Source organism: Talpa occidentalis, unplaced genomic scaffold (assembly GCF_014898055.3).
Source record: "Talpa occidentalis isolate TD23 unplaced genomic scaffold, MPIMG_talOcc4v2.1 talOcc4.10, whole genome shotgun sequence".
Classification (NCBI taxonomy): domain Eukaryota; kingdom Metazoa; phylum Chordata; class Mammalia; order Eulipotyphla; family Talpidae; genus Talpa; species Talpa occidentalis.
This window is the reverse complement of record NW_023600993.1, coordinates 82,809,740-82,953,918: the sequence shown is the minus strand read 5'-3', so window position 1 is coordinate 82,953,918 and position 144,179 is coordinate 82,809,740. Positions and strand designations below refer to the sequence as shown.

Sequence of the window (144,179 nt, the reverse complement as noted above, 5' to 3'; positions counted from 1 at the left end):
CCTGGAACAAGGAGGCCACTGATCGGCTTTTTCTACAGAAAAAAAAAAAAAAAATCTTCTGTTCTTTCCCCTTGAGTTATAAACACAAAGCTCTCCCACTAATTCTCTCCCCCACCCCACCCCCATTCCCATCCCCATCTGGAGCCACTACTCTGTGTTAGCTAATCGTGTTTTCTTTTACAGGTATGAGCACCCTCCGGAATGTATTATGAGGGCCGGGACGGAGGTGTCCCTACAATCTCAGGGTCAGGGCCTTGGGGAGAGGTCAGTAAGAGACAGAGTCAGCGCCTGGAGGAACCCAGGGAGTCTTCTCTGAGGGACCAGAAAAGACATCCTCTGCTTCATCTTGACTGGCCTCCCCTACCCCACAGACACATGACAGAAGATGGTGGTCGCCTTCATTGGACTTGGAGCTCCCCTCTTGAAGAAGCAGCCAGGTAGAGCTAGGATCCTTGTCTTTATTCCAGTCTCCCAGGAGAGCAACTCATTAGCCCAGTTTGGGTCGGCTGACCATTCAATGACCAGTCAGCTGGGGCCTGGGGCAGCTCATGTTGTCCAAACTGGGCTGCCAAGAACCCTGATCCTAAGCCCTATTTAAAACAAAATCCATTCCTCTCTACTTATATTCTCCATCTTGGTGAATAGATAGATTGATTTGTTCAATACCCAAAAAAAAGGGCCTCCCTGGTGGCTCAGGGTGTTAAGATGTAACCGATGAAGCTAACCGCAGCCACTACAGCACGAGTTGGATCCCTGGCCAGGGAGCAACCCACATGGTGCAGCAGACCTCTCCTGACTCGCCCGCTGCTCCCTTCAGCAGTGTGTTTCGGTCAATCTGCCTGTTCTGTTCCCCACTCTGCCTCTGGTGAATCCTCTCACCCCCCACACCTCTGGCCTGTACCCCAGCTCTTGTATGTATGAAAATAAAATAAATCTTTAAAAAAAAAATCTGTCTTGCATGAATTTCCCCACACATAAGCCACAGAAGAAAAAAGGAATGGGCTTTACCTTTCAAGGTAGCATGGGGACAATACATCGGCTGTGAGGATGATACTTTGCAAATGTTGAACATGACAGCCATCTTTCCTCATGCTTCTGTGATGTAGGGAAGGCCAGGACTGGATGAAGACATCTATCATCCCAAAGAAGCAGAACTGCTCCTCCAGTAGAAATGCAATGCAAGACTCAGGTGCAGTGTAAAATATTCTGGCCACATTAAAAATAGTACAAAGAAACCAGTGAAACTAACTAATAGTATATTTTGTTTAAACTAAAATATTATTTTAATATGCAAATGTTGTAAGGAAATTATTCATGAAGCATTTTACATTCATTTACTAAGGCTGAATTCAGGTGTGTATTCACACTCCCATATATATCAATTTGGCCAGGAAATTCACGTCAAAAACACTGATCTGTATTTAGGTTTTGTAAAATTTGTATCTGAAAAAGTAGATTCACATACCCACATTGCTCCGAGCATGTTTAAAAGTTTCCTAATAATGGAATTGAGCATCAGCACTTAAATTTTAATTTTAAGTAAAATTAAATTCAGTGCCTTCGTGGCACCAGCCTCATTTCAAGGGCTTATTAGCTTTTTGTGGCTTGTGGTTTCCATATCGGGACAACTTGTAGAGTTTGGTGAGAGAGCAGGAAGGCACTGATGAGCTCAAGTCTCAAAGCTGACTTTCCTCTTCTCTTTAGCAAAACATTGGAAAGAATGTCAAGCATGTCCAGAGAGAAAATGATTTTCCAAATTCCTTCATAACATCTCAAGAGGCAGGCTTTGCCACTAGATCAGAGTTCCACTGTCTGCCTTCGGAGAGAGTAGATGTGCAGAGTAGAACAGGAGGCCCAAGGTCTACTTCACTGTTCCCAGTGGATTCTGGGAGAAGAAATAAGTAGGGGACACAGAGAGTCAGAAATGCTGCCCATTCTCTGTTGTGACCATTGATAGGTTAAGGCAAATTCTGAGAATAGAAGTGAGGTGACTGCCATGCAGAGGCTACGTGCTGTGCCTTTTCAGAGCCTCTTAAGGAGCCTTGCATCCTCCCCCACTTTATTGGAACATTGCTCTGACGTGTGAATAAGCTGAGCTGGCTGCCGGAGGATGAGACATGGCCCAGAGCCAAGGTAGCCCAGCCAAGGTAGCCCAGCTGAGTTCAGCAAAGCCCCCTACCCAACCCAGAGCCAACGACCAACACAGAGGGAAAACCACCAGAGTCCAGCCCATATAGCCAACTAATAAAAGCACAAGCTAGATAGATGGCTGTCATTTTAAGTCACTAAGAGGGAGGTGATTTCTTATATTAACACTTAGCTACCTGTTAAAGAATTTACCAGGATATTTTTTAAAAAGGGTAACTATTTTAAAAAAAAGTAACTGGGGCCTCCCTGGTGGCACAAAGGGTTCAGTCTCAGCACTATGAAGCAATCTGCAGTCACTGCAGCAAGAGTTACGATCCCAGGCCAGGTTGCTAACCCACATGGTGCTAACCCTCCTAATTTGCCAGCTGCTCCCCTCAGCAGTGTATTTCACTCAATCCGCCTTCTGCTCCCCACTCTCTCTGGTGAATCCTCTCACCCCCACCACCTCTGGCCTACACCTCAGCTCTTTTATGCATAAATAAATCAATCTTTTTTTAAAAAAAGGTAACTATTCGGGGTGATGGATGTGTTGACCAACCTTAGTGTAGTAATCATTTTGCAATATATACATGTATCAAATCATCATCTTGTACACCTTATACATATACAATGTTTTATATTAATTCCATCTTAATAAGATTGAGGCCAAAAAAGAAACACAAAAAATAAGTCTTTACTACAAAGAAAAAAGGAGACGTTAACAAGATAAAGTGACCATATCTGACATGATGGGGATATTTGTTGACACAAATCTGAATGCCCTGGATTTGTTGATGAGCTAGTGAAAGATGTCTCTGGGAGCCCTTCCATTCAGCACACATACACCCCACTTTCCACAGCAGTGTAGATATATTTTCATCTGAAAATATATCAGTGTAGATGTATTTTCATAAGATGAAAATACTTTCATCTTATGAAAATATATCTTAGATTTAGATTTATGGCTGTTCGTGCAACCTTACTTGTTCTCATAAGATGGAGAAACCTAAGAAAATTTGAGTAATGAAGATTTTGTCACTGAACTTCACAAGTTTATCTTTCACAAGGATTATCTTAAGAGTCTATTTACCCACTGCGAAGAAATTTCCATAGCATCTAAAATATTTATATGGGACAGTGTCTGGATTCATCCTAGGAGATGTGGAGGTGGATTAAATCTCTCGTATAGTTGACATCTAACTAGGCTTAGATGCCTGAGCCTCGGGCCCCAGACAGAAGACCTGTCTTACTAGAGTCCTCTTCCTTCAGACAGGAGCTGAAAAGAGGAAGAAAGGAGAGTTCAGGATTCAGAATGCATTGCCTTGATGTATTTTTCTCAAGCAAATGTCTCTTTACAAAAAAGTACTTGGTAGAGAACCTTAAGGCTAAAGCTTCCCCTGTAAACAAAGTGCTTATAAACAGAATTTGGTAACTGAATTGCGTTTTGAATTAGTTGGGAGACAGCATATAATTTTCTAGGAATCCATTCAAGTTTCCTTAAACCCAAGGTTGCATTCCATCAAAACTCCTCTTCCATTTTTGGATGTACTGAAATACTAATTACCTGGTGTGAAAATGTCATCTTATCATAATACAAATTGAATATGCATTCAAAATTCAAGGGGTAGTGATTTACTAGACATCTATGGCATGCAAGGTGCCCTGACAGACATGGTAAAAGATAAGAATCATGATGCCAAGTGTTAGTCAGCATCTAGGCCAACAATGTCATTTGGTGGACTCAGAAATTAAGACAGAGAACTCAAGTCATGGCACCATTTGCTTACAAGGAACAGAAGCCCTTTGAGGCAGCCTGAGCAAAGAGAGATTGATTTTATAGAACCAAGCATTCCTTGCAGAAATCATGGGAAGGAGGTGACCCAGGTACAAGATGGGCTAAATTATGACCTCTATATGTCCCTCCTCCTGCCCCTCCCTTGCCCAGCTCCCTCCATCTCAAAGGGGAGACATTGGTAGAGGGGGAGAATGTATGGAGTCTTCATCCTCATGGTCACTTGATTTGTCCATCTCCCACCTATTGGCCCTTACACCACTGCAATTCAGGTTCACAATCAGACATGAGGGTCCCTCTCCACAGGACCCTGGGCCCTGGAGCATTCTCAAGACATCCTGGATGGTCGGTTCCCTGAATATGCTATACCTTCTTATACCTCTAGGTATGCCTTGGCATTCCTTTCTTCTGGGATGCTCTTATTTTCCTTCTCTGCTGGACAGTTCCTCCCATGGCATTGATACATTGGTAATGGAGGGCAAAGTAATGTCTAAGATCACAGTCAAAAGATCCCAGAGCTGGAATATGAACCCAGGTAGTCTATCTCCAGTCCCTTTCAACCCTTGTGCTTTCTGGCTCCTCAGCATCCCAGTCCAGGTGGGGGAATGACACCTTCTGACCCTCACCCAGCTAATAACCCCAATTAAAATCTAAAACCAATATGGTTCAAGGGTCATAAATGGTCCACATGGATTCTTGGGAACTATGGGTTCCTATACCATTAATGTTTCCATAATCATAGCATTTCTGCGTAAGTTTCTAATGTGGATTAATAAAGTGTTAATGATATTTTAAAAAAACAAAACAGAAACCAAGCAGAGCATCTGAGACTGGTATATGTCCTTGGGTAGGCATAGAGAGAATCAGGGTGTGGCTTCCTTGCAGTCTTCAAAGGGCTGGACACAGCAGCAGGAGCATCACCTGAGAATCCCTGTGTGAAGGTGCAATGCTAACATACTCTGCGCAAAGCTGTGAGGTCAACAGAAATTGGCCTGGTGCCCTACCCATCCTCCTTGGCCTTCCCTTCCATTTTCTCTTTCATTATAACATGGAAGGATTTGCCACTTATCCACTCAACAAACATGTAATGAACATGAACCATGCCAGAACAATTTCCACATTGTTATAGTATAACAAAATAAGTAGATATATGTATATTACTATAGTGAGATAATATGCTTAAGTATTATCAGATCACACACACACACACACACACGACACCAGGGAATGGCAGATGCTGAATGAAAAACTACATAGACATGGGACACTGCAGTAAAGATACAGAATGAAGGAAAGTGAGTAGTTAGTGGTTCTGTGATCTGTATTTGACATAGGAAAGGTCAAACCAATACACACACACACACACACATACACACACACACACCCCTGCACATATTTCCACTAAACTAGAGAGACTTCTTGCCAACACTTGGGAAAGACTCTTGGAAAAATAAAAAATGTAAGGATTTTTTTTCATGAATTCAACAACTTAATTTAAAAATATAACCCATAAACAATAATTCAAAGAAAAATTATAGACAGACAAGACAGAAAAATCTAAGACAAGGAAAAGAGAAGTTTAAGCTGCCAGGGTTTAGGAAGGAAGTGAAAGAGAAAACTAAGAGCATCACAGAAAAGAAGGACCAAATGGAGCAGCAAAATACTAGTGAAAATTCAGCTAAGAATATGAAAAATAGACATTAGATAAATGAAAAAAAAATCACACAGAACAATGAATTTTAAAAGAAAAATAGGGCAAAGACAAAGGAAATTCAACATATGCATAGTTTGCACGCAAATATATAAATTAAGAAAATGTTCCCTATTTTAAAAAAATGAATTTATACATTGAAAGGGTATACCATGTTCTGAGAAAATAGAGACAGGGGTTTTTTTCCTTTTAAGTTTTTCACCAGAATGTAAGTTCCATGGGGTAAGGGAACATGTATTTTTTTTTTTCCTTTTTGTTTACTGGTATGTCACCAAAGTTTAAAATAATGCCTGGCCCCCAGAAGTCCACAATAAACATTCATTGAAGGAATTGCTAAAGAAGAGACTAATTAACACCAGTATATCTTATTAACATTATTATACCTCAAGGACTAAGAGTTTTTTTACTACGCAGCCCAAAAGTCAAATCACTCATAAAAAACAAACAAAAGGCTAGCCACAAACTTCACAATAAGAACATTCAAAGGTAAAAGACAATGAAGCAATCTTGTACCTCATATGACACTGTAGTATCCTCAGAGAAAGAATACATGAGCCTGGGGCCTCCCTGGTGGTGCAAGGGGTTAAGCACCCACTATGAAGCAATCCACAGCCTCTGCAGCATGAGTTCGATCCCAGCCGGCCAGGGAGCAACCCAGATGGCGAGGCAGACCTCTCCTGTCTCATCTGCTGCTCCCCTCAGCAGTGTACTTCGGTCAATCTGCCTGTTCTGTTCCCTGCTCTGTTTCTGATTAATCCTCTCACCCCCTGAATCTCTGGCCTGTACACCAGCTCTTGTATGCATAAATAAATAAATTTTTTTTTAAAAAAAGAAAGAATACATGTCCCAGGAATCTTATATCAACCCAAACTGTAATCCAATAGGAAACATGTAGACAGTTTCAAAACTACAAAAATTCAGTCATCTTGAAGAAAATATTAAAGGACCAAATATGGTAAAAACAAATGAATAGAGAAACAGAAGCAAAAGCACATAATTTGAGCACTGAATACATTCATGTTTGGGATGAAAGTTAAAACAACTATTGGAATTATGATTATAAAAAAAGACATACATGTTGAAAACTTATGATTTAGAAACTCTAGAACCAATGAAAGTAAAAATTTGGTATGTGTCCTTGATTTCTTCATTTTTTATTTTTATTTATCTATTTTTTTAAAGATTTATTTATTTATGCATACAAGAGCTGGGGTGTAGACCAGAGGTGTGGGGTGGTGAGAGGATTCACCAAAGACAGAGTGGGGAACAGAACAGGCAGATTGACCGAAAAACACTACTGAGGGGAGCAGCAGGCAAGACAGGAGAAGTCTGCTGCACCATGTAGGTTAGCTCCCTGGCCAGGGAGAGTTTGATCCCTGGCCAGGGATTGAACTTATGCTGCAGTGGCTGAGGATAGCTTCGTAGTGCTGAGACTCAACCCCTTGTGCCACCAAGGAGGCCCCTGTTCATTTTTTACAGGAAGGGAATGAGAATGTATGTGTTGAGTAGTTGAATACGTACCCCAGGTACATGCCCCAGGTAATGGAGATAAACTAAATGAACGCTGGACCAGCATCCCCAAGGAGCAGCCTTGGGTCAGGAGCAGTTTCTGCATCTTTGGTGGTCTTGGCGGCTGAGCAGTGTTGATGTCATGTAGTGTGTTGGGATCAAAGATAGCAAGCAACTGCAAAGTGCTCTACTGTCTTACACAAAGAAGATTTGTCTCATATAAACACATTAATTCATCCCCATGGAGAAATAAAGCAGTTGAATTAATAATAGCCAAAAACCAACCAAAACAAATTCAAGGAGAGGAGAGGAGAGAGGCTGGGATAAAGTGGAAACACACTGATTTCATTATCACTTGTGGAGATTCCATTGCTGTTGTCTTACGAAGATTAAGTTTAATTGTAAGAAAATTTGAGTGCTCTTTTGTATTATTTGGATTATTTGTTCCCTGGGCACATATTAAGTAGTGAGACAAATTAAAAAGTAAAGATAGTCCTATGGGATGCAGAAGGGACAGGCAGCTGGTGGTGAAGTGGATTAGCTACATGCTGGTGGAGATTTCTGAGGTGCACGCTGCCTCCTCTCTAGGGTTAGAGCCAGAAGGATGGGGGGGTGGACAGTCCAAACCCTCAATTTCAGACCAGTTTGGGTTCTGAAAGTGGAGATGAGCTGTGTGCTTCCCCTCAGGTGCCACACCATGGTGGACACCCAGGGTCCACCTTCCAGAGTAGAGAGACCAAGGTAGATCCTGAAAGCTACTGGGGACTCCTGTGAGTGTGGGAGACAACTGGTATCTCTCATACCCCAAAGAAGGGCATGGAATGGGCCTCCCTGGTGGTGCAAGGGGTTAATCACAGCATTATGAAGCTATCTGATGTCTCTGCAACACGAAATCAATTCCCAGCCAGCCAGGGAGCAATCCACATAGCACAGTAGACCTCTCCTGGCTCACCCGCTGCTCTTCTCAGCAGTGCATTTCAGTAATTCTGCCTGTTCTGTTCCCCACTCTGTCTCTGGTGAATCCTCTCACCTCCCGCATCTCTGGCCTGTACCCCAGTTCTTGTATGCATAAATAAATCCATCTTTTTTTTTTTTTTTTTAAAGGCATGGAAGCCAGATGGAAGAAGTTGCAGGACCAGAGAATACCTCACACTTGGCACATGACTACCTCATGCCAGGGACCACACAGGAGTTCAGACATCCTGGGAAGACCAGGATGAGAGAACAGGGTACCCAGAACCAGCATGACACTTGCCCCCCAGGAGCAGATGCCTCCTCCCAACCCCCAAGTTCCAAGATGTTCCATGAACTTCCCACCACCAGCAGCAGCACCAAAACTGAGGTGAGATCCTACAAAGAATGCAGGGGCGAGGGGAGGCAGAAAGGAAAATCTCAGAACAAACTGAATTTAACCTAAAAATGACTAAGTTTACCAGAACCAGCCAACACGTTTTTTGCTACTAGCCAAGTAGGAGTTCAAAGTCAAGATTACATTGCACTAAAGAGAAAAAAGTTTCATGTGTAGTGCAATAGAGTATTTGGCCTAAACATTTAAGCGGGAGAAAAAGATGAATGCCTTGTGTCTTGCTGCTGGGAATATGGCCCATCACCTCGGAGCTGGCAATAAATTCAGAACCAGGCCTCGGGCCAGGTAACACTTGAACCAGATGGCCAGGTGCTCTGTGCCTGCTGACAAGCAGACGCCCTGCTTTACTGTCTCAGGTGCTATAAGGAAACAACCAAGCAGACAGGATGTGGGGCTTAGGAGGAGGCTCAGGAAGGAGATGACATCTGGGTTGAGTCTTAAAGGGTGAGCAGCAGTCCCTTAGGTAGAGAAGGAAGTGCAGCTAGAGCTACAGCGAGTTCAAAGTCCCAAGCAGCCTGACCAGGTCAGAGAACAGCATGTGGCCAGTGAGACTGGAACAGAAGGTGGGAGGAGGTGAGAGGCGTTTGCTGTTTCAAGAAACAAAATTCAAGACAACCCTAGGTCCCAACTTCCTGAAGCGGTCCAGGAAGGCAGCTCCTTCCCCGACTTGAGAACCTTGTCCAAACTGCAGGGTTGGAAGGGGAGCCAGCGCCACCTCTCATGGAGACGCAGACCTGCTGAGAGGAGCCAGCCGGGGGGAGTTTCTTGGAAGACAGACATGCTTCCTGGTCCAAGAAACCTCTGGAAGGAGCCAAGGAAGGGGTGGGCAGGACAGTCCTGCCAGTAGGATGGGTCCAACGGCTTCTTGGGGCCTGCGTGAAACACTGACCCTCCGCCCAGAGTTGGCTGCACCTCTCAGCCACAGAGCCAACTTTCAGGACTCTTAGCACTCTGAGGCCTTGCCTGTCCCTCCTTCTTGGCAGCGGCCCACCTTACCCTCCTCTGCACACAGACATGAACATTCAGCATCTTCTCTCCCACACTCTACCTAATCACTTTGCTACAGAGACTTCCCCAGCCCAGCAAGCAGCCCCACGCCTTCCTGCTGTGGCCCTGATTGAGAACAGACCTGGGCTCTCTAGGCCTTCCAGCAACCTTAACCTCTTCTTCCCCAGACCAGGCCATCAGGGAATGGGTGGGGAGGAAAGTCCTGAGTCAGCTAAGTGAATGGACAGAGAATATAACTTCCAGTACCCAGCCCACTGGCTCTTGCTCTGAGGCACAGGGAATAATCGCGCCCAGGCAGGCAGGCAGGCAGAGGGGAAGGGAGGAGGGTGCAAGACGAGGCAGGAGAGGCCAGGTCAAGGCTGCTTATATTGTAGGCCACAGTGAGGAGCTTAGGGTTTCATTCATATTGTGATGCCCTTAAAGATGGATTTATCTCAGCAATTAAACCTCATGCCCTTGATTGTGGGGGCTTTGGGGGTAGGCATGTCGTGCATCTGAAGAGATACGAGCCTCTACCCCTAAATCATACACAGTGTTGTAAACCAACCTTACCTTAAAAAAAAAAAATTAAATAGTAACAAACAGAAGCAGAAGTTGGTGAGGTGACATCTGCAAGACCACTGGGAGATCAGAAAAAAGTCAAAACCAAGAAGCACAACGTGGGGGAAATAATGAGGAAAGCCACAAAAGACCCTTCCCTCAGTGTTCTATCTGCAGCGTTCAGTGCTAAACCTGGGTCAGCCTGGGGAAAACAGAAAGGAAGAGCCAGACACAAAGAGGGGGAAACAAGGACAAATAGGAGCTTGCAAGGCACCAAAGCCCAGCAGGCCACACCAGAAGCTGCCTCTGTCTTTCACGATATGTGGTGACCTGCAGGAGAAGCCGGCACACCAGGCAGAGCTGAGCACGTGGGACTCATCACAAGGAGGAAGAGCCGGCATGTGACTGACCCCACGCCAGCAAGGCCGCCCAGCACATTCAGCTGCCACAGCGCCGCACCCACACCAGTCTTCCAAAAGCCACAGCTGCCACTGCCACTCCAGGTCCCTTTCCAATTGTTGCACAAGTTTCTCCTGTGGCCAACCCTGACCTGGACAGCGAGGGCAATTCTTCAAAATGCCTAGCATGGCTGACACAGTCCAGTCCACCACAGAAGCCCAAACAGAGACCTGTTGCTCACGGCTGAAGCATGAATTGCTACTCGCGGCTGAAACATGAATTGCTAGCTCTCTTTAATTCTGGTTTTGTTGAATACATAAATGCACTCTTATAAATAAAACATTGTTTTGTAATGCTGTTTTGAGAAATTGTGTGTGTAGGAAGGATGACATAGGATTTCCTTGCTCTCAATTTCTTTTTGTCTCAATTTTTATCACATTTCTTCTTTTACTTGAAAAGTTCATCTACTTTTTAACATTTTGAGATCTATACACATAAACCCTGTAATGACTTTATCTTTAAAAATACATCATTTGATCATTACAAAATTGCCATGGGATATCACTGAAGGCTTTTAAATTAGGAAAAGGTGGGATCTGATTTACAATTTTAAATACCACATGCAAAAGAACAAAGCAAATGTTATACACACACACACACACACATATATAACAAAAACACCACAGTGGCTACTGTTTCGAGAATGGATTAACATGGGATATGATGAAAACATGTCAATCACTTAATAGGTTATTATGGAAGTTAAGGAACAAGCTTGTCCTCACCCAGACCATACAGCAGCATCAGGCAGCTATTGCCACAATATTATGGTGCACCAAACAGCCCTCAAACTCAGTGCTGAAAACACCTATCATTTGCCAGGGCAGTTGGGACAGCTGCTTCACGTGCAGTTCTGAAGCTCTGTTCCACATTCTCTCATTTCCCGGAGCCCAGTGCAGTAGCCAGGGCATGTTCTTCTGGCAGTGATGGCTGAGGTGCCAGAGAGCACACCTTGCCACACAAGCACATTCCAAGTCTTTGAAACATCCCACTAGCCAAAGCAAGTCACGTGGCCGAGCCCAAAGTGAAAGCCTGGGGATGTCTATTCCACCTCTAGGAGGCAAGTAGAGTCACACGTCAAAGGATGTGGACTCAGGCTGCTGAAGAATTGAGCAAAGTGATAAAATCACTTTCCAGTGTTATAGGAGGTCGTCGGCAGACATGAAAGGAAGATGATACTTGAGGAGATGGCCCACAGAGCTCGGTAGAAGCATGAATGTGGGAGATGACATAGCAGGGGGATCATGGGTCAGTGCAGTGGGGCAGGAGGAGAGGTAAATTTCACGGAGATGAAAGGTGAAACCTCCAGTTTGAAGGCGTTCACAGGAATGTCAAGTAAGCCGTTGGCTATAGGGACAAGGTCTGGCTGAAGCTGTAGAACAGCCAGTCACTGGCTTCTCTGAGCCTACCTAGAGGGCTTTGAAGTATTTGCTTGTGGTTCATAACCTGTGACACCACAGGAGATCCGTCCTCCTGTGGCCAGCCCCACATCCTGGGGACATGACACGAAGTTTGAGGAGCACCACCCTTCCACAGGAGAGGACACATCTCACTCAACCTCAGAGAAGCTGGAAGGAGGAGATAAACAGCGTTAATTTGGAAAGAGGATTTTTGTTAGTTTTTGTTAGCGTGGAGACAATTATTTGCTAAAACATCAGAGTACCATGGAACCTCTCCCAATGTCCCCCCCTCCTGGAAGGGGCACTCATGAAATTCAGTCATAGCTCGGGGTGGGTGTCAGTTTGGGTTCCTTAAACACAGATCCTAAGACATAGATTCAAGTGTGGTGGCTCAACTGGGAGGTGAGGGCGGGGGAACTAGAGGCCACCAACATAGGGCTTGGGAGTAACTGGGAACTGGGCCTCAGCCCTCATGCCTGAGCTACTGCTACCCACCTGAAGGAGGAGGGAGCTGGCTACTGAGTCCTTTAAACTGCTGACTGAGGGCTTCTCCTGACTCTGTCTTCCTCTACAGCTGCTGGCCAACTCAGTTCAGTCAGGTGGACAGAGCATAAGGCATCATCGTCACATACTACAGTCCGCCAGGGTGTCCACTAACTAGTCCTTGCCTGAGCCTCCATTTTCATTACCAACTTCTCTGGTTCATACTTCATGCTCCAACAACACTGACTGGCTGCCCTCTACACCTGCTCTCCTCTTTTGCACTCCTTGACATTGCTCACTCAGCTGTCAGACTCCAACATAAGCAAAAACTGAATAAACACGTCTAGAGAGATGAATAACAGCCCCAAAATAATACTGAGTTTTATTATGGATATTTACATAAACAAAGTAGAAAGTACAATGAACCCCCATATGCCCATCTCCTCTATTCAAGAATGGTAAATTACCACATTTCATATATCTCCTTTCCTTCTCGACTCAGTATTTTAAAGTCAGTTCCAGATAACACATCATATCACCCCTACATCAGCATGCATGTCGGAAAACATGCAAGTGTTCTCATCTAACCACAACTTAGCATTTGCTTTATGTATCTTTTTTTTTTTTAACATTGCAGACATTTTAAAGCTAATTATTAAAAAAAAAAGAGTATCTTACATGTAATCACAATTATAAAAGTGTGATTTTAAAATAGTAGATGAATGGCAGGAAAGGATGGTCAATGTCAAGATTCAAAAGACAGAAGTAGACACATACAGGAAAAATAATCAAACTGGTATCAGACTTTTAATCTGTAACACAGGAAGCTAACAAATGGTGAAGGACATATACTGACTTAAAAAAGAAAAGAAAAGACCAGAAGCCCAAGATTTCACTACTCAACTAAGACATCTCTGACATATCTGGGTAAAAGAAAGATACGTGTGGATATGAAAGGTGTCAGAATGTACCAAACTTTAGGAAAACCCTCAATCAAGATCTCGGCCCAAAAGCAAATGACTCAGAACAGATTTCACGATGGGAGAGGGTAAGGAAAAGAGGAAACAATGGTGAGCAAGTCGAAAATGTGCACTGTTAAATCTGTTAGATTTAAATCTGTTAGAGTACACACTATGTAGTTGTGTAGTATAAATATGCAGTGAGGATTTCTAAGTAAAGATGTACTGCAAGAGAAACTTCTAAATCAACTGTAACAGAGTATTAAACATTCTCTGTAAAATTTAGCACGATAGGGTGATAGGTGGTGGTTTGGAAGTAAAATCTAAATGTGTCATCTGGGAAGATGGGGAAGTGAAACGAAATGCTGAAAATCCATTTGATAAAGTAAGTGCTAAATGAAAATGAAAATGGCTTCCATATATAATGGAGACTATTTGCCAAGACGCAAAGGCAAATATTCTAAATGGACACAAACTAAATCAGCAACTACATCAGGATTCCCACATCATAATTATTGTTCTACATTGTCGTGGAGTTCTTGTAATTACCTTAAAACCAGAAAAAAAGAGAAAAGTAGCAGAACCCCGGATAAAAAGCAAAAATGATATCTTATTTTTTTCCAACAACATGATCATTTCAATGGAAAGTCTAATAAAAGAAAATTAAAGGATTAAGAAAATAATTTAATGAGCAGGCCAGATAGAAGAACATATAAAATCTGTACAGTATATGTAGAAAACTAGGTAGCAGATAAATATTCCATGTACAATAGCAATAAAACTATTAAGTTTTCATGGGTAAATCTGATGAGAGGTGTAAGATGTGTATGAAGAAACAAAATCTTTTTTGAGACCTTGAGAACAAGATTCTAAACAAATGAGGACATTTCACATACTTTATTTGGGATTAGTATAGAAACACAATGTACTTCTAACTAGAACCTTAACAGCGCTCTTGGGCACTAGAGAAGCTGTGGTTACACAATGTTAATAAAGAATAAATGCCTGAGGCTCACCCAGAGCTCTCTGTACCTTCCCAGTCACAGCCTCAGGTTTAGCTCCAACACAGCAAAAATCACCAGCCCTGCAGAGACGGAGTGGTACATGGAGTCCCAGATTGCTGTGTTCCAGAGAAAGGATGGAAAGGTTGGTAACAACTGCACACTCTCAAGAGCATGTACCTGCGCTTCATGAAAACAGAATTGGCTGCCTTCACCAAGAACCAGACAGACTGCGGGACCTTGGCCTCATGAGCAGGACAGTCAGACAGCTAGAACAACAAGCATTTCTTTCTTTCTTTCTTTCTTTCTTTTTAAGATTTATTTTATTTTATTTTAAGTTTTCTTTTTATTTTATTTTTTTATTTATTTATACAAGCACTGGGTACAGTCAGAAGCACGGGAGAATGAGAGAATTCACCAGAACCAGAGCGGGGAGCAGAGCAGGCAAAAGGACCAAGGTACACTGCTGAGGGGAGCAGCGGGCGGCAGGAAAGGTCTGCGCGCCATGTGGGACCCTCCAGTGGCCGGGGAGCAGCCGGGGATCGAACCGGAGCTGCAGAGGCTGCGGGCAGCTTTGCAACCCAGCGCTCAACCGCTGCGCCACCGGGGAGGCCCTATTTTATTTATTTATGTATACAAGAACTGGGGTTAGGCCAGAGGTGTGTGGGGGGTTGGTGGTGAGAGGATTCACCAGAGACAGAGCAGGGAGCAGAACAGGTTCATTTACTGAAATACACTGCTGAGGGGAGCAGGGGCAAGACAGGAGAGGTCTGCTGTGCCATGTGGGTCACCTCCTGGGCCGGGTATGGAAAACATGCCGCAGTGGCTGGCGATAGCTTGGTATCACTGAGACTTAACCCTTGTGCCAGCAGAGAGGCCCACAGCAATTATTTCTTAATTTGATAGCATGATCAAGGCTTGCCATGACTCCTTTACCAAGGCTACCCATTCCAAAAAGCAAATCTGAGGAGCCCTTGAACCTGGCCCCCAAAACCACCCACTTTCCTTCCAGCTTCTAAATCATCTCCTCACATATGCCCTGAGCCTAGCACACCAGCACCCACGCAAGCCACCTCTGATGGTAGTAATAAAACAACAAAGTTTGTTAAAATAAAACCATAAAATAAATAAAACAATGCCTGAGAATAATAAATATAAGGAAAAGGATAGTTGGCATGGATTTACCCTATCATTGTAATAGGGATAGACTGGTTTTTGGAACAACCAAAAACAAATTCCAGAAGCATTAAACATTTCATTATAAAATATTAAATAATAAAAATCAAGAGTGAAATCTTTGACCATACATACAAGGGGAAGAGGTTATCTTAAGTTAAATGGGAAACTCACTCTGCAGACAGATAGACACATAGTGAACTGTACATTGATACATTGAAAAGAATTCTTTTGTTTTGTTTTTTAAGATTTATTTATTCATGCATACAAGAACCCAGGCACAGGCCAGATGCGCAGGAGGGTGAGAGGACTCACCAGAGACAGAGCAGGAAACAGAACAGGCAGACAGACTGAAATACACTGCTGAGGGGAGCAGAGGATGAGACAGGAGAGGTCTGCTGCGCCATGTGGGATTCTCACCGGCTGGGATCGAACACAGCTGTAGAGGCTGCAGACAGCTTCATAGCGCTGTGCTCAACGTCTGTGTCACCCGGGGAGGCCCGAAAAGAACTCTTCGTATTGTGAATATTTAACTCATCCGTACTGCAAATATTTCTTTTTCCAAGTTATTTGTCTACTAACTTTATATCTGGTGTTTCTTAACAAGAAATAGCAAGACAAATAAATTTGGAAAAAAATATTTTTGCAGTACAAATGAATTAAATATTCATATACAAAAAGAACACTTATAAAATATAAAAAACCCTAAAGAAAAATGAGAACAATTAATAGAAGAGCAACTCCAAATGGTCAAGCAATATTTAAAAGAACTGCTCAAACACATTAAAGGAAAGGAAAGGAACGTTGTGGTAAAATGAGCTATCGTGTTATATTTAATAGACGGGCAGAAATGAAAAGAAAGAGCATAATCGCTGGCAGAGCTGCAGGGATGAAAGGAAGGGTAAGCTAGTCTCATATTTTACTGATGGAAATAGAATTATAGCCTTTTGGAAAGTGATCTTAGAACATCCCTGAAGCTGTGTGTGTTAATGATTCTATCTATATTTTTAAACTGAGGTAGCATTGGTTTACAGTGCTGTGTATGATTTAGAGGTACAAGATCTCCCCCTTCAAGTGTAGTTGCCTCACCACCTGATCCACCACCCAAACACTCCACCATAGTTAAAGCACTTCTTCCCCATTTTGTTCTCGCCCCTTCCCTCCCCGCCAACTTCTCCACACCAGCCTCAGTTCTACAGTCACATTTCCAGGATTTCTTACTGGTTTGGCTTTGACACTGTTTCGTTTCTCCATATTCCACATATAAGTGACGCCATCTGGTATTTTTCTTTTTCCTGACTTGTTTTGCTCAGCATAATCCCTTCCTGTTCCATCCATGTGTCTCAAATAGCAAGAGTTTAACTTTTTTATAGCTGAGTAGTATTCCATTGTGTATACACGACACATCTTCCTGATCCACTCATCTGCTTTTGGGCACAGGTTGTTTTCGTAGCTTGGCTATTGCAAATAGTGCTGCAGTGGAGATAGAAATGTATATATCCCTTCTTATTAGTGTTTTTGTATTATTCTGGTAGCTATGTAGGAGTGGAATTGCTGGATCATATGGAAGAACCATTTTTAGTATTTTTAGAAACCTCCATGCTGTTTTCCGTAGGGACTAGACCAGTCTGCATTTCCACCAACAGTGTAGGGGGATTCCTTTTTCTCCACATCCTCACCAGAACTACTTGTTACTGGTCTTTTTGATGTGAGCCAATCTCACAGGTGTGAGGTGATATATCATTGCCGTTTTTTGATTTGCATTTCCTGGATGATAAGTGATGATGAACATTTTTTCTTGTGTCTATTGGTAAACGCACAAAATATCCTTTGCTCATTTTTTGGTTGGGTTATTTTTGTTTTTGTTGAATTGTATTATTTCTTTGCAGATCTTGGATATCAGCCCCTTGTCAGATGTATACAGTGCCAGTATTTTCTCCCATTTAGTAGGGCTCTTTTTGTTTTAGTGAGTTTCTTTCACTGTACAGAGCTTTTCAGTTTGAACATGCCTTAAGATTTAAAATACACACACACTTTTGCTCAGTAACGTCATTCCAAGGAGTGGATTTTGTCATTTGTTAAAACCTATATACAAACATATAACACTGTGTGATGACGAAACACCATAATTACAAAAAACCCTCAAACTTTGAATAAATTATAGGAAATCCATAGTATGAAATTATTATGAAGAAATGAATTAGTCATAACAGTTGGCTTGTAGGGATTTCCATAACATGTTTGCTGAATGAATAATGCAAGATGCAGTGAATACAGGCCATTCTCACAGGTGTGAGAACAAAGAATGTAGTTTTTTGTAGCACAAAGAATGACAAAACATGAATCAACAGATATGTGTGTGTTGATGCACATGTGTGTTACAGGTGGGAGGACAGCTATACAAATATGGAGAAATGGATGATCCAGAGCAGGTTGCTAACGTGGATTACGAGAGCAATGCAGAAGACGGCCTCCTTATTAGTGTTTTTCTGTCCTCCCAAGTTTTAATCTAAATGTCTAAATGGGCAGGAGAGGGCATCGAAGAAAAGAAGCAAGCAAATAAGATCGGGACAAGGCTGCACTGAGAAGGATTCAGCGTGCATAAGATCTTGCTGATGTTAAGTTGTATATTCAACGCACAAAATATCAGGCAAAGAAAAGTAATATCTAGACCTACCCATTTGTGGGAATGCCCAAGCAATATTGTAAAGTGAAACAAACAAGTGGCAGAGTGTAGAATGTTACAATTCTATTTCAGGAAAAATGAAGAGGCGGGCACAACCCTGCATATGCGGATTATGATCACATACATTTGCTGAACAAGGAAAACACTCTGAAAGGCTGTTCCAGGAGGTTACTGCGTGATGGGGTGGCTTTGGGGGTGAAGTTCTTACTTTTCACTTAGTATTGATTGCACTGTTTCATTATCAGAATAAGCACATATTACTCGGATAGCTTCAAAACATCAACAGAATAATGATGTGCTTCTATCTTTCTCCTTCTTTGTCCCTCCCTGATTGTCTGAATTGAATTACAGCCCAGATCCCCTTGCTCGGTCCACCACCCAGTCCCGTGTGCAAGGGCCTAAGTCCTACTTGTAGAGGGAGGTGGGGTTACCTACCACTTAAGGATTGGGTGGCGGTCAAATGCAGGGACTATGTCTGGGTGTCTGTGATACCGATTTTCTTTGAAAATTCTGGGTCACTTAAATTCTGGCTAAAGAACACAGAGGGACTCCAGAGGGGGCCCGCAACTCCACAGATTAGCACACCCAAGTCTCAGCTCTGTCCTGGCCGGCTCTTCCGGTTAAATCAAAACCCAGCAAATGGTGGCCCTATAAGATTATTTGTGTGTGTTCCCACAAAACCTGGAGAGGAACTAAAAAGGGAAGCAACCTAGTTTGTTAAGAGTATAATTTAATCACTATATTCCTTTCTATAACTCTGGATGAATAATACTTCCATTTTATTGAGAAGAAAACAGAATCAGAGTTGAACTATCACGCTCAAGGCTATAGAGCAGTTATTGTTAGGATGAAACATATGGATTGTCAGTCTAATGGATTTTGATCTATAAAGTCTCTAATAGTTAGGACATACTTTTGGCTGCTACAACAGAGACACCAGGAATAATGCTTTAGACCAGTGTATTTCTTTCATGTCAAAGTTTGGGCTACTCTGTCATCAGGAGTTCAGACTCTTTCGTATTTTTCTGTCCTCCCAAGTTTTAATCTAAATGTCTAAATGGGCACATCCACTGTCCATCACCTCTGCTTCCCAGCAGAGGGAGAGGAGGGGGAAGGAGGAAAGTAAGGATGAGAAAACATCTATCCTTTTAAGAACACATCCTACATGTTGCACCTTCAGCCTTGTTTACAATTCTCAGGCCAAAGTCTGGTCACATGATCTCAGCGACCGGGAGGTATATAGGTTTGTGCGCTTCTGCAATTCTATGAACACAGAAGAGTAAAGACCAGATCCTGGGGTGACACTTCAAGGTTTCTGTCACACAGGGAAAAGAACTTTCTGAGATCTGAGCATGGATCTACTTACCTACCTGCAAAACTCATTATCTCATCACTAAAGCACAACAAAAGTGGTCTGGTGCCACTTGAGGTGAAATATTTTTGTTTTTCTGAAAGTTTCCTGTTGGTTAAGAAACTGGTTCCTAGGAGGATCTGACGGTCCTACTTTCTGAGGCCACAATGGATCCCTTGCTACGCAAAAGTCAAAACAACAAAGGGTACAGATATCTTCAAACCTGTACGTATGTGCCACACACACATTCACACACCCTCTAGTATCTTTAAATCTCCGAAGACAGTTGCTTCATAGTTAATATGAATCGGGGGTTTGAGGCTTAGCATTTCTGTAGGGGTTGCAAGGGTGAGGGTGCCAGTTTTCTTACTACTTTGCCCAAGTGTCCTCAGTCAGCATTGGCCCAGGCCAAGCAAGGGCTGTGTTGTGTGCTAGGTGCAGGGTAGAAGGTTACATGAATAGTAACTACAGACTACAGGATAAAATTCAGGGGCAGGTGCCTAAACCCCACTAAATAAGAGCCACTTCTTTGGCTTATCTGTGGCTCAAAACCTCACTGTGGTTCCCCACTCCAGAATGGAACGTTCTGGACAATTTCATCCACAAGATGTGTCATTTATTAGGCAACACTGTCTTATATAGGAGGAGAAAGGGTGTTAAGCTATGTGGTTGTTTTAGCGCTTTTATTTTTACTGAGATATATTTGGCTACAACTGTTATTTTAATGTCAAGCACAATTTGAGGAAGTGCAGTGTTTTATATTAGTATTAGAAAAGTACGGGGACTTTCCTATTTCTTAAACTGATATCACCAAATATTTATAATTTTCCTCTTCTTTAAAAAGAACATTTATATGATTAATTTGTATTTAAAACATTTATATGATTAATTTGTATTTTGCTGCTACAAAATACTAAAAATAAAAAGGTAGAAGAAAGGGATAAATGTAACCTGTAACTGCCCAAAGATAATGACCAAAGGTTTTGGAGTACACTTTCATTACTTTCAAGTACACATTCATATAAATATAAAGGTATCTGTAATAAATGTTAGAAGATTATGATGAGTTATTGCTGAAATAACAAGAATGTGGTAAACAGATACATGGAGCCAAACTAAAGAAAGTTCTAGGCGACGCCAAATCTAAAGGTCTAGAGGATTTTAATTCAACTCATGAATTCTGTGGGAAATGTAATCAACTAAAATCCACTGTAAATCCTATTATTGAACAAACACAAACCTTGTTTAGTATAAGCAGTCAGGGTAAAAGAAATAAAATTTGTGAGATTCAGGAGGCCAAAAAAAGTCTATCCTACGGAATTGCAAGAAACACTCTCCAACAAAACAAGCATGACACGAGAGAAAAAAATTTTTTTTAAAGATTTATTTACTTATGCATAGAAGAGCTGGGGTACAGGCCAGAGATGCGGTGGGTGAGAGGATTCACCAGAGAGAGTGGGGAACAGAACAGGCCAACTGACTGAAATACACTGCTGAGGGGAGAAGCAGATGAGACAGGAGAGGTCTGCCTCGCCATGTGGATTGTTCCCTGGCTGGCTGGGGATCGAACTCGTGCTGAAGCTGTGGATTGCTTCATAGTGTGGTGCTTAACCCCTTGCGCCACGAGGGAGGCCCATGAGAGAAAACTTTTAAGCAAAGATCCCAAGATATCTGTTCAGCAGGACTTGCGAGGGTATTGAGTCTGTGAAGGGTAGGGTTAGTTTGCCCATAATCTACCCCCACTCCATTGTTTTACTTCCAATTTTTATATTCTTATGCAAGTTTGTTTCTTATAAACGGTTCTCCTGCATTATCTGTGGTGAAGGATCCTTTTCATTTTTCCCAACCCATTATAGGCTAACATGTTTATAAAATATTTTTTAAAATACATTAATAAAACTATGGAATTAAGAGATGTAAAATATAAGCCAGATATTTTAGCATTAGATTCAATACACATAAAAGGACTGAATTGCTTATAAACTTTTATACATTTCTATAGTTTCTAAGGCACGATCAATTTCCAAACATTTTTTTTTTAAGATTTATTTATTTATGCATACAAGAACTGGGGTACAGGCCAGAGGTGTGGGGGGGTGACAGGATTCACCAGAGACAGAGTAGGGAGCAGAACAGGCAGATCGACTGAAACATACTGCTGAAGGGAGAAGCAGGTGAGTCAGGGAGGTCTGCTGCGCCATGTGGGTAGCTTCCTGGCCTGCTGCAGATAGCTTCATAGGTTGCATCTTAACCCCTTGCGCCACCAGGGAGGCCCTGAACATATCTTCTTGTGGCCTTCCCAATCACTTTGAACACCAGTGTTGTATATAGCATGTATCAGGACTTTGCTCTGTTCTCTGGCCGAATAATCTTTTGACAATTTTAGTTCATTTATAGCTATTGGTACATTTAAAGCTGTTTCTAGTTCTTACCTCTGCTAAGTCTTTTCTCTTTCCCCATTACCATGTTGATACAACCTGAAATTATAATCCAAAATTATGGATATAATTTTTCTTTCCTTTGGTCATTGCTACTTTTTAATGACTAGGTGCTAGAGACTGTCTCCCAAAGTTCCCATGATTAAACTTAATCCTCAGTGTGTTGGTAAATTTGAAGGTAGGGCTTTTAGGAGGTGAATAGGACACAAGGTCAGAATCCTTATGGATGAGATTAGTGCCCCAATAAAGGAGGCCCCCAAAGAACTTCCTTTCTCCTCTACCACATGAAGACAGTGAGTGTCCCTCAGGAGACACCTTGATATCCAGCCTCCAAAACTGAGAAGTGTTTCTGAGCCACCTGTCTGGGGTTTTCTGTGATGATAGCAGCTAGAAAAGACCAAGATAACAGGTTTACAAACTTAATCACCTTTTCCTCAACTAACTCTGACAATACTTCCTAGGCTAGCTTCTTTTCCTAGGCTATTTTTTTTTTTAAAGATTTATTTATTTATACAAGCACTGGGGTACAGGCCAGAGGTGCGGGAGAGGAAGAGAATCCACCAGAGACAGAGCAAGGAGCAAAACAGGCAGAAGGACCGAAATATACTGCTGAGGGGAGCAGCGGAGACAGGAGAGGTCTGTCACGCCATGTGGGAATCTCCCAGGGCGGGCGGGAATAGAACCAGCGCGGCAGAGGCTGCAGACAGCTTCATAGCGCTGTGCTCAACCCGCTGCTCCACCGGGAGGGCTGCTTCTCCTCAAATTTAAATAGTTCATCCAAGTATTGAGATGTGTGCCTCTGAGTGGTTAGACACAAAATTCTAAGCTCAAAGTTCTTTCCCTTCAGTCCTTAAAATGTAATTCCACAAAATTGCTGTTGGAAAATCTTGTGTCCACTGGCTCTAGCTCCTTAGGCTTTACTTCTGCTCATTCCCTGGAAGCTCTCAGGAATCACTGTCTTTGTTAATCTCAAATTTTACCACCCAGGAGTGAATGTGAGTTACAGTGTGGATATGGACCAATATGAAAGAATCTTGTGAATAAAGCATGACAATTCACTACCATTCCTTCTAAGTGTTCAAAAACATGCAAAATGAAAACTAAGCAGTGAACTGTGCAGAGATGCACATGGAGAGCAAAATTGCAAAGAAAAGCAAGGAAAGGACAAGCCCTAAATTCTGATAGAGGTTCTCTGTTGGTACCCTAGGATGGGGGCAGACTACACCCTAACTCTGGCTTTCCTTGGATACCTGTCTTCCAGGTACTTCACAACTTGAATTTATATTAGTCTACTTCTCTCCTTTTAGTAGGGATTTTTAATTGATCAGGGGTTTCTTTTTTTTTTTTTTAATAGAGGCATGTTTTATTTATTTATTTGTTTGTTTGTTTATACACGCACTGGGTACAGTCAGAAGCGCGGGAAGGTGAGAGAATTCACCAGAGCCAGAGCGGGGAGCAGAGCAGGCAGAAGGACCGAAGTACACTGCTGAGGGGAGCAGCGGGCGGCAGGGGAGGTCTGCGCGCCATGTGGGACCCTCCTCCGGTGGCCGGGGAGCAGCCGGGGATCGAACCGGCGCCGCAGAGGCCACGGGCAGCTTCGCAACCCAGCGCTCAACCGCTGTGCCACCAGGGAAGCCCTGATCAGGGGTTTCTTACAGACCAAAGAAAGAGGCAGGCGAACAGCAGCACTGCGTCCAGGAGAGCTTTTATTTGTACGGAACAGTTTTAAAAATACAGAATAAAATAGCTTTATCTCTACTATTATTCACAACATCTGGTCCAAATATTACATATTTTTAAAATACTTAAACGTTTAATGAAGCCATGTTAGAAAAACAATATGAAAATTCTTTTTAAAAACTCCATAAAAGAATTACACATCTCAAAAAACAACCCCACCCCAGATACCCTCAGTATGCAAAATAAAAATAAAAAACAAACAAAAATTCCAGAAGAGTATACAGCCAAAGTCAGTCACAAAAACTTAAGGAAAAGAAATGCATCCCCACTGTTTTAAGAACAGTCAGAAATTTATTGTGTCAAATAAAGGTTGTTACAAATAAACAAAAAAAGGGCATTAACTTGAACTGTCGGTCAGATGGCAACGCTGGTAAGGGTGTCTAAGTGCCTGGAAACACACAGCAATTCTAAGGGCACCAGATGTTACTTATGGAGAGTGAGGACTCGGCACAGTTAAGAACCACCTAAAGGGGCAGATGTGGGTGAGACAGCTATAAAGGGATCCCCAAGTGCTAATGGGCTTTACAGGTCCATGCGTGGAAGCTTAACACTGGCAAAAATAGGCGGTCTTCTTGCACTACTCCAGTTGTATCTGCAGGAGGGGTGGCAGGTGGGAGATGTCCTACTCTCTGTGTCCAAGTCATGAGGGTACAGCACAAGGGGGCAGCATGTGAAAGCCCAGGCTCTTCTCTAAAGCCAGGGGCAATTTCCTGGAGAGGCAGATCTGCAAGAGCGCGGGCCCAGGGGCAGCCAGAACCACTGTGTCCAGGGGCATGTCTGGCATCCAGTCAGGTGTCCGGGGTCAGCCCTGCTGGGCCTGGTGCCGGCAGCTAAGTGCACACCCCGAGCACAGCAGCCTACAGGATGTTGCCTCTCCTTGTGCCTGAACAAATAAGCCTTCAGCCACAGCTCCTATTTACCTTCTATCTGGCCTGGCCACTGCTGTGGCAGCGATATTATAGAAGATTATAGTTGCCAACTTCAAGTCTAAATTGCTAATACCAATATTTCAGTAGGGACGTGAATTAAAGAAATAACAACTTAGCTCATGGTCATAAAATAAACTCATGGGTAAATAAAGTATACACACATACTAGAGATTCATCAATGGAGAAATTCTATCATCACATGACATTGTCATGAAAATTATATCATTCCCTCCCTGGAAAACTGTGACTATTATCCTGGGTAGAAATGTTATTTTACTATATGGAAATACTGCAATATTCATGCATAAACCAAGTTGTCGTCATGAAAGTCAGTATTCTACAGTATAAAGCAAATCCTGTGTGTGAATTTGTTACCATGAAAATGGGAAACCATCAGAACCCATGATGCTTCATTCTAGCAGGCCTGATTAAGCCACTTCCTTGCCTTGATCAGCCATAAGAAATTTACTAAAAGTAATGGATCTAAGTTTAATTATCTAGTTGAGAATGAGAATGAAAATTGTGGACAGAGACTGGAGCCATCTCCCATTATTCAGTGAACCATGTGAGACTAAGATTTTATTCAAAATAGTGGTGGGATCTCCCTTGTCCCACTATGAGTGGGCAGCATCTACTATCCTTACAAATATCCTAATTTCCACATCAGGCTCCCCAACATAAATGTGGAGGTGGAAAGTCACTGTAAAATTGCAGACTGCCCCACCTGAGAACATTTACATCCAAAATACTTGAAATACTTGAGGCGGCTATGCGGCCTCAGCTATGCAGGCCCCCAACATAGATGGGACATGCAAGGCCACTGAGTTCCCCTAGAGCCCCTCTTCAGGTATGTGCTCAAGCTCAAGAAGCCGATGACTCCACACTTCTTTTCTCCTTATGACAGACTCGTACCGAGGCTCACTTGCTCCCAGGAGGCCTATTCCCTGGAGGAGCTGGTGTGTTGCATGTGTGGGATTTATTAGTCATCACAGGACACCAGTCACTCAAGCCAAGGCGAGTTTCCCAGGGTGTGCAGAAAGTACCAGACTCAATGCGGTCTCTAGGCAGGGGCCCTCTTTCTTCTCCTCACCTCTCCCCTTCTGTCTCCTAGTCAGAGAATCTAAATTGACCCCAATGAATGAGAAGGGTGAAAACCCTTTTAAAATAGGAGATGTGAGTATAGAACTTTTCTCCTCATTTGAAGGCTTGCATAAGTCATTTCTCAGATCAGAGATAAAAAAAAAAAAAAAAAAAAAAAAAAACAAAAAAAAAACCAATTCAACCTGAAGGATGGGTTTCAGAAGAGTAGGGTTTCTGGATGCCTGAAGCACATATCCTGAGTGTTACCCAGTGGCAAAGAGGATTCCCAAAGTTAAGTTGAAGGAAACAAATTCCTGAATTACCAATGGTTCAGAGGCTTTTACTTGACTATTTGGTCTTTCTGCTCACCTAGAGAACTAGAATACAACAAATCTCTGGGATGTTTGATAGTTTTTCCCATTTTTTCAAAACCGAAATTGGAGTTGTTGAGCAATTAAATACAAATAGACGAAACTGAGAGCAAGTCGGTCGGGGCTGACAGCCTCAGGGGCTCACCAGGGGGAGGGATGAAAATCATTAACCAGTGTGCTTCTAGCAAAACTATGCTTCAAAAACACTTCCCAAAAAAGGTAACATACAAAATTAAATATAATTTAGGTCCAAGTTCATTACTCAATCTACAATGAGATCTTTGCAAAACAATGCAACGGCTGTCAAGAGTTCTTGCCATAATAAGCCTTGAAGTTTACTTTCCAGGAGTCAAGGACACTGTAGTGACACAATAATGCTGCCAAAGACATCCCAATGTGGTAAAGCAAGGCCAGCTGCAGGGTTAGGAAATGCTCCGTGTGGACACAAGGAGACAGGAATGCCCATGGCCTCCTGAGGCCCAAGAAGGTCAATGCAATGATCCGTAAGAAGCAGGTCACTACCTTATTATATTCCAGGGCTGTTTCTTTGGCTGAAAAATTTCAAGCCAAATTCAATAGAGGTTATTTAAAAAAAAACAAACAAACAAACAGTTAGTGTTATTCATTAGAACTCAAAAGAGGGGCGTGCCGGCTGCTTAATTTAACCACTTTCTGCAGCAACTTAAAAAAGGCAGCATTTGGCCAGGGAATCTAATCTTCTCATCTGCAAAATCAAGATCCAGTGGATATGCAGAAAAGTCTCCTTAAGCCTTAACTACCAGAAAGGACAACAGAACAGCAGTGATGAATTTACCAAAATGCAGGACCATTCAATATGGCGGCTCTGTTGGATCCCTGCCCCAGCTCCCCTTCTTCACAAAACAAATTCACGAATAACTTAACCCATGGTTTCTGGGCTCTGGTAAAGTAGTCAGTTTTGATAAATAGATTAGGCATTACAGTATTTACACTTTCGTGGTATCAAGCAATACAAAAACACAACCACAATAATGGTTACTGGCCTTCAAAAGCCATTATAACAAGCTTCCCTGATGGTGTCCACAGCTTTACAAATGCTGGTTCTTTTCTTAATGGAGGGTAGGGGTTGGGGGACATGAAATAGGGATGCAGGGTAAGCGGGTCACATGGAAAAACACTGATTTCAAAAATCTGCTATAGTCAATAATATTAAATAGGAGTAAAATCTTGTAATTATAGACACACGTGACAATAACTGACATCCACATGACAGTAGAGCGAAGACTCCCATAAATATCTGCTGAGTGCCCTTGTGTGGCACTCTATACCCATCACACCATCCAGAAGTGATAAATGCCAGATAGTGTCTCAGCAACCAGTGAATAAGAGGTCAGTATAAAAGGTGTTGGCCCAGCCTGGACCAGAGCGGCACTGAGAAAGAGTAACTGAGAGTCAGCTATTGACTCCAAGCCCACAGATTTCTATTCTGGTGAGATCTGTAATAACACCTTACCACGCACAGACCTCACCATGGGGGAACCATCACTGCTCTCGGTCAAGTCAACAGCCTCCTCCTCCGGGGCCTGCAGGGACACAGAATCACATCTGACCAGTCAGTGGTGACAATGCGAGGATACTGCTGCCCCCTGACCAGAGGAGGTCTCTGTGGGTGCAGTGTGAAGTCAAATTTTAAAAAAAGCTGGGACAGAAGGCCCTGGATCCTGGAGGTGGCTTATAAGCATGGGGTGGTACAAGGGGACTGAAAACAAGGAATCACTGTGAATTTCAAACATCCACTCCCACAGGAGGACAACAAAAATTTCAAGTTCAGTGACCACAGCTGGCAATGGACGCTCTCAAGGGTTAAGGGCTTAAATAAGGAGATAGGCGAGACACGGTATCAGACACGATCACCACCCACAACAAAAAAATAGCTATTTGTAACCTGTCTTAGCTCTGGGATGCAGGATGTAAATGCAGATATACAAACATATATGTTACTGCTTGTTACTCAGCAAGGACCTACAGATTCATGGAGAGCTCCAGCTATACCGTGGCCTGCGAGTCTTCTTCTGAGCTCCGGCTATTAGCACTCTTCCCAAGGCCTTTCCAAGTGTAGCCCACAAAGGTTGGGCTTATGGGTAAGTAGCTGAAGCATTTGTATTTTTTAATAATGTTCATGCCAAATGGCAAGTCATAGGATTCCATGCCATCGAGAGATTTGCTCCCTTTGCTCACACCCTTCTTCCATTTCCTGATTCCTCTTTCCTCTGGAGTACCTGCGGAGCACACACATCACAAAACAAAAGGACATTTTTGTTAAACCGTCCTGCCAAGAACTGAGATGCTCCAACATGTCCCATAGATCAAACATGCTGGCATGACACCAAAAAAGCACACGAGGAGTGGTGGATGCCCAAAACAGCAATCTAGACTCACTAACACCCCCCCTCCCCACTTCCCATAAGAATCCCTTCTAAAGCGCTCTAAAAAGCAAATCAGATTTTGGAAAAGGCCCAGTGTCTTTATCACACCGTATACAATGCCTTTACCAACTGGTCACTGCATGCCACCCCCCATTTGGACACACAAGTATTAGTGTTCTACGTGTGTACTTGCGTGCATGGGTACATGCATCCACTGGGGGGGCAAGGAGTGCTGTGCACATTTGTAACATATTACCCACTTGTACTCTTGGAAAGTTTCCACTAGTCTAACACACCTGGCAATTTTGTATCCTGACATAGGAGTCTTGGGAAAAGATCTGGATGGACCCACAGTGCTTGACACCCCAGACTTCTGTTCACAAAGCATCCTGGTGCAGAGATGCTCTGGCACTTGCTCTCGCTCCTGGGATGCCTAGCAATATACTTTACTCCCAGGGCCTGGGTGATGAGCTAGAGTCTAGGTGCAATACTTGTAGGAACCTCATTGCTCCCTTACATCTAAGATATGCCCTCCCATGGACTCAGTAATCACACCAGCTTGAATTCCCATCCATCTCACTGCATCTCTATTTGACTAAGGAGAGAAACAGGATGTTAGATCTATATAGGTCAGTAACTAACACCTTCCACCCATCTATGCATGTGATTCCTTCTGCCTGATGTATTCACTCCTGGCCTCCCCAGCAACTACTTCTTGAATGAGGCTTTTTGGAAATGGGTTGTTTTAAGAGGCAAATCTCAACAAAACCTTCAAACCAGGGCCTCCCCGGTAGTGAAGCGGGTTGAGCACAGTGCTGTGAAGCTGTCCGCAGCCTCTGTAGCATGGGTTCTATTCCCACCCGCCAGGGAGAAACCCACATGGCATGGCAGACCTCTCCTGTCTTGCCCGCTGCTCCCCTCAGCAGTGTAATTCAGTCTGTCCGCCTGTTCTGTTCGCCGCTTTGTTTCTGGTGAATCCTCTCACCCTCCTGTGCCTCTGGGCCTGTACCCCAGTTCTTGTATAAAAATAAATAAATCTTAAAAAAAAAAACCTTCAACCCAAACAATAAGCCTCACCCTTCCATGACATCTGATGAATCTACCAGTGTCTGCGGCAGCATCTTACACTGACACATCCTCCCAAGGAAGCTAGGAAGGCCACAAGACAGGTCTCCAATCACCACATGGCCCATCACCCAGCACTTAGCACATAGGCACCCGGCCGAGAAACAGAGTTATGGGTGTTGGAGAGACACATCTGTGTCACCGATTCTGTAGCAGCCTCCGCCTACCGCACTTGGGGTCTTGGGGTCTTAGTTGGCTGGGGGCCTGCCTTAGGGACGATTCATTTAAAGGAGAGAAGTGCCGGGGGCCATCACTGTTGGCTCAGGACTGTGTGAGCAAGTCGATGAAAACCGAACTGCAGGGCATTAAGCACAGCTATGTGGGGAGAGTAGGCAGCCTGGAGTATGGCCCAGAGGCCCACTGCTCTATCACCTTGTGCAAGAATTCACCTGCTTCCCCTAAAGTACAGCAGTCACCCCTTGTCCATGGTTTTGCTTTGTGCGGCTTCAGTTATCCACAGTCAACTATGGTCCGAATATAATATAAACACTGTTATTCAGAGAGACCACATTCACATAAGCTTTATTGCACTTTCTTGTTAAAATTGTCTATTTTAGTATGAGTTATTATTGTTCATCTCTTACTGTCCCTAATTTATAAGTTAAAGTTTAGTTATGTATATGCATGTCTATATAGGAAAAAAATAGTATATACAGATTTGAGTACAATTTGCAGTTGGCAGTATCCACTGGGGATCTTGGAATGCATCCTTTGTGAATAAGGGGGAGATTAGTGTAACTCAGTGAGGAGGAAAAAGGATAAGCTCACTAGCAGAAAACTAATGCACATAAAAGGAGACGTCATCTTAACTATTAGAAAAGGCTGTTGTAATCGGTGATAGCTCTGACCTGCTTCACTCCACCTACTTGCCATATTTATTCAGCAAAAACAGTAACTCAGGTATGTGCTCAGGCTGACTGATAGACACCACATACCTGGGATGGTGTTATCCAGAATAAAAGCCACACAGCCTCCTACAAACATAGCAGTTGTGAGAAGAACATTCAACACTTGATCGATTCCGGTTATTCCTAGAAACAGAACAGAGTGACAGGGTCACCGCACAACCAGGACAGCCTGCCTTGAAGAGCCTTGGGCTGCTCACTAATCACGACTCAACCCAGTGCATGAACATGTATATTTCATTAGGTAGTTGCAAATAAATCTTGCCAGTCATGTTTTAAACTCCTATGAATACTCCAACAATAGTCAAAAGGCATCTCTACAAGGAAAATTGCTAACAATGGTGCAGAGAATTTAAGTCTAATGGAGTTACATTTGCCCTGAACTATCAAGACATTGAGGGTGTTGCAGATTTAAAAATTATAAACAGAGCAATATGAAAGATGTTTATTGCAAGGCTGAAAAAATTTTAAAGTAAGACCACAAAAATATTTGTGGTATCTGCAATCAAATAAAAATGCAGAATTCTGGCTACTAATTAGTGGTTAACTACTTTTAATTAACAACAACTGGACTTATAATGCTGTCCCCATATGAATTCATGATAGTATAAAAAGCTGCAAGAATCTCCTTGTTGTTAAAGTTCATACACTTTCTATATTTAAAAAAAAATTCCCAACAGAAAGTAACAACTGTTGCAAGAAAGCGGAAAAACGAAACCCTCACAGAAGGCTGGCAGAATGTAAGCTGGTTCACCAGCTTCGGAAAACACATCGGTAGATCCTCAAAAGTTAAACTGAATCACCACATGACCCAGAGAATTCTACTCCTAGGGATATGCCCTAAAGAGCTGAAAACAAGTACTCCAACAAATACCTGATTCTTGTTATTGGCAGATTCTTCATTTGTGAATTCACCTACACACTAATATATATCTGTAAACCCAAGATGAAAACTTGTAGACATTTACAGACACTCATGGACGCGCAAAGAGCGAAAAATCTGGTTTGTCCAACACATGCTCCCGTGAGCCTTTTAAACAAGAGCCTTTTAGCATCCATCTTACCGCTTCATTGTATTTCTGTACTTTTTTATTGGTGATTTCACTATTTAAAATGGTTCCCAATGCTACAAATAGGTAAGATAGGCTCTAACTTTTGTGCTAAAGTGCCATCTATTGTTCCTAACTACAAAGAGGCTATGGTGTGTTTTACGGAGAAAATAATGTGTTAGATGAGCTTCATTTAGGCATGAGTTACAGTGCTGTTAGTGGTACCTCTAGGAGCAATCATCCAGCATGTGCTAAGTCCAGGTTCATGGTGACTTTATAGAATATGATTTCATGAATGAGGACTGACTGCACTTGTACACCAAGGTTCATGACAGCATTAGTCACCATAGCCAAAAGGTAAAAACAAATATCCATCAATGATGAGTGGATAGACAGATTATAGTACATACATGTAATGGAATATTACTAAGCCATAAAAAGGGAGGGAATATATATGCTATAACATGTTTAAATCTCAAAAACATGCTAAGTGAAAGAAGCTACACACTAAAGTCAGATATTGTATGATTCCATTTATAGGAAACATCCAGATAAATCCACAGAAACGGAAAGCAGATAGATGGTGCCAAAGACTGGGAGAAAAGGAAACATGGGGATTAACTGCTTAATGGGTATGGAGTTTGTTCTGGGATGATGAGAATGTTTTGGACACTAGATAGAGGTGACAGTCACACAGCATTGTAATGTATTAAAATGTCATTGAACTGTTCACTTAAAAATGGTTAGATCTTATGGTATGTGAATTCTGCATAAAATGTCAGCAATTAAATTATTTTAGATGGTTCCCCCTTGTTCTACATGACATTGGAGCATGAAAACAAATGGATTAAAAGCCTAATCTTTAATTCAAAGCAGCTAGTAGAAAACACATATTTCAAAGTCTATGAAGCTGAGTTCAAGAAATTACACATTTTGGGCCTCCCCGGTGGCGCAGCGGTTGAGCGCTGGGTTGCGAAGCTGCCCGCGGCCTCTGCGGCGCCGGTTCGATCCCTGGCTGCTCCCCGGCCACCGGAGGAGGGTCCCACATGGCGCGCAGACCCCTCCTGCCGCCCGCTGCTCCCCTCAGCAGTGTACTTCGGTCCTTCTGCCTGCTCTGCTCCCCGCTCTGGCTCTGGTGAATTCTCTCACCCTCCCGCGCTTCTGACTGTACCCAGTGCATGTATAAACAAAACAAAACCAGCAAACAAATAAATAAAGCATGCCTCTATAAAAAAAAAAAAAAAAAAAAAAAAAAAAAAAAGAAATTACACATTTTAATGTAGCATTAATCTGAGAAATCAAGACTTTACAAAGGTATTCTCCCGGGTCTCCCCAGTGGCACAGAGGGTTGAGCACAGCACTGCGAAGCTGTTCACAGCCTCTGCAGCGTGGGTTCGAATCCCGGCCGTCCAGGGAGATTCCCACATGGCATGGCAGACCTCTCCTGTCGTGCCCACTGCACCCCTTAGCAGTGCTTTCAGTCTGCCTGCCTGTTCTGCTCCCCGCTCTGCCTCTGGTGAATCCTCTCACCCTCCCACGCCTCTGGCCTGTACCCCAGCTATTGTATAAATAAAAAATAAATCTTTAAAAAAAAAAAGGCAAAAAAAACCCCAAAAAACCAAAGGCATTCTCCCCCTAAAGAGGGAGCTGGAAAAAACATTAAAAAAGAAAGGCCTTAATATGCATATCAAATCAACTATGTGCACGTGCCAGCTCATGTGGGACGAGCAAAGGGCTTCCAGATAAACTCAGGCCAAGTGAGTTTTAAGTGAAATCCATAGATAAATGTTCCCCAGAACAATTACTTGAAGTTCAAAGCTTCCCCCACTCCCAATGAACTATGTGTGACCTGGAGTCTGTGGTTTCAACTTCCCCCCAATATTCAAGGCCTTTTTTCCCTACCTGTGACGAGAGGGTTCTGCCTGAGGTAACTTGGAAGGACAAGCCCAAAGAAGATGGAAAATCCAAGCACAAAGAGGTTCCGGGAAGAATTTAAGTCAATGAACTGCAGGTTCGAGAGTCCAACGGCTGTGATCATCCCTGGAGAGAGAAGTAGGGTCAAAGGGAGGCCTCCGAACTTGCCTGCTGCCTGGAGGACAGGGACAGGAAGTGTGGGGCAGATCCCAACCATGGTCTTTCTCTGTGCATCAGAAACAAGTCAGGAGACCAGTGTAGTCACAGGAGGGGGTCAGGATGTGACCGCCCGGGTCTCTGTCCACATGGCCCTTGGTCTAAGCACTCTTTGGGCTTATTCAGAGGCATAAACATCATTGTTTCTTTAGGTCAAACAGAAAACTAAGACATCATAACCCCCCCCACCCCTTAAACCTCAGTGTAAACATCTTGATTAAATTGGGAAACCCATCCCAAATATCTGGTCCCTGATTACTATACCTGAGTGGCACAGAGATCAAACCACATCCCATTATAAAAAGACAGTTCTAAATAGCCCATTTACAGGGAAGATAATTGCATTAAATTGGTCAGAAATACCAATTATATTTCATCTTAATTTTCTTAGCTCAATTATCCGACCTTAATTTCTTCTACCTTTAACATAAATTCAACTCAAAGGGTAGGTGTTTTATGTTTTGAAGGTACTTAATCTTACTGGAGGGAGTAGTTAATAAATGTGAAGAAAGAAAGCGCCTAGGAGGGAAGCTGGCTATCAAAGAAATGGAATTTTACCAAAGAGAGTGCAGAAGAGGGCACCCAGCACAGGATCCGGGAGGGAGGCAAAGAGGGCGCTGAACTTCCCAATCATGCCCAATCCGAGCATAAGGGCCGCCCCATACTGGATCACCCGGCGACTGCCTACCTGCAGGACACACCAAAGGACAAAGACATGTTCGTTCACTTTGAAGTTCCCCGGCAACATGCATTTCCACCCAGGTACCCCAGAGACAAACAGGACAATACCCTCAGACAAAATTTAGATGACTCTTAAAACTTTCAGCTAAGAGCGATCAGTCTTAGTTCACAATGCAGAGTGATCTCAGTTCATGACTATTATGAAGACAACCACAGTAAAAATATTCCCATCACCTTTCCAGATGTTGGGACACACTCAGCAGAGACAAGCTACATGTGGAATCCAAGCCCTCAGCACTTCAGCACAAACAGCGGGGTGTGCAGCCTTAACTCCTGATCAAATAGTTCAGAGTGTCCTTATCTGCACATGGACTGAATAAAGAGCAACTACTTGAGTTTTCAGGAGATGGAAGCAAGCTCTCTGGAAGAGCCGCAGATCATGATCTCAGGGACTGGAAATCTAACACAACAGCCCAGAGCAGTGCTGCCCAGCATAACTTTCTAGAGTGACAGATATGTTCTATAGGGGTTGTCTTTGGTGACTACCAGCACCAGGTGATCACTGAGCTCTTGAATATGGCCATTGCAGGAGAAGAACTGGATTTTTCTAGTTCTACTAAACTTAACACAGTCAGTGCTACTGACTACAGTGCTGGAAATACAGATCAAGACTCAGCAGATTTCAGACCTGAGTTCTATTCGGGAATTTGACTTGTGCCATGTCCTTCAGCTGGTCAAGGGGCAAAATACAGCCTAGAACTGTGCTTCCTCTTGCCTGGCCTGGAATCTCCCATCAGCCTGGCTTATGCCTCAAAAAAATTTCTGCTGCAAGTCACACTTCTCCACCCAAAGGCACCTGTGTAGGTGGTTCCATTGTGCCCCCTTGTGGATCTGGGCAATGAAAACAGACCCCAGGGCTGACAGTGCCCTTGAAGGGATGTTGCATGTACCTGGGGATGAGCGTCCAAAGGGATTCAGAGGGAAAATCAATTAGCTCACTAAAAAGTGCTGGCAGGGTGCCTTTTCAGAAGCTGGCATCATTCAAATTGCAATAAAGATAATTATTCCACAACCCCCCAGTCCTGTTTTAGAGGGAAATGGAGGAGGTGCACCATTAGACCTTGCTAAGTCATAAGAGGATGTCTTTCAAAGGGTACAGAAAGGGAGCAGTCTTCTTGAACTGCTTTCCCCTAAGAGTCCCTCCATCTCCAACATCTTTGCTACTCAGTTATTTTGCAGCAGTTGTATGTCTACAGGTTCATAGCAAAAAACTGGCTAACGAGCAAAAGACTTACATTTCCCTTAGCTTCATGTGAGAAGCATCTGCTTCTCACCAAGGGCAGTGATAGGACCCTCCAAGGATCCTGGAGGAAGCACCTCTGGGGCAGCCCTCCCACACAATGTGCAGGATCAAGAGGCAGCAGGTGGGGCTACCAGCACATGAGGCTGAGCTCTGCAACAGGCCCAGCCAACTTACAAGAGAACCCATCAACAAGCCATGCGTGCACTGATCATGCCTTGCTCCCACTCACTGGCTTTGCAGTTACAATAAACCAAATTCAGTATTTGGTGTCTCTTCACTTTTTAGGGAGCTGGGGGAGGATTTCTAATTTTATAGTGGTCAAACAGTTCTAGAAGGTTCCTGTTCACCCCAAAAGTTCTCAAGATAAAGGACTCAGGTGAGGGAGATCTGTGACTCATGCAGGCCACTCCAGATGATGAATCAGCTAGAAAGCTGCACGGCATAGGGTGGCAGAGGCTGAGCTGCAGGCCTCAGCACTCAGCAAACAGCATGCTTTGGCCGGAGGCAACTGTGATATGGAGTTTATTTACAAGGACTAAATTTGGAAGGCCAAGAAGGCTGGATTGTGGAGTCTTGTGTTTGGAGTAGGGCAGGAAGGTAGGACCTCAGACCCACACCCTGCTTCAACCTGACTGACTGGCTGTGGTTTGTCTCATCCACTCGCTCCACCACAGACTTCACCTGAAAGAGAAGGATGCCACTGCCATGGCTTGAAAACCGTGAGATCTAGATCTAGTGCTGTCTCTTAAGTGGTCTCCCCCACCCACCGTGATCTACTCTCATCACAGCAGCCAGAGCGGCCCTAAAACAAAAAAACACACAGGTAGTCACTCCCTGGGGCACCCCTTTCCACTGGTGGCCTGCAGAACCCGCGCGACCCGGTCCTCTGCTAGCAGGAGTTCTCATCTTTTCTTACCCAAGCCCCGCTCCTGCCCCACTGGCCTCCTTACTGATCTGCATCATGCTGACCTGCTCCTGCAACAGGGCTTTGCTCCTGTTTCTCCCCCACCCCCGTGCCCCCAATTCCCTTTCCCTACCCTGTAGCTGCACAGTTCCCTCCCTTGCCTCCATCAGTCTTTGCTCAAGGTCACCTTGATGAGGCTCAGTGTGACCGATCTATTTAACACTCACCCACCCTCACCCCTAACCCCCCACCCTGCCATGTTTCTGTCAGAATGGCCATGCTTACTCTCTGTTGTCTTCCCTGCTAGAATGAAAACTCCATGAGGATGGGGATATTTGTCTTTTTTATTTACTGATGCATCCCAAGTGTTTAGAACAGCAACATAGCAAAGGGCTGGTACTTAACAAAAATTGTAGAATACATGAAAGTGCCTTAGTGCCCACCTGGCAGCCAAGGAGGGATAGCCCGTCACAGGCATTCCAAATACCCATTAATGGAAAAAAAGGGGATGGAATCCAAGGCCTGCCTTCTGTGACTCATGGCAGTCAAATTAATGAAAGGGATCAACACTTCAACACTCACACACAATATTTATACCTTAGTGATTCCCAGAACTCCAATGTTGGGACTCGATGAAGTAGAGCCATTCCCAGTACCAAATACGCCATCCAGAACGCACGAGACGCCCTCCACAAAGATCCCTCTGAAATGGAAAGGAGTGGGGGGAAAAAAGAAGAGTTCACTCAATGTGGAAAACACTCCCAAATACACTCTAAATGGCTACAATCCGAAGGCGGAGTCTGTGGACCTGTAGCCTGGTACTCCCAGGGAGGATTAGAAGTGCAGACTCCCAGGCCTCATTCCAGACAAACTGCAACAGAACCTGCACTTGAACAGGACCTCCTCGGTGCCCATTTGATGCTGAGAAGCACCTCTCTAAACCACACATTGACATGGGTATCCAAAAATCATTCCAAAGTAAAGGATTGTCCTCATAACAGAACCATATGTTGGGATCCAAGACAAACAAGACATCCACTGATTTGATGCCTTTACTATTATCGTTTCATCAAGAAGGAAATGCTCTGTTATTTTACAAACATTGAAACTTTTAAAAGAACATTTTTTAAAAAGAACACACTGTTAATATAACCTTGTGCAATAACCTCATTAGCGAGAGACAGAGAAACCAGATCTGTAAACTGTAACAGAACCAATGCAGGGATGCTAAGACCCCAGCCCACTGGACCGCATCACACAAGCATCTCCTCAGCGGTGGCAGCTGGTGGGCTTGAAACGGGGAATGATGACCTGGGCTACTTTCTCTTCTCTGCAGCCTCCATGGAGTCCCATTTGCTACCAGCATCCAGAAGCTAAAGACCAGGTGTGTCGAGAACATAACCCCCATGGCTCATGAACTTCTCTATACTCTGTAGACTTCGCTTAGTCCTGCTTTTGCTATTTTTTTTTTTTAAGATTTATTTATTTATGCATACAAGAGCTGGGGTACAGGCCAGAGTTGCGCAGGGTGAGGATTCACCAGAGAGAGACTGGGGGACAGAACAGGCAGACTGACTGAAATACACTGCTGAGGGGAGCAGCGGGCGAGACAGGAGAGATCTGCTGCACCATGTGGGTTGCTCCCTGGCCGGCCGGGGATTGAATTCATGTTGCAGAGGCTGCGGATTGCTTCATAGTGCAGTGCTTAACCCCTTGCGCCACCAGGGAGGCCCTGCTCTTGCTATTTAAATGAATTATAATTGTGAACAGATAACATGGTGCCTGCTCCTAAGAAAGGTTGGGAAAACAAGACATCAAAAGGGACAAACATGACCCAAAAACAAGCAAAAAACAGTGGCAGCATCTGGCATCTGTGTTGGTGACTTTAAGGTCTCACAGACAACATCTTATCTGACTGGAATAGGTGAGCAAAATGGGCTTCATTTAGGATGGCACTCTCGGTTTCTTCCCCAGCTGATCTGATCCAAACAGTAAAGCATAAGCGCTGGCCCGTGAAAGACCTGGCTTCACAGGGACTCACCTGTTGATTGCGTGAATGGGAGGTGGCGGGGCGCAGGACAGCCGCGCACATGCGTAGTAGTCCCCGATGGACTCGATGATGCTGGCAACCACTGCGCTCAGCATGCCGATGACACCAGCCGCAGAGACGGTGGGCAGTCCCCACTGAACTAAGGAAGGAAAACAAGCATGAAATCCTCATGCTTCCCTAGAGGGGCAGGAAAAGTCAGGACAGGGTCACTCAGTATGAGATCCACTCCAATTTTGAAGCTCTTGGAAACAATTGTTTTCAACCCCAAGTAACCAAAGCACTAGATGTCTGGTAAGGCGTTGGCTGAAGATGGCCGTAACCGGGACTGGTCTGCGTGACATCTTTATTTAAAAGAAACTGGCTGGAAGAGGCTGGTGCTCTTCCCGCTTCAAAGCCACACTTGGTATCAACTAAATTACAGTTTAGCATAGACAGCCTGCTGTGCTGGGATAGAAATTTATAGGGGAAGGATTTTTAGCATGGTACAAAATAATGGTGCTCTTGTCCCGTGGGTGGCATCAGATGAATAAGCAGCCAAAAGTCACCAGTTAAATTTAAATCCCAACAGGAAAGCATGGCACTCCGAAGAGATAACTTTTGTCTTGGGTAATAGCAGCATTTTTTTTTTTTTTTAAAGTAAACCATATTATGGAAAACTAAATAGTTTCCTGTAAGTCAGTCCCCAGATAGCTTCATTTTTTGTGTCTGGATTTAATAATTCCTCATTAGATTTTTTTTTCCCTTTTTCCTTTCAAAGCTATATCTACTTGGGAATTGAAAGCCATAGACCTTTTTAAATAAAAATAGCATGAAAAACTTTCACTGTTCAGATAAATAGACTTCCTTGATCAAGTATCTAGGCTGCCTCTCCTTGAACAACACGTTAATTACAATACAGCCATTAAGTATAAAGCACAGTGGGGAAAAAATTTAAAAAACGGGTAAAGTCTTTGTGCAGGGACTTTGTCCTGTCACTGGGAATGGGACGTGGGAGATATAGGGGCTGTATAATGGTCAGACTTCAAATGCAGACAACCCAAACCAGGTCACAAGGAGTGTGAGGAAGCCAGGAACAGGCGCAGTGCCTGTTCAGGAAGTCTGGAAAGCGGGAGACAGTGGAGAGGCTTATCTGGGTGGGCAGTGCCTGAGCATCAGCAGGTGGGCAGAAGGTGTCAGGAACAGGCTGGAGTCCAGCAGAGAAAGTGTGGCCTAGGGCAAGCAGGTTCTGGAAGGGCTGACAAGCTACCCAGAGAGGCGTGGCCTCTGTTCTTAAGGAGCAGCACTGGGTTTGAGAAGAGGAAGGTGAAGTCAAAGAAGTACAGACTCTGCCTGGACTGTGTGTGAGGACAGATGCTCTAGGACTTCTTTACCCCTGAGAGCAGAGGGTCAGGGTGCATGTCCTTGGGCGGTGGCATGGCCACCAGCCTCAGGCTTGGTCCACAGCTCAGCACCAGGTGAAAATGGAAAGCATTTGTATTTTCTAAAGAAACTTTCATAACAGCTACCTTTGCTGATGTAGCCCCTCGTGGTTTCATTTTAGGGTCATCATTTTATGGGAGTCTTATTTTCAGAAACTGCCAATTTTCTCTCTTGACTGTTAGTGCTTTTCTTATTCTTTACCCCTTTTGTCTGAAGGCCTTAATTTTGATTTTAAAAAACTTTATTCATCTACCTCCACGTTTTAAATGTGTAATCTTAATTTCTTATATACATAAGTATTTTGAAAATTTTAAAATTTGGTTTTTTCCAGGCTTCTAGTTAAATCTGTTATTTCATCTCTCCTCTTAACCAGAACCCTTGTTACTTCACAGCAGGGCTTCGCAACCTCAGCACTGTGGACATTTTAGGCCAGAAATCTATTGTATCAACCAATCCAATTTATTCTTAAAATACTGAAGCCTAAGAACCACTGCTCTAGATATGTAAAAACCTACCTCTATACCACCACACAGCGCATAAGGCCTTATGCTTTTGGTTTGCTGGGGTGGCTTTTTATCTAGGGAGGGCTTTGGCAATGAAGGGGCTGTGGCATTACAGGCCATCTTAAGAGCAGCCTGGCAGTGCTCACTACTTTCCAGATGCTCAGTGCCCAGTCCACCCGCCATGCCTCATGTACACGGACCCTGTGACAGACCCTGGAGGAATCCTTCTGGCCTCTTAGCTCACACACAGCTGCTTCTCAGGAGAAGCCGCCATGCATTCCTATTTGTGCATGTCTTGGGAGCTGCCCTGCACAAGCAGAGGACACCCCATCCACCCCACATGTGGCACAGGGGTGTACCTGCCCTCCCACAACTCCTCTGACTGCCTTACCAACTGACTTTTATGTTCATAAACCATGCATGTTCTTTTTTGGCAAAAGAATAGGTACATAAGTACATGCTTATAGCACAGGATCTGATGAGAATGTTAGTTCAGAAAGACTAGGTTTTTCAAAGCGTTTGTAAATGTGTCAAGAACAGAAAGAACAACTGTCAAAGATGCTATCATTTAACATGCTCAGAACAGTTGCTTTTGGCCCATCTTAATATTCTTGCCTTTTCCTCCTCATGATTACAAAATATGACAGCTAAACAGGGGACTGAAAAGTGACTAAGCTCAAGTTTTAATTCTAATAAAAACCCAAGTACCAAGAAAAGATTCTTCACAATAGAAACATGTAATAACCCCTGGATTCGCAGTAGTCACTTGGGGGCAGAGGCGGGGTGGGTCTAGAAAGTGTTAAATGTGAACCCAGTGGAAACCTCAGGTGGAGCTCTCATCCCAACCCCCCCTTTAATACCCACCCCCACCACCCAACACCTTGCCAAGAGTTACTTAACACAAGTTATTTAAGATTCCCCTTCCACTCATGTGTGACTATCAATTTACCAGATAATGTGATCAAATTAAGGAAAAAAGACAGACTATAGCTAGCCATTAAACGATTATATAAATTTCATCATGCTTGGGCAGCTTGCCTGCTTTGGGTCCCTCTCACTCAAGTCTGCTCATTTTGGCAGCTAGGTTCTAGGTGGCTATACACTTGCCTTTCTAAGCAGTTGCCCTCAAATCCTCACCCACAGACCTCAAACCTGGCAAGAGAACCGTCATCCAAGTGGTGCCCCTTCATCTTAGTGGGACCTAAAGAACCAACTGGCTAATCTGAAAAGGGAGCTAGTTACCCCGTGTGAGAAATATGGGACTGCTGAAGCAGGGCCTCCCTGCTTTGCTGTCAAATCCTCTCATGACCAGAGCAGTGAGCTCTTCAGGGCACATTTTAGGACAAAGGAAGTTTTCCATACTTCAGACCCTTCTGCTAACTTCCAACTCCTGTAACTTGGGCCCTCATGGGCTCCTGACCCCTCTTGGCCTCTATAATACTTACATGGGTATGGGACCTTAAACCACGGCGCCACCAGAAGCACCCCTTGCCTGGCATCTGTCCGAGCGTAGAAGCCATACTTTGTGCTGTCAGGAGGAAAGACATCTGTCACGGTGAAGATGAAGCAGAGCAGCCAGGACACAAGGATAGCCAGGATGATCTGAAGTGATCGAAGGAGTATGCCGTCAGACCAGCAGAGGTTGGCTACTGGCAAATTGCATGCCCTCCTAAAGTCTAAACACCAACCCCAGAACCCACCACCACCAGTTCTATGCACCCACACAAAAAAAGCATGTAACAGGGCCTCCCCGGTGGCGCAGCGGTTGAGCGCTGGGTTGCGAAGCTGCCCGCGGCCTCTGCAGCGCCGGTTCAATCCCCGGCTGCTCCCCGGCCACCGGAGGAGGGTCCCACATGGCGCGCAGACCTCTCCTGCCGCCCGCTGCTCCCCTCAGCAGTGTACTTCGGTCCTTCTGCCTGCTCTGCTCCCCGCTCTGGCTCTGGTGAATTCTCTCACCCTCCCGCGCTTCTGACTGTACCCAGTGCATGTATAAACAAAACAAACAAGCAAGCAAACAAATAAATAAAGAAAAAAACATGCCTCTATTAAAAAAAAAAAAAAAAAAAAAAAGCATGTAACAGATCCACCGATAACCCAGCCCTTCATTGGAATCACATGTAGAGAGAGCAGTCTTACACAGCTAATGTTACGTTAACCTTGAGTCTGGCTGACAGAGTAAGAATGGACACTCAGCCTGCAGAGGGCTGTGTAGCCAGATTCTCCCCAGCGTCATCCTCCATGGCGAAACCTTCCACGGCTTTTAAACTTTAACTCCCTGATGAACTGGGTAATGACTTAGTACCCCCCTCCGATGTCACCACACAAACAAGTTTCCCCGAGGAGAATCTGTTTCCAACCTCCTTTCACATAAACATTTTATACATGAACCAAAGGCAAAACTGTCAGGATGAGAATAAAATGTGACTACTCACAGGAAACATTTTGAAAAGTTGTAACTTATACGCAGTCCATCCCTTCTTGGATTTGTAAATTGGGAGAGGAAATTTAACATTTCTTGCATACTGAGAAAACAATAGTACCAGGAAAATTGTCCTAAGGAGATAATGAAAATAAAAAGATTAGGGAGGCTGTATGTCTGTATTTAAATAATACTCAAAGCTTCAATGGCAAAATTGACCACGTGTTTGATTCATTTATCTAAAAAACTCCTGTTAACTATTCTTTTGGAAATGCCCTTTTCAGAGAGATATTAGACCTCCTTTTCTTGGCACTGAAATTAAATTGCAATGCACGTGCTTTGGTTACATTTTCCTAAGCAGAATAAGAAAACCCAAAGAATGTATACAGGTACTGATGGGGAAAAAGATACCAGATACACACACTACACAGGATAACTACAACCATCAATTCGTTCAAAAACCAAGCAATTACATAAGTGTGCACACCCACACATGCGCACACAATATGTGAAAAGGTTGGGATCAAAATGCTTAGGGTTTGGCTTCATGCAACAGTTTTGACTATTTTTCCCTACTTTTCTGTACTTTCTAACTTACAGTAAGCATAATTTTAAAAAAGCAAAGCTTCAATATCCAAAGCAAATACATACAGAATTCAGTATGAATAAGATTTCTGAGGTTTCTGTGTGTCAACGTGTGTGAAGGTCCCCCCAGTCCAGCATCCCCACCTTCTGCTGAGGTTCCTCTGACACCCGCTTTATAGAGACACACCAGCGGTCCAAGATCTTGGGGTTGGGGTGGGAGTGTGGTGGGCAGGGCCTAGCTCTGTGGCAGGGGTGCTCAGCTGCCTTGCACGCTGGCTGGAAGGGATGCCTAGGCTGGCTCAGGCGTCCCACTGACTCAGATGCACTGAGTGCCATGCGGGCGGCCCCCACCCCAGGTGGCCAGTGGTGCAGGGGGCTTCTCATCACTGCAACAACATACCGCAGAAGGCTGTGTCTCATCACCCATACAGACTTGCTCTTTCACTTACATACAACCCGAGGTAGAGTTGGCAGGAAGGTTGAGTTCTCTGTCAAAGCTAAGCTTAATTGCTCCCAGGCACAGTTCCAATTGCTCAGATGGAATTATCAGCTCCATTGATGGCCAGTCAAGGGCAGCTTTAGTGTCACACTCCTAATGAGGTGCCGACTGCAGCTGGCAGGGGAAGAGGCTGTGCTGCTGGCCTGTCTTCCCACCTACTCAGGGGCTTCGCTGACCTGATAACTGGGTGCCTGTCCTACTACAGTCAGTACCAGCTCAAGGTTGACAACATACCTGGTGCCCAAGTTGTTCCAGTTTCCCTGGAGTAGTGAAGTTTAGCAAAACCTGATAGGGTGATGAGTGATACCAAAATTGGTGTGTTTTAAACTTAGGCCCAGATAAAATTTTCATTTTTTTTTTTTAAAGTGTGTTTTTTTTTTTTTTAAAGATTTATTTATTTTTATACAAGAACCGGGGTACAGGCCAGATGCGTGGGAGGGTGAGAGGATTTGCCAGAGATAGAGCGGGGAAGAGAACAGGCAGACTGACAAAATATACTGCTGAGGGGGGCAGCGGGCAAGACAGGAGAGGTCTGCCACGCCATGTGGGAGAATCTGTGATTCTCTGGCCAGCCAGGATCAAACCGGTGCTGCCGAGGCTGCGGACAGCTTCACAGCGCTGCGCTCAACCGCCTGCGCCACTAGGGGAGGCCCTAAAATTTTCACGCTTTAAAAAAATGTCCTGTACTAAAAGGCCCTACATATGTTCTGACTGTCATTATTTCAGGGATGCCCCACCTGACAGACATCAATTGTGGTGCTCACTTTTCAAAGCACATTTAAAGCAGAGGACATGGAACCAGGTCTAGGTCCCAAATCTGGCAACTGAAATTAAGAATGAACAGGGCAGGTAAATACTACTTTTCTTTTATCTCCAATACACCTGTGGAGCAGGTGGCAACCCCATTAGAGAGAGACAGGAACAGAGGCTTGGGGTGGGGGCCCACCCGCCTGAACTTACACACCTTCCCAGCCAAGCAGAGAAGGAACAGGAACCTGAGCTCCAGATCCAGGCCAGGGTGCCACCCGCTACACCTGGAAGCTTCTATCCCCTGTATACATTTTGCTTGCTTGCCGACCTTGGTTTTTTATCTTTACAAATATTATGTAAACAATTCTTTTAATATATGAATAGACTACATTTCTTTTTTTTTTTTTTTGGGTAAGTGACTGTTCATGTCCTAGCCTTTATTACCCCACCAGAACTCTCTCTCCTTTAGAGAAACTCTGAATTAGGACATTTATGTGTCACATATTCATTTATAATGTAATGTCAGTGATTTTAAAGAATTTTAAATGTATCAGTAGTAAAATTCACCTATTTTCTTTTCAATATTTACTTCAAGATCTTTCTTGTCTTATGATTAGGTATTTATATAAGTTGTAATTTGATATAAATCTAACTTTTTCCAAATAATTATCTAATATTGCCTATACAATTCTTCCATTCCCCAGTTGTTTCAAATATGACTGTCATCCTGTACAATATATTACTTTTCTTCTTGGTTCTATTTCTGTTCCTCCTGTTCTGCTCTACCAATGTCTGTTCTTGTCCCAGGATCACAGTAGAGTCCCCCCCTTATTTGAGGGGGACACCTCCCCCAAGATCCACAGTGGAAGCCTGAAACTGCATATATACCCTATCTGTACTGTTTTTTCCTGTACATACCTATGAAGCTTACTTTATAAATTAAGCACACTAAGAGATTAATAATAACCAACTATAAAACAGAGCAACTACAACAAAATATTATAATAAAAGTTACATGAATTATGTACTGTCTCAATATATCTTATTGTACAAAATATTCTTGGATAATGGTTGACTGCAGGTAATGGACTCATAGAAAGCATGACTAGGTGGAGGAGGAAGATACTGTACTGGTATTAAGCTTTGGAATGTATCAATTCTTGTAAGGGCAAATCACTATTCCCCCATCTCCTGACCTTTTCATTACTGATTCATGTTATTTTATACTGTCAATACAACTACTAGCACACACACAACATCCAGAACTTTAAATATTGCTGTAATAGCAAACATACTTATATTCATTTCTAATTTTATTAGACAGGTCTTATTTGTCTTTCACCATTAAATTATAAGGCATTTTCAAATCTTGTTCATGAAAGACTCTTCTACTCCACATTGCCAACAGTTAATAGCAGGGATACAGGATTGAGGTTTTTTTGGTCACCATGGTTATTATTAATAAAATGTATCATGAACCCATGATGGGTTTTATTAATAAATTTTCTAATATTTACTTCTCCATGGGCTTCTGAAGTAACACCATGCATTGTTGTTTTATTTTGTTGTTGTATTATCTGTAGCAGCATTTTCCTAAAATATGTTCCAAGGAACATTTTCCCAAGGTATGTTTATAGCATAAACATATACACACACGCACACACATGCACACACACACAAAGATGTGCAGAGATGGCTACTATAGTAAGGTTTTCTGAAGTCTTCTCCACACTTGCATTTTAAAGGATCGCAAGGATCCTGACCGTAGAGAAAGACAATGAGCTTCAGCATGCTACTACCCAAATTTAACTGACTTCAGCCCAACATTCACCTGGCAGCTCAGGTATTTACATAACAGCAGGTAGAAAAGTGTCTGTGCAGATAGTCCCTGTTGTATTAGCTCTGTCAGGATTTGTCCTCTGGATAAAATTAACTGGGTCATCATCCTTCCATCTGAAAGCTCCAGAACAGTTTAAACACTGCAGGAATTTACTTTTCCTTGAAGATATAACACACTCACTATCTGACTACTGGGCCCCAGTGCTCCTTTGAACAGTAATAGTCCTTCCTTCACCTTCCCACCTTGGCTAAAGGTGTGATAATGCCCCCAACCTACCCCACTTTCTCACAGGCACTGTTGGGCACCTGCCCTGTAACAGACTGAGCCAGCTAAAAAGGTGTCAAGGCGGCCTGCCAGGAGTCAACATCCCAAGGACAAAAGAAGAGTTCTCGGAAACTAAAACTCATGAGAGCAGAAATGATCAGCAGCAGGGGTCATTAAAAAGTTGAGGAATCTTCCCATGAATGGAGAAAAAAGGTGAAAATGAGAAAAGGCAGAGGAAGAATTCAGGAGGTCTGAGAGTCTAGAAGTTCCTGAAAGATAAGGATTCGAACGGAAGGGAAGAAGACAGCCATGAATAATTCAGGATCATTTCTCCTGAATGCCTGAGCTTGTTGAGGAAGACGGCAGTGAAGACCCAGGGACAGACAGCACTTGGGCTGGAGGTGATGCAGAAGGCGGGCTGCAGGAAGGGAATGAGGGTGTGAAGAATCAAAGATGACTCCAGGGTTTCCAGCTTAGGCAACTGGGTGTGTAGTCAAGCCAGGGACTGCCAGGAGGATGACAGGGAAAGGAACTGATCTGGGGGGTCAAAGGAGGTCAAAAGTCTGAAGTTTTCTTCCTTTAAAGTTTGAGGTTCCTTGGGTAACAGCAAATGGAGAGGAAGGCAGGCACTGGATCTGCAAGTTGGAGCTCAGAGATCTGGGCTAAGGCTTATGAGGAAGCTGCCCGCAGAACAGGGGTTGGGAGATGCTGTGGACTAGAGGACATCTCTGGGGGGGAAGCAAGGAGACCTGGTGGCCCAGGATGAAATTCTGAGGAGTTTGAACATTGAGAGATCTGGGAGAGGTGGAGTAATTTTGGTTATTTATGCTTTTCTGGAAAACCACCCATTTTGTGAATTTTTTTTTTATATTTTATTTATACATTTTTTACATCATTGTTCATTTTTATTTATTTATTTATACAAGCACTGGGTACAGTCAGAAGCGCGGGAGGGTGAGAGAACTCACCAGAGCCAGAGTGGGGAGCAGAGAAGGCAGAAGGACCAAAGTACACTGCTGAGGGGAGCAGCGGGCGGCAGGAGAGGTCTGCGCGCCATGTGAGGCCCTCCTCCGGTGGCCGGGGTGCAGCCGGGATCAAACTGGCACTGCAGAGGCTGCGTGCGGGCAGCTTCGCAACCCAGCGCTCAACTGCTGCACTACCAGGGAGGCCCTGAAATTTCTTTTAATGTGGGGCTAGGGAGCACAGATTTGACATCCCCCAGATATGTGGTTTTACCCCTTTACATGTCCACATATTCCCTTCTCATCTTAATTAGCTTTGCCAGAAGTTTGTCAACGTATTACTTTCCAAAGGGCCAGCTTTAGGATTAAAACTCCTAGCTGCTCCTACTCTTTGTTTTATTAAAATTCCTACTTTCATTGAGTGTTTTTTCAATCCTGTTTTTCTAGTTTCTGGAAATAAGCTCTGAGTCCATGTTTTGTTTTAACTTTTAGGTTAGAAATCTTCTCGAGACCAACTCTGACTGCTCTGCAAGCGTGATTAGTGCTGGTGTCATCATCATTTTCTAAATCATCAGCAATTTAGAAGTTTCAATTTCCTCTCTGACTACAAGTTATTTATAACTGGCTTTTTTTTTTTTTAGCTTGAAGCGGTTTGGGGGTTTTGTTCACCCTTTTGTTATTGGTTTCTAATTTTACGGTATGGAGACAAGTATAATTTTTCCTCCTTGGAACTTACTGCATTTCATTGAGTGAACGTTTTTATATGCTACATACACAGGCACTGTGATGTGGAGAAAATACTGACCAAGCTTCAGTGAATGAGAAAATTAAAAATGATCCTGACATTTTCACATACCTTAATTTGTAGTGATATATGGATTAAATTGTGCAAAGATTATTGATGCATACCACATTCCATCAGAGAGAGGCAGGGTTAAGTGTTATTTATCAAAGTATTAGATATCTTTATTGATAGTACTTGAAGGGGTAAGTGACATCTTTAATGAACGTGAAGTTCTGGCACTGACAGCAGACTCTGGAAGGAGCCTCCCAGGAGGAGGGCAGAGCTCTGCCCTTCTACACCAACAGACCCTTTCTGCAGCATGTCTGTCTCCAGCTACTCTGGAAGTATTCTGTTTCCTTCACAAGAAGGATGTGTCTTTTCTGTTTTTCAGTTCATGCACATGACACTTGGCAGACTTCTAAAATCAAGAGCTAATGGTGCCATCACCTTATCCTAACCTTCCCAAAGCTTAGCCCTTACCACCTTTTCTCTGTACATTGTTGCCAAATCTGCTTTTGCAACCTTAATTTCAGGCCACTTCCCAACCTCTAGGTCCAAAACCCTTCAATAATTCCCTGGCATGGAGGATATGGAGAAAAAGGAGCCCTTTTTACATTGCTGTTGGGAATGCAAACTGGTCCAACCACTATGGAACACTGTTACTAAAAATGGATCTACCATATGACCTAGCAATTCCACTCCTAGGAATCTACCCAAAGGATGCAAAAACATTAATTCAAAAGGAAACCCTGCACTCCTGTGTTCATAGCAGCAGTATTTACAACAGCTAAAATACAGAAACAAACTATCAGACTCTTATTTAAAAAAAAAAAAAAAACAGCAAAAAGAAACCTCCTAAAAGTCTGTATAAATGTTAACATTCCAAGAGGCTTTCCTCAGTGGTGGGGGGAGTGGCTGTCCACTCCTGAATGGTCTGGAAACACTTACAGCATGGCGATGCCCCAGTGCTTCCCCGCTCTCTCTCCTGCTGCTTGGAAACCAGAGAGGCCGATGAGGGCCACTGTGGGTGTGATGGTGAGGGGCCCAATGTATTTCAGCAGTGCTCCAGGAAGGCCGAGGAGGCCAATGACCACTTCTATCAATGAGGACATGATGATGGCCCCCTGGATCTGGAACAAGAGAGAGCAGAGACATGAGAGCAAGCTGCTCACACATCACACACTACTAATGTCACCTGCACCCAAGCTCATAATCCTGCAAAACAACAAATCACTCTATAACAGGCATGACATAGCTAGAAAATTCCAGGGACCCCAAAAGCAGCCTGTGGGGAGGTGACTAGAGCCTAGCAAACCTAAGTATCACATGACTAATATAATAGACCCTGGGCACAAAGCCAACTGGCCTTTTCCACTGATAAATAAGATAGACATCATTTACACCGATAGTTCCCATTTAAGTCACACAGCATGCAAACCCAGCCTCAGAGAAACACTGTAGTACAAAGATTCTTGACTTTAAAAGTGAGCCCCTGCATGACATTTAAAAGACAATGTCATTGACAAAAAATTTCCACACCCGTTCCATTCAAGTGCCCTGTCACAGACAAGTGTCCAATTCTTCCCATGGATGCGGGTGAACACTGAGGTCAGGATGAGGAGTTCTGCTGCACATCGACATGCAGTTCGATGGCTCCCTCTGGGAGAGCCACATACCTGGGCTGGTTACACCAAAGGGTGCAGCCAAGTGGGCAGGAAGAGAGGCATTAGGAGGCGACAGGCCAACACTGACTGCACAGAGCATTTCTGTGCAATTTATTTTATAATGACGTCCTCAAAATTTAGTTTAATGATAGAAATAAGCATGCCAGTAGCTGACCACAAAAGAAAGACTGAGTGCCAGTGATAGCAACCACTTGAGTACCACCTGCCCTGAAGCAGAAGAGGCACAAAGAAGCCGCAAGCAGACGGCATTCATCATTACCTCGCGGATCCGGGGGTACCAGATGTGCTCTGTATGCAGCAGCTCTGCCGTCCCGTTCACAACTGAAACATCTTGAAAACAAAAACAAAGACAAAATTTTTCTTGGTGTAACACTGATGTATTTCACAGGCAAGAATCACGTTACTCTTAAGAATTCCCTCCCTGTTTTAAGTATATTGAATAACTACCCATCGCTAAAATGCAACAGCAGGGCTTACCATACTGAAAGGTGTATTCCCCAGCACTAATTTAACCAAATTTACTCATCGGCTGAGAGCACCTGGCTTGTCATAAGCTGAGTGACTTGGTGGGGCACATCACTAGTGCCAGCCTCACACAAAGACCAAGCCTGGCGAGGAGCTAACTGAACGCCCAACAGCAAGGCTGCCTGACTAAGGTTTTAAAAACTTAGATAAAACACAGGGCCTTTCCCAGTCCCTAAAGGAAATCAGTGGCCACAAGTTAATTCCTAGGAGCAAGGAAGGAAATGAAGGCTGGAAAACTTTGCTCCTAGAACCTAAAAAGGTGACAGTTTTTTGAGAGTAGGGATAACAGGTCTGACTGATTTTCTCCAATCACGTATCTGATCTTTTCCTGACCTTACAGGGTTACTTAAGGATCTTTGCCATCACTAAGGGGAGGGAGGTGAAAGTCATTTGCAGAAAACCAAAGCAGCCAGATCCGTAAAAAGCAGAGATGTTTCAGAGAAGGTATGCTCACGCAGCAAGAGAGTGATTACTGGTGGTTTATAAAATCCACTGAAAGAAAGAGGCAGAAAAATAGCACAAATTTTCTTCTATTCCATTCCCATATTTATAAATATCATTAGCATAGAGAAATGAGATTGTTTCTGGTCTTTCCTTGCTCTGGGGTGAGGGATGAACGAGTGGATAGAGAGAGAGAGACAGAAACACAATCCACAGATTGGAGCATTCTAGGCTGTTTGTTGGTTTGTGTGTTCCCTGCCTGATTCCAGAAAGGACTTAATGCTGCAAAGGGCAGCACAACCAGGCCTCCCTTCTATATCACCTGCTTTAAAGGACCCCAATGACATATGTGGAAATAACTGCAATTACCTGTGGTGTTACATTTCCATTTATCTAAAGACAGGATGGCTCGAGCAGGGGCCAGAAATGCAAAAGCACTGGCCTGAAACAGGGGTAACCTAAAAGAAACGAGACCAAAACCATGATCACGGCATCAGGAACTACCGAGGTAGTTCACTATTTGACAGCTTAACAGTCTTTTCCATAGACAAACAGCACATGAGAAAATGCAGGCACACCTGGAAGAAAGAGCCCCAGTCTGCAAAGATCTCTGGTGCCACAAAGGCTGGACTGTCCATCCTCCCATCCTGCTGCTCTCCCCCCAAACAGACCCGGGGTGCATCTTGTGGTCAGCACCAGCACCCCAACACCAGCCCCTGCCAAAGCCACCTTTCCCCTCAGGGTGGGAGACGTCAGGCATGTGGGCATCGCTCTCCTGCAGAGCTGTGAGCTCCTTATTAAGCATCAGCGTGCATCCTCTGCTCCCCACCCCTCCGCCGCCCTTCCAATTCTTACTATATAGATATCATAGGGGGAAATATCTTCCTCTGCTGTCCCACTTTATAAGTGAAAAACTGCTTTAAATCAAAGGACAGGCTTTAAAATCATGTTAGTGATCTAGACCTATTGTGGAAAAGGAAAGCTGTGAGTTAGAAATCAACAGTAGACATACTTTGCTTAATAAAAAATAACTGTGTTCTACCCCCTTCTTAAAGGACCCAGAGTGTGCGTTCTTTCTGAAATTTCTGCCTGCACCCTCACACTAAAAGCAGAAATCCTTGAATTCCACCATTCCATTCCATTTTAGATAGTTCATGCTGATATTACAAATAATTCCAACAACCCAAATTCAAAAGATTTTTTGCAATTTTCTATTGGAATTACAGGTTTTTGGCTATCGCTGTATATGGAGGTGGCTTCTGGAGCTAATGTGAGAATTTAATCACTGTCTCAACATTGCTTTGGTGGCGGGGGTACTAAATATAAAACTGACTCCTGTTCCCAGGGTTGGGAAGTCCTAGAAATCTAGATCCTTCTTAAAAACCCCCAACCAGCCTTCTGTCAATGGGATGGGGACTCAGCAGCCTTCCCTGAGCTGTCTGGTTGTGTTAAGTCCTACCCCAGGTGAAACAGGAACTGGTCTGAGAAACAGTGTGACTCTGGCTAATGGACAAGCAATTGCTGTCCGCATCCAGAGCCAGCACACACCCTCCTGAGCCAGATGAGGGTCAAGATCCTTTTGGTTTCCTGGCCATTTTTAATCATGTAGTGAACTCATGATGCTGAGGCAGGATGCTGGCTCAGGCTTAGGGGCAGGCTCCACAGTACAGAGCAGATGCCTGGCCCATAGCTCTTTACCCGGCGTGTCCTCCACCAGCTGCTCACTTATAATTACCTGTTGGGAGGGGCCCAGAGCATAGTGCCTGTCAAGACTAAAAGTGAAAAGTAGGAATGTACATCCAAGGGGAAAACACCAATCTACAAAAATTCTTTAAGCACAATTTCTCAGAAATGCACTGGAAGAACAGGAAGGTCAGCTTCTTACCAGAAATAGATGCCATCTTACATATGCGAAAGGGCATCTGTTTTATTATTTCAGAGTTCAAGCAACACATCCTAGGACAATGTTGTGTGAATGGCATCTCAAGGTCGTGCCCTTAGGAACACTGTGGTCAGTGCTGCCCTGGTGACTCACTGGATGTGGCTCTGGGTTCCACGCCTAATGATATGAACTGTCCTCAACCTTGGTCTCAACTTGACTATAGCCTAGGAACTTCTCAGGACAAGCATCTGATGGTTAAACCACAACCAAATGCCCCGAGAGAATAGTTCCAAAGAAGCTCACTCACTTCCAAGCAACTAGTGTTCTTCTGAACATGGATGTGAACAGAAAATCCCTAGAGGTGCTGCCCCAAAGTCTCCCACCTGGGGAAGGCTGCATGTGGCAGCTTCCATGTTCGCCCTTCAGCAGGCACACCCCCGGCTATCCGCAGCACTGGCTGGAGGACAAGCAGCCACTTTGCAGGAAGGAGCACAGTCATGTGGACTCCCTCGGTGACTTGCTGAAATAAGCCTTTGAAAAAGCCACAAGAAGTGCATGGGACCACGTGAAACAGGAGCTCCCCTAGATCACGTCAGCGAAAAAAGACTGCGGCTGATAAAGCACGAGACACCTCGCCTGACAGAGCTGCTTTTCTGGGTACTTCCTCAGCATGAAGCCGGTCAGCAAAAAAAATTGTCAACAGGGACAAGCACATTATAAATATGGAAGAATGAGGTTTTTTGTAGATGACGGTTTTTAAAGTTAGCAATGTTACTAGATGTTGTTATGACACAGCCCACGCAGGCTCTAGACCCAGGATGGTGGAAGACCCTAAGCAGCCCCAGACAAGCCCTTACTTGCTCAAAATCCTGCTGTGGAGACACTGGCCTCCTCCTGGGCACCGAGGTGACCTGAGCCATTTCCTGGCCTCCTCTCGTCACAGGCCCTTCACACGCCTGCATTCTGCTCCAACGGTCCAGGTTCTTGTCTCTGAGCCTTTGTTTATCTCTTCTAACATTCAATTTTATTCATCTTTTGAGGCACAGAGAAAATACCACCTCTTCTAGGAAATACTCCAGGCTCTCCTTAGGATTTATGCAGTGTTCTCCTACAACCCACAACAGCTTGGCCATGATTTCTGCAAGTCTCTCCACACCCATGTTCCCAGAAGGCTACCTCACAAATCCCTGGGGGTGCTTGTTAAAAATGGGGATTTGCACATTTCACCCATTACTGGTTATTCAGACTTGGCTGGAGTCCTCCAATCTACATTTTGAACAATGCAGTGCAAGGTAAGGCTGAGGTAAGTAAGGCTGGGGCACGAAGTACCACAAAGACTGCCAATCCCAGGGCCAGATGAAGAGATCTGTCATTTTGGTCACTTCGTGAACATTTCTTGGGTATCTGCTTGGAACAGATCCCATTATAAGCAGATATGATGATGGAAAAAAACCACTTCCGGGCACTTGAGGGGTTTCTGAGAAGGAAACACCGATCATGGCCACACATGAAGGGCAGAATGTGAACAGTGTGCGATGCTGTGGTGGGGGCTCTCAGGAGCGGGCACTTGGGTTAAGGATGAGAAGCACATCACCACGTCTGCACAGATATGAGTCATCCAGGCAGAGAGAAGAGTGGCTGCTAAGTAAAACCACCAATGGGCCGAGCAAGCCTGGAGAACTGAGAACCTTCACTGCAGGTGGGGGCAGTAGAGGGTCCCAGGAGGCAAATGCTCTGCATTCTTCCTGTAGGGACAAGGAAAAGCACTAGGGTCCCTCCTCTGAAAGGACCACTTAGGGGCAACTGAGAAATGCAGCCTTAACCACAGAACTTTCTCAGGTGTTATTCCGACTGGCTCCCTTTCAGTCTGCTTTGAGGACCCCTCTCATCCTGTGGTGGGGTGACCTGCCAGCCCAGGGGGTGTCCACATGCACCTGCCCCTTCTCAACATTGAAGCTGTGTGTGCTGATGAGCTACCTGCATGCTGGCCTGCCCACCTCACCAGGGGGCTGAAATCGCCCTGACAGCAGGAATTGAGCCCATTTCATCCACCACTATAACCCAAGCACCAAATTTCAATTAGTTAATTGAAGGTGCTATTTAAAAATATTCTTTCCAAGGAATTTTATTAGACTAGAAATAATTTTTGTCATGTTGATTTCAACTGCAAATGTGGGAAAGGCTTTTGGTTTCTTTTTTTTTTTTTTTAGTAAAGAATAAAATGTGCATGGATTTTCAAGGTAACTTCCCCAGTTCCCAGAGGTTTAGTCTTCTTCTGGTGCCCTCGGGGAAAGATATTGAAAGGGCTTAAAAAGCTTAAAAGGGATGGTCTGCAAGCAACACCATGAGCAAAATATATTTGCTCATATCTTTTAATGAAAAGGAATAAAACAAATACAGGCCTCATCAACATGGAAGACTGTATTCTGTGCCTGGTTTCCTTGCCTTTTATAAGAAAGTAATCTAGTGGGTACAAAACCATCCACTGCTAAACAGACATTTTTGTCAGCCTAAACTGCAGCACAAGTTGAAAACCATCTCCAAGAAACATAAAACAGGCATGGTTTTCAAGAGCTATAATCTCATAACTGAATCTGTGATCAGGAATGTGTGTCCCAAGTGCCTTTAAATAAGAGCAGAACACACAAGTCTGGAAGAAAACTCTTTTCTCAATTGGTAACATTTCCTATTATTTATTTGTATGCATATATCAGCTGAATTTGTTGGAAATTAGCTTTCATACCAAACATTTCAGCAGGCATCTCCTAAGACTAAACATATTCTATATCATCTCCTCCCACTTGTCACACCCAAGAAAGGTGACAGTAATTTAATAATGCAATTAACTATTCAGGCCATACTTCAATTTCTCTAATTGTTTATGAACAGTACTTAGTGCTCATTGCTGCCTACTCCTCCCATGCCCCTCCCCACCCCCCAATCCAACCAGAGTTCCTATATTGAGTTTGGCATCAATATAATCCTGTCATGTCCAGATGCCCCAAGAGGTGGGGTGCATGGCTGGGCAGTGACTGCTGGAACTTCACAAGTTCCTTTCCCTTTCTGTAATGATTATACGACCTGCAGAGTTATTCTCAGACTATGTGAATATTATATTTCCACTTTCCAATTTTATCATTCCATCCATATTTTATTGGTGTCCTTTCATCCAGCTCTTTTCCCTTTTTTGAACATCACACTATAGACTCAGATTCCTGACTCATAGATCCCTTTTTTCCTTCAGTTTTATAATTCACTCCTATGACTGTTCTTTTTAATAATTAAAGTGTTCCAAGTGTGCGCGAAGCAGCCTGTCCAGGCAGGATCCCATTCTTTTTGACAAAACTGCCCCTGTGTGCCCTCATTCCATGAGCAGTTCTCCGCTTTCTGGCAGATGTCCCAGGTTCAACTTGTGCTTTCTCAGTCCCAGCCCTGCAGTCAAGCTCGTTCCCAGGAACCCTGGTTCATTTTCGTGGAGAGCGTATTTAGAGAGTAAGATCTGAATACTAGTATTTCCCTGGTACAGGGGACATTTATGAAGAGATACTTTTTAATTACGGGGTCATAATGATCAGGTCAACCCAGTGTCCCTGGGTTACCTTCTTTCCATATTTGTATCTCTCCTTCTACATTAAGTGTCCTGATTTCAAAATTAAATAAACCTATTAATTTGTTCCATAACGTCGGACATTCAATTCCAGAATGACGCTAATGTCATCACAAACATGACTACCAAGTTTAAGATTACTTCTGTTTTGTCCTGAGAACATAACCCATGCAGGACATGCAAAACACTCTGTTCTAAGACTGTGAATAAGTTCTTTTCTCCATATGGCTAGCAATTTGACATATAGTCAGTTAGGTTCACTTATTTCTGCGTCAATTCTAGCATTTAGTTTTAAATTATTTTGTATATTGGACATTTGTACATTCAGAGAAAAAAAATGAATACATGTCAAGAAATATACCAGGAAAATCTCACTCCCTTCCTTGCCCCCCGCCACATTCCCATTTACCCACTATAGTGATCCAATATAATTAATTTTTTTTAAGATTTATTTATTCATTTACACAAGAACTGGGGTACAGGCCAGATGTGCAAGAGAGTGAGAGGATTCAACAGAGACAGAGTGGGGAACAGAACAGGCAGACTGACGAAATACACTGCTGAGGGGAGCAGCGGGTAAGACAGGAGAGGTCTGCTGCACCATGTGGGACCCTCACCGGCCAGCCGGGATCAAACCCACGCTGCAGAGGCTGTGGACAGCTTCACAGCTTGGTGCTCAACCACCTGCGCCACCAGGGAGGCCCAATATAATTAATTTTTAACTTATTTCTTATCTATCTACCTACCTGCCTGCCTACCTACCTGAGAGGGGCACACCTTGGAGGTACTGAGGGTTCAGGTTCAGACCACCTCAATAAAGTGCCACATGACTTTCTTTTGTTTGTTTCCAATGCATGTGAAATTTGTGTTTATGCTACATGCACTGTCATCTATAAAGTATATGGTAGCACTATGTATAAAAACACTGTGGACCCCTCAATTAATTGTACCTGTGTACACACTGGAAAAATGGCACTGTCAGGTTTGCTCAAAGCAGTGTTGCCACAAATTCAGTTTAAAGATCATAGAGAAATAAATTCACTACCTCCACATATACTGCATCAGTCCTGGTCCCCTGCAGCATCCAAAATATTAGCAGGCATAGAAACAGGGTATATCTGGGGGAGATCACAGAGAAAAGCTGGAGCTGAAGGAGCAAAACTGAACAGCCCCAATGAGAAGAGGGAGTGCTCTGGCCTAAGAGGGGTGGGAGAAATGCCCCCCAACACTGCTTCCTGATGGTCTCTGTGATAGGGGTGAGGGTGCTGTCAGGGAGTGCTGGCAGTGTGCCTAGGGAGCATACTCAAGGACTCACCAAGGACATACTGCTTCATGAGGCAGCCCAGTGCTGGCCACTGTAGCCCTCTGCCTTCACCTACACCTACCTGCCTCCTTCCCTTCCAGAAGGCCCAGCACAAACAGCCAGCGGGAATGTGAGAACAGGTATCAATCATCCTCTCCTTTGATGCTCATTAACAATTTTACCTTTATTACCATTTTACAGATAGGCAAAAGGGGCTTTAAGAAACCAGGCAGTTTGGCCAAAGTCACATGGTTAGAAAATGATACAAGAACAATGACACCTCCTAGGCCGAAGTTCCCTTGCATGGTACTTAGGGGAAAGAGGGGCAAAGCTCCCTCCCCCAAGGTCATCATCCACTGCCCTTCCATTTTAACACACTTCCTACATCCTGTGAGTAAATTTTTTTATTTGAGGGGGGAACCCTACGACCTGCTATCATGTGCCTGTTTAACATGACAGAACACAAAGAGCTCACTCTCACCTCTGTTAGTTATTTTGGCAAAAATGTTCACCCTGAATCAACCATGCCTCTGGTCCCATCTTCCAGGTTATAACAAATATGGGGGAATTGTGGAATAAATCAAATACCACCCAGGAGGACACACGCAAACATATTCAGACCAACCACGTGACGACTGACAAGACAACCAGCCTGGACTCTTTGAAAGAGATGATATGAAGGAAAAAGGAAAGGACCGTTATTAAGAGACCAAAGAGACACAACAAACAAACACACCAAATGAACTTGATTGGATCCAGAATCACAGAGATGAAGGCAGAGCTGTAAAGGATATTTTAGGGATAACTTGGGAAATTAAATAAATGTGGGCTGAATATTAGATGGCAGGGGAATGACTGCTAATTTGCTCAGATGTGGTAAATGGACACACAGGGGTCCTCCGTCCGAGCCGTGCTCGGGGTGAGTTGGCGTGCTTTCTGCAACTTCACATTCGAATGGTTCCAAAAACTGCACCTATACTCCCCCCACACACAAATACAGAAAGAAAATGCAGGAGAAAATCTCAAGTCTCCCTAATGTCATCACTTCATCCTTCCATTCTCCTTAAGTTGTATCAACAGTTCAGGGCTCAAAGCCCTGACTTGAGACTTCCAGAGACTTCCAGCTTCCATGAAGCTGCCCCAGCTCAGGGAGCACGTTTATGCACAGCTCCCAACGACCTCAGGGAGGTGGAGACAAAGCTCTGGCTTCAGGGCAGGCAAACTGGTTAGAGACCAGGCTGTTGAACCAGCCACCACGACTCAGCCAAGGAAGGTTCTGTGTGTTTGCAGCAGGTGTGCGATGGCCTGCACAAGCTGCTCTGGGAGCCACCCCACCTGCAGGCTTTTCTTGTGCCGCAGAGCTCCAAGTGAGGTGTCCAGGGTACACCTGGTGCAAAAGGCTGGTGGTACCCCCTATGAGAGCAGGACTTGTCTTCCTGCCACACCTCAAAGTCAGGGAAGGCCAGCAATGGTGAGGAAGGGACAGTGTCCTAGAGGACCCTCCCTCACCCCCAGCTCTGCACTGACACTGGGAGCCTGGGGTTTGGACTCTGGGAAGCTCAGAGCTGCTACCAAAACCAAGTCTACTGGAGAAGGCAGTGGCAGCCAAGGCACCAGCAGACTTCCGCAGGGAAGCAGGATGACTGCAGGCTGGCTGAACACCCTGCACTGATCTCCTGGGATTTTCAAGACTTTGTACTAATTCCTGGAACAAGGCCAAGGGGCCCGAGGGGCAGCTTGGCTTGAGATCACACATCAACCAGAATGAAAACTGTCGAAACCTCACTCAAGGGAACTCGGCAATGAAGCCCTAGATGAAAGCAAAAAGCTGGGGGAATTAATCAAGGTCAAGGGGGGAGGCGGGAGACAGAAGCAGCAGCCACATCAGAAAACTGCATCCCTCCCCGCTCTGGGAAACACTGCAGTCACAGAACTCACAACCACTGGAGCTGAAGACCACATCCTCCACTGCGGAACAGGTCATGGTCCCGTGGCCACTCTCAGGCCAGGAGGCTACACGAGGAAGAGAGAGGGTATGCAACACGCACCGCATCACACTGTGTGGCCTTATCCAGCACAGCCTGCTGCAAACACACACATTGCCTGGTGGCCCTGAAAGCTGGCTCGTGGACCTCACACTCAAGTTTGCAAAGGCATGTCCATGTCCTTCTCTGTTTCCCTATCAATTTGGGTTATTTTTATGGAAGGACGCAGGCTGCCAGGAACAGCACGCCTCTCTTCTCCGGCTGTGTGATGACAGGAGGAGCAGAGACAGCCTGGCCACAGGCTCAGGTGGGAGCTTACACGGTCTCCTACCTCTGCACCAGACCTGCAGTTGTCTTAGCTCCTCAAAAGAAAAAACCCGTGGCCAACAGCATGGCCCACGCTGGTCTCTGGCCTCACACACCCCCTGCATCCAGAGTGATGGGGTATCAGGCTCTCAGTAAGAGGCAAATGCACAAGGAGACATGCAAAGCTTCAGACAACACAGGGAAACACTCAACCTGGACGAGTCTGAAGATCTGTCTTAGAAAGTGTGACAGGTGAACAGGTCAAACTTTTCCTTCTGCTGCTCTAAGCCTGAGCAAGTAGGTACTGAGCCATGAAGCCAACCCACCCACCGGCCCAGGCCACCTAAACCCTGCGACTGTCAAGCTGGAAGTTAACTCCCAGTGGTGGCTACATCAGTCTTTCCCTCTGGGTCCCTCCCACACCCCCAGTCTGCTCCTGCTGGGTGCCAACAGGGACACAGATCTGTATTTACAAAGGGAGTGTCCTAGGGGTGACGTTCTGCCTTTATTCTAGAGCACCTTTTGTGTTTCTGTAGTCTAGTCAATATTATAGATGTCCTAAAATATGTCTGGGATTTTGTAGAGTATGAGTAATAGGAAAAGGCCTTCAGTCCTGCTTCTTGCAAACAGAGACCTTCAAGTCCCCACAGGACACTGCTGCAAACCCCCAAGCTTCCTTTCCGCTGCCGGGTCTAGACTCACTTCAACAAGCCATGGCCAGTCCAGTTACCCAGCACCTTAGGCAAATGTGGTTCCCAAAGCAACAGGGGACTGAGTTGGTGCTTTTCCTCTTTTCCCTGAATCAGAGTGTGGGCACCGCCCCATACTTCGACAGCCACAGGAAACCCATGACCTAAGACAAAGCCATACCAGTGCCCCTCCACACGCCAACCCACCCCCAAACAGCACACAGTCGCTGATGTGGTTACTGAGTAAGAAGCACTTCCCCATCTACAACTAAGCTAAGGGGGACCACTGCATCTCACAGTGCCCATAGATAAGGGCGGGGCTTCCCTGGCGCTTCCCATGAACAGCCAGGGAAGCTGCTCTCCCTGAGCCCCTGGGCACGAGCACAGACACACGCACCTTTGTGAGCCCGCGTGAGCGAGTCCCAGCGCACACGCCGCTGCTCTACTTTCTGTCCCTGGGGGATCCCCGATTGTGTCAGGTCCCTCCCCTGCTTTCTCAGTACAACCGCCACTTGGGTGGGGTGCAGGGTTAACTGCAATGACCCAAGAGGTTCTGTTTAGGTCCTGTGCCCCAACAATGGGCAAGACGGTCCTGAATGGGTACCCCGACCCCCAAGTGAGAGTACTTATCTAACAGTCCCCCAGCCCTCCCTGCGGTGTTGCCATTAGGCCACTGTGCCACCAGGACCAGCTGGGCGACTGGTCAGGACCACATCCCTGGCATGAGACCAGACCGAGCCACACACAGTGCGTGGCTGTACATAAACACATCGCTCGTGCCCCCTTCAGATCAACTAATACTTCCCAACCACAGGCACAGCCCAAATTTACAGATGGTTTGTGCGACCAGCTCCCCGATGAGTCAGCTGTTTACAGAACAGAACATTTCCCCAGAGAACTAGTGCCTGGGTACAGGTAGGACTCCCGAGTCAGCCAAAAGAAGCAGCTTAATCCACCCTGGCCTTGAAATGCAGAAACCTGAATCAAAAAAATGAAGATGGCAGCTCTCCTGCCCACCTGTGACTGTGCAGGTGCCTCTCTTTCTCTCCTTTTCCTAATAAACCTCTCCTTTTAAAATGTACAAAAAAGAAGAAGAAGAAGAAGAAGATACTGCCAGTCAAACTGAACTGTCTGGTTCTAAGAAAGGAACCACAGCCTCCCTGATATCCAGGAACACTCCTCCTTCCCTAGGCAGGTGAAGCTACCGAGCCCCACCCTCGCAGAGCCCCCTTCAGGTAAGGGACCTGCTCAGCAAGGTGACTGCGGGCGGCCCTGCCAAGGCTGGCCCTGCAGCCCATAGCGCATATGGCTTCATTCTATCTGCAAGGAGCGGCTATTTCCCTCCCTGGGACGCTGCCTGAGGTGCCAATCCAACACCCGACACTGCTCACTGCTGTCCCAATATTCTCCTGCCCCCTACCTAAGGGGAAAACTCCAGGTCCAAGAGAATCCTGACTCACTGGACAAGTCCACAATTCCCAAGTTGCCTTCTGTGCCGGTTCCCTCTCGCTCCCCTGCAGGAAAGGCAAAGGTTTTCCTCAGATTGTCTCCAAAGAGCAAAGGAATACGGCTGCTCCTCCCCCTGAGAACAATCCTCTCCCAGAAGATTCCACTCCTTGAGCAGAGAGCTGGGGTAAGGGAAGAGGCTGCGCAGTGAAGAGGGCAGAAGAAGGGACAGGAGAGGACGAAGCCAGCCTGCAGGAGAAGGCAGGAGGGGACAGATCTCTTCCTTCCTGGACCAGCTCCAGGCCCATGTAAGCTGAGGGGTGGGGAGGCAGAGGGGAGCCAATCAGAGCCTCAGCAACAAGGAGGGATGCACCATCCAGTGGGGAAAGACACAAAAACAAAAAAGGACAAAGTCGAATCAAAGCCACATTAGAAGAACGTACATAGACGCAGGGGCAGGAACTCGGAGGAGAGAACGCAGGCTTCGGGGAGCTGGGGGCTCCCCACAGAGGAGGGACAAGCAGGGACTGGGAGGATGCGCAGTGCATACAGGTTACTGGGGGCACAAGCACAGGCGGGGAAAACAGCAGGGCCAGCTCAGGAGGCAGCTCACGCCAGGGTGAGTGTGGGAAGGGGGTGGCAGGGCTGAGAGGTAGGGCTGGAAGGCAGGGGCACAGACAGCAAGCCTATAGACTGGCACATCCTGGTTTTTAACAGAGCGTGAAGCTGAGCACCAAGGAGGAAGCTGCAAATGCTAGAAAAACAGCACAGGGGAGTCTGGTGAAGATAGTAACATGGGCGGCTGGGAAACCAGCGGGAACCTAGTCCTGGCCTGAACTAAAGTAATGAGGGCAGGGAGAGGGTGCTGGAGCCAGGCTGACCTGCCCGGGGTGGGATGGAAGGAACTGAGAGGGAGTCTGAGTTCCCAGGTTGGACAACCAAGTGACTTGGTGCCATCCACCAAGAGAGGGAAAACAAGGGGTTTCTTCTAGAGCCACTGAAATGCTCCCCCCATCTCCTCCCCAGGCCAGGAGTCGGACCTTCCAAGCAGCCCTCAATGAACAGCTGGCTCCATGCCTTGTGGGCCACTCAACTCAGCTTCCCAACTTAGCACCCAGTCTCACCTGCACCCAAACGTTGTCTGCAGCAAAGTTGTGATTCCCACGCAGAAGAAAATGGTCCCAATGAGCTGGCTGGTGGCCCACTGGTCGAACCCCACACACATGGCGTCTGCCAGCAGGAAGGGCACGGCGATCGTGCCGCTGAAGCAGGTCAGGTAGTGCTGCGGGCGACAGGCGAGATGGACAGAAACCATAAGCCCCTCCTCAGCTGCTTCTGAGGCTAGCCTAACTCTGTCCCTGTGGGTTTTCATTTTTAAATAATCCACATGAAGACTTGCTTTGTTTTTTAAGGTGCACACTCATACCTTAGGCCAAACCTTATTTCTTTTTCAGCATTTCTCCTTCCTACTACATTCTCGTGCATTCTCACTCACTTGTATTGTTATTTATTACTCTAGTCTGCACAAAAGGTCGACAGATACAGCATGGCCTCAAGTGAATAACCTGTCTGGGCAATGAGACGAATTCTCTTCGCATCTGAAACACCTCGGGTTGGGCTGATCACTTAAACTTGGGGACAGAGTCTGAACTAAAACCACCAGAGCAGACATAGGCCAGGGAGGTGTGTCTGGGGAAAAGAACCTCATGCCTTGTCCCCCTTCTCCACAAACCTCATTTCAAGCTGTAACTGGGGTGGGGGATATAAAGGATGGGCAAGAACCCAAGATTCCACTTGTCCTCCCACATTGTCCCCCAACCACCCCCCGAGAAATCTTCCCTAGTCTGCCTCTGTCAGAATTTGCAACAGGAAAAGCAGCTACCATTGTCAAGTTTCTCTTCCTTTAAAAATAAGACTGAAACCAACATGGCACTTTCTCAGGTCACTCCTATTTCATAGCGGAGTTGACCACACTTATGGCTGTCCAGAAATGGGAGATGAAAACTAATTCTTCTTTTCTAATTTTCTCCTTCCTCTATACTTTTTTCTGTGTCTCTTCTAAATTTTCTACTTTGAGTTACTTGCTTGTTCCCCGAACATCTTCGCTCTATTCTCTGGTTAACCTGTTTCTCCTGTTCTTCACATCCTTGCACTATTTTGAAGCTGATGTCAACAATTCCCACTCATCATTCTTAAAGAGCAACTTATAATTTTTATTGACAACTTATATAGTTGTCAATAAAAATTGAAGTTGTATGTTTTTAAAAGTCCTGATAACAGGCAATTCAAGCATCTGCTGGTGGTTATACCATAAAGGAACCATCTTACCTGCAACCCCAGGAATATGCACAGGTACCAGGGAGGCACATCCTCTATGGTGTAAATCATGTCAGACCTCTGGGGGTCCAGACTGCCGGTGCTGTCCAAGGTCTCTGCCAGAGAGCTCTACAAGTGAGAGATGGGAAAGGGATAATGTAATTAAAGCAAGAACTGAAGTTAACTCAGTTGAGTTCAGGCCACTGTTACTAAAAAAAGGACTTCATAAAGCAGCTTCCACTCTTGTGTAAAAGTAAGCCCTGGCTACCTAAGAGGTAATGCTCAGCACACTTGTTCCTGGGCCAGTCTACCATCAGAGTTTGGGAATCAGTAACCCTTGGCATCAATTCAGCCCCCAAAGCATCCAACTTTCTCAAAGCTTCTCCCCAAGATGGGGACCTCCTGTGTGGAGAGAGATTCCTAGGTAGAGAACACACAGTGATACCCTTGGATGCATCCCTGGATGAAGAAATGTTATAAAATGCAAACAACTTTAAAAAAAAAAAAGATTTATTTATTTATGCAAACCACTTTCTAAAGGAGTACTAACCAGCCCTTCCCACCCCATCCAGGCCCTGCTTTCGCTTTGTATGTCAGAATACAGCCCTGAGATGTCCTACCAAACACTGCAGCTCAAACACAGTGGTGACTGAGAAGGAGGAAATCCTAAGTGGAGGATCCAAATAAGTGATCAATCAGGAAAAAAAACCTAATTATAATAAAGTAAAAATCAAAATCAACAGGCAACTATAAATCAGAGACATACTACTATGGGAGGGGAGGGGAGAGGGAGTAGGATCAAAACAAGGGTGGGAAGAGCACAAGGGATCATTGATAGTTCACGGGTGAATGGAATTTTATAGGGACCATAACCAAGATGAAAATGCATACACTGTATGCAGACTGCGTCACCTCTGAGCTTGCCCAGTATCTGGCCACACAGAAAACTCAAGGCAACACCAAGCTTTCCATGTAGCCTTGCTCTGGTAGTTAAAAATGAAAAATTATGCAAAAAATATACAAAATAATTTAAAAAAAAAAAAACAAACTGAAAATGTGTTGAGCGCAGATGACATTTCTTTATTTCCTCCCAATCATTAAAAGAATTTTTATTTGTATTTACTTTTTTCAAAAATTTTTTTATTGAATCAATATTGTTTCACACTGTTGTTTCCATAACAGAAGTGGAGGGTCGCTTCCAGCCCCCTCTTTTCAGGCATGGTAGCCACAGTGCACCCATCACCACCACAGGTCCTTGTCCTCTCTCCTCTTGTTCTCATTTCTCCTCTTCTCTCTCCCACTCCCCATCTGGTTGCCCCATTCCACAGACAGGTTTCAAGGGCCTGTTTTTTGTGTTTTGTTTTTTTTTTAATGTTTGGCTTTATCTGACCCCTTGTTTTGTTTTTCTATATTCCACACATAAGTGACATCAGTCAGTATTTGTCTTCCTCCTTCTGGCTGGGTTCACTTAATATTATCCTTTTCCAGCTCCATCCATGTTGTCATGAATGGCAAGAGCTTATCTTTTTTTTGAGAGCTGCGTAGTAGTCCATTGTGTATGTGTCACACGTTTACTGAAGAATTTTCAAAACATTAAGAGCGGCACGTTTTTTCCAGCCATGGTCTCCAAGATGGCCAGACACTTTATAGTTCACACACTTCAGTCAGCTTCTGCATCACCTCTGAGCTTGCCCAGTATCTGGCCTCACAGAAAACTCAAGGCAACGCCAAGCTTTCCAGGTAGCCTTGCTCTGGTAGTTAAAAAGCCCTATGAACACCTTCTCAGAATCTGAGATGCTCATCTTTTTTTAACCTAACAAAGTGCTGAACAGGAAACAAAATTAAAACATGTTCCACAAAAACAGGTCAAAATGACATTGTGACCTAGACCACATCTAACCAAACTTGAGCCCCTTAGTACATTGGGTCTGGTCCACCAAAAGCTGCTGACTCCAAAGGTTTGTCGCATAATTTCCATGCACAGGGAGCTATCTGCTTTCCCAGGATCTGGAGGCCAAATACCTTTGAACAAAGGAAGTGATGCAATTCAACCTCACCTTCTAAAGCCTAAAGGTAAATGTCTGGTGTGAGCTGACATTTGATCTAATCCAAATGTGGACTGAATATGACCTTTTTCACAGAACTTTTTCTGCAATTCAAACAATGGTTATTGACACATTTGCATTGCTGGATGGGTTAAAATAGATGGTGTGTGTTGTTTAAAATTTTGTAGGTGAGGTGGTTGAGAAGTCACACGTGTGTGAGGAGTGTGATGTGTGGTGATGTGCAGTAAAGACAACCCTGAATTAAAAAAAAAAAAAAAAAGTTTGGCTCTTGCCTGATACCTGGGACATAAACTCTTAAGCCCTTGGTACAGCCTTACTCTTAAAGATGTATTTGTTCACCTTAAGCCTTGAGTTAAGCCTTGATCCCAAATAGTTTACACTTGCAACGCAATTTATGTAGCAGCCTTGGGCCATGTGACCAGATCAATCTTTCCTATATGACCGATTCCCAGTAAAAACCCTGGATACAAAGACTTGGGTGGGTTTCCCTGGTTGACAATACCCTGAGTACTGGCACGTATTATTTTTGGGAAATGATCTGGTTTGGGCCATAAGACTCCACTAGGAGGGCAATTAAAAACATGCGTTGGTGTCTCCTGGCCCAAGCCCTATGGACCAGTTACCATTGTTGATTTTAATCTGTGTTCTTTCTCGGAAATAAACTACAGCCACGAGTATTAACAGCTTTTCTGAATCTATAAACCCTAGCAAATCACTGAACTCTATTTGGAAATCCTCAACACAGGTGTTGGGACTCCCCAAGCTCAGCTGATCATTCATTGACATGCTGCAACTATGTATAACTGGACTTACTACACAAGGGAAAAGCAACATCACCTTGTCTATGGCCTCACAGGAGAAAGTGTTACTGCTCACAAAGTCACAGTAAGAAATTAGAGTAATGCTACAATTACTACTGTAAGCAATATTATTCTATCAGTCCCAAAATAGCTAGTTTTAACTATCAAATGCATGAACAGAACTTAAGATTTTACATTTTTTTTTTTTTAAGCCTGGATATGCTAAGATACAGTTAAGCACACGTATGTACACACAAAATATAAATTTCTGCTTGTGGTATTAATGTGACACAGAGCAGGTAACTCTACCATCAAGGGGGCCAGTAGCTCCACACATCATGCTGAACTGTCCTCCCTGTGCCAGGAGAAACCTATTGGGTCCTGTGAACACTGTTGCTGCACTCAGTTATAACTTCATGAAAAACATGACCCTCTAAAAGATTGAGAAAACAAAAAGTCTCCAAGAACAAGGTTTCTTTATAAGATGACTGTGTTAATAGTTTAATGACATCATTTTTTGAAAGACTTTTTCAACTTATTCTAAGGTCTGAAATAATCTAAAGAAGAAGAAAATGATCTGTCCTTCAAAGATTGATGAGCTCAAAACTCAGTTTCAAGCTTGGAGCCTTTAGATGGTTAATAATTTCCAATCTCTTCTTTGGTTATTTAATCTAGCCTGGTACTACTTGGTCAGCTGTAGTCCCTTTTCCTGTCAGAAACAATCTCCTCAGAGTAGCAGCGAGCAAACTCCTATAATAAGCTAGATAGAATATGTAAACGAATGAGTGTGGTCATGTTCCAAAAAAACGTATGTTTTAAAAAGCAGGTATTGAACAAGATTTGGCTTGGAGGCTGTCATTTGCCAACCCTGCTGTAGCTTCGAATTAATTACCATAAATTGGAGTTAATACTCTGCTACATTTCCTTTCTCTCTTTTCACATTACTAGTGTGTATGTCTCATTTTTGTCCTTTACCCAGTCCAAGGATTAACTTCATCTGTCTTTTTAAAGTAACAGCTTTTGCAGTCCCATTACATATGGCAGATTGATTACATGTGTAAAAATACACAGGAGGTATAAATATGACACAAATCCACAAGGATAAAGAGAACAGGAAAAAGAAATGAGGTTAGCACATTTTTGGACTATGGAAAGCACTTGGATGAGTTGTGATCTATTTTGGATGGGGAAGGACAATGCCACCATGGAAGACAGAGAGGGAAGGTGTGAAGGAGACAGCCAGCTGACCAGCAACCGTCCAGAAAGGGCCTCTGCTTGGAGGCACAAGACAAGAGCGGAGATGGTGAGAGGATGAACTTTTATGCCGAAAACCAATGAGCTACCCTGTTACTCACTGCTGCAGCCAAGCTTCAAAACATGAAAGTATATTGTTCAAAGGATGTAAACCAGAAAGGCTTCAGACTTGGCAATATTACATGAGGTTAATTATAAAAGCATGAATGGTGGCATCTTTGTCTACTTCTAGAATGCCAGAACCCAGGCTTATACTTGCAATGCAATTTATGTAGCAGCCTTGGGCCATATTACATGAGGTTAATTACAAAAGCATGAATGGTGGCATCTTTGTCTATGTCTAGAATGCCAGAAGCCAGGCTTATACCCTCGGGAGGAGACTATAAGATTGCTTATCAGATGCAAAGATAGGACACTGATATGTGAAGACCCCACCTGGTTACCCTGGTTAGACCCACCAGTACACACTCCTCACTCACGAATACTACATTCGCCTTTTCAACTGTCTCACCTGAGAACAACAAAGGACATCTCCAAAATTAAAAACCAAAAAAGGGTAAATGTAGTTTGAAGAAAATGTCTTGTTTTTTAAACCTGTATTTACACACAAAATATGTATTTTGAACACAGGAAAGCAAATAATATTTTTTAAAGTTTAGAACAGTAAAAAAAATAAGGTGTTAATTAAAAAATTTCAATGAAAGATCTGAAAGTCAAAGATATCTCCCCAAATTAACACATACAAGAAATAACAGCTTTTAAAAAGTCAGAATAAAGAAAATACAATGCACGCATTAATCAAAGAAATAAGAAATGTCCAAGAAGCCAAAAGGACATGTTTACAAATTAGAAAAACTCGGCCCAGTAGTCGGTGAATTAATGAAAACAGATTCAAATATTTTGAAAACTCAAAACAATCAACCCTATTGAGGGAGACCTTAAAAAAAGAAATTGAAGGAGAGGCCAAAGGGGGAAAAAAAAAAATCCCAAACCATGAATTGACAGAATTAGAACAAAGTAAAAGGAAAAATAAGGAAAAAGGAAATTAGGAGCACAAGAGAAACAAAAAACAGTAAGGGTCACAGGTTAGAAATGGGGACTTTAAGAGGAAAAAGAAGAGAGAAGTGATAGCTAGAGAAGGCAAGAAATCTGAAATATGCATAGCTGGAGTGTTGTAGAGAACCCAAATGAAAGAATAGACTGGAACTAATATCTGAAGATGTAATTCAAGACAACTTTTCTAAAGTAATATGAGCCTTGAAGGTAAACATTGGAAATGCCAGAAAAGCTGACTCAGAATGGTCAACATCATAAACACTACCAACAAAGTCACTCTGTGCCAAGGAATCCACAAAACAAACAAAAGAAAGGGGGGAAAAGATGGTGTGGTTTCTTCCAGCTACATCCAATATCAGAAAACGGGAGAGCAGCAACTGCAAGTGATTCAATTATTTTTCAAATTGTGTTATGTAACTTTTCAAGCACATACAGAGATAGAAAGAATACTGAATGCCTACTCCAGCTTCAAGTGTCATCAATACTCTTTTCTTGTTTAAATTAGTCCCTACGGGCCTCCCCAGTGGCGCAGCGGTTGAGCGCTGGGTTGCGAAGCTACCAGCAGCCTCTGCAGGGCTGGTTCGATCCCTGGCTGCTCCCCGGCCACCGGAGGAGGGTCCCACAAGGCTCCCAGACCTCTCCAGCCGCCCGCTGCTCCCCTCAGCAGTGTACTTCGGTCCTTCTGCCTGTTCTGCTCCCCACTCTGGCTTGGTGAATTCTCTCACCCTCCTGTGCTTCTGACTGTACCCAGTGCTTGTATAAATAAATAAATAAATCTTTAAAAAAATAAAATAAAATAAAATAATAAATTAGTCCCTACCCCATTTCAACTTTACTGGAGCAGGGTAGGGGGTTATTTTAAAGCAAATCCCCAAAATAGATCATGCGTCTGTAAACAAACAGGTTTATCTCTTCAGCTGATAATGAGTTTAGAAAACAACCACAAAGTTCACATGCTGATCAAATTAACAATTCCTTCTTTTCAATTAAGCAGAACAGTCACAAAAATTCCATCAAAAAAGAAAAAAACACTTCACACATTACAGATAACATTTTCTGATGATACTGCAATAGACCTAAAAAATCAATAACAAACTCTTCTCCACCTGGAAATTTTTATATGCTCCCTTGAAGCACAAAGCGGATGAGGAGAAATTTTGGAAATACAATCCAAAACAGACTATTCACAAGAGGAATAATAAATTACATATTAAAATCCACTGACTACAGGCCAAGGGGTGCTTAGTGGGAAAGATACAACCTGCACACTTATAACAACAACAAAAAAAAACACGAAGCACCACTGGTGCCTTAATAAAAGGTAGCTTAAAGAAAATCTGCAGAATTCACACAACTTTAGCTTAAAATACAAATTTCAAAATTAAAAAAAGAAGTATCGGTAACAAACTTTATGGTAACTGCAACTACACAGCTGAAACCATGAGCAGCAAAAGACTAAGCAAGAAGGGGAAATTCAAGGGGAGACCCTGTCACGACCTGACTTGTGACTGCTTTGGTGTCTGGGGATCTCTGGCTCCCAAAGCCTTGTGTAATTTTACACTGTCATTTGTTCCTCACAATCACCCTGGGAAGTTAGAAAGGCTGTCCTGACCCCACTGAGAGATAAGGGTCTAGAGACTCTGCATAGGTAAGCGACCTGCCCAGTTGCTGAACAGACAGGCTGTGCCCAAAGGCTGCATCTGCCACCACATGACAGCACCTCACACAGAGCAGAGCTGCTTTCAGTCATTACCAGAAACAGCTGCTACTTTCAAATTATGACGGCAGGTCTGCTGCGGTACATTGCAACCATTTCACACTTGTGTAAACCAATTTTATGAGGCATCTATACTTATATTTCAGTAGGAACATAAAAGCCTTTGACTTTGTTTATTTAACTCATTTTTGTTCCAAATACCTATGAAGTTCAATTCCCTCAACATTCCTAATTTAAGAATCTCCATGATACCAAGGTAAATGCTCTGGGGGCTACTGGGTGAGGGTCCCAATGCTATCCTATGGATAATGGCAGACATTACCCTTCTGGTCCATTCAGGAATAAAATATTTTGAGGGAATTCCAAGATGGGAATCTTGTAGTTAGCATCACATTAACCAGCAGTTACCATTAAGAACATTATCTGACAGCAGAGAAGTCATGATTTTTATAAAGTGGATGTATCATAACAAATAGCTAGCTATATATAATCAGGCCATGTCCCGGGCACCCAGTTCCCTTGACTCTTCTGGAACACCCCATCCACAGTTTCCTCATCATTGTTCCAGGGGAGCTTTTCTAAGATGCCATCTGAAAAGCAAGATCCCAAAGGGCAGCATCCTCTGGAGTGACCTTTTCTTTGCATAAATTCAAGATAGCGGAGAAGCTATTTCATTTTCTTCACCTCTAAAATGGAAACAGTGACATCTTTCTAATGAGGTTTTTGAGAGGACTGAATGTGACGGGCTGCTTGAAGCAACCAGCTACTGGTCTCGACCGTAAGCACAATAAATACACGGTAGCTTTTCTCACTATCCTCATCATGCCACAAAATGAGAAAAACGGCCTGTGAAACTGGAAGATGCCCAGAGAATGAAGTACTTCCCATGGGGTCTGAGTCATGTTCACACCTAGACCTGATACCTGGCTGACATCCTGGCTGAGGGCTCTTAACAGCCAGTCTGGACACCTCTAGATGGACCTCAGCTGAACTGCCATTGAGACCAGTTAAAAATTCCTTCTATTGTCATTATAAAGAGAACACACCTACACCCCTACCCAGAGGGCAGAGACTGATCCCAGGGAGGGCACTCTGGTCCAGCACAGGAGCTGAGAGCAGCAGTGGGGGAGGAGCAGCAGGTGGGGGTAGAGGTACCTTTTCTGCGATCCCATTTTCTGTCGTGTAGATTGCCATGAGCTCGGTGTCCTCATTGTCCTGTTCGCCGCTGGACGTGGCACCTCCATTTATCACCACCTGAAGAGAAATACTCTGCTCAGAGGCTGTTTTATCACGTTGGGCTATACGGAGATATTGTTCCTAAGAGAAATTCTCCTAAGAGGCAAAACTGCATTTTTCATCTATTAAATTAACCAAATTTTAAGTTTTCTTATATGAAACTCCTGCCAAGGTCGTGCTCCATCACTACCCACACGTGTGCTGTTGACGGAGACAGTCGTATGCCAGTTTCCTAAAAAGAATTATACATTCTTAATAACCTCCCTACACTTAGTAAGGGATCCAGAAGAGTCACAAACCAATATTTTTTTGCTTAAGGGGCAAGGAAAGCAGTAAATGGACACCTTCTCACACTTACCCTTCTTTAGTATTTAAATCTTTTATAACTGATATTTATTTGTGTGTAAATTATGTGTTGCTATTTCAAATAGACAATAAAGAAGACACCAAAGAATTAAAAGTGGTTGTCTTTAATCTGTGGGATCATTTTACCTTCATTTCCCCTTTATATATTTTGGTAATTTTCTGTAATGAAAACAACCTAATTTTACGATAGGCAATACATTAAAAGCCTAAAGATCCAAGCAGTATAAGTTTGAATTGAGGAGGTCCAGGGAGATTTCAATCCACTTATGCTTATTCTTGATGAAATCAGGCCAGCAAAAACTTGAATCTCATTCAAGGTCAAACAGATTATTACCCAACTGTGAAGCTAATTTTAAAGGTATACCAGAGACCTCAAAACAGTACAAAATTCTTACAGGGCAGACTTTTGGTCTATCACTTTAAATAATAATTTGCTTTTAAAAAGATCCTTGAAATACTATTCAGCAATCAAAAAAGATAAATTAATGCCATTCACAGCAACATGCATGGAGCTGGAAGGGATTGTGTTCAGTGAAATAAGTCAGAAGGAAAAAGAAAAATATTGGATGGCTTCATTTATAGGCGTACTATAGTGGAACCAAATAAAAGATTAAGAAAAAAAATAATAAATAAAAAATCAAAATTAACAGGCAACTATAAATCAGAGACATTCTGCAGAGGAGGGAGAGGTATCAAAATAAGGGTGGGAAGAGTATAAGGGACTATGGTGATGGCGCACAGGTGAACTGGTGGTAGAAATTCTATGGGTACTACACCTGAGATAAGAAAGCAAACACTGTAATAAAATGAACAATGATGTAAAATATATATAAATGAAAAAATAATACATAAATAAAAAGATCCTGAGTCAGGCAATAGCTTTTTACGCAAGGCAACTGGATTTGTGGCCTTTGCTTGCCTTCAAAACAAGCTGCCACACCCCACGCACCTCTGGCCTGTACCCCAGTTCTTATATGTATAAATAAATGAATCTTTAAAACAAACAAACAAACCGGGGCCTCCCTGGTGGCGCAGCGGGTTGAGTGCAGTGCTGTGAAGCTGTCCACAGCCTCCGAGGTGCAGGTTCAATCCCAGCCGGCCATGGAGATTCCCACATGGCACGGCAGACCTCTCCTGTCATGCCCACTGATCCCCTCAGTAGAAATATTTCGGTCTTTCTGCCTGTTCTGCTTCTCACTCTGTCCCTGGTGGATTCTCTCATCCTCCCGCGCCTCTGGCCTGCACCCCAGTGCTAGCATAAATCTTTATTTTTTTTAAATGTTAAAAAGATTTATTTATTTATACAGGAACGGGGGTACAGGCCAGATGTGTGGGACGATGAGAGGATTCACCAGAGACAGAGCCAGGAACAGAACAGGCAAACTGACTGAAATACACTGCTGAGGGGAGCAGCGGGCATGACAGGAGAGGTCTGCTGCACCCTGTGGGTTGCTCCGTGGCCAGCAGGGATCCAACCAGCACTGCAGAGGCCGTGGACAGCTTCACAGCAGGGAGACCCATAAATAAATCTTTAAAAAAAAAAAAAAACAACGTACCAGCAGGACACATGTTCCCAGTCAAGTCCAAGTCTGTAACTCAAAAGTCTAACTTATGATGAGAACCAGGCCCCAAGTCTCATTATCACAGCACTTGACCCCTGAAGAGCCAAAATGTACACACACTCACAACAATCCCTGCTAAAACAATGTCAGTCACTAAATCAGAAAAACCCAGATCCCAGCCTCCCCTGGTTGAGCGCCGCGCTGTGAAGCTGTCCGCAGCCTCTGCAGCGCCATTTCGATCCCAGCCGGCCAGCGAGGGTCCCACATGGCGCGGCAGACCTCTCCTGTCTCGCAAGCTGCTCCCCTCAGCAGTGTATTTCATCAGTCTGCCTGTTCTGCTCCCCGCTCTGTCTCTGGTGAATCCTCTCACCCTCCCACAACTCTGGCCTTTACCCCAGCCATTGTATAAATTAAAAAAAACAAACAAACAAACAAAAAAAAACAGATGCAATTCAAAGGCCTGTCCTAGCTGACACTGAGCCTTGCCTTGCTTTGTCTCTGGCTGCTGCAGTGACTGCTTTTTAGGGGCGGGGCTTCTTTTCAAGGGATGAAAATGTTTTGGAACCAGGCAGAGGTGAAAGTTGTGAAACTGGATGTGGCAAGTGTCCCGAATCGCTCACTTTCAAATGGTTAGTCCTCTTGTGTGAATTTCACTTCAATAATTTTTAAAAGACGATCTCAAAGAACAAATCTGGGGAGGTTATAGAGAAACAGGACCCTGGTACACTGTTGGTGGGACTGGTCCAGCCTCTATGGACTGTTATGGAGGGTCCTCAAAATTAAAAATAGAGGGCCTCCCCAGTGGCACAGCAGGTTGAGCGCAGCGCTGTGAAGCTGTCCACAGCCACTGCAGTGCCGGTTCGATTCTCGGCTGGCCAGGGAGAAACCCACATGGCATGGCAGACCTCTCCTGTCTCGCCCACTGCTCCCCTCAGCAGTGTCTTCAGTCCATCTGCCTGTTCGGCTCCCTGCTCTGTCTCTGATGAATTCTCTCACCCTCCTGTGCCTCTGACTATACCCCAGTTCTTGTATAAATAAATAAATTAAAAATATGTATATTAAAAATAGACCTATCACAGACAGGCAATTGCACTACTAGGTATCTATCCGAAGAATGCAAAAACAATTAGAAGAGATACATGCACTCCTCTGTTCATTGCAGCATTTATTTACAAGAGCCAAGATAATGGAATCAGCCCAAGTGAGCCCCACCCCGCCCCCCCAGGACAGATGAGTGGATTAAGATGATATGGTACAGAGCTGAGGGATTCATGAGGGGAAAGGGAGGGAGAAGGGGAAGGGGGAAAAAAACTGGGTGAGGGGGGAGAGCACAACAGACTGATACCGGAACTGTAGGTTTCCAGGCCTAATCTCCTAGCCAGGAATGGATCCCAGGCTGCAGTGGCAGCACTGAGTCCCAGCCTCTAGGCCACCACGGGCTGGCTGGGAGACTAGGCCTGAAAACCTGTAATTCCGGTGTCAGTGAGTGCCACCTTCATTCCCAGAGGGAGGAGATCATACAACTTCTCTCCAAACCCTTGCTCCAGCACCCCACCAGAGTTCCAGCTGGGAGTGGGAACAAGACTAGAAGGTGGGAGGTTTTGGGGGTTTTTTTCTTGAAAGGTAGGAGGAATCTGGCACCATAGAGGCCAAGGTCACAGGAGTGGGAGGATCACAGAGAGTACTCTCTGACCTGTGTGTCTCCGCTGTGTTTATGGTGATCACCCAAAGAGCAGAACATAAGTTACTTTTATTAAAAAACTAGTATTTTTGAGCCTCCCTGGTGGTACAAAGGGTTAAGATGCAACCTATGAAGCTAGCCGCAGCCACTGCAACACGAGTTCAATCCCTGGCCGGCCAGGGAGCAACCCACATGGCGCAGCAGACCTCTCCTGACTTGCCCACTGCTCCCCTCAGCAGTGTATTTCAGTCAGTCTGCCCGTTCTGTTCCCGGCTCTGTCTCTAGGGAATCCTCTCGGCCCCCACAACTCTGGCCTGTACCCCAGTTCTTGTATGCACAAAGAAATTTTTTTTAAAAAACTAGTATTTTTCCCTTGGTTTATTAAATTAGCCATTCTGATGGTCTATTTTTTTAAACATGAAATTTAATTTAAAAATCAAACGTTAAAATCAGTTCTTTGGCGAAGGCATTTAACCTTTTTTATGAGAAAAGACTAAAAAATATTACTGATACTATCAAAACTTCACATTTTTGAACCTCTATTATTTCAATTGGGAAAATAAAAAATGTCTTGGAAAGTTTCCTAAACTTAATGAAGACAGGTTCTCTTGTGTTATTTTATTGAAGATTTATTTTTATTTATACAAGAACCAGGGTACAGGCCAGATGCGTGGAAGGGTGAGAGGACTACCCGAGACAGAGCAGGGAACAGAACGGGCAGACTGAAGAAACACACTGCTGAGGGGAGCAGCGGGCAAGACAGGAGAGGTCTGCTCTCCATGTGGGTTGCTCTGAGACTGGCGGGGATCGAACCAGCACTGCAGAGGCTGTGGACAGCTTCACAGTGTGGCGCTCAACCGCCTGCATCACCAGGGAGGCCCTCTCTCTTGTGTTATTAACAGCTTCGTGCATAGAGGGAAATTGTGGCATCTTTTACCTCAGGAACTTGATAATGTTTTTACTGAAAATATTAGATTATTTAAAATCTTTTGGGAACAGAATGTCCTTTCTCTCCCCCAAAACTACTTGAAACCAAACTTATGGCTTAAATTTTTTTTTCCTCTAAACTAATATTATCCAATCACTCAATCAGGTCTGAAATCAGGTTTTGTCTGCCTAAATTTATCCAGATGACTGTCTCCATTATGCATGGCCATGCTGCCCTCGGGTGAGGGAGTGTGTCTGTTGCTCAATAAATATAATCTTCCTTGCTCAAGGTTTTTATTTCTACTAACACAGTAATGCTTAAGCATTTGTTTCTAAACAGCAATCCTGAGATGTCAAATGTACAAGCAGGAGTAACAGCCTCAGACCGTCAAACTGAATGTCACAGCAATCAATGTCTGCTTAAACTGACAGCTGAATGAGTGTATTCCTCAAACAGGAATTAGTGACTCAGACAATGGACCCCTGGAAGCAAAGAGCACAAGTATCTGCAAAGCCTTTTGTCCTCATCAGAGTTCAGAACAAAACTTATCACCTCTTGGGATCTGGTAAAATTTACCCACCTTTGTCGTTGTGTCTGGTAGCTAAGTGAACTATTGTATACTAAAACAATCATTTTTAGAGTTAGCAATAGTCTTCCCAAACTAATGGCTTTGTATTCTCTTAATAAAAAGATAACACTAGTCTTACCTTTCCTATATACACACACACTCGATTATTTTCTCTGCTAATCATATCTGGTCTACATAAGGAATAAAGATCTCAAGATTAGTGTTTCTTAGCCTTTAACTCAGTACCCTTTTAAGTGAACATAAAAATTTTCCACCTACCTTTGATATTAATTGAAATTTCAAAATAAACTACCATGAAAAAGAAATCAAACTGAGTATAATCCAACATATACTAAACATTCAGAATTTGTCAATCACAGGTATGACACACCAAAATGTTTTCTTACTACTTTCATTTCATTCTGACAACACATTTGCACCATGAAGGCTGCAGTGAAATATGGATGCTTTAAAACATGTAAAATGGGAAGTGGGGAGGGGAGAATGACTGGGTAATTACTGCCACGCAATCTCCACGTTACTGAGAGCAGTACGGAAAAGGAATTCTCTTGTACCCTTCCCTCGACAAAGATTCTACGGGTCTGGCCTCACACAAACATAAGAGATAATCAGTCAAGTCGCTCGCTGATCGACTTTGCAAACCAGCTCAAAAGAACGTAACTGCAGCAGTTCTTATTTTATGACCATTCGTAGCAAATCGTGCTCATCTCAACTATTAGATGGACATTTTGTATTACTAATATCTCCCATTTAAAACTACCGAGACTATTCAAACTAAAAGTAAGCTGCCATGTGAAAAAAAAAAAAAAGATCTATCTGAAACCTCAAAACCAGAGCAGAAAAATTAAGAGTATCAAAAACTCTAGAAAGAAGAGGTCAGGAAAAGAATTCCATCATAAACATAAAACTCTTCATTTGCATCCCATCTTTTCAATGTTTTTACATCAAAGCACATATTGGCATATTCCTTTTCAAAAAATTTTTTGCCAACTTACACACTTTTTAACAGAAAAGTCTGCTCATCTTGGCTGTTCGATCTTAAGCTGTCAAGAGCATCCTCTCCCCTAAATCATGGCCACCATGCAATAGACTGCAACTGTTATCTTACAGAAAATGGGGAATTGCACCAATTCTCTGGGCAGGCTCCAGGAAGCACTCATCCTCAGACCCCTCTCAAAATCGCACATTGTTGATCCCAAGATCTATTTATCCTTAAAGAAAGAGAACATCTTCCAAGGCAACTATTATTACCATCCAAGACTTCGGACTTTTAGATCTAATGGCTCCAAGCTCTCAATTTAGGACCAAAGCAGAAGGAACAGTGCAGCACCTGGTACTAACATCCTAAGGACAGGTTCTAGGCATCTTTGCTCAGTCCTTAAAATATAACTATTTGCGCTAAAATAAAATAGTTAAAAAAATTAAAAAGAAAAATCTTATGCCTTCTTTTCACTGCTGAGATGGAGCATAAGGAGCGCATCATAAGTCAGTAAAATGCTTCCTAAAAATGTTACCAGTGCTGATTTTTTAAAATCTCATATGGGAAGAAATCAGTTTCCATAAACAAAACACCTAAAGAGAAAAGGAATAAATCCAAACATACAGGAAGAATAAGTACAATAAATAACAACAGTTTGTAAATAAATAAGGAGAGACATGCAAAGCCCCAAGATTCACAAATTACATCATCTGATCAGAATTATTAAATAGGAGGAATAAATATACAAGAGGAACATAGCAAAAGACCTCCTTATCCCACAAGAATTTTGTTATGCCAATTTGTGTGCTTTTAAAGGCAGCTGGGGTGTGTAATAAGGGTGAATGAAACGCTGCATGGCAAGAAATTAGAACCAGAAAAACACAGCCAGAAGTCTTGAAGAACTGCCATGCCCTAAGGACACTGGCCGGAAGTACAGCCAGGAAAAGGCGGTGTGTTTGCTCTGCGGTTCTCCTATGTTGGTAGCTCTCCTGAAGGGGCATCCAGGGGGAACCAAGTTCATAGCCTGAACTAACCATTGGCAAAGGCCCATCCGAACACAGAGTGTTGTTCCAGGACACGCTCACCCCACTGCCAAGTTCAGAGCTGGGCAAAGTGTTTAGGGTTGCTTAAGTTTTTGTGTCTTTTGCTGCTTCCAACAGCCTCTGAGAGAATATTTTAAGTTTCTCTTGGGTTCCAAGAACAGATCATTTGGTCTGGTGCCATCAGGGCTATTGTCGGTCGGGTAGCTTTATTAAGTCCGATTTTATTAAAGAATGGGAAAAATACTCACCAGTGTTCCTACAAATCCATAACTTGTTTCAGCTTCTCCTTGAGTGTGTTCTTCAGAGTCATGTAATGTTAAGAACCTGCAGTGCTCCCTCCCAGTGTGGGGGTCCACACACACACCATTAAACTTCCCACACAATGGTAGTAGGAAGTGGGGACTTCTGAAAGGTTTGGATGAACGTGTGAGGGTAGAGCCCCTATGATGAACTGGTGCCCTTATATGAAGAAGAAACAAGAGAGCGTCCCCTCTCAGCCCTGTGAACACGCAGTGAGAAAGTGAGCTCACCGGCAAGCCAGGAAGAGAACCCTCACCAAGAACCAAAACTGCAACTTCGTTCAACTCCCCAGGCTCCAGAAATGTGAGAAATGCTTGCGGCTTAGGCCCTCGGTCTTCGGTATTTTGTTAAAGCAGCCCAAGCTGACTAACACTCTTTTCTCCTCTTCTAATTGTGCCCTACACTCCAGTTCATGGTCTATAGTATTCTCAGATAGTGCTTCAATATTCCTTAAGCGCAGCCTATGGGGTTATTCCCCTGGTCAAAACCCTTGAAGAGCTTTTTATTGATAGACCAGAATCTAGGCTCTCAACATCCATTCTGAAAAGCCCTATCTTTCTTTACCCTCCTGCCCCTGACTTGGCTCAGGCTGACCCCTTCCTGGGCACTGTTCCTTGACACCATTTCAACATGTCCTAATGTTGCCTCCTTTAGCCTCAAGTCCCATTTCAGCTACCAATGCCTGCAGGACCCAGCTTGGCCAATGGTCCTCTCCCCAGCTCAACTCCCCTAGCCTCTGCCCACTCCTCTTTCTCCCCTGGAATTATATTTTTCACAGAGACATGTTTTAAAGTCAGCCGGAAGTATCTATATTTAAAGCTATCTGAGATGATCTCCTAGGAGTATCTACCCTCCAATCCAAAATATCATTTTCTCAATGCACTGAGAAGCCATGTTATAAGGTAATCAAAACAAGAAAAAGAAAAAGCTGAATCTCCAACTCAGCAAGATGCTCACACTTGACAAGCAGCCAGAGGAACAAGAGGCCAAGCCCCATTTTTAACTCGTTCCCACTAGAGCAGCTGCAAGTGGCCCAATCCCCACCACTCCAATCCCCTTTGGAAGACCATCCCCAAGTATATGTGCCAGAGCCAGAAGGTTATGTACTCCACCTGTCATCAGTGTTATCTTATTGCCTGGCAGTGAGCTTTGCACCCAAGGGCGTCGTGTGATACATCTGTGACACAGCTGGATACTTTGGGCAAATGCCCGCAACTCTCCTCCCCACAGAACCATCAGAAAGGAGAGTTCTAAAGTCACTTTCAGCTCTAGGGCTGTCATTCTATTAAATTAGTAAACAGATCTCCCAAGATCAATGAGGAGCAAGAAGACACAGGCAGATGTCCTAAGAACAGAGGGGCAGTGACCAAAATAATATTAGTTGGGTGATGGACAGAGACCCCTGATCACCTTGCCCCTGTCTGCCAATAAGCAAATCAATCAAAAAGGTCTCCTATCTTAGGGAAACAATTCCTCTAGTGACTAAATACAGGCAGTAGAGTGCTCCTATTATTAAATACTACATTTCAAGATGTTTTCTAACAAAACTTTCTACAACCCCAAATTTCATCACATGAACTATTTCTTTATAAACATCCTTAGATGGGCTTCTTTTGTTTCCCCATCCATTTCATGAGCTCTGGGGGAGCTTGTGTTAACACACTCATGTCCATATTCTTGCTCCAGGCCATACTGAAGCCCCTGTGTGGGCCTCTCCTTCAGCATCTCCCCTCCCAGCAGCCCAAGCCCATGACTCCACCTCGATTACTCTTCTTTTTCTTCCTTCTTTTCAATACTTTTGCAGCCTGACACTAGTGTAAGAAATTCCCTAACTACCCAAAGTATATGCTCTAGCATTAAATCAACTTTATAGTCATACTATAATTATATTCAACTACAGATAATGCCCACATTTCCAGTTCCCATGTCGATAAATGAATCTGGAAATCAATGCTTTGAGGAACACTCCTTCCCAACCCCGCTCTTAAAAAATAATGATAGAGGAAAAAATTACAAAGCAGGCAAGACTGAAGCCAGCCAAGGATTTCCATATACAAGACTGGACTGACATTGGGAGCTGAGGTTCTGGCTGCCAACAGTTCCAGTGGGGAAATGTACTAGGGGGTTCCTCACTCAAAGTGGGGAGCAAACCAAGTTCCAAGCTCAAAGCCGGGGGTGTGGGAGGCAAGTCCTCTCACGTTACGGTCTGTAACGCTGGGGGAGTGAATAAGGCTTCCCCCTCAGACTTGGCCGTGAACTGATCTGGAAAAGGAAAATGCCAGCCCACAGAAATAGAGGAGGTTGTAGGGAGAAAGACAAAGATCTCCAAAGAAACAATCAGAAGAGAACTTCACTCCAGTTAAACAATTGGAAAAACAAATTAGGAAAAAAAGTACATAAGGGTCTTCAATTATTTATACCAAACATTTAAAAATCAACATGTGTCAGAAATAATGAAAAACAAACTGAATAGAGAGAGAGCAAGAATCTCCCCCCCCCAAAATTTGTATAACAACAAAAAATGGGCAGTAATGAGCCAAACAGAAATGTTAGATATAAGAAATAAAATTTATATGTAAAGTATAGTGAATAAAAATTCAACATAAACAAGTGACAAGGATTAGTAAATCAGAAAATAACACTGGGGAGTCCATCTAGAAGGTAGCACTAGAAAAAGATACCCAAATCCTGACAAAGCAGTTAAAGGGAAACAGACGGCTGGGAGGCTCTAGTGTGTAATGCACAGATATTCACTGAAGGTTGAGAGCAAAATACAAAGGCAGAAACCATTCAAGGATCCTCGGTGCATTTAATAAAAGAAAGTGACTACAAGGGAAGAAGAGGAATGCAGAAATAGTGAGTCCAAAAACTGATAAGCATGCCTGTTAATTTACCTGCTAACTGTAAAATATCACAATTTTAATGCTAAAGTAAAGCTCTAGGCCACAATGACAAGACAGGTGGGTGGTGTATCAGCTCCCTGTTCCTCCCAGGGATAAATCCAAGGTATAAAACTTTCCTAATTACTTTTTTTTTTAAGGATTTATTTACTTATGCATACAATAACTGGGGTGTAGACCAGAGGTGCAGGGGGTAAGAGGATTCACCAGAGACAGAGTGGAGGCAGAACAGGCAGATCTACTGAAATACACTGCTGAGGGGAGTGGCGAGTGAGACAGGAGAGGCCTGCTGCGCCATGTGGGTCAGTTCCCTGGCAGGGGATCAAACTCATGCTGCAGTGGCTGCCGGCAGGTTCGTAGTCCTGAGACTTAACCCCTGCGCCATCAGGGAGACTCCTGATCACTTTTCAAAAATGATCTAATTTAAACTTGAAAAACCCACCTCTTCCTCTAGAAGAGGAAGGTCCATTTTGATATTTCACTCTACATGAAGAAAACTATAATGCCAGTTGTAAACCAGCGGAGCACCTCTCTGTGAATGAACAGGGTAAAAAAATCAAAATGTGAATGCAAGCCAGGTAAAGAACTGTACTTAAAATACTGTGCACCTCTTTCTTACCGAGTGATGCCGCAGTGAGGCAAATTCCAGGATTGTGTTTTAAAGAATTCTAGCACAGCATTCTTGCAATTAACCTCATTTCCAATATTAAGAAGAAAAGACCTTGAGGGGACTTCTCCCTAAAGAGTTTCTTTCTTTTTTAAACCAACACTTAGAAGACTTAATACCCTAAGTCATAACCCTACAACTGGAAAAATCCTAGCCTTGAATATAAGGATATTTGTAATCAGTCTTATCTGACTAATTAATACTTACCAGGTAAAAGTACCTCTATCTTGGATGCTGCCGTCATAATACAAAGAATGAACCTTTGGGTTCCAAACAGTAAGTCATTTATCCAACCTCTGACCTTGCAATGTGAGTCTGCAGCTGGGTTACAGGTTATTTCATAAGACCACATCTCTAGAGATAAAATTAAGCTTTCAACATCCTCCCAACACACTAAGCACTAGACCGGCTTTAAAACATCCCTGGTACCTAGCAAGGCTTCTCTCCTGGAGTTATTCCCATCAGGTAACTACAGGCAGGGAGCAGGGCCAAAACCAGAGTCAGCCAACAGCGTTCTCAAAGCCTGTCTCACGTGAAAAGCCTTAACCGTCACTGAAAACAGGAGTATTAAAGCTGATCCTCTGTTGATTCAGTAAGAAAGAAACTAGGTGAGAGTGAGTGAAGAGGAAAGAAAACAAACAATGCTATTACCGGGAGAGTAAAGAAGGTGGGGTGCTTCGCCTCGTCTTCATATTTGCCTTCGGTTGAACTTCCAGCCTCCATGGATTTGGATGTCGTGTTCTTACCAATGCCCATCATTAAGAGAAAGTGAGTGGGTGGAGGTGCACGGAGTGGCTGGAAGGGAAGGCTTATTCAAGCGAGGAGCCCAGGATCAGGGATGGCTCTTCCAGTGCCCTGAGCGCTGGATTCTCAGACAGAGGTGAACCCCTCGAGTGCCATCTCTTAGCACCTAGAAAAAGAGAAAGCATAAATGGAGGTGGGCACAAACATTCAGTCTATAGCATTCAGGCTTCTCTATAATGACTCATAATTGAATCAGAACAAAGAATATAAAACTTTGGCCCCATCCAGATGTTCTACCTACCATAAAAAACCTACCTACCATCTAAAGCACTTATTTCTTAATTGTTAGAAGGGTACCTGAATTTTTAGTGATGTGGTTGTGACTGTTCAGCCCTTGGAAAATTATGATGGCAAGAAGACAGAATATCTGCTTTCTAGCAGTCTCAAGTTTCGGAAAGAACCCAGGATGCACACATGGGAAACAGAAGAACAAGAGCAAACAACTTAACGGCTGTGAACGTATTAAAACCACCTCTGAGTGTTTAATGTCTCATTGCTTTCATTTCCTAAGATTTCCTTCTCACCTATTCTGAATGTACTATCCCTCAGGAGCACTTTTAATTTTTTAACAGCAACTACAGATCTAAATCTAAATATATAAATCTCCTTACATGAAGAGAGAGAGAGAGAGAGAGAGAGAGAGAGAGAGAGAGAGAGAGAGAGAGAGAAAGCAGCCAGGTTACATCAAGGATGCCAACAGCACAAGCACATGATCATGGTGCTTCCTTTAAGGGATACTATGAGTATGAGTTATACTCACTACATTACAATACATTACTTATGCTTTCAAGTCCCCATCATGATTCATTTCCTCATTGAATCTGAATCACCCCCCGGAGAAGGGAACCATCAAAAATGTCAGAATACTGGGATAAAGAATACTAGGGATTTCCGGGGCCTCCCCGGTGGCGCAGCGGTTGAGCGCTGGGTTGCGAAGCTGCCCGCAGCCTCTGCAGCGCCGGTTCGATCCCCGGCTGCTCCCCGGCCACCGGAGGAGGGTCCCACATGGCGCGCAGACCTCTCCTGCCGCCCGCTGCTCCCCTCAGCAGTGTACTTCGGTCCTTCTGCCTGCTCTGCTCCCCTCTCTGGCTCTGGTGAATTCTCTCACCTTCCCGCGCTTCTGACTGTACCCAGTGCTTGTATAAATAAATAAATAAATAAATAAATCTAAAAAAAAAAAAAAAAAAAGAATACTAGGGATTTCCTTGCCATGCACTCTGGTGTAAATCTTATAGCCCAGCACTAGCCAATAGAACTTTCAGCAATGGTGGAATTGTCCTGCACATCTGCCTTGTCCAATCCAAGTGTCAAGCACTGCAGAGATACTGAGCACTTGAAATGTGGCTGGTACAAGGGAGCAACTAAATGTACACCAGTGTCTGGTTTTAATTAAAATTTAGCCACTTGTGGCTAAAGATCAATACTAGTAGACTCAAGATGGATCCTATATGCTCAGAGAAACTGCTGTCATTTAACAAGTACAATGCTTCAAGCTAAGACAATATCTAACCATAAATTAAAAGCAGGAAGCTTCTGAAACAATTCTCTGCTGCTGTATTTGGGTGATGCAAAAGAGAATTAAAAACTTAATTTCAAACAATAGAAGCATGACTTGGACAGTAAAAGTTTCACCCAGAGATTAACAAGCATTGGAGAGTCTGTTTTCAAAGCCTGAGAGGGTACAAAGGATCTCTACAAAGCCTGGCACGTGTACAGCGTAACATGCCCAGGTATGCCTAGATATTTATGACGAAGAAAAGAATACCACAGCAGGTAGGGGTGAGAAGGGACAGAGAACAGTCACTGGCACAGAGAGGAGAATGAGGTCAGATCTTAGCAGCAATTAATTTTCCACCAAGGAAGAATAACCAGCCAAGCCGTCCTGAAAATGTGACAACACATTTACCAGAAGTTTAGAAACACAGGAGGAAAACTCCTGCTAAAGAAATTCTTTTAGGGACACTTTCCATTCAGCAAATACTTTGGATGAGCCAGGGGAAAACAAATGTAAACAAACAGGAGAAATGAATTCTACAAAATTTATAGGGCAAGAAAAAAAAAAATAAAAATTGTCAGAACATTAAGTTGCCCCCATGAACAGTTAAGCGGACACATCAAAATTTTTTGATGTTACTTTTTTGGCTTTAATGTTTATGTACATTTTACATTGTTGTTCAAATCATATCCATGTTTGTGCACGGGTGCCTTGGGGAAGGACAATTTATGGGGACTCAATCTGAGGGGGTGGGGGAAGCAAATATTGTTTAAAAATTAAAAAAATAATAAATTAAAAATAAAGCAAATAAAAATATAGGAACACATAAAAAATTCATATCCATGTTTGTTTAAAACAGTGCTTTCAACCAGGAGAGATACTCCTTTTGGGGGACATCTGGCACTGTCTGGAGACCTCTTCAGTCACCACAACTGGGGAGAGCTGCCAGTACCTAAAGCAGAGGCCAGGTGTGCTGCTAAGCATCCTACAAGGCACAGGGCAATTCCACAATAAAGGATTATCTGACCCAAAATGTCAATAGTCCCAAGGCTGAGAAACCTTGGTCTAAAGATATTTCCTACTTCTCAAAGCACCAAGTGGCTTCCAAGCACAAGCTCATGGCCCTGAGGGATGTGAGTGCCCATGTGGGAAGCAGGGACATGCCTACCAGTAGGCAGAGTGAGGCCCAGGAAGGGAGCAAGTGACTTGAGTAATTTTCCCTTTTCAAGAACAGGAACAAGTGGGTCATTGTATTTTTTCTTATCTTTTGGAGGTGATAGGAGGACCTGCTTTGCTAACAGTTTCAATGCACAGAAGTGATGACTATTATTTAGAGAGAACACTGTGGATATTGCTCAGAGAAACCCTAAAGGCTCTCAAGGCCTTGGATGGTGCATGTAAATTACTTATAATTAACCATTTCCCTGCATTTTTACCTACAGTGTTTTACAACAATATGAAAAAATGAATTCCTAGCAAAGCTGGCAGAGGCAGGAGAGTTTGGTCATCTGCTATGTGGCCACACGTGGATGGCTATTCAGGTGCCTGTGACTAAAAAGGTCCCATCTTTAAAAATCACTGTTGAGACACCCTCCTTGAGCCTAATGCCAACAACAGTTGGCATTCAGTCCTCACAAGAGGGGTTGGCAGTGGACATCAGAAGGAAAGAATGAGCAAGAGGCAGACAAAACCAGGCAGTCAGAGTGAAGGTAACACCCAATGACGCAAAAGCAATGAAAGAATCAGAAGAATACCTTTTAAGTAATTATAATTCAAATCCTCAGTGGGATGCAAGCAAAAGTACTAACTATAAAGAACTAAAAGTCATTCCTGGAAATTAAACACGGCTGCCAAAATAAATCTCTTGGTAGGCATATGACTAGGAGCCAAACTTGTAAATAATTGGAGTAATTTCACAAATGGCTGTCAGAGCAAGAAGAACCACTATCTGTATAAGAGGGGTTTCCATAGTCAATGGTGGGACACATGGGTAGCAGCAAGTCAAAGGAAAACAGACAAAAATATCCTTATACCAAAGACAAAATTCAAACAAGTGCTGGGGGAGGGATAATGAAAAAAGACACCACTGACACAGCCTGGTAAAATGTCTGAATTTTTTTTAAGATTTTATTTATTTATGCATACAATAACTGGGGTGTAGGCCAGAGGATTCACCAGAGATAGAGTGGGGAGCAGAACAGGAGGATCTACTGAAATACACTGCTGAGGAGGGTAATGGGTGTGTCAGGAGAGGTCTGCTACATCATGTGGGTTAGCTCCCTGGCTGGGGATCAAACTCATCCAGCAGTGGCTGGTGATAGCTCGATAGCACTGAGACTTAACCCCTACACCACCTCTCATCTAATGCTGGGGGTGGGGTGGGGGTGGGGGGTGCAGCAGAAACATTTCTAGCATTCTGAGAGGAAAGCAAGCAGACCCTGAAATTCTACTCCAAAGAATCTCAAGTGGTACACACTCTTTGACACCCACCATTAGTTATGCCATCATGTAACACATCTCCTGATTCTTCAGAACCATGCTGTTTAGTAGTGAAATGAAGTCCCACTGTAGACATCACAACTCTGCTGATGGTCATTTTGGGGAACATAAGCATAACAATTATAAATAGGGTCTCCCTGGTGGCACAGGAGTTAAAGTCTCAGGGCTATCAAGCTATTGCCAGCCACTGCTTCATGAGTTTGATCCCCGGCCAGGAAGCTAACCCACATGGCATAGCAGACCTCTCCTGTCTCACCTGCTGCTCCCCTCAGCAGTGTATTTCAGTAGATCTGCCTGATCTGCTCCCCACTCTGTCTCTTGTGAATCCTCTCACCCACATATACCTTTGTCCTACACCCTAGTTCTTATATGCATATATAAAAATATCTCTTTTTTAAAAATTATAAATAATTGTGGCATGGAACAGACCCCTTGCACAATCAATCCCTTGAAGTGGAGGCTCTGAAGAAATTAAAGGGTTAGGAGGTTTCCAAGGCTCTAGAGACATTACACAAAATTCTCTTCCAGGAAGACTCGCCCCAATTGGCAGTCCAACCAACAATGAATTTGTCCATCTCATCTGTCTGACAGTCCTCATATAAATCTGTGCCAGCGGATCATTTCAGAGATTTTATGATGTGTTGTTTCATGTGTTTTTCATGTCTGTCTGCAATAACAGACTCTTTCATGGTTTTGTCTTCTTATCCCACCCCTTTGCCTAATTTCTATAATGCTTTCAAATGTTATTTTTTAAAGGATAGTACTCTTAATTCTTTGTTAAATTTGATGTAAATAACTCACTCCACATTTTGTTTGCTCGTGAATTTTATGATTTTTTAGAATTTTCATTTTTATGTAATCAAATCCATCAATCTTCTACACAGTCATGGTCTGTCATCAGCTTCCCAAATCTGAAGATCTGTATTACTGCATGACAATGGACACATGTAAAAACACAATCTACCTTAAAGTCGTGACAGACCTTTGCCTCAACCAGCAGGAGCTTCCGTTTTTCCACCCCCCCACAGGATATGACAAAGAGTGAAACATCGCTAGAGATTTACAAGACTGAGCCATACAGTCCCTTTGAGAGGTATCTGTGTTCTCTACCCAGCCCCGTTACCATCAGCATGTCTGCAGAGCTCCCACATTTGTATTCATCATCCATATTAACCCTCAGGAGAAATGATAGGCCTTTTGGGCCTCCCCTGGTGCCGCAGCGGTTGAGCACTGGGTTTGCGAGGCTGCCCACAGCCTCTGTAGTGCCAGTTCAATCCCCGGCCACCGGTGAGGGTCCCACCAAAAAAATAAAAATAAAAAAAATAAAAAATTGATAGGCCTTTTTAATGTAGAATATTGTAATACAGCTTCAACCACAGGGCATATGTCCTAAGACCCCCAGTGGATGCCTGAAACTGCAAACAGTACCAAACCCTAAAGATTTTTTTCCTACACATACATACCTATAATAAAGTTTAATCTATAAATTACATATAGAGACCAACAAATAGAATTCTAACAATATATTGTAATAAAAATTATACAAATGTTCTCTCTTAAAATCTCTTACTGTACATAGTGTTTTCAGACCATGTTGGGCCACAGGTAACTGAAAGTGCGGCAAGTGTGACTGCAGGAAAGGGAGGATTTCTGTACATTTCCTCTCCTGGATTAACTTCATCTTGGTATTTCAGACCTATAGGGTCCACTGCAGCAGCCAGGACCTCCCACAGCCCCCATCACCAGTAACAAAGGGGACAATACCTCCCCCTTGGGAGACCACTTTCTGTTAAGTGCTCTATACCCCATTTATCTGTATCCTAAACATTTATCTGATTCACAAGCTAGACGGGAGGGACCCACCAGTTCTCCGGCCTGGCCGCCTTACAGAGCAGCAGCCTTTGCATTCTGAACAGACAGACCCAAGTGAGCACAAGACAGAAAGGGCCCCAAAAAAGTGCTAGGCATGATGCCCCACAAAGACTTCCAGACAGAGCATGGCAGAGCCTTTGTCAGTTCAGACAAGTAGAGGGCAGGAGGATGGGAGAAAACAGTGAATGCTGAACACAGGAACATGTCCTCGGAAGCCTGAAAATGATAGAGCATTCCATAGCCAAGTACTCCACCGAGATAAGACAGCCTCAAGGCCAGAAACCAGGCACCAACCTGCGATCAGAGTTTCGTCCATGTGGTCTGAACTTCAGTGTGGGGAATGTCAAGGTTAGGAGGTAAAAGACAGCAAAAACAGGGTCCAGGGAAGGCAGAGTGGGGTTTAGGGTCTGTGTCAGAATTTATGTTAAAACTGAAGGCAAACCCAGGCCTCCCCGGTGGCACAGCAGGTTGAGAGCCGTGTTGTGAAGCTGTCCGCAGCCTCGGCAGTGCAGGTTTGATCCTGGCAGACCAGGGGAGATACCCACATGGTGCCGCAGACCTCTCCTGCCTCACCCGCTGCTCCCCTCAGCAGTGTATTTCTGTTGTCTGCCTGTTCTGCTCCCTGCTCTGTCTCTAGTGAATCCTCTCACCCTCCCATGCCTCTGTCCTGTACCCCAGCTCTTGTATAAAAATAAACAAATTTAAAAAAAAAAAAAAAAAAAAAACTAAAGGCAAACCCCTCCCAGGGAATCTGACACTGGAGCAAACTTGCCTACCCAGTCCCCCTATCACCTTTCTTTCTACCCCTGCAAAGAGGTAAGACCAGTCTCTTTTCTTGCCCCTGACCACATGACAAGGGAAAATGAAAGTGGTGACGACAACACAAGACAGTAGTAACACTTCCCAGGGAAGTGCCTACGTGTATGAGATGCATCTCTCTGCTCACCCTATAAAAGGCAGTTCTTCTCCCCGTAAGCATATTACTTATTTGTACATTAGCGCCACAAAAGTGAAAACTGAGCTTCACAGAAGTAACTTGCCAAAGGATAAGCAGCTTTAAGCAGTAGAGCAGGATTCGGGCTTTAATCTGTATTTTTCACCTGCCCCAACGTCTGTTTATACAAGAAAGACATAAAACTGTCCTTTGAAAGCTCAGTTTACAGCCGAACTCCCTGAGCAGAGTGAACACAGCCCAGCTGTCAGCACTGGCCCCATCTCACTGGCTGGGTTTTATCCTCCTTGTGATTTTGAGGGAGCCCCTTTCTCCAGGGCTGAAGCCCATCCCGCTCAGACCTGGACTCCCAAGTCTGTCCACCTCTATCTCCCTGCAACTCAAGCCCGCATCAGCTCATCAAAAGCACAACAGCCTCTCAGCCCATTTCTTATTCCATCCTGGTGGTTCTGCCACTTGTCCATCCTGCAGCCAGCAGGCTATGGCTATCAGGCATGTGGAATGTGTGCTGATTCTCCTGAGAACAAGACCAAATTCTTTAATGAGGCTGCACAGTCACCGTGAAGCTGGTCCTTACTGTGCTGTTATGGTTTTCAGTTCTTGAAGGTGCCAGGTCCTCCTCTAGACCTTCAAACACACGCACCCTTCCCCTCACCTTTCCACAGGGCTAACTCCCACCAGCACTATTGCAAACACACTTCATGGGAGCAGCTGGAACCACCAAGGTGGCCCTAACACAGCAAGATAACATCTGCCTATCTAGCCAGACAGCTGCAGAGCAAGAGACCGTGCTGGCTTTTTGTTTCAATACTAACTCTACAAAAGTAGAGCTCCTAGTGCTGAACTTGGCACATATAGTAAGGGCTCCCCAAAATTTGTGTTCCAAGTGTCTTTTAAAAAAATGTTTGATATAGGGCCTCCTTGGTGGCGCAGGTGATTGAGTGCAGCGTTGTGAAGCTGTCCACAGACTATGCAGCGCGGGTTCCATCCCCGCCAGCTGGGGAGATTCCCACATGGCACAGCAGACCTCTCCTTGTCTCACCCACTGCTCCCCTCAGCAGTGTCTTTCAGTAGATCTGCCTGTTCTGTTCCCCACTCTGTCTCTGGTGAATCCTCTCACCCTTCCACATATCTGGCCTGTACCCCAGTTCTTTATGCATGCATAAATAAATCTTTTTTAAAAAGTGCCTGATATAGTATTACAGTCATTTTTAATGCACTTACCAAATTAGGTAAGGAAATTAACGGCCAACAGCAAACACATCTGTGATACGGCAGTCACTGATGTCAGGGACAAACCAAGGTGAGGATGTCACTGCTATGATTCAACTGACAGGTGAGGGAAGTGTTTGAAAGGAAGACATGTTCACCCTCTATTATGTAAGGAACTGGTGAAAAAAGTGTGTACGACAGTCCCCGCCTTAGCCACGGTTTCACTTTCTGGTTTCAGTTACCAGCAGTCAATCAGGGCCTGAAAGTATTTTGTACAATCAGATACAATCCCTCATGGCTTATGACATTTCAGCTGACAGGCCTCATGTTTGGGCTGTGGTCCCAGCAGGCCATGCCATACAGTCTTGGAGTGTGGTCAGCAGGAGATCCCATCTGCATCTGTGAAATTATACTTTGAGGTTCACATAGGGAGGAATCACCTACTAACAAATTTCTTAGAAAGTGTCTCTGTCATTGATGGTCTCGGGAATGTATTTTGAATGAAAAATCACATTCACAAGCCTTTTACTAACGTACATTGCTGTAAGTGCTCCACTTTATTACTGGTTATTGTTGTAAATCTCTCACTGTGCCTAATTTACAAGTTAAACATCACAGGCATATGTGCATTGGGAAACACATAGCACATACAGTGCTCAGTATTAGCCACAGTTTCAGGCCGCCAACAGGGGTCTTGGAATGTTTCCCCTGGATAAGGGGCACCACTGCACGTTACGCTGTGTGAAATAAGACCAGTCACAGAAGGACAAATGCCACATGATCCCAGAAAACGAGGTACCTAAAATAGAATAGTAGTTGCCAGGGAGCAGGGGGAAGAGGAAGTGGGGAGTTACTATTCAACTGACATAAAGTTTGTTATGCAACATTCTGGAGTTCTGTGCAAAATCACGCCTTCAGTTAACAACACTGGCTTGCACACTTAAAAGACTTAAGAGGGTAAATCTCATGATAAATGTTCCTACAGCAGTAAAAATAGAAGGTACCAATGTTTTACAAGACACTTAGTTGAAACAAAGGCAACTTAAACAATGGAAAAAACCAGTATACATTAGTAACATATTGTATATGTGTGGACACATGCATATACTGCCAAAATGTTGGCTTATTTTCTTTTTATTCCTCTATATTTTCTAAATATGCTTACTTAACAATGAAAGATATCCCCCCTTTCTCCCCCAAGAGCCTGGAGTGTCCACATCCACACCTGGTTCTTCCCTACTATTAAAGTCAAATCCAGGAACGGGTCCCCCTTAACACTGCTCAGCTCTTTCCATTGAGAGGTCAGGACATTGCTCCACAGTTAGAAGACAGTGCAGGATGAAGTTCTCATGTTGAAAGCTATAAAATAACTTTTTTTTTTAAGATTTATTTTTTATTTATTTATACAAGCATTGGGTACAGTCAGAAACACGGGAGGGTGAGAGAATTCACCAGAGCCAGAGCGGGGAGAAGAGCAGGCAGCAGGAGAGGTCTGCGCGCCATGTGGGACCCTCCTCCGGCGGCCAGGGAACAGCTGGGGATCGAACCGGCACTGCAGAGGCTGCGGGCAGCTTCGGGCAGCTTCGCAACCCAGCGCTCAACCGCTGCGCCACCGGGGAGGCCCTATGAAATAACTTTTGTACGGCCTCCCTGGTGGCGCAAGGCATGTGTGCTTCTTGGAATCACAACCTATGAAGCTATTTACAGCCACTGCAGCATGAGTTCGATCCCTGGCCGGCCAGGGCACATTCCACATAGCGCAGCACACCTCTCCTGACTCACCAGCTACTCGCTCCCCTCAGCAGTGTATTTCAGTTGATCTGCCTGTTCTGTTCCCCACTCTGTCTCTGGTGAATCCTCTTACCTCCTGACCCTCTGGTCTGTACCCCAGTTCTTATATGCATAAATAAATAAACCTTAAAAAAAAAGAGAGAATAACTTTTGTAGTCAGAAGAGAGTTCTGTAAATTCCACTTAGCAGATAAAGGGGGCAACTGGGACAAAAAAGTGTACCAATAATTAAGGCTACCCCAAAGAAGTGGTCCTCAACTCTGACTCCACGTGGGACCCATCTAGGAACTTTAATAATACTGCTGCCTCCTCCCCACTCCACGGAATAGGCCCAGGCAGCCTGAATGTCTGGTTGTGCTAAACCTGCCCTGCAGCCAGTTAAAATCACTACCTTAGAGTGAGCAGGAAACCATCACAGACTTAAAAAATAAAAAGATTTCAGTCAACCTCAAAGTCAACATAAGCCTGACAGTGGAAAAGCAGTCACCTGGTAAATTACACTATGAGCAAGTACTAAAGTAATATATTTGGTTCTTTCACAAACGTCCTTCTATTCCCTAATGACTAAACCACCAGCACTCCAGCCACCAGTAATTATGCACAAATGTAGAATTACTGCTTTTAATTGGTAGTTATTTTTTTAGCTACTCAGCCAGTGATCATTTCTCCCTTGTACAGGAATCAGTGTTAATTCTCTCACTGTGGCTTACCATGGCTACCTGATTTGGCAGTAGGGTGGTAATGTCCAAACTGAGGATTTAAGGACTGAGCTGCTCCTGGAATTAAATATCAGGATCTTTTCTGCTTCTTGGAAGCACAACCAAGTTCTAAGAAAAAGTGTTCTCCCATCACTGGCACCTAACAGTCCCTACCATACAATATGCAGAGCACTCGGAGGCTGAATGAATCAATCACGAAGTCCTCCCAAAGGGCAGAATCCCCAAGTGTACAATTAATCTTTATATTCCCAACTCTTAGCACAGAATACTCAATAAATGATGAGACACACATTTACCCCAAATAAATGGCATTTAATATTACATCAAAAACACAACCATGGCAATATAGTTCTTTTGGTCTACACACAAAAACCAGAATGATACAAGAGAATACAAATCAGTGATTCATGTGCCCAAAACTCAGGTGGAAAACTTATTAAAATACAGATTTCTTCCATATAGATACTTGTAAATAAAAGTGCAGAGCTGTTATAATAGTCTCAAGCTCAAGACACTCAAAAGTCCATGCACAGAAGAATGGATAAACATGCCAAAGTGGTCCAATACAAAGACAGCAGCAATTGAAAGGAAGCAACAGTGTACGTAACCACTTGGAGGAATCCTACACCTATTGTGTCAGGTCAAACCAGGGGGGAAGGGGATGACCTGGTTTGTGAGTCCTCACCCACGCATTTAAGAACACAAGACAAGACCCCAAAGTAGATTTACACTGGGGGAAGAAGAGAGAGAAAAGAGAGAAGAAATTGATTGGTCAGCACATGGCAAGATGCTGTCATTGCTACCAGCACTCCAGGGTGAAAGCGGAAGTCAAAAAAGAGAGTGGCTGACCTGTGTGGTCTTTTTAAGGTCAACCTGACAGCTCCACTCCACCCCCTAGTTCCCAGGAGGCCCTGTCCAGGGTGTCAGGGAGTGGATCCAGAAATTTTTCACCATCAAGTTTAGATGAGCATCACCCGCCAACTAGCAGGTCACGACTCACTGTTGCTCTTCAGTTGAAAGAAGCCAGACACAAGACCTGATTTTCTACAGACAAAACTAATCCTCAGTGGTAGGAAGCAGATGGTGATCTAGAGCAGGAGTTGAAGGATTCCCAAAGAAAAGAAGCCTTTGCTATCACAAATCTCGGTTGTGATTCTGGTAAACTGTAACTCAAAATGAAGTAGATTTTAGAAAAAAAATTTTTTATAGCTCCTATTGTTCCACCTACTTAAAAATGTCCCTTCCTCCAAGTTCTGACCCCATGATTGCACGGAGGCTGGCTGGAACCTCGCTAAACAAATGCACTGATGTTCTGACACTAGTGACACTCAGGTTACCCATACCTTTGGGTGGGAAACCTGGGGTTGATAAAGCTGTTTCCTCTACCAGCATAATTGTAACTAGCCGGGTAAAAATATGACTAAGAAGGAAGACTTTGGGATAAGGAAACTCAAAACCTCTGCTCGCCAACTGGTAGTTTGGTCCTTACCAAGACACAAACAAGAGCTTTCAGAGCTGGCCAGGTTCAATGATGAAGCACATTTCAAAAGCCAATCATGGCTCTCTGCTTAAATCCCATCATTAGGGGATTATCGTTGAACAATGGCTGCTCCATTAAATTCTGTTAAATGCTAACATTTGACCTAGAGGCTTTTAAACCAGGCCAAAAAAAAACACACAACTCATTGGAACAAATATCCTCAACTTGTATAAAGTCCCGCTTTAGGGAGTTTACAAGTCTGACTAATCCTAGTTATCATTATTTCATTTAAGCAGCATGAATGAAGCTGTAAGGAGTGGTTATTATTTGATCTTGTGATGACAGCTCATGCTCACAGGATAAAACTGGAAAAAACCCCATCATTTAACAGGCTTTTCCATAAACATTTCCTAAGAACTTTTGCTCTTATTTTTTAAACTGCCCAGTCATGACCCACTAGAGGCCATGAAATCAAATTAGTGGATCTTGACAAGAATTTATGAAACAATGAAAGAGGTAAAGTTTCAAGGTAAAAACACCCTAGTGTGAGTCAGTCAAAAAAGTCTAGTTACAAAAAAAGCCTAGTTACACTGATGTCATGAAAGCTCTGCCCTGTGACACAGAAGGCATATTCCAGCACCTAATTAAAATCAGGTTATTTGCTGAGCTTTGAACTCATAAGCCCATAGAAATAATCTGCTACAGTGGGACAAGTCAATGGCACTGACAACAAAATATCATATCCCTTCACCACAATGAGGGACAAGGTGCCCAAAATCAGGCCCCTGTGGCCTTACTTTAAAACTCATCAGATCCCTAAACCAACCCAACTCTGACCTCTGTGGGCAGAAACTCCCCACTGCTCTCAAGGAGCCAGCTCAGCCCTCCGACTGTCTTGTTTTGTCATCTTTTACATATAAGAGGAAGAAAATTTAAAAAGCTATTTAAGAACTGAATTTTTGTAGGGGAACTCTGTGCCCTTACTAGAGTCTACCACAGAAACCACCTATGACAGACCCAGAAGGATGGGTCCATTACAGGCCCTGTTCCGAGGCGATTTGGAGAGAACCTGACATTTTTCTATGGACCAGTTAGTTGCTCCTGAAACAAAACCTATCCCTGCCCTTCAGATTCATTCAGAAAAACTGAGAGGCTGGGACATGAGACAGGGAGAGGCAGTGCTAAAGGTATAGCTTCTGCAGTAGAATTAAGATGTAAATATGTAGGGCCTCCCCGGTGGCGCAGCGGTTGAGCGCTGGGTTGCAAAGCTGCCCGCCGCCTCTGCTGCGCTGGTTCGATCCCCGGCTGCTCCCCGGCCACTGGAGGAGGGTCCCACATGGCGCGCAGACCTCTCCTGCCGCCCGCTGCTCCCCTCAGCAGTGTACTTCGGTCCTTCTGCCTGTTCTCTCCCCGCTCTGGCTCTGGTGAATTCTCTCACCCTCCCGCGCTTCTGACTGTACCCAGTGCATGCATAAATAAACAAACAAACAAACAAATAAATAAAAAAACATGCCTCTGTAAAAAAAAAAAAAAATTAAAAAAAAAAAGATGTAAATATGTATTTGAGAGAATGCAACACAGGCAGAAATATGGGTTTCATTGTATTTATTTCTACAGTGTGATTATTACTTCTTGCACTTTTTTTTTAATTTGCACACTTTTGAAGGTATTATATGGACCACTGATAAACTAATTTTATATGTAACTTTAATGACAAGATAAAAACATGTATAGAATTAAATGACTGCCTGTCATTACCAAGAAATGAACATAAATTCATTTAACCTTTATAAAAAGTCTGAGCAGGACTGCCCTTGAGTTGCCCTTGGCAAAGGGCAAGTGGCAGGCATGGCAATGATTCATTCTGACAGCACAAAAGTTATTCCTCTCCCCTTGCAGCTGACTCACAAAACAAGGGTCAGGAGTGGCCTGACGTTAGGTCTAAATGTCATTTTGGAGGAAACCAAGGAAAGTCCCTAGTTACAGTCGGGAAAGAGAAAGAAAGTAGTGTTCTCCTCTTCCACATCTCCAGCTGACCTCTGTCATCTGATGTCTGCTCTCCCAACTTCCCAGAAGGACAAATGTGGGTGCTCAGGTAACTCCAGGGGATGACTGTGCTGCTAATGCAGTGCCCCCCTGGGAACCACGCAGCTCCCAGCTCCACCTTCTCTTTCTAACACAGCTGATGACTCAGACTTACACCTCTTCTCCTGAAAGGGAAGCCTCAGGAGAACACACCTCCCGCTACTGTTGCCACTGTTGCCCCCGCTGGGAGAAGATATTTCCAGTAATGCATTCACTCCCTCACCTCAAGCTCAAACACTTCTCTGCCCTCTCTGAATTACTCTTCAAACCACACCATTCCTCTGTGAAATGTCCTCATCCTTCTCTTCTGTCCCAAGTGCCAGGGCCAAATTTCCTCCTCTCACCTGCAGCAGAGATCAAGTTCCACCTTTCCCTCTTCTGAACTGCAAACTGCCCCTTTTATTTGCTCAGTATCGTTGGACTTTGGAACATTTATCTAGTTCTCTCAAGCACCTGCTTCCTTCCTATAGTCAGGAAGAAATGCCATTCACAAATTTCTTTGGCAATACACTTTTCTCCCCACCTGACTCCTTCTGGACCCTAATCCATGTTACCAGAAGTCCTTGCAGTCTCTCCCTAGGTAAAGAAAGGGGCGCCCTGAAATTTCACCTACCCTGATGAGTGGATTAGCTGCTGGCTGAACAGTGGACTTGCTAAGCAGTGCTGGATTACTCTGCAATAGGGACACTGTAATTCTTCCAAGTCAACACCAAGTACACAGTGATCAAAATAATAGCAAAGTTTTTTCCTGACCTTCAATAAATGAGAGCTTTCTTTTTCTCTGAACTTTAATAAACATTCCAAGCCTATACTTTACTTTTTTTTTCCTTTCTGCCAAGGAGCATGCTTCCAATTCACTGAGAAAAAAATACATCAGTTTAATAAGGAGACTAGGAAATTATATCACTTAGAAGCCCCTGTCACAGATGGATTTTTTTTTTTTTTTTTTTAGTGGAAGGGATAGGGATACCTGAATCTAAAGATCTTTAAAGGATTTTTTTAAAAATGTATTCAGCTCGAAAAGATTCCACCTCTAATGAAGCTTGTTTCATCTATGCTCCAGTTTAGTTGTGCACTTACTTTTCTTAAACCCCTGAAATTTTCAGGGTTTTCTGCATAAAGGAAAACATAAAAGGACATCAGAGCTTTGACAGTCCGAGGATTGCACCTGACACTTAGAGAATAAGGCAAACAAGCACCTGGAAAACACTGACTCTCACATTTTAATTGTTGCACATCAGATTTTACTGTCACTCTCACATATTTAATAAAGGGTACTGCCTCCGCCAAGTTGCTTAAATGTTAATTCAAGCATTATATGTAAACATCTCAAGCCTCTGAGAAAGAATGGACATTTCTGGTAACCCAGCTGGCAAACTTGAGCCCTGGGCTGCTCACCTACCTACCCACACACAAGACAAAAAGAAAGTCGTGTACACAGAACACGACATGCAGGAGTACATGGAAACATGTGCCAGTAGACCAGGATGCATGCACATACACAAACACACACACATAGAGGACACAAATTGCAGAAGCACAGCTGAATACCAAGAAATGGTCTTACCTGCAAATCTCACCCTGTCCACAAAAATATCCTTAACCAGTGCCCCACCCACCAATTCTGGGTCTGTGCGATGCTGGGATCCTCCTGGTCCCAGCAGCAGAGGCTTCGGGTGCTGGAGAAATTTCAGCTTTTATAACCCACATGGGCTTGCCAGCATTGTGTAACCACACCACCTCATCAGAAAATTATCTATTTGTATTACACAACAGCCACCACCTGGTTACAAACGGCTACTGCATGTCTCTGGTCCAGTACACTCGCCAACAAACAGCAGCAGGCTGGACAAACTATTGTAGAAACCAAGCAGCGCTGGGATTACCTTTCTCAAAGTCGCACAAATAAGGGAAACTAAAACCTCTCTCCCAACCCTTCTGTTCAGAAGAACAAATCCACCCACACTGCTTTCAGCTCGAGTGAAAAGGGAGATTTATTTTACTCCCTGGTATTTTTTCATTTCCCAACCAAGGGCCCAAAGACAATTGTTTCAAATTTCAAAGACTTTCAGAAATTAAAAATAGACAGCAAAGTATGACCTCTTCATTAAATGATAGGCAAAGTCAACAAATAATTGCAATATTGACAGTTGAATGCCGGAGCCCAGTTGGCAGTACATCTGGTATAGCATAGTCCAGCTGCATACCACTGAACAGACATGACCATGAAGACACAAAAAGTCAAAGACACATAAACAATCTGTACTGGTAAGAAGGAAGAAGCTGCACCTGTAGTTAGACTTTGCCTTTCCCAACCTGATTCCAAGTCAGGTCCTGCCCAGAAACCCAGGCACTGGAGCACCTCTGCCCATCCAGGTATGCTGAGAAGGTCAATGCCTGCCTCCATCTCCCAACACCAGATCACATGCCCCAAACATAGACATGGACCACAGGCTTGGATGAGAAACAGTCAGGCCAAAGGGGCATCTACCAGCCCAAAGCCCATCTTGGAATATAGTGTCCCTGGGATGAAGGAGAAAAGGAACTAGGGCAACCCTGGAGTCACTCTGTTACTTATTAGTGAACAACCTTGAGGAAACCAACAGTGAGCATCAGTGAAAGGCGCTACCTGAATGGAGAAAAAGCAATGGTAGACATCAGAGAAACTTAGGAAGTGAGCACTGATCAGTTCAGAGACAGGAGCTTCATCAACACACAGGGAAGTCATGATATACCCAGAGCCTCAGGTAGACCAAAAGCCCTTTGCTCCAAGCTGAGCCCACGGGAGAAAGCCAGCATGTGGCCAATGGGAAAAAAAACAAAACAAAACAAGAATTGTACTCACAAATTTCTGTGAAGACTCTACCTCAGGAAAGGATCTACTGCAGGAACCAAAGCAAAATTTCAATTTGGAAGGAAGGAGGAAATATTAAAAAGGGAGGGGCATAGGAGCAGACAATTACATAATGGCACCAGAAAGACAATGAGTTGGGGTGGGGAAGAATTGGAAACCAAAAGCGCAAAATTAACAAAGAGAAGTGAAACTGTAGAAAACAGAAGAAAGTGAAGCAAAGGAGGACCACAAGCTTGAGATTCAGAGAGGCATGGGAAAGTACAAGGCAGTAGTTCAGAGATGAGAACCATGGAAAGAAAAAGGAGCAATGCCGAGACACGAATAGTCAGTGCTTCCTAATTCAATGTAAAGACAGACAGAACAAAGAAGCTAGTCATACTATATGAATCCACTTGTAAAATGTCCAGAATAGGCAAATCTAGGCAGACAAAAAGTACACAGTAGTTGCCTGGGGCTGGGTGGAAACAGGGGACAGGAATGGAAAATGATTGTTAATGGAGTCTGTGAACCCATTTTAAAAGTTTATTAAAAAAATTAGAATAAGATACTTTAGAAAAGTAGCCAGTTACAAAACGGAACAGAGAAAACACCTCCCATGCACTAATATTAACTCATGACTCCTTCCAAGTGTGCTAAGTAACACATGGCAGTGTCGGTATCGTGGGATAAGTTTTTTGTGTTTTTTATTCATCTGCTCTTCTAAATCAGTCATGCTCTTCCCATTGTTCTAGGGGGCATAATTAGCAGTAGCTCAGTTCTTAGTACGTACGTAAGGTTAGTAAATTGAGGACAAAAAACAAGTCAAAACAACTACAAGGCTAACGTTGGACAAATACTTAAAATAATTCTGCAGGAATAATTATGCTTTGAAATTATCTGATCCGATTAATGTAATCTGATATTTTTCCCCTTTAAGGATAAAATCTTAACTGTGGCTACTTAAAAAAACTTCACATATTTGGTGGTTATCTATTTTTGCCTCTCCAAAATAAATGTTATTTACTAACACTTCAGTGTCCCTACTATTACCCTAACATTGAGTAAAACAAAGGAGAACATGAGGTCATCGAAAAATAAACTATTCCTCTTACATGGGACAAGCTTCCTGACCTCTGAGCTACTGTGTTTCAGAATATCCCCTAACCTTACTGTGTTTGGCAGTCCTGCTCGTGTCTAAGTGTGTCTTTCACTGTGTCTGACTTCTGCATCAAATTTCAGAAATATTTCGTATTTCAGCATGTAACTCGTTGAGCTTAAATGTACTATATCTATTTTCCAGATCAACATAATAAAGAAGAGATGTACAATTAAACAACAAAGGCAACTTAGCATTAATTATGAGGTGGATAAAAACTATTCTATTGCAGTAAGACAAGGTGGGGAGGGTGGTCTAGAATACTAAACGCATTGACTAACAGCACCCTCTAGTGTTACAGTATTAAATTGGTGCCTGGGAAAAGTAAGAAGCTATAAGGGCCTCCCCGGTGGCGCAGCTGTTGAGCGCTGGGTTGCGAAGCTGCCCGCAGCCTCTGCAGCGCCGGTTCGATCCCCGGCTGCTCCCCGGTCACCGGAGGAGGGTCCCACATGGCGCGCAGACCTCTCCTGCCGCCCGCTGCTCCCCTCAGCAGTGTACTTCAGTCCTTCTGCCTGCTCTGCTCCCTGCTCTGGCTCTGGTGAATTCTCTCACCCTCCCGCGCTTCTGAATGTACCCAGTGCTTGTATAAATAAATAAATAAATCTTTTAAAAAAAAAGTTATAAAATGTTTGCTTTTACAAAAAAAAAACCCTGGGCCTCCCCTGTTGGGGTAGGCGGTTGAGCGTCGTGCTGTGAAGCTGTCCGCAGCCTCTGCAGCGCAGGTTCGATCCCGGCAGGCCCGCGAGGATCCCACGTGGCACGGCAGACCTCTCCTGTCACGCCCACTGCTCCCCTTAGCTTTCCTCAGCAGTGTATTTTGTCAGTCTGCCTGTTCTGTTCCCTGCTATGTCTCTGATGAATCCTCTCACCCTCTGGTGAGAGGCCTGTACCCCCACATCTGGCCTGTACCCCCGTTCTTGTATAAATAAATAAATCTTTAAAAAAAAAGAACTATTTTGGGAAATTTCAAACAAAAAAGAGTGAACAGAACTGAAATATATTTTTCAGCTCAAACTGATACTGATTATGCATTATTTTTATTCCTGAGACAACTTCTGTATGTGCTAAAAGTCCTCTCCCATTCAATGAACAATTAAACTAATAAAAAACCTTCTGCTTAAGCTGAGCAGGCAATCAGGTAAATTCAGGCATCTTTCCCAGCCTCTCTTGCAGCTAGATGTGGTCATGTGACTAAGTTTTGGCCAAGGGGATGTGAGTAAACATGACTCTCTCATACCACAGGCTTTGGGAACCATCCAAAGCCATGTTAATGAATCAATATTCTAAGAATGAAAACAAGTAAAAAGGAGCCAGATTACATGAGAAATTTCTACTTCATATTTGGGAGTATTAGAATAGCCAAAACTATCCCACACACAGCCCCCACCACCACCAAAAACACCCCACATGTATAAAGAGAAAACATTTGGCAACACAACACATTTGGAAAAACACCAGCTACTAAGTAATTTTCAAGAAAAAAAATGGATCAACACATACTTTAAAACTTGTTAGTGTTTTTTTTCCTTCAACTGGAAGGATCACAATAGAGGATCAACAGCAAGTTGAGATGAATAAATTCATTGTTCACCATGACTCTCAAAGACTTGTGAAATTGGCTTCTCTGGTGGACACTTACAGGCTGACCACTCATTCATAATCTCAAAGCCAGGCTCGAATGTGTGCTAACAGCACACGCCAGAAATCCAGCACTAAAAGTAAAAACAAGCTTATCCAGCTCTCAAAGTAAATCCTCTGTGAAGTCTTCTGCATCCCTCAAACTCCAGGTTGACATTACAGTGTGTCCTGGGGTAAGCACCATGCAGCAGAATACAGAGTTGGCTTGAAAACAGCAGAGCTTTGGAAGCCCGAAAGCCAGTGTAGACCAGGCACAGTGAAGGAAAACCATTAACCACGATATATGGCTCTCAAATATCTTGCTCTATAATACAAAAATGTTCTACTTCTGTGGGTTTTGCACTTCTCTTTTTAGTAATAGCACAGCATCCTCAAATTAAATCTTATACAAAGTCTGAAGCGGGCAGGAGGGAAGTAGGTAGACAGTATCTGTAAAGGGGACTCAGTACTATAGCTTTAATACATCTTTTATTTTCCAGAAATAAAAATGTTTAAAAATCCAACTAGTATCAAAGATTCTAAAGCTTAATTAACTTCACTGCCAGCAGCAAGAAAAAGACATCAAAGTTAGCAGTAGCAGCAAATGTTTTACTGCACTAGACCTCTAGCTCATGTAGTCACGGTAACACATGGTCTGATTTTAAGGAAATGAAAATCATTCAAGACCAACATGGGTAAAAATCAGCTACCTGAAATCATTTTAGAAAAGAAAACCCCCTTCCCTCTCAGCGCTGGGCACTCAGCGCTGCACTACGCTTGCCTCCACTGCTGAGCAGCTTGGGCACTGGCCATCACCATGGGCTTTGGAGACCTGAAAAGTCCTGCAGGAACTCAAAGATTACCTGGCGGACAAAAGCTACCACCTGCCAACCTTTCCCATGCCCTACGGTGGCATAACCACACCACGTCTTTCAGAAGGGAAAAGGCAGGTCGCCCTGCTGATGTGGAAGACACCCCAGGAAGTGGAAATGCAGATAGCAAAGATGATGACACCGATCTTTCTGGATCTGAGCAGGAGGAAAGCAACGGAGCAGAGAGGCTATCAAAATCAACAAGCAACTATAAACCAGAGACACACTATGGGGGGGTGGAGAGGAGGGAGTAGGATGAAAACAAGGGGGCTGGGAATTATATGGGGACTATAATCAAGATGAAAATGCGTACATTGTGCAAAAGTGAAAAATGATGTAAAATTATATATAAAATTTTTTTAAATGCAAAAAAAAAAAGAACGCCTCATACAGTATGAAACCCTGTACTTGCTGAAACCTTGGGGGTGATGAGACAGATATGGCAAAATGAGAGGAAAGCATCAGCTGCATTCAAGCAGATGGCTTAGTTTGGGCTCTTCTAAACCATTCTAACTCCAGTGGGGCATGCAATTAAGAAATACCCAATAGAGTATGTGGCTGAAGACAGTCAAGTTAGAACAGCTATGCCAGAGGAGCAGACCATGCTTCTGAGACTGCATGCAGTCCCTGGACGTGGCTGCTTTCAACAAGATCTAAACTCCATCATGGGTCACGACCCTTAAATGAAAATTTGAAAGACAAAAAAAAAGTGCAAGAAAAAAAATTTTTTAGTATCTGATTTTTTAAATTTAATCCTCTGAGTTAAAAAATATGATCTACAGACTAGAATGGCTAAAGCAAAAACTGCTAAGATGATGCCAAACGTTGGCTAAGGACACAGAATAGCACCAACTTCCACATACACCCATGGGTATGTAAAATGGTACAAGCATTTGGTTTGACAACTTAAAAATTAAAACATACATTTACTCCAAGCCCCAGCAACACTACTCCTAAGTAACTACCCAGAGAAATGAAATCGGTCCAAACAAAACCCTGCAGAGATGTTTACAGAGGTTTTATTTACAATTGCCAAAACATGAAAATATACTCCTTCAACTTATGAATGGATACACAAACTGTGTAAATGCCAATTAAAACAAGGTATCATTTCACACACATCAGAGTAAGGCCTGAAAAAGTTTAATAACACCAAGTGTTGACAAGGCCCTGAATAAACAGGAATTTTCCCACTCTATGACCAGATGTGTCAATCAGCCGAAGTACTTAGAAGAACAATTTGGTGACACCTAGCAGGCTGGAGAAGTGTGTGTACGGTTACCCAGCAATGCCACTTCTCAGCATACTCTACCCAGTTTTTAACAGTGCATGCCTGATACATTAACAGAATATATAAAGTCTTGGTCACCAAAAGAACGTGTAACAGGGAGCAGCTACAAGTGGCTTCTAGACACCTGGGCCAACATGACTTGAAAATAAATTCCTGAATGAGTAAATAAGTTGCAGAACACATATCACCTCACATCTTTTATTTAAGGTTCTAAGTCATACTAGGTCGGGTAGGTGAGAACGAGGCAGGGAGGGAGCACAATGGACTCTGGTGGAGGACTATGAGTGTCTTAGTGATGGGGGGCAACAACCCCCAAGTGGGCTGTTGGACCTCTAATACACAAACAATGAAGTAAAATCAATGTTTACCCCAATAAAAATAAACCACACAGTCAATGTATGCGGGATTATGAATATACAAAAATATAATAAAAAAGCAAACATACAGACTGCAAAGTAACCTCTGGGAGAGGAGGTAGGGAGATGAGACTAGCAAATGAAATAAAGAGATTATTTAAATGATTTGTTTTCTTTAAAAAAAAAATAGGTAAAATGTAAAGCAAAGACAACGTGTTTAGATTTATTAGACCTGGTATCGGGCATATGTAATCCTTCTTTGATTTTCTTTATATTTGCAATTTCACAATTAAAAACAAAAAAAATTCAAATGGTTTCACTTATATGCAGTATATAGAGAAATAAAAAAGAGTCAGGAAAAAGACAAAACACGCAAGCTGGCCACAAGGCTGAGGCATCCAACGGTGAAGGAGCTGGTCAGCACAGGGGCGGGAGGAGTACAAGAGCCTTGGTAGTGACCCCGGGGGCTTGGGCGGTGGGAGAACTACAGGGGCTCCACCTGAGGGGAGAAATCAAATCCGGTCCAAAAACAACGATGTAAGAAAATAATAATGATGCTGATAATTAAAAAATAATAAAAATAATAATAATAATTAAAAAACAACCATAACAAAAAGACACTTTTTGTAAGGATATGCAAAATAAGTACACAGACAGGTATAAGTGGCTGCCTCCAAGGCAGGGAACTGGGACCAGATAGGACAGACTTTCCAAGACTGCCCCCCTCCCCATGTATCTTCTGGATTTTGTTCTGTGTCAATTCATTGTCTACCTTTTTTTTAATTTTAATTACAAGTAAATTTGTGGACTCTTCACTTCCAATCCAAAATCCCCTCACCTGGAGGGGATTAAATTATCTGAAGTATTCTGTTCACGTTAAGGAAAGGCCAATGCAATCCTGATGGACAGCCACCCCAACCATGCCACAGTGGAGCTGTCATCTCGGGAGATGACTTAACTCTCCCCTCTCCGGGGGCTGCACCACTGCTAAAGTCCCATCTTCTATGGAACACAAGCGTGTCTCCGCAAACCCAGTGACCAGAAGTCCTTAGTTACACACCACAGGGAGCAATCATTAGTTCTCCTGTAATCCCGGTAGGAAAACTTTTGGAATGTGTCAAGACAGTCCACACGAAACATCTGCAGAGATTGCCTCATGTCTTCTGTGGAATACAGAGGGTAGAGATGTAAACAGTCAGTATTTCTCAATTCTGGGTGAGTGAGGAGGACAGGAAGTTGAGAAAAGGAGCACTTAGCTGATCACTTAATTTCTTAATAAACTAAGTGACCTCCATGGTCAAGAGGAAGGAGGGTGGGACCAGGAAAAGCATAAGATTGGGGAGAGGCTGGGTGAAGGAACTGACAGGGGGGCAGGTGAAATACTCAAAGATCTAGGTGAGTCCAGAACTTTAGAGAGGACACCTTGTTACCTAGTATTTCTCTGGCAGAGAGACAAAAAGAAAAACCATAAAAATTAAATAGAACTCAATTACTGTGAGAGGGTGACAAGTTAGGATGAGGAAGTAAGGATGCTGGTAAGATGACTGCCAAGTGACTCTCTGTGGGGTACATGGCAGGTTAAAAAAAAAGGAGGGCAAGAGGAAGTCAGGGACCACCACTCAGTCCTCCCACAGGGCCGAGAACCAGTGGAGAGAAGGAACAAGAACGAGGATGGACAGGGGTGTGTGCAGAGAGTCAGCTCTCCAAGCTCAAGGCTCCAGCTGTGCCTGGGCAGATGGTGAGGCCCAGAAGAGCTGATGTGAACTGCAAGTGAGTGCCCCTGGAAAGAATCACGTGATGGAACAGTGAGGTTTAGAGGCAGGAGAAGCCAACAAATCAGAACTGGCAGAAAATATGGTTTTATAATCTTTTTAAGTGTACATATAATAGTCACCAAGATGGCAAAATACTGGGTCATAAAATAAGTCAATAAATTTAAAAGAACTTAAAAAAAGAAAGAAAGAAAACATGGTGTTAGAGAAATAGCAAGTCAGGAGCCATAGTCTCCAGGGACTTTAGGAAGAACTATCAAATTGGTGGGTGATGGAAAAAAGGTAAAGGGAGGGTGGTTATCACACACCGGTGTGCTCAGGTGCTGTGAGCAAGTCCTTGGAAATGAAGGGCTTCAGCATCGGGTCACAGGGAGATCCCGACCCATCTGCTGCTATTCTGGGGAACAATGACTTTATCTATATGAACTTCAGAACCCATAGGCACCTTGGTATTGAAGCTGGAGAACATTCTGCTATCCTTTCTACTGAGAATGCTGCAACATCTAGAGAATTCCTAGTCTTTCAAATCTGTTTGCATATTAATTCCTCAGCAAATCCTTTCCAGACCTCAAAACATAAATCAAATCTCTCCCCTTCCTTCATAGTTTCCACCAAAGCAAGGATTACAATTTGTACCAAGTATCCTTCTTTATGCACATGTAATTTCTTCTAGCGTTCATGCTAGGAAATCCACATTTTTCTGAATTTACCTGGTTCCTAAATTTTGGTTAACAAAAAAGTGAGATTTCAGAGACTGACAGGTAAAAACTTAGACATCCTTCAAAGTCTGTCTGGCTATAAGAAAGCCTAGTAGAAATTTCTTTTTTATTTTAATGTTATTCTTACTGCACTATTAATGGGAATATGATCATGTGTAAGCTTTCCTTTTTTTTTTAAAGATTTATTTATTTATGCATACAAGAGGTGGGGTACAGGCCAGAGGTGTGGGGGGTGAGAGAATTCACCAGAGACAGAGTGGGGAACAGAACAGGAAGATTGACTGAAGTACACTGCTGAGGGGAGCAACGGGAGAGTAAGGAGAGGTCTGCTGCACCATGTGGGTTGCTCCCTGGCCAGCCAGGGATGGAACTTGTGCTGGAGAGGCTGCGAATTGCTTCACAGTGCGGTGCTTAACCCCTTGCACCACCAGGGAGGCCCCATGTGTAAGCTTTCTTAGAAAAAAAAATGTGAAAAACCCAAACAAGCATAAATAAAAACTATCATTTATGACTCATTCAACATTACCAAAAAAATTACTAATTTTGTTAAAATGTCCCTTTAACCAGCAGACGCTTGGATATACTGTTAGTGGGAGTAATGATTGGCATAACATTTCTAGACAGTTATTTAACATTAGTCAAAAGCTCTAAAAACACACATAGCCTTTGACCCAGTAATTCTACTCTGAAGGAATTTAACAAAATAATTAAAATAGGATCAATTTTTTCATTATGAGCCATGCTCACTGAAATAAGGCTTAAATCAATCTGAAACTGCAGGGGGAAATATTTTAGTAAGGTCTAAAAATAGAAAAATGGATGGTTAAAATGTAGGTACATTCTTCAAACAGAATTTTGCAGGGATTTAGAAAATCAGTATTAGAAATACTCAATGACATGGAAAATTCTTAATCGTATCAACTGAGTGAAGAAAAAGGCAGGCCATAAAAGATAAACGATAATCCCATTATAGTGTTCCCTACAGAGGAAAAAAATGGTAAAGAAAAAAAGTAGCAGATGTTGGTCTCCAGAGGATAAAGCTAAAAGTGATTTTTTTTTTAAAGATTTATATATGCATACAAGAGCTGGCGTACAGGACGGAGGTGTGGTGGGGTGAGAGGATTCACCAGAGACAGAGTGGGGAGCAGAAGAAGCAGATCAACCAAAATACACCACTGAGGGGAGCAGTGGGCGAGACAGGAGAGGTCTGCTGTGCCATGTGGGTAGCTCCCTGGCCGGCCGGGGATCAAACTCTGCTGCAGTGGCTGCGGACAGCTTCATAGGTTACGACTTAACCCTTTGCGTCACCTGGGAGGCCCTTGATTTTGTTTTTTTGCTCCCATTTTCTACGTGTGCATATCTTACTTTCCTTGTTAAACTTTAAGCCATGCCTAAGGACAAAATTGGAATAAACTGTTTGCAAAACGAACTAGAACAAGAAATTAAGGAGTTCAAAACCAGTCCTAATGAAACACACCATATAGACAAATATCACCAGTGTTCCCCAGAACAGCAGCAGATGGGTCGGGGTCTCCCCATGACTAGATGCTGAAGCCCCTCATTCCCAAGGACTTGCTGATGGCACCTGAGTAAGGAAACCAAAGGTGTGGTCAGGTGGGTACACTAAATGTTTTACAAACTACAATTCCAGGTATTCCCGATTGTTCTGTGTTTCTTCATATCCTTTTATTCTCAACTCTTTCAAAGGCTGTTTTTATCTAACAAAATGCATTTCTTCACATTTTCCTAAGTCACCACTTCTTTATTTTACAAGAAATGAGAAATGCTCATTGGACCCTAAACTGTCTAATATTATAAGCTATAAAATATACTTGTGATTCTTGGGTAAAAGAGAAAATTATTAATATACATATATTTTTTTAATTTTTAAGATTGTTTTTCTTCTCACCAGGGAATGAATGAATGAGCACTGCTCAATTTGACAGGAAAAGTGAGAAAGAGGAAGCCGAAGGAGGCATCACTGAACTGTGAGTATACTGTATTACACAGTGGAAATGACTTGCATTATGAAATACCCCAAAATCCAAAAGCTTTCAAGCAAAACATCACTCAGGTAGATACAGAAAAAGGTGCTCATCAGTTATACCACCTGATGCAGGAAACCCCAGTCCAATGACTGCTAAGCACTTGAAATGTGATCACTGCAACTGAGAAAAGCTCTAAGTAAAAAATGAACACAAACACACACAGACTTCAAAGAGTTACTATGGGGGGGGGGGAGAATGTAAATATGTCTTTTTATACTGATTGCATGCAGTGTTTTTCATATATTAGGCTAAAAAATATTAAAATTAATTTTTCCTGCCTTTGACTTTGTTTAATGCAGCTACCTTATATATGTGAGTCCTGTTGGAAATGTATTGGACGACACTGGCCTAGAGAAAGTGGATACCCAGATGAGAGCAATGGAGGCTATTTCAGAGAACATGGCCCTGGTCACCATGATTCCACTCCATCCAGAACTGTATTCTGATTCGGATGCCACATTACGTACAACACAGACACAGCCCTGCATCTCCTTCCAAACATCAACGCGAATCCCCCCTCCCACCATCCTGCACTGTCAGCTCTGCAGTCTGGGTTGTGATGAGCCCAGTAGGTGACATAACCTGTTTCTCACACCCAAGGCACTGGGAGAAGGAAGCAGGGAGCCAGGTATGAGAAAGGCCACAGCAGAAATCTGAGTGCTAAAAGCAAGCACACACTGAAAGGTCAAAGAAGGAGCCAGGCTCTTCCCCGGAAGCTCAGAACCAGCACAGGAAATCTAAATAAAACACAGGGTCCATCCAAAAACACTCCTCAGACCCACAAGGACTTTATGTAACTACTGAATGGTAGGTTTTGGGTTTGTTGGGTTATTTTTTTTAGCAAAATAATGCCTGTACTTAAAAAGACTTATCATTAGAAGGAATGGGGCACTTAGGAGATTTTCTTTCATGCCAAAAAAGCCAGCAAATTACTTGGCAATTTATAAACAGGTGGCCTTCATCCAACACTAACATGTTGATTTTAAAACATATCCAACTGAAAAGGCCAGAGTTGTACTAATGTTTGGATCCCTTCATAGTAACCATTACACAATGATCCCATCTTCCTTACCTTCTTATGTAAGCTCCGTAATCATTATCAGTGTTTACATAAGTTTTTGAAAAGACCCAATTTCTCTGGGAAATATTTAATCTTCTGTTGCTAGTGATAAAACTATAAACAAGACAGTTTTCTCATATAACATGTTTAGTAATGAGAAAGTCAGACTGATGTCAACAGCACAATCACTGGACACAGGGAGGGCTCTCAAGCCAGCTGCCCACGAAACCATGGTTCCTCCTCACCACCCAGTTTATATTCGAGTCCCTGCACATCTGTGGTAGTTTGATCAACTTCTAAAATGAACCTGAATCTGATCTGGCTGGCCCTGGGTACCAGGCAGGGCTGGTGTTCTCAGCTATGACCACCCAGGCAGTGAAGTGTCACCTGTATGTTCTTGATGACAAAGAGGAGTACTAGCTAGCAAGCCATCTCTTTCCTCAGGGTAGGAAGAGCTTAACAGTATAGGTCATCACAAAGAAAATGGACACATGGAACATATACCAGCCAAATGCATAGACTGGGACAAGCAGTGGATTAAAGAAAGACATCATAATCATCCAAGAGTGCATGAGCTCAAAGAGGAATTCAACAGGGCTCAAAATGGTCAGAAATTACTTGAAAGATGGAGCTTGGAGCCAGTCTAGGTGGGAGGCCAGAGGGCCCAGCAGGAGGCAGGAGCATGGCAAGTGTCAAAGGCATAAACACGGCCTTACCACAGCACACGGCAAGAGGTGGAAAAAAAGAAGACACCTGGCAGCGTCATAGGCATCTCAAAGTCAGTGTAAATGCAATACAGCTTTATGAAACCTGAGTTTCTATACAGGTGATGAGAGCAGAAAAGAGCCCATCACTGGATACTCCCAAGAGGGGAGATCAAGAAGCTACTGTGTCAATCCAAGGATCTTCTTAGCAACTGGGATGATGGAAGCAGCGAGACAGAAGGATGAAGCAAGGGAATGATTAAAAAAATTTAAAAATCAGACTTGGTGTCAAGGACCTCTAGGAAAAGAACAAGAGTCTCCTTTAGAAATAAATAAGGAGATGGGCTTGACGAGGCAAGCAATGAACAAAGTTTGAACATGTTGAATTTGAGCTGGTGGTGCCATGTGCACTTGGCAAGTGTCCAGAAAAGACCACCAGAGATTTCAGAGAACAGCTCAGAGAGAGAACCAAGCAGAGAAAGATTTGGGAGCTGAAACACAAAGGCATTAATGGATATCTCCACAAAGAACTGTCTTCCCATCAAACTGCACTATCACCAATAAATATTACTCTTAAGTATGTAACATTAATGATAGCAGCTTGAGGATAAAAAATTAACAGAGAAAAAAGCAGAAGGAAATATACAAAAAATATTCACAGTGGTATCATTAAATGGTAGTGTTGATGTGTCTTGTAATGATAGAACCAAGAGTATTCTCTTCCTAACTTTTGGAATTTCCCAAGTTTACTTATAAATAGCAAGCAGAGATTTATTAGAAAATGAAAATAAATCTTGTAAAAAGAATGCTCCTTTAAGGGTTTGAGAAAGCTCTTTTTTTTTTTAAATGTAATTTTTTTTCCAAAGATTTATTTATTTATATAAGCACTGGGGTACAGGCCAGAGGCATGGGAGGGTGAGAGAATCCACCAGAGACAGAGCAGGGAGCAGAACAGGCAGAAGGACCGAAACACACTGCTGAGGGGAAGAGCGGGTGAGACAGGAGAGGTCTGCCGCGCCATGTGGGAATCTCCCGGGCCAGCCAGGAATCAAACCAGCACTGCACAGGCTGTGGACAGCCTCACAGAGCTGCGCTCAACCTGCTGTGCCACCAGGGAGGCCCCGAGAAAGCTCTTTTAATTTCACCTAAATAGTGAGATTTTACTGGATGTAAATTAAAAATAAATAAATAAAACTAACATTGACATAACATTTTATACCCCCACACTGAATAATTTAGTTTTCTCAAGACCCAGTGTCTGAGAGAATGTTTATCAGTAGGAGTGTAAATTCTTACAGCTTTTCTACAGGACAATTTGTCAATCAAATCAAAATTGAATAATACACTGTACCCAACTACTTTACCTTTTTTTTTTTTTTTTTTTAAAGATTTATTTATTTATTTATACAAGCACTGGGTACAGTCAGAATCGCGGGAGGGTGAGAGAATTCACCAGAGCCAGAGCAGGAAGCAGAACAGGCAGACTGACGAAGTACACTGCTGAGGGGAGCAGCAGGCGGCAGGAGAGGTCTGCACGCCATGTGGAACCCTTGCCAGGTGTCCGGGGATCGAACCAGTGCTTTAGAGGCTGCGGGCAGCTTCGCAACCCAGCGCTCAACCACTGTGCCACCAGGGAGGCCCCCCAACTACTTTACTATTAAACATTTACTTAAGTATATGCTCACCAAAATATATAAGAAATTTCACTGCAATATCTATAATAGCAAACAATTCTAAATAACAACTGTCCATCAAGCTTTAGGATGAGAGAAATGTAAGTAGGGGTAAATGAGAAGAAGGAATGACCTCAGTTTGCATATAAGCTCAGTCTCACTACTTAAAACTGCAGAACCCTTGAAAAAGAGTGAGGAAAAGGCCTTGAATCTCTTACCCTGAAGTTCATACCTGTGACCCAAGAGCCCCAAAACCCATAGGTACTCAAATGCCTGGATAAAAGTCAAAAACAAGTAAAGGAAAATGAAAATATTTACTTCCCACTTTGTAATTAATGAAAGTGACTAGATGGGACTTGTTTTTTTCAGTTTACTCTATTCCCCCAAATTTGTTCTAAAGAAGTCCACTGCCTTGAATTTGCCCTAAAGAAGTCCATTACATGATCATTCACATTGACCTCACAATTCATTATCCTAGGACTGCACTGAGACTTGCTGAGAAAAATGTCAAGGGCGGAGTCAAGCACAAATGAGTTCTAGTGCTAAGGGGCTGTCGCACAATTTTATCATGAAATGCAGAACAAGAAAGATTGTGTTTAGACGCACCTAAATGCAGTAACGTAGACCTGTCCATACGCTTTGGATTACAAGCCAAGCCGCTGAGCTACATTTCCTTGAGCTGCTGAAGTCCAAGCTCGAAATGCACGGGGAGTCCAGGTTAGTAGGATCAAGACCTAGCTAGAGAAAAACAAACGGTAAATTAAAATAAAAATAACACACCTAGGAGGAGGCAATCTGGATGACTCAAGTCTATTCTTTGCCACACCCAGTCCTAGAACCCTCTTTTACTTTTTTTTTCTCTTTTACTTCTTTACTCCCTGCATGGAATCACAAACTGCACCTTTATTTCCTTAAAAATTTCACTCATTAGGGCCTCCCTCCGTGGCCTAGGGGTTAAGTCTCACCTCTGAGGCCTGAGTTCAATCCCCTGCCAGGGAGCTAACCCACATGGCACAGCAGACCTCTCCTGTCTCGCCCGCTGCTCCCCTCAGCAGTGTATTCCAGTCAGTCTGCCTGTTCTGCTCCCCATTGTCTCTGGTGAATTCTCTCTCTCTCTCTCTCTCTCTCTCTCTCTCTCTCTCTCTCTCTCTCTCACACACACACACACACACACACACACACACACAGCCTGCACCTCTGGCATACACCCCAGTCCTACGTTAAAAAAAAAATTTTTTTTCACTCATTTGCATGAAACATTTTTAAAGGTAGAATTTTCGGTAACATGGGGGGAGTGATTCTGCACTCATAATTGGGCTTCCTTAATGACTTTTTAATTCCATAGTCCCTAGCACAGGGCCTGGATTGGGGGGAAGGGGGAAAACTTTCTGAAGACTTCTTTAGTTCACACCGTGTGGCAGGCATTGTGCAATATCTCTTGTGTTTATTTCATCTGCAGGACAATCCTAAGAGCCAGCAGGTAAGAAAACCCAAGGAGGTGCATTTTCCCAGGGAAGGTCCCAGAGCTTGAGAGATGTGGCAACACAGGGGTCAGCTCATCAGATGATGTCAGCAGGACCCTTGCCTTGTTTTGGACCCTCCATTGCCTCCAATGCGTTCACTGGGACAAACTAAAGATAAAGTACTTGTGGGGAAAACAGAAGCGATTACTCAAAAAAATCACCTTTTAAAGTCTCTTAATAATGTACTGCAAGGGGGCCTTCCAAAAAGCTGGGTCACATTCTGAGTCTTAAATTGAATTACTGATAAACATAATTCACAGATATTCATTTAGCTGTTTATAGATATTCATTTATTTATTAAATAAATGTGCTATGTGTCTGTACTGATATATAAGTTAGAGGAGTGACCTCTAAGCTAGTCTAGAATGGAGGCGCCCCGCAATGGAAGGGGAGTGTGGTGCCTTCAGTCCCAGCACCCACTCCCTGCCTCTCAACAGAGATGAGTGGCTCAGGACCAGCTAGGAATCCCCAGCCCCAACCACTTCTGGATCTGATGCTACCATCATTGGGACCAGCTCAGCTCAGCTCTAGGATCCACAAAGCCGATGGTCCAGGTTGCCCCTCAGATCTTTGGGGCCACATCGCAGGCACTGCTAGTCTGAAGGCCAGGTGTGCTGTGACAGCAGTCAAGTGGTTCAAGTGCACAGTGACCAGGGGACCCTGAGCCCTCGCACTGGGTTGGCCAGATGAAGTGGGTGGATCCTCCAACATGCTGGCCCAGCCCTGCGACCCCCACAAATGCTGGGACCTACAACCTTCTCCAAGGCAGTGGACGGCATTGGAAGGTAGAGCTTTAACCCCTTCCTGAATAGGGGCTATTGGGAGGATAGGGAGGAACAGAGGGGCTGTGGAGACTTGGGAGCGACAGACTCTCCCTCTCTTGGTCGGCCAACACTCTTGACCCTTGGTCCCTGCATGTGACCGCTTCTGGTCTCTGGCCAGCTGCCACTGGCTTGGGTCTCCGCTCACTGCTTCTGCGCACCAGCACACCCCTTTCTCCTTGATAGGCAGCTTCAGGCTCTCATTGGAAGAAGAGGCACCATCTTCCACACTTGGCGCTTAGCTTAATACTCCACAGCATGGACACTACTTGGGGCAGGCCAGACCACGTCTGCAGACTTTCTCTCTTCCCACCTCCCAAGTTTCACCTCTCTGTAAATAAACCCCATTATTTCTCCCTGTTTCTGAGTGGTGTCCAGCAATCACAAAATGCTCTGGTGAGGATGCACCCAGATGGTTCATCCCGCTCCCCCTTGGTTTGTTCAGTTTCACAGTAAAAGGAGGGCAGTTAAGCACAAGTAACGAGCTTCTCACTGGGAAGTACTTATGCTTTTGGTATTTCCACCCCACTGTCCTGGGGTAAGCTAGCCTCATCTTCCACCAAAGGGGCCAGGGTAAGAAAGCCCACAAAGGCCATCAAACTCGGGCCAGGCCACCTGCAGAGCCTCCGGTGATGCAGCATGTTTAATTTCATAAACTCAAACATCGGTCTTCCATTTAGGACAAAAATATTACTTGTTTTATGTGAATGGAGAAATGATGCTTTTCTCTTTCTAAAACCTTTTGTAGGCAAGACCAAAAAAAGGTAAGTCACTTCTCAAAATCTTCATTAATCTATTTTAATCTATGCTTATATTAAAAATGAAGTTAGAAGGGAGGCACAAAAGAGCCATCAATGAAGATTAGTCAAAAACAGGAATGCTGGAAAGAGCATGAAAAAAATAACTTGAAAAGAACAATTCATTTTCAGTTAAATAAACTAATACCATATGTATGGTATATTCCCACTTTTATTGAAAGTACCTATCTGTGGACAGAGGAATGAGTTGAAAAGAATAAACATCAAACCACATTCAGGGGCAGGGCCTAAGAGGTTGTGTCACTTTCGAAATTGGTTTATATAATTCTGGCAACTTTTAATTATTTTCCATTTTGTGTGCTGCTTTTGTAAATGCCTGAAATAGCTAAATAGTAATAATAATAATAATGATTTTAAAAAAAGTTCCATGAGGGCAAAGTTGCAAATTTACAAAATGTTACTTTAGCTACAAATCACAGAAAAATTCTGAAAGGGCAAATGAAAGTATGGTGACTCCCATGAAGACTTATTTTGGGGAAAATATTTTTTTAAGCTGATTGGTAAAATGAGTGTTGAGGACTGGTTTTCCAGCCCCCGCTGAACAATTATCAGAGACCAAAACACATGATCAGGTCAAAAGTTCTAAGTTTGGGAAAACATATTTTTTTGGGAAAGGAATCTTTCAGAAAGGAATTAGGCAGGAGTCACTCAACAAAATTCAGACTAGGTTATCAATGAGCATCCTTGAAATTCTGTCAACTCCAGCACCAGCAGAACACCCCTCCCCTTCAAAGTTCCACCAAGCTCTGGAAACATGAAAACCTGCCCTTTGCACACCAGGTGACCTGGGCTGAGATCAAAGCTGCGGCGAGCATGCCCCCTGGAGCACCCAGGCACACCACCTGCCTTCCCTATCACGCCACTCTGGAGCTCACAAGAAACAGCTCACTGTTAGTTGGGGTCTACAAAAAAGTACTATATGCAGTGGTTTCCAAAGACTTTGATTTCAAAGAGAAAAGACATTCACCCCAAAACTGGAGGGGTGAGAGATGTAGAACCATCTTTGCATTTTTCTATTTCCTTAAAAAGGGATATTAACCCTTCAGAAGCAGAAATATAACCAACACATACAGAGACCAGAAACTGAGCAAACTAGTATATAAATTCAGTGAATACTGAAAAGACTTGCCAAAACACTCATGATTTTTTTTTAAAGATTTATTTATTTATGCATACAAGAACTGGGGTACAGGCCAGATGTGAGGGGGATGAGAGGATTCACCAGAGACAGAATAGGGAGCAGAACAGGCAGATCTACTGAAATACACTGCTGAAGGGAGCAAGGGCAAGAGAGAAGAGGTCTGCTGCACCATGTGGGTCACCTCCTTGGCCCGGTATGGAAATCATGCCGCAGTGGCTGGTGATAGCTTGATATCTCTGAGACTTAACCCGTGTGCCAGCAGGGAGGCCCACAACAATTATTTCTTAATTTGATAGCATGATGAAGGCTTGCCACGACTCTTTTATCAAGGGTACCCATTCCAAAAAGCAAATCCCATTCCAAAAAGCAAATCTAAAAAGCAAATCTGAACCTGGCCCCCAAACCCACACCCTTTCCTTCCAGCTTCTAAATCATCTCCTCACATATGCCCTGAGCTTAGCACACCAGCACCCACGCAAGCCACCTCTGATGATAGTAATAAAACAACAAAGTTTGTTAAAATGAAACCATAAAATAAATAAAACAATGCCTGAGAATAATAAACATAAGGAAAAGGATAGTTGGCATGGATTTGCCCTATCATTGTAATAGGGATAGATTAGTTTTTGGAACAAAAACCATGTGGGTCACCTCCCTGGCCAGGGATTGAACTCGTGCTACGGTGGTTGTGGCTAGCTTCATAGAAAACACTCATGATTTAAAAACAAAAACCTTTCAATGAAAGTTAAAATGCTTTTTGCTGAATATGTCAAAGAACATCTGAAAACAAGAGTAAACACAAAACACTGTGTATTCTTCAGTATTTTTTACACTAAGTGTGCATTTTTAAAAAAGACTTCCAAAAGAAGCACATGTGTATACCTGAAAATCGTGAAGTGGGTGATTCTTTTAGGAAAACTATTTTTTGAAATCCTGAACAAATGAATAGACTACAAAAGCAAAGAAATATATTCAAAAGTGGCCAGTTTTTTAGACACTTCAGTTATATCCCAGCCTTCCGAGGAAGAAAAGGGAAATTGGAATCTTTCCCAAATCCTGGGAAAAGTGACAAAAGCACAAGGAAACTGTATGTTAACTTCACTAACTTTGGCAAATCTCACATGTAAAGAGTGACATCTGGTTTCAATCTTTATTTCTTTGATCCATGTATCTTCGGTCACTTACGGGTTTTAACTGCCTTTTTTCCCCAGTAGGATTGTTTTTTCCTTATTTGTAAGAGCACCTTATAAATTAAGCACATTAACCTTATGTCACATTGCAAACATTTTCCCTAGAAAAACAAAATATTGCTCTTTCCATTTTATTTATACCAATTGAAATAAAGGTTATTTAAAAAATCTCTCTGAAGTTGGGCCTCTCTGGTAGCCTAAGGGTTAAGTCTCTGCATTATCACTGCTAAGGCCAGAGTTCCATCCTGATCCCCAGCAAGCAAACTGTCCCACTTGGCTCAGCAGACCTCTCCTGTTTCACAAGCTGCTCTCCTCAGCAGTGTACTTTAGGAGATCTGCCTGTTCTGCTCCCCACTCTTTCTCTGGTGAATCCTCTCACCACCCCCTTTTCAGGCTTCTGACCTACATCCCAAATCTTCTACAAAATAAACAAATATTTAATAAAGTAAAAATGTCTCTGAAAGGTAAATGTAATATCTAAGTATGAAAGTAACAGAAGAAACTGCAGAAAACCCCTTCAATTCCAAGTTCAGAAGAATATTCACCATGATTTTTTACCTAGATGTTCTTTGTGAATAATTTTAAAATGTTTAACAGCCATCTCTTTAAAAATCCATACAATTAAAATCACTGCTCAAGGAAAATTACTAGATGAATATAGGAAAATAACTACATGACTATAATTATATTCACATTAGTTGAAGAAATTTTATTTGTTCCACTATTTAAAAGACTGGTCAACTGAATTACGACAATAAGATTTTTTGATAAAATTACTACAAAGTCATTCTACAGTATATCTGATGACATGGGCCAACAGTTTTGATCTGTTAGTAAGCAGAAAAAATAAACATACAACTTCTCCATTTTTACATGAAAACTACACTAATTTAACAAGTCCAGCAGTCTGGACACTCACCTAAACATGAACAATGATCTTCCCTGGGTGTGAGATTGTGGTATCTTATTTCTTCTGTTTGACACATTAATGAACAAGTATTACATTTATAATTAATAAAAGATTAAAATATAAAAATATAAATGTACAAGTCTCTAAAAATAATTTTGCACACAGGCTTAAGTTGCAACTGTCTTTCAAAAGGTTAAAAGTCCCTTCCCTTCAGTTAACTTTTAAATCCCATTATTCCAGTTGGGGTAATAAGCACTTAATTCAGGAAAAATAGGAACTTCATCCATCTTCCTAATTACCTGAGGATCTAAGGAATAATGCCATACTTATATTTCTGGCAAAACAACTAACTTAAAAAATGCAGCCTAATGACAGTTATCAGTTTAGAAATAAGCTCAGCTAACACCAGAACTGCCATAAATCACCAGGCAAGCCCAACATGAGACTAGAAAAACTGGTAAAGGAAATGAAAGTCAAACAAAATATAAATGGCCAAAATATTTTTAAAATTTTCATGCTCACTAGTTGTCGGAGAAGAGTAAAACAAACATGATTCTACTCTTGACCCAGTTTGTTTAAGAAAAAGTATAAATATGGCAGTAATTCCTTGTGTATTAACCTGGATGCAAGAAATATGTGGCATGTATTTTAAGTATATGCCAAAACCCTGAAAATGCAAATTAAGTCCTACCAAAAAAACGTAGTCTAAATAGTCAGGAAAAAATGCACATAGATTTCCATATAAGTTCACCATTGTATTCTGTTGGGGGGGAGGAAAAAAATTGAACTCATAAGCTAAATGCCCAACAATAGAAGGATTTGTCAAGTAAAACATGATGCATTCAGCACAAATGAGCTGTTAAATACCACGTTTTAAAAGTACTTTAATGATTTAATCATATGCCTGAGATGTATTGCTAAGTTAAAAAAAAAAAAACAGCCTTTAAAAGCCCCTGTATGAGCTCTACTTTGAAACAAATATAAATATACGTGTGTGTATACATACACACATACACAGAACCTGAACTTCAGATAATGCAGAAAGAAAGAAAATTCGAAGAGTAAAAACAGGCTATTTATTGTGTAAGTTTTCACCAGAAACCTAATACTCCTTAAAATCTGGGACAAGATACCAGTCCCACTTCCAGTGAGTTTTCCAATAATTCTGATTTTAATTCTGACCAAAAGTTTCATGTACTTCAACAGTAATTCTACAATAGTTTCAGTATCCTCTACATGAGAATTCCTAAAACAGCTGTGAATTCCCTGCATATTCTAACTCAAATCACTGTTTCCTATAGCAAAAATGTCAACGGACCCAAATATTCCTGAGAAATCACAGACACTCTGCCCAAGGATTCTGCTTTATCCCTACTTTCTATTTAGTGTAGGGACAACTACACATACCGGGGAGGAAGTCAAGAGCAAAATCATGAATATGTTAAGAGAAAGTGCACAAATGGGAGTGTAAGGAAGGGCACAAATTTCATCTGGCGGGATCTCTGAGCCTGCCAATAGACACCATGAGCATAGTTCACCCTCCTGAACTGAAAAAAATTTATGGGTGAGAAGTAATAACCACTGACGTTAAAGGTTGACAGACATGTCCAAGGAATACAATGAGGATGAGCTCCCTTTGTGACTCTTATGACAGGTGAATGTGCGGAGATGGCAACTAGTGTCCAACAGACAAATAAGACTGGTGGTGATATGAGGAAATAGTACCCTGTTAGAAGCCTGGGGCTGAGTAAAAGCAGTGGCTGTGTCCAGGGAAATCAATTGCCTCCATGCCCCATTCCCCCAAGCACTGTTTTACTATGATAGGAAAAATGGGTGATACACATTTTACTAAACTTTTATTAAATTTTTGCAATAGTCTAAAAAATGCTTTCTCTGATGTTCTGAGTAAATAGAATATTAGCACTTACTCTAATTTTTTCTAGTAAGAACTCTTCCTGTTTAAAACCAGTGTGTTCAGGGCCTCCCCAGTGGCGCAGCGGTTGAGCGCTGGGTTGCGAAGCTGCCCGCGGCCTCTGCGGCCCCGGTTCGATCCCCGGCTGCTCCCCGGCCACCGGAGGAGGGTCCCACATGGCGCGCAGACCTCTCCTGCCGCCCGCTGCTCCCCTCAGCAGTGTACTTCGGTCCTTCTGCCTGCTCTGCTCCCCGCTCTGGTGAATTCTCTCACCCTCCCGCACTACCCAGTGCGTGTATAAACAAAACAAACAAACAAATAAATAAATAAACATGCCTCTTTAAAAAAATAAAAAATAAAAAATAAATAAAACCAGTGTGTTCAAAGATTTTTATACAATGAAATAGAAGAATCTTATCAAACACTGTTTAAAAGCTGCACATACCAACCACCTCTCTTCACATTATTCACCAAATGGAAAAATCCTTTCTACATGAGGATCTAAAGCAAGTGATCTGAACATGTCCAGTCAGTAGTATGTTTAGTCAAATACACAAAGGCTTTAAAAGCAGTAAATAATCCACAGTTTAGTTAACTTACAGCAATGGTTCTCAAGTCTGGTTGCACAACAAAATCACCTGGGAGATTCTTTAAAACCCCAATGCTCAATCTACACTATGATCAACTGAGCCCCAGTGTCTGGAAGACCAGGCAAGAGTTTAAAAATTGCTGTCAAGGTTAAACACCACCAATTTGAAGTCTGTCTTTCAAACCATGAGAGCAAATACAGAAATTCACTGTGTTGGGGCCAGCAATTTTTTGAAATTAAAAAAAGGGGAGAGGAATTAGCACGCTACATGAGGATTTAGAAGAAAAATTCAGAATGCATTGTTCCCAGTGCAGATAAATATTGCCTGGTGAAATTTTTCCAATTAAAAACATGTAACTTTTGGCAACACTACCCAAATTGATCTACTGATTCAAAGCAATCAGCATCAAACAGCCAAGTCTGCCTTTGTGACAAAAACTGACAAACTAACGCTAAAATTTAAAGGGAAAGAGCCAAAATAATCTTGAAAAAGAACAAAATTAGAAGAGTCACACTTGCCAACTTTAAAACTTACACAAAAATTATAAAACAACAGAAAGAAAAGAACAAAACTGAACACAAAAGCTGTAGGAGTAAGGCAAAATACTACACACACATATATTACACACATAAAGAGAATTAAGAATCCAGAAATGGACACAAATATTCATGTAAAAAGTGATTATGGTCAGAAGATTTCCCACACTGGGACAATTCGACGGAAAAAAAAAAAAATAGCCTTTCAACAAATGTTTCTGAGACCATTAGAAATGCACACCTGGTGGTGCAAGAGGTTAAGCATCGCACTATGAAGCAATCCACAGCCTAGGCCAGCCAGGGAGAAACCCACATGGTGAGGCAGACCTCTCCTGTCTCTCCTGCTGCTCCCCTCAGCAATGTACTTCAGTCAATCTGCCTGTTCTGTTCCCTGCTCTGTCTCAGGTGCATCCTCTCACCCCCGCATCTCTGGCCTGTACCCCGGGCTCTTGTGTGCATAGATAGATAAATCTTTAAAAAAAAAAAAAAAAAAGAATAATATAAAATACAGAAACCACCCAAACATCCATGAAATAAAACATAAGTAAAATGTGCTGACACAAGCCCGACCATGGAGATATTATGCTGGGAAAAAAAAAAAGTCAATCACAAAGACCACATTATTGTATGATTCCATTTAAATGAAACATCCAGCTAAGGCAAATCCATGGAAATACCTAACAGATTAGAGGTTGCCAGGAGCTAGGGAGGGACTATACAAGGTTCCCTGGGGATGATAAAAATGTTCTGAAATGAGATAATGTGTTGGTTACACAACTCAGTGAGTATGAAACAACTGAACACACCTTTCCTTTAAAAGTTTGGATATGGGCCTCCCTGGTGGCCTGGGGGTTAAGTCTCAATGCTACCACCATTATGGCCAGAGTGTGATCCCAGGCCAGGGAGCTAAGCCACATGGCATAGCAGACCTCTCCTATCTCACCTGCTGCTCCTCCTCTGAACAGTGTATTTCAGTAGATCCGCCTGTCCTGCCTCGCCTTGTCTCTGGTGACTCCTCTCACACCCCATACCTCTGGCCTACAACACCAGTTCTTCTAAGCATAAATAATAAATCTTTAAAAATAAATAAATGGCTGGATATGAATTACCTTAGTAGTTTTTTATATCCATTGATAGCTTGTTATATTTCTTAATTTCATTTCACTAAATCAATTCTAATTTCATTAAATAAACATGGGGTTTTTTAATTTAGGTTTTTGTGTCAAAAGCCCCTTCCCTGTCATTCCCACAGAACTTCATGTGGTCCCTTTACCTTATGATAGTACGGATAAATAACCTTTCTAATTTAAGAGGCTTTACTTCCGAGCCACTAATTTAAGAGGCTTTACTTCTGAGCCACGTATCTCTTTCAAAGCTGTGTATTTCATGACCAGATCACACACCAAAAATGTAGAATGTCACAAATAATTTTTTCTTCATGAAACAGGATAGAAAATACTAGGAGGTTCACATGCTACTTGGTGAAACTTTTTTGATCTCGCGTGTGCACACACACACACACCACACACACACACTTATGTATATCAATGAAGAGTCAGTCAAAACAATCTGGGAAATCTATTTTAGGAGCCAACTGACACCTGTTCAAAACCAAAACAATAAGTAGCAGATTTCAGAAAACAGAAATTGAAAGTTGAAGCCACTTGGGAGCGTTGCTCTAAGCTCTGACTGAACACGAGGAAATGGCAATGGATGGACCCCTTGTCCATTTGTATCCGCCAAATGAAATAATAAAGCAAGAGCCCCTACCCCATCTAGCTCCCAACGGCCTCTGAAAGGTTAAGAGGTACCTCCTGCTCCAAGACCATCCAGGCCCCTGCTGGTGAGGTCTACAGCACATCTGACAGAGCTTGGGTGTGAGGGTGTCAATGTCACCAACCATGGGGCAGGTGGGGGTTGGAGGGCACACATGCAGGGCCTGCACTCACACTAGGTGTCCAGAGGCAAGTGCAAAAAGGAGAACTTCAACAGAAAGGACAAATATCAATATTGTTGGCGTATTCAGTTTATCTTCACAGGGACAAAAGAATAAAGGAAGAGAAACCAGAACCCACACAACTTCTGAGGAGGGAACATTTTCAAAGACTGCAGGGCAGAATCCCTGACACAAAAGATGCCAGCAGCTGCACAGTACGACAGCATAGCTAGAAAATAGAAGCCCTTGAGATGAACCTGAAGGAAAGAGATAATTCCTCCTGGCAAGAAATTTGAGGTCATCCTCAATCAGCATCAGCAGGGAAACTGGGCTTTATTTGGAGAATTCTCCCAAGGACAGATTCTCCCAAGAATTTCTGTGGTACATACAATGCCAGGTCAATGTCAAGGAGATGACGTTCGTGGTTTAGTATAAAAAGACACAGAACAGTAGACACCTCTTATCATCCAAGAACTTATACAATAATGCAATTCCAATAAAAAGTGAAAACAAGGACCAACACATTAAAGCCTATTCTGTAAGTACCCTACAATTTATTAAAAAGAAATGTATAAAAAAAATCATTTTCCACTATTATGATCTCTTAGGTAAGAAATTCAAGAGGATCAACCGAAAAATAAAATCTGTGATAAGGTGGTCCCGCAGACACAGTGTGTGGTGCTCTCTCACTTCAGAGACACAAAGACAAATCCACTCCATCTAGGACACAGTCAAGAACTGTGGGAGAAAATACGGCCTATAAAATAAACTTCCATGCACAAAATTCCATGGCTAATTAGACTGGGTTACATTTTGAAGTCAATTGTGTTACAGGATAGGAGTCTAGATCCCCCACTCATGACTTAACAAAGAACCAGAAAATTGTGAGCAAGAAATAATTGTTAGGACACAGATTCTGGCTAGTTTTAACTACCTGAACTGTACAGGTGGTTAGTTACCCCGCGACAATCAGCTAACAGTCAGGAGGGTCAAGGAGAAACCTCACTCTAGATAGCAAATATTTTACAGTATCAAGCAGTAAATCATCTATAAGAAAGCAGTAAATCATCTAAAGACCACATACTAGGAAAAATCCAGAAATGATCAATAAACACCTGCACAGATCTGTATTTATGGATGGAACATATTATTATAAGGATGACAAGTCTCCTCAAATTATACATACATTTAATTAAACTACCATTAGAAGTTATTTTGAAACCCTAAACTGAAAAATACAGGGGAAAAAAATGAGTGTAGGCCTATAACTATGAAAATAGCAAGGTCATGGCAAAGGAACAGACAGATAAATGGAATGAAACATTAAGTCCTGTGACAGATCTAAGGATTCAGCATATGATTAAGGTGTTATTTTTAAGTTAATGAGAAAAGAGTGAAATAATAAATGGTAATAAATGGAATGCAGAGGAAAACAGTTACTACCTCATACCACACTAATACAAATTATAGCAAAATATTTTTTTAAAACTAAGAAATATGAGTGAATATAGGATCTGTGAGCAGAGAAGGCAAGGATTGAAAAAAAGGTTGACAGATTTGAAATCAAAGCAAAGAGTTGCAAATCAAAATTTGCAACTCTTAACCAAAAAAATGTAAATCCTAATAAGCATATTCCTCAAATAGTGAAAGCAGGCTCAAACATGATACATCCAGTACCACAACTTTACTCAAAGATTAAGGTGGGAAAATGTTTTACATTAAATCAAGCACTAGTACTTCTCAAACAAAATAAAAACCTTGCATTAAGATTTCAAAGTGCTATGCTTGTTATATTCCCTAACACTTTGAAATATGCATATATTTCCCCATACCATACTTCTGTGGAATAACCTATGAAATATCATCTTTGAATACAGAGCTTTTGATAACAAAATAAGAACTCACAGTTTTCAGCACTTTCATATACTGTGAAGCAGAGAACAGGGATAAGCAAAATTTTTCCAGAAGGAAACAGATAGCAAATGGTTTAGTGTGGCAGGTCATCTGGTCTCTTGAACGGGTGTGGCTGGATTGGTTTCAATAAAACTCGACTTAAAAACACAGGTGCCCTGGTTCCATTTATTCCCCCCACCCCCGCCACACCCGCCCACCAAAAACAAAAATTACCAGGCTCCACCTCAGACTTTGTGAATGAGAAACTCAAGTTTGTTTTTAGACAAGAGACAGTACCACTAGGCAGGTGATCTGTTTGGAGACAACAAAGGATTTTAGCCAGATCTGCAGAGGAGAAAGCCAAACCAAATCTGAGGCTGAAATCCCAACTCCAGTGGAATGTGTGAGAAACTGCATTTCCAGCAGTGCTTCCCATAAGAAGCAGGGTAGAGGAAAAACCATCCGTAGTCATAATGCAAGAGGCATGTGAAGTGATAGTACAGAATAAAAAGGTTAATACAATTTTAATTAAATAAAGGTGGTGGAAGCCTCCCTGGTGGTCTAGGGTCAGTGCCATCACCATGACTGCGTGAGTTCGATCCCCGGCCAGGGAGCTAACCCACATGGCGCAGCAGACCCCCCCTATCTTGCCCACTGCTCCCCTTAGCAGTGAATTTCAGTACATCCACCTGTTCTGCTCCCCACTCTGTCTCTGGTGAATCCTTTCACCCTCAGTATGTCTGCTCTACACCCAGTTCATCCACACAAAAATAAAATCTTTAAAAAAAAAAATGAAGGTGGTGGTAGGTATGAGTTTATCTGAGCTAAGGAAAGCCACCTCCTCAAAAACAGTGTGGGGGGAAAAAAAAGTACATATGGTGGTGTGAGGGTTGTAGAAGGTCCCTACAGAAACAAATGGAGGAACAGAAGGAACTGAGGATCCCAACCTGGTGTGCGTAGAGCAAACACCAAAGCAGGGAATGAACAGGCAGGTTAAGAGGTAGACAGGAGAAAGTGTGAGCCCGCTCTCCTTCAGTCCTCAGCCCCCTCCAGGCACACTTCCATGCACAGGGTCCTGGAGTTTTCTTGTCACTCCTCTGGGAACTGGCCTTCCAGACAAAATTTAGTTCCCACAAGCAAGTGTCAAAGGACCTTTAATTTGCACATCCTTCCCACCTACCACCATCCTCAACTGTTCCAACAATCAATCCCTCTCCACATACCTCTCCCCCTTAGCTCATGCTATTCCCTCCATCTGGAATGCTGTTCCCACTTCCCCACCCAGCTCTACTTTCAACCCCAAGTCCTTAAAAGGTATAAGAAACACAGAGGCACAGAGGGTTAGAGTCTAACTTGCAGCTGGTCAATCTGACAAGCCAGGGGTCAAATTCTAATTGTTAACACTTTGCAATTAAGAGACATTAGTGAACAGAGACATGCTAGGCAGAGTCTGCCTGACACCCAATTAACACTAATTTCTCTGCCCTCTTCTACGCCAACAAGAATTCAGAAACCCAGAGCTTCAGAGAAGACCTGAGAATAACTATCACTTAGGGCCCCAGGTTTTATTGGAGCATTTAGAGAATTTAAGACCCAGAAGTTAACTTAGAGAAGTTAACCAAGCTCTGGTTCCTTAAATGATAAAACGCGGATCAGAACCACCTTGCCTGCGGTTGTTAGGATGAACAACAATGACCTCAAGTGCCCAGCACATAACTGATGACCACGGACACCATCGTTATTGCATTAGCCCTACCACTTGGTGCTCGCTGCCCAGTCTTTCTTGGGTCACCTCTGTTGCTTGGAGACGCTCCCGGACAGAAGTACATCTTATTAAACTGCAGCACATTCAATGTAGAACATGGGGGACATCCACTCTAAGACTTGTATAGATAAGTGAAAGCTTATTATTGTCCAGATGGGTCAGCTCCACCAGCCACTCATTGAGATGTACCAGGTCAACTGACACAAGGAATTCTGAAGATCAGCTACTTTGGACAAAACCTACTTAAAGAACATAATGAAAAATTTCCTGACTGCTGAGCAGAGAGGGCCATGGTTTGGAGCAGGCAGGCAAGCAAAGGCCCAAGGCAACCCTGACCTCAAGCAAGGACACTGAAGAACTCTTTCAGACTGCAGAGAGACAATGAATAAGGAAGAATCTGAGACAATGGCAATGGCTAACAGGAAGAGGCTGTGAGCTGCAATGTGAAGGTGCTGAAAAGTTCACAGCAGAGAGAATACTTGTGTGAACCTCTATGAAATTATGTACTGCTCACTACTGCATTCATTACACTTGAATGTTTAAATAGTTTTGGTATAGAGTGCTTGTACAAATCATGTCTACCACACTTTCTGGGATTTAGGAAGTTGTCAAAAGTCATTTTTGATGAATATAGATTTTTGCTTTTGGTGCTGTTTTTAGATTCCATACCTCCAAAACAAGCAACCCCAAGTTGAAGTAGTACGAGAAACGGTTAATGAATAAATTACAATTTTCACAGGCAGCCTTAGAAGTCACCCAAACTCTAGGCCAGGGACTTGCCTGAGGTCAGAGAGAAAACAAAGGACAGTCAAAGTTCCCTAGAAGATGTACATTTCCATGAAGGAGAACCTCCTCCAAAACAGCCACCCCTCCAGTACCACAGCATCTGGGTACCTCAGGTTGGCATGACAACAAGCCCTAAAACTGCACCTCTGGCTTCTCAATTAACGGTCGTTCTAGGTGCTCAGGTCAGAAATCTTGGCACAGCCCTAAATTCTCTTTCTCACCCCCCCTGCATCTGGTCCATCAGCAATCTCCTCAGCCTCTCTTTAGCGTCTTTCGTTTCATATATCCCCCAACCCCTACCACCCTGGTCTGGCACACCATCCTCGGTGGTGCTGCCCTACCCTGCCCTCCCTGTCTACCTTCATTCTATTCTCTAACACCTTGCGAGTCCACGTTAAAAGTTTATTAGTTCAGGTCTCCCTGGTGGCACAAGGGGTTAAGATGCAACCTATGAAGCTATCCGTAGCCACTACAGCATGAGTTCGATCCCCGGCCAGGGAGCTACCCACATGGCGCAGCAGACCTCTCCTGACTCGCCTGCTGCTCCCCTCAGCAGTGTATTTCAGTCAATCTGCCTGTTCTGTTCCCCACTCTCTCTGGTGAATCCTCTCATTCCTGTACCTCTGGCCTGTCCCCCAGATCTTGTGTGCATATATAAATAAATCTTTAAAAAAAAAAAAAAAGTTTATTAGTTCATGTCCCTCTTCTACTCCAAACCCTCTGGGGGTCCCCACCCCAACTGCAAAGTAAAATCCAAAGGCCTTATTATGTGCCCTATGGTCTTATAAGATCCAACTCCCATTATCTGTCTGACCTCAACCACCAAATTTTCTTCCAGCCTGCCACAGGGCCTTTGCATATGCTGTTTCCCCCACTGGGAATGCTGCCCTCAGATAGTCACATGACTTCATGTCACTCAACGATGACTCAAGCTTTCCCTTCCAAAAATTTCAGCTCCCGGCCTTCCCTGATGGCGCAAGGGGTTAAGTCTCAGCACTATGAAGCTACCCGCTGTCAGCACAGTTCAATCCCTGGCTAGGGAGGTGACCCACATGGCACAGCAGACCTCTCCTGCTTCACCCACTGCTCTCCTCAGCAGCGTATTTCAGTTAATCTGCCTGTTCTGCTCCCCACTCTGTCTCTGGTGAATCCTCTCACCCCCCCATACCTCTGGCCTATACCCCAGTTCTTGTATGCATAAATAAATCCTTAAAAAAATTAAATTTCAGCTACCACACCAACAGTTAACACCCTCAATCCTGCCAGATTCTTATTCAGAGGATAAAAAATCTCACTTTCTGCCTCCCCAGAGTGTGAGCGCCAAGTGGGCAGGAATCTCCATATGTAGAATCCAGAGCCCCAAAACACTGCCTAGCACACAGTAGGCTTTCAATAAATGCATTAAATGTGTAAAAGGTCTATGAAAAGCACAGGTGACAAGCCAACCTCAATTATTAAAGAGCCAACACTCTATAACCTGTGACATGATAACAGGCTAGGAATAGCAAAATCAGGGAGAAAAAGAAGAGAAAGAACACTAGTTAAACCCCCTGGGCAGTAACACACAGTTTAACCTGCAGCAGAAATGTTTCCTAGCAAAAGAATAAAAGAAAGTCCAGACATGCAGCCTTCTGAGGAGAGAATGACTGGAAGAACAGCAGGATGTGAAAATGAATTAATGAGGTTACCCAGCATTGGGAACTGGTATGTGGGAGTTTTTATAGGCAAAGCCTGGAAACAGGTCAGGGAAGGGCTATAAAATGTTAAAATTTAAAAGCCTAAAAAGGATTAAATAAAGTTTTTAGAAAGCTTTCATTTACACGTACAAAGCACTATATAACTACAAGTTATTACTACTGACTTTTAACCCCCTTAACCAAATGGAAAAATTCCTTAAGCTACCAGTGGTGCCAAAAATGAACCCCCAAATGGGGCCTCAATGGAACCCAAGTTTGTATTTAGAGACAATGTCAGGATTTTCAATCTAAAAACTAGACCTTGGGGGCCTCCCCGGTGGCACAGCGGTTGAGCGCTGGGTTGCAAAGCTGCCCGCAGTCTCTACAGCACCAGTTGGATCCCCGGCTGTTCCCCGGCCACCTGGTGAGGATCCCACATGGGGCGCAGACCTCTCCTGCCGCCCACTGCTTCCCTCAGCAGTGTACTTAGGTCCCTCTGCCTGCTCTGCTCCCCTCTCTGGCTTGGTGAATTCTCTCACCCTCCTGCGCTTCTGACTGTACCCAGCGCTTGTATAAATAAAAATAAATAAATCTTTTAAAATAAATAAATAAAGACTATGGGTCAAATTTTAAAAAAATTAAAAATAAAAATAAATAAATAAAATAAAAACTAGACCTTGGGCTCCTTGAGGGCAAAAGACTGGGATTTATTCAACAATGATTTGGTGCCAAGTTCAGGGACAGACTGACGGAAGGCTACATGAACTTTCCCTGAAACCCAAAGTCTTCATAGCCAAGTCCACTAGACTTGCCTTCGCAAATGGGATAAGCAGTGTGTGATGAAATTGTGCAAAACCTTCCCGGATGTTCTAGCCAGGTACTTTGACAAATATTTTTGAAACATCCTAACAGACAGGCTCAACTTAATTGACTATGCATGGTCAGAAAACACAACTGCCATGCAACCATCTGAAAAGAAAAATAAAACCATCAATATGAAAAGTTTTTGAAATACTTATTTCTTTAAAAAAAAACAACAACAACAAAATCACTTCCCCCCTCCAAGCCAAGAAAACAAGAGAAATGCCCTGGTATTCAAAGAAAGAAGATGGTCGCCATTTTGGCAAAGGAAAGAGTCTGGAAAGCAGATCTGTCAGGCTCAGGCTGTGAGGTGAAACAGGTAACTGGCTGGATACACCCACTCACCTCTTTTTAACTAACAGGTGTGTCATAAAGACTTATACTATGCACGCCCACTGCTAGCTTTTCAAGAGGTGGATGCCCAAAAGCCATTAAATTTTGGATGAGTGAAAAGAGACCAGTAGTGACAGGTTCACAAGTGACCCTGACAGAGTCACCCAGGCAGTGGGTGACAGAGTCACCCAATAGACAGAATTCAGAATTTTGGAGCTGAAAGGCTCTTTATAAATCTCACCAGACTCAAACACCTTCATGGAGGGCCAAGTGATGTGTAAAGACAAAAAGGCAAGTGTAGACAACTGCAAAAGATGAGGCCCAGTCCCGCAGCATTCAAAGGTAAAACCATAAAAATAAAGATGTTCTGCTTCTAGTTTCTGGCTTTAGAGAAGAAGAAACCGGCCTCCTGAAGTCACATGGCCAATTACTGACAGCTCAGCCCAGGCTGTCTGGGGACTCCGGGTCCCCTGGCCTTACACATCCACCGCCTTCCCAGCACGGGTGACCCAAATGTCATCAGGGACAGCATCTTCCCCTCTCCCAGCACTGCGAGAATAAAAGTAACAGCTACTGCTAACGCCCAGGCCCAGAAATCCCTTAAGGGTGACTCTTCCACCTGCAGTTGCCCTCATTTACCCTTCGCCCTGACAATCAAGAATTTCCCATCAGTCATGCTTAAAACCCCCAGCCTGCAGGCCGAGTTCCTGTCAGCTAACCATCAAGGGGACATCGAGTGTCAAAGGAAGGAGAAAAATCTGCGCGCCCTTAAAGTAGCCACACTCGAAAATGTCAATTTCCCTGCCCAGCAGGGCAGCAGCACGGGGGACCCGCGACCCCCGGAGGGACAGGCCAGAGAAAAAGGCCGTGGGGTCGGAGCAGCGGCTTCTAACATTACTTGGCGCTGGCTTTTGTAGGGGAAAAGCAGAAAATGCAAGAGGCACCCCCCCTCCGCCGCCCCTCTCGCCGGCCCGGCCCCGGGGCCGCGGGATGCCCGCGCGCACCTCCTGCGGCGCGGAGAGGCGCAAACACCCCGGGGCGCGCGGGCCGAGGGTCCGGGCGGGGACGGCGGCGACCAGCGCGAGTCGGGGAGGACCCCGCCGGCCTCCCCGCGGCGCGGCCTGGGGGCGCGGGTCCCGGCGGCTCCCGCGGTGGGCAGGGGTGCGCGCCCCGGGGGCCGGGGAGCCCGGCCGGGGTGGGGGGGCGCAGGCCGCGCCGCGGGGCCGGTGACAGCGCGCGGGGGCCGTGCCAGGCCGGCCTCGTGGGCGCGGCGGGGCCTCGCGGCCCGGCCGGGCAGGTGGCACCGGCAGGCCGGGCGGAGGGCGCGGCGGCCCGGCTCTCACCTGGCTGCAGTCCGCCCGTGCTGCCCGCGCGGCGCCTCGGAGCCGCAATGCCCGCCGCCGCCTCCAGCGCCCGCGACAGCCGCCTGTAAAATGGCGCCGCGGAGGGGCGGGTCGGGGGCGGGGAGCGCGGAGCCGCCCGCCCCCGCGCCGGCTCGGGGCCCACCTCCCTCCCCGCCCCGACCCCCGCCCTCCGGCCTCCCCCTAAGGAAGGGGCTGCCCCCGCTCACCCGGGAGCCCGGGGCCGGGCAGCCCCGGGTGTCACCTGGCGCCCCCCCTCGCCCCAGCGCCGTTCTTGCGCCCCCCCAACTCCACGTTCCTTTGATTGCCCTCCCCAGCTTGGAAAGCGCCCCCTTTTCGTCCCTTCGCGTCACACCTGCTCCAAGGGACCTACCTGAACTGCAGAGCGCTGGCCCTCGAGTGTCCCCCTCCCGGCACCCCCTTTTTAGGCTGCTTGACACTGACCCTGTGGTCGCTCGGTGAAGATAATCAAGCAGTTTACGCTGCATTGGGCTGAGTGGGTTGGGCGTTTCAGGGCAATTTCACCGAGTCTCCCGCAAGGCCGGCAGGTTTTTTAACTTACTGAAAAAGAGATCCTCGTGACATGCCACAGACGGGGATACCCGCCCAGGCTTCGCAGACTCGAAACCCGTGGGGATCGCATGTAAATGCCATTCGTTTCCGTGGGGCCGGGGTGCAGCGCGATAGTCTGCATTTCGGAAAGGCCGGGAGGTCAAGGGCTTGGGGAGGGGGCGCTGAGCGCAAGGCAGCAGGTCTGCACGTGGCCCCCAGTCTCACGCAGCCCTCCCCCTACCCCCTCATTAAGGCGCTAATGAATGGGCCCCGCCCCCGGAGGTCTTAGAGGGAACCCACAGAATTTGCATTTCTGACGAGTCCCCAGGTGTTTCTGGTGCTGCCTTTTGGGGAAATCACAATCTTCCATCAGCAGCTGCTGAAGACCGTCTGAACCCCTGCCCCAAAACAGAAAAAAATAACCACTGTCATGGTTGCTATTACAACGGAATAAGAATTGTGAAAGGTGTCTGACCGTACAGGATGGAGCAGATTTATCATCGAGAAAACTCTGCCTGTTGGACAAAGTTGGGGGATTCAGTGTCAGAGGCGTCCCCCATATCAGTGGCAGGTGGGTATGTTTGTGTCCTGCAGCTATGGGAATTTTACAAAAGAGGATAGTCTGTGTCTTTGTGATTCAATCATGTGCAACCCAATTTACTTCTCCAATAACTTGTATTTTAAAAGTTCAGTGGTGGGCTTGTAGAATTCAGTACACACAGGAAGCCCAGGTGTTTCGATTCCCCTTGAAGATGGAGAAGATTCTGTGACCAGCACGCTACAGAAATAAATGTGCCTGCGCATTTAACATCCCCACATTCTTATACACCAGTAAGAGGTTTTTTTCCATGCAACCTTTTTTGGGAGGGATCCGGGCAGGGGTCCTATGTGTCCTGCTCAGCGAGGGATGTAAGATCCCAGAAAAAAAGATGAGCTAAAATTTGAATCTTCAGTGTCTCCCACTCCTGCCATAGAAATCTACAGATTTTCTCTATCCTTTAAAAAAAAAAACAAAAAAAAAAAAAAAACAAACTTTGACTTCCCCAGCCTTCTGGCTATGTTTACTTCCCCCCTTCCCCAGTAGTCCTGAGGGGCAGTCACTCCTGCTTAAACATACGTCACTAGTGACCTTCTAATTGCCAAACCCCATAGCCTGTTGACAGTCTCTTCTTTCTTTGATGACTCTAACATTCCACTGACTTTTTCCTTCTTGAAACCCTTTTCAAGTGATAATACCACTGGATTCTTCATGTCTATACTTCCCCATCTCACGCTGATATGAGTTGTCCATGCGCACCCCTTTCCCTAACATCTACATTTTCCCTTTTCTCCCTTTCTAAACCCCACCAAATATCATCCTTCTCAGGGTTCCCAAATTCCCTCCAGACAGGACAAACATCTTCCTGAATTTCCACACACACATTTCCAATGAGACAACCTCCCCTGGATATCACCCAGGAATTTTAAATACATCTCCATTACTCATTATTCTCCTCCCACAAACTTGTTTCTTTTTCTTTTAAATATTTATTTATGCATACAAGAACTGGGGTACAGGCCAGAGGTGGGGGGGAGGTGAGAGGATTCACCAGAGACAGAGTGGGGAACAGAACAGGCAGACTGACTGAAATACACTGCTGAGGGGAGCAGTGGGCGAGTCTGCTGTGCCATGTGGGTAGCTCCCTGGTCAGGGATAGAACTCATGCTGCAGTGGCTGGGGATCACTTCATAGGTTGTGTCTTAACCCCTTGCACCACCAGGGAGGTCCCCCACAAACTTGTTTCTTGTCCGGATTCTCCTATTTGCCGTCAGAAACTTGGAAGTCCACTTTGACTCTTTGTCCCTCAGCCGCTGTGACCAGTCTGTCTCCTGCGGTCCATCCCAGCAGGGAAGTATGTCTGGAATTCTCCACATCCCAGATCCTCATTCAGACTTTTTTGAATTTTCATGAAACCTGCTTTCTGACCTCTTGGCCTTGAGTTTTATCTTCCAAAGCCACCCTTGTTATCATCCCTAAACACAGAATTGACCAACTCACACTTGGTCAAGAAATCCTTCAGAGCCTCCCATCTGCAGAATAACCTGATAAAAAGAAACAGGCTATTTCCCAGCACAGCATTGGAGGCCCTTCATCAGCTAGCCTCTGGCTACTTCTTATTTTTTTCCAGGATGAAGTACTACTTTTGACGACTGTTAAAATTGTACATCTAAAAATCTAACCTAATTATCACCCCCCCCCAAGAAAAGACACTTCATCCCTATTTTTATTAAATGATTCATAAATTGGGCAGCATCCCATCTAGCTAATTAGGAAGGTGCCCTGAGAGGTAAAGGTGAGTTTTTGCAGTCAGAATGCGGGTGGGACCAGGAGGGTTTTAGCAAAAGAAAAGACTGTGGCAGGCAAGGTCTCCCTGCCTGAAAGGAGGGCAGGGGCGTCTTATCATGCAGATTACCTGCTATTCTTCTCTCGACTGGGACTGACCAAGATTGCATTCCTGGGAAGGGTTGAAACCACAATTAAATTCATTATTAAATCCTGGGTTGTTGATGTGGGCTTGGCACAAGTGACTCCATTTTGGACCCGTTGGTTTTTTTTTAATAAGGGATGACCCCGACTTCAACCTTGCAGTGTTCTTGTGAGGATTACATGAGATCATTTATACAAAGTACTTACTTAGTGCTGGATTACACAGGTGTTCAATCAATGTCCCTATTTATATAATTATTTCTATCATCATCAATTCAAAAACTACATTCTTTTCTTCTTCCCTTTCCCCACCATTCATTCTCCTTCCTGTAACAACTAATACAAACAGGGTTTTTCACTCCCACCTTAATACTCTAAACAAAGTCAGCAGCATATATCAAGAATGTTTCATGACCTGGATAATTTGATTAAAATCTTCATCATTTCTAGGTTGTGTTATTTCTAAGAGGTAATTGTAGGTTGGGGCTATGCATCTTCATGCACTGCTTTTCTTTACAGTGTCTACTTCCAATATCTCTCTGAAGTCTAGAACTAGGGTCACCAAATTTTTCTGTAAAGTGACAAATAGTGAAAGTTTTAGGCACTATAGACCATGGGACAAAATCAAGGCTATTATATAAGTCCTTAAATAATGAGGAAAAAATTTCCACAAAGTTGTATTGATGAAATCCAAAATATAACAACAATAATAATACTTGGTATGATCTTTTTATAATACAGACCTACTAATGGTGAGAATGGAATTGGGGGAGGGAATTTTGCTTAGCTGGAGTTCAAAGTTAAATGTTGCAATTAAAACAAAAGTTGAGGGCCTCCCCGGTGGCGCAGCGGTTGAGTGCTGGGTTGCGAAGCTGCCTGCAGCCTCTGCAGCACCAGTTCAATCCCCGGCTGCTCCCCGGCCACCGGAGGAGGGTCCCACATGGCACACCGACCTCTCCTGCCGCCCGCTGCGCCCCTCAGCAGTGTACTTCGGTCCTTCTGCCTGCTCTGCTCCCTGCTCTGGCTCTGGTGAATTCTCTCACCCTCCCGCACTTCTGACTGTGCCCAGTGCTTGTATAAATAAATAAATAAATAAATAAATAAATAAATCTTTAAAAAAAAAAATAAAATAAAACAAAAGTTGATTTCAGGGGCCTCCCAGGTGGCACGGCAGTTGAGCACTGGGTTGCGAGGCTGCCCGCAGCCTCTGCAGCGCAGGTTCGATCCCCGGCTGCTCCCCGGCCACCGGAGGAGGGTCCCACATGGCGCGCAGACCTCTCCTGCCGCCCGCTGCTCCCCTCAGCAGTGTACTTCGGTCCTTCTGCCTGCTCTGCTCCCTGCTCTGGCTCTGGTGAATTCTCTCACCCTCCCGTGCTTCTGACTGTACCCAGTGCTTGTATAAATAAATAAATAAATCTTTAAAAAAATAAAAAGTAAAAATAAAACAAAAGTTGATTTCAAATGTGCATCTATAAAAAACTGGCACAGAAACAGACTGAGGGCTGTTGTATACTAACCCCTTATCTAAATCATCACAACCCCCCTCCCACTTTGGGTTGACTCTACCAAGTAATAGAGGATCAATATAATTTTAATACATCTTCAATAACAGAAAAAAGCAAAATGATAGTTATCTCAGGGTTTTTTCCTTCCAATTCTTTAGACATGCTTAGGCAGAGCATGGGCTGTGTCCACACCATCATCTGTAAGTGTTGGGGGAACTGAAACTCTAAATCAGTCTCATAGTGGGCAGGCCCAGGTATGGGTAGCATGATAGCCCAAGAGTTCCTGGAACAATATCTTCTTCCTTTTTTTTTTTTTTTTTTTTGTATTTTCAATGATGTTCACGCAGCATTGTTTCCAATAACAGAAAAATTGAAAAATAACCCAAATGAGGGCCTCCCTGGTAGTGCAGGGGTTAAAGAATCAGCACTATCAAGCTATGGCCACTGCAGCATGAGATCGAGCTCCTGCCCAGGGAGCTGACCCACATGGCACAGCAGACCTCTCCTGTCTTACTCGCTGCTCCCCTCAGCAGTGTATTTCAGTCAATCAAACTGTTCTGCTCCCCACTCTGTCTCTGAAGAATCCTCTCACCCCCTACACCTCTGGACTACACCCCAGCTTTTGTATGCATAAATAAATAAATCTTAATAAAAAGAAAATGAAAATTTGAGGGTCCAGGCAGTGAACACCTAGAAGAGCAGGTGCAAGACCTGGGGATTCATAAACGCTCACTACAGAACGTGACCCAGTCCCTCTCTGAGGGCTGGGGGCCTCTAACTCCCAAAAGCGACAAAAAATTAGTCATCAATGTATTTTTTTTCTCACCTATCAGGTTGATAAAGATGAGTTAAATCCCAGGTTAGTAGAGCAAAGGTAAGTGGACCCTCTCAAATCAAAGGTAAGGAGTCTAAATTGGTCTACCTTTTTGGAACATGATTTGACAATATCTAAATGCAAATATATTGTTAAAACATTTCTTTAAATGCACATACTCTTATTCCTATACTCTTACCAGTTCTGGGAATTCAGCTGACACAAACACACACTGGAGGGCCCAGGGATTATTTATGTACAAGGCACTCCCTGCCCCTTGGGCATCCACCACTGATCCCACTCTCAGCAGCCCCTCTGTACACCCTCCTTGCCTCCCTGACCATCTCACTCACTACCAACCCAAGTTCCACACTCACTGGGGTCCATGGAAGCCCAGCCCAGGTCAGTCACCAAGACCTGCAACATAACAAATGTGGGGTCTCCCTCCTGGGTAGCCCTTCACCCTTTATCTGTCTTTCACAAGTCACCTCTCCACCCCTCCACCCCACCAGTAACCTCAAATTCCCTATTTATCTATGTTCTCCTACTTTTGTCCTGCTTCTAGAGCATTCAGGAGCAGTGTACTGCCTTAGTCCCACTCCCTCTTCACAATTTCACCTGCCCTTAAGGGGATCCCGCTTCCTTCCCTGAGGAACCCTCCTCTGAATCTCAGAGATGACCCTCCCCTTTCTAAAACCTGCACCCTCCCCAGTGCCTGCACCTTCCTCCCTTTCTCAGCTCAGCTTCTAGAAAAAGCTACCCCCAGGCCCTATCTCCTAGTCCCCTGACTTCCCTCCTCTCTTCAGCCCCCTGGCAATCTGGCTTCTGTCCTGTTTCCCTCTGAAACTGTCCGGGTAAATTAACCATTTCCTCTGACTTGCACAATGCAGGGATATTTTCTATGTGCCTCTCACTGGAACTTTCTGTAGGCATTAGGCATGTAGGCACTGCCGTCCCTCAAAAAAAAAATCTCTCCTTCCTTGCCTTTGAGGCTGCCACTCCTCCCAGTTCTGCTTCTCTGACCCTGTTTTTCCGTCTCCTTCTCAGACTCCTCCAAACACTGGGATTGGGGTCCAGGAGTGTGACTTTGTCCATTTCTGTTTTCCCCTCAAAAGCCCTTTAGGGGCTTCACCATTCCTTCTACCTTTATCACCTTAAACTTCCCTTCGGATCATCCTTTAAGTCTCCCCTTGGTCTCTCCTGGAAACATCCTTGGTCCGCTAGACTGGATAGGTGTACCCCGGCGCACTTTTAGAATGAAATCATGTTGAAATGGTTTGTTTTCTAACTGCTTCCCAAGTCAGCTCCTACAGGGCAGAGATCTTGATTTATGTAATACACCAGCTGGTCAAACACACCTGCCTCATAGTAGGTGCTCAGTGAATCATCAATGATTTCAGTGGTTGGGCTGAACCTCAGGGCCTCACTGATGGAAAGTGAGATGTGAAGGTAAAGATTCAAGATGATACCCACCCCCGCTTCCTGGAGAATTGGAAGCCAAAAGGGAAACATAGGTGAGAGATAAATTACAAAAGACCTCAAATTCCAGTCTAAAGGGATGGGAATTTAGTCCATGAAGGGGTCATTTGAACCTAGAACCTTATGGGTACACGTAGTGTAAGAAGGTGGGAGGACAAGAGTCAGGAAAAAAAACAAAAATCCATGAATAATTATATAAAGCAAAAAAAGAGGGAAAACTAAGCTGTTGGGATTCGGGATGCTGTCACCTTATGTGAGGAACAGTGACTAAGGAGCAGTCCAAGGAGTCTTTTGAGGAACAGATCATGTCCTTACCTTGGTCTATGCTAGGCTCATGGCTCATTCAGCTCGTGAGATTTCCTCCAACTGTATTCTTATGAGGCGCGTAATTTTCTGTGTGTACACCACAAAAAATTTGTATTAAGTAAATGCAAAAACTTAACTTAGAAAAACTACAGTTAATGGGTTTATAGTCAATAAATTGCTCCCTGTTTTCAATAACACAGCATATCTTCAGAAAAAAAGATGGGATGAAACCCCTGTGTACGGTTGGCCCTAGGCCAGAAGGTCAGGCCCAACCAGGTGGCTGGTCCAAGTTATTGTTTCCAGGAATTTGCACTTTAGGAAACAGGGATGTGTGTAGATATTGCAGGACGTGAATGTTTAATTTTGTTTCTTGGAAGAACAAATATGCAACCTTGCATACAAATCATGCAACCTTGAGAAAAGGCACAGCATCCTTGCGCCACCTCTGCCTTGTTGGGTGACCTTGGGGAAATCACTTAACCAACCTAGAGACTAGGTTTCCTAACAGGCAGACTGAGATCATTCTGTCTGCCCCATCTGCCGCCTCAGTTGGTGTGAGGATTAAATGATAACATTATTGTGAACATATTTTTTCTGCAAATGTTTTTTATAGCCTTTCACAAATACAAGGTTTTAGGACAGGAGGACTCACCTTGCTGTAGAACTGAACCCAATATTGGTTTCAAGCCGAATGTCACGTACGCGATCTTTCCCAGGTTATGTTTATACTCTGTCTATTAAATTTTATTCTTTGTTTTTGATAAGGTTTCCAGTTATGGATATTCTTGGAATTCAGATTTTTTTGTGCCCAGATTATTGGCTGCACCATTCATTCATTTGATATGAATTAGCACAGCCACGTTTCTCTGGTCCCATGCTACTTGGCAGCCACTAGAATAGTGATAAAATGATAGATAAGAAATGTATGTCACCTGCCACCAGAAAGCCTGGGAGATTGGAAGAGAAATCATTGTATACACAGTGGCTGTCTGGGCTCTTTGTTCTCGGTGGACTTGTGTTCTTAGGCTTGAAATGTGAGTCAACAAATAAAAAATAATTATGTTCATGATGAATGCTAAAAGAAATAATAAATGGAGCTGACTGTGTCCCAGGTTGGATGGCCAACTTAGGTGAGGTGATAAAGAAGGACTAAAGAAGGCACATTATGACTGATACTCAAAAAAGCCAAAGAACTGGAAAAAGACCATCCCAGAAAGGGAGACACCATATACAAAGGTCCTGAGGCAGCAAAGGCCATGTTAGGTTTGAAAAATTGAAAAAAAAAAATTGGTGTGATTGGGACAGGGAAGGAGGAGAGAGGATGATTTTGAAGAAGAGTTCATGAGGGGCAGATGGAGCAGGGGAGTCAACTCCAGCAGGGGAGTCTTACAAGGTTCCAGCAGGTGAGTGACATCTCATTTCTGGTTTAAGAAGATCACTCTGCTGCCATGCATTGGAGAGGCCAAGCATAAAGCAAATAAACAAACAATTCTTTTTCATTGTTGCAAAGTATAAAGATCACCATTTATCTACTCATTCTGCTGAAGATGGACATAAGTTATTCCCAGTTTGGGAATATTAAATGCTCTGAAGATTCTTGTGCAAATCTTTGTGGAAGAATTGCATTTAGTTTTCATGTGGTTCCAATAACTGCCTCAGATAACTATCAGAGAAATAGCATTAAAACTCAGGGGGATCAGGAGAACACAGAAGTAGGAATCTTCCCAGCTAGGGTTGACATATATATTTGGGACATACATATACTTTTAAATGTATTTATTTTGGGGGCCTCCCTGGTGGGGCAAGTGTTAAAGACAGCGCTATCAAGCTATAAGAGCCACTGCAGCACGATTTCGATACCCAGCCGGCCAGGGAGCAACCCACATGGCTCAGTAGACCTCTCCTGCCACACCCACTGCTCTCCTTAGCAGTGTACTTAGTTCAATCTGCCTGTTCTCTTCCC

At 43.7% G+C, this 144,179-nt stretch overlaps 1 protein-coding gene and 1 pseudogene across 4 annotated transcripts; one reads left to right on the top strand and one right to left on the bottom strand.

Annotated features, from left to right (window-relative positions):
* Window positions 1-28,075: 28,075 nt before the first annotated feature.
* On the bottom strand, window positions 28,076-135,136 carry SLC23A2 (solute carrier family 23 member 2). 4 transcript variants are annotated; one of them, XM_037495102.2, is made up of 18 exons: window positions 135,076-135,136; window positions 115,648-115,779; window positions 111,034-111,141; window positions 84,684-84,942; window positions 72,937-73,035; window positions 64,901-65,017; window positions 63,697-63,854; window positions 51,724-51,812; window positions 50,648-50,718; window positions 49,652-49,833; window positions 43,033-43,153; window positions 42,046-42,202; window positions 38,670-38,817; window positions 37,226-37,331; window positions 34,299-34,428; window positions 33,513-33,650; window positions 30,592-30,687; window positions 28,076-28,384 (listed from the first exon to the last, which is right to left on the bottom strand). In XM_037495102.2, exons 4-18 carry the CDS (start codon window positions 84,789-84,791, stop codon window positions 28,152-28,154), a joined length of 1,953 nt encoding a protein of 650 aa, XP_037350999.1. In that variant the 5' UTR covers window positions 84,792-84,942; window positions 111,034-111,141; window positions 115,648-115,779; window positions 135,076-135,136; the 3' UTR covers window positions 28,076-28,151. The 4 variants fall into 4 exon arrangements, with proteins under 4 accessions (XP_037350999.1, XP_037350979.1, XP_037350988.1 ...); XM_037495082.2 differs by lacking the exon at window positions 111,034-111,141; XM_037495091.2 differs by lacking the exon at window positions 111,034-111,141 and having other exon boundaries at window positions 115,648-115,775.
* Window positions 105,364-106,075, top strand: LOC129145001 (elongation factor 1-beta-like; annotated as a pseudogene).
* Window positions 135,137-144,179: the final 9,043 nt, after the last annotated feature.

Bases quoted from the DNA above. Each gene is read 5' to 3' on its own strand.
- SLC23A2 (XM_037495102.2), bottom strand. From the start codon at position 84,791: ATGATGGGCATTGGTAAGAACACGACATCCAAATCCATGGAGGCTGGA. The intron at 65,018-72,936 runs GTACCTCTACCC...TCTCACTTGTAG, and splicing joins AAAATGGGATCGCAGAAAAG to AGCTCTCTGGCAGAGACCTT. The intron at 50,719-51,723 runs GTAATTGCAGTT...TTTGTTTTCAAG, and splicing joins ATGGAAATGTAACACCACAG to ATGTTTCAGTTGTGAACGGG.